Source organism: Lampris incognitus, chromosome 10 (genome assembly GCF_029633865.1).
Source record: "Lampris incognitus isolate fLamInc1 chromosome 10, fLamInc1.hap2, whole genome shotgun sequence".
In the NCBI taxonomy this organism is placed as follows: Eukaryota; Metazoa; Chordata; class Actinopteri; order Lampriformes; family Lampridae; genus Lampris; species Lampris incognitus.
The window spans coordinates 7814764-7938976 of NC_079220.1; the positions used below are offsets into that span (position 1 = coordinate 7814764).

Here is a 124213-nt window from a genome sequence, read left to right on the forward strand (position 1 = left end):
TTGCTTTGTCTCCAAACCGTCCAAAATGAGCTGGCCCTCGAGCAAAATGTCAAATCTTAATCCTGAATTCAGTCGGTTCACTCTGAAAAAACGCAACAACAGAAGTTGCCTTAAAAAGGCCCATGGAAAGTCACTTGGAAGTCGCTTGTCACTCGTTCGCTATAAATAGCAAGAGAATTCATCGTGTGACAGAAATCAAATGATTAAAGTCATGCTCGGCGAGCTGCAGAAATTTGGATGGAGAACTGACAGCACCCGACATTTACAATGACATGACAAAAATTGAGGATTTGGAATGACAACCAGTTCCAATGTTGTAAAACGTAAGGGCCGAAGCTATTCCTCTCTTCTCTCATTCTTCCCAATGCTTTTACTTCTTTTCTGTCTGATGTTGCCCTTCGTTTTGCTCAGCAAAGTTTTTTTTTTTTTGCCAAATGTTAATTTAACTCCAGTAGTACAAAAGGGATCCATGTCATTAAAATCAACACTTTGAAATTTTGTCTCTATGTTCACATTAGTTTTTGAAATTGGCTCGTACTTGATATGATTGTGATCAGACTCATCCTGAGATGTCTCGCAAGGTTAAATGGAAACTGACATCTTGTGACCGCACGATTTCACAAGCACGTTTTTTCAAACACTGGTAAATCGCGAGATGTGACCCACACGTAGTGACATGAACAGAAATACCAAACAGATAATGAATCGCTAAATTGTCTGTCTCGTCACTGACTTCCGTCATTGCCATCCATTTTTCTCTTTTTGGTCTGGTCGAGTCATTAAACTACACATGAAAAAAAAAGCTTCCTGAAAAAAAAAACTTTTTGAAAAAAAACCCCTCAAACTTCCTGACAGACAGGAGAAAGCTGGTGAAGTTGGGGAACATCACATCCAGCACTCGGACAATCAGCACTGGCGCCCCCTAGGGATGTGTGCTCTCCCCTCTACTCTTCTCCCTTTACACAAATGACTGCTCCTCAGGTGACCTGACTGTTAAATTCCTGAAGTTTGCGGACGACACAACCATAACTGGCCTTATCCCGGATGGTGACGAGTCTGCATATAGACGGGAGGTTGATCAGCTGGCCCACTGGTGCGGCCATAACAACCTGGAGCTGAACATGCTCAAAAAAGTGGAGATAACATTGGACTTCAGGAGGTCCCCCAACACTGCTCCCACTCACCATACTCAACAAAACTGTGTCTACGGTTAAAACCTACAGATTTCTGGGTTCCACAACCTCCCAGGAATTAAGGTGGACATCCAACATAGACACAATCATCAAAAAGGCCCAGCAGAGGATGTACTTTCTCCACCAGCTCAAGAAGTTCACCCTGCCTCAGGAACTGTTGATTCAGTTCTACACTGCAATAATCCAGTCTGTCCTCTGCACATCCATCACTGTCTGGTTTGGATCAGCCACCAAACAAGACAGGGACAGGCTACAACAAACAGTTCGGTCTGCAGAGAAAATCATTTGTGCTGCCAACCTGCCCTCCATTCAGCACTTAAACCCCTCCAGAGTCAGGAAACGGTCAGGTAACATCACTACAGACCCATCACACACTGGTCACAACATGTTCCAACTCCTCCCCTCTGGTAGGCGCTACAGAGCACTGTACCCCAAAACAACCAGATATAAAGTTTCTTTCCATGGGCTGTCAATTCAAATGATCGCTTAACATTGTCAAATAAATCCAACCATTTTGTATGTACTGTACTGTACATTGTAAGTACACTGGTATGCTCTGTCATGTCCATCTACCTCAGGTATGTATGCAAGTAACCTGCTAACATCTATCTCAGCATCTCTTGATATATTCTCTGCACCACTGCACCTTGTCACCTCCTATTTCACCTGTATAAGTCAATCCTTGTGTATATATCTGAAGATTGCTGTGCTGTAGTGTTGTTAAGTACACTGACAGAGCCACGAAACTGGAGTCAAATTCCATGTAGGTGCAAACCTACATGGCCAATAAACATGATTCTGATTCTGAATACAGAGTGATGACAACAGTGATCTGTATGATGAGGAGTGACATCTACAAATTCATCATTCAGATATGTACTTGATCGAAGACCACATAAGAACGTGACCCAAACTAGAACTGAAAAGATGCACTCCCTTGTGTGTGTGTGTGTGTTCAGAATGTCATAAAAAAATCCAACCTGTGTCAAATTTGAGGGGGGAAAAATTCATTCGCAGTGTGAACATATTGGACATTTCTGACTTTTGACCCGTTGGTTATGTCGCTAATCTAGGAACTGAAACTTGTTCTGCAGTTGCACTTCCATTAAGTTGTCTAGCCAAATACATGAAGAGCAAATAATAAAAAGTCTGTCTTTCGCTCCTGTGTCCTGTGAAACAACGTTTCAAGAACCACAAACTTCCGCGATTTGGTGTCGTATAGCCACATGAATGGGTGAATGACTCAAATAAAACGGTCGGGAGGGATTATGTGAGGGGAGGAAGATTGATTTGACTGACAGCCAATCATGGTCGAGCATTTTTAGCTGAATGTGGATATCGATATGCTATTGGCTTATTTCGCTCCCGATCATTCATTGGCTATTCTTGTTTGTGTACAACCGCAAGGGCATCATCATCATCATCATCAGATCCGTAACCTAGAGGTCGTAGGAGCCCAGCTGATGCCTCAACAAGTCTCTTCCACCACTCCCTATCCATTGCAGATCTCCCTGCCTCCGGGTGAAGGATACGGCTGCTGTTAACCCGGGCCTCAACCGACCGGTACGGTGATTGGGTTTGGTTGAGTCATCATTGTGCTTCAGTAGGGGGAGTACCTGGTGGTCCCTATCCCTTCTCCTGGTATGGATGGCCGTTGGTTCACAGAGGAACTCATCCGCCCTTTTGACAGGTTTTGTTTTTAGCCCTGCTGGGTGTCCACACACCCTCCTCACAGCAACCTAAGGGTTGAAGTGGGGGTGTTGGTTTTGTTTTCGATGACCCGACGGTTGCAGTTTAACTTCATACCTAGGACGGGTACCCCACAACTGCAGGGTGATGTAAAGAATTAATGTATTTGTCAGGAAGAGAAAAAAGTTATTATTGTAAATACAAAAATAAAACAAAATATTTTTGTGAATATTTTTAACATAATGTTAAACAGATGTAAATTAAGTGCAGATAAAAGAGGTATCAAAAAGGAAAATATATGTTTGATTTCATGGGGGGAAAAAATTGTACTCAAGAAGTTGTATTTGGGCATGGTTTTGGCGATTTTTCACATTTTATTCCAACAATATGTTGTATCTAACCACACAGGTCCTTATTTAGGCTCAACATTACTCAACCTGTGTGTCTGAGTGTGTGTTTTTGTGTTTTTCACGTGTTAATAATTAAGCCCCCTGTAACAGTTCACCTCTATCCTTACTCTCACGACTGCTAACTAGGGCTGCATGATTACAGCCAAAATGATAATCACGATTATTTTGATCAATATTGAGATCACGATTATTTATCACCATTATTAATTGATTTGGCCTTGTGGTGGGCTGGCGGCCTGTCCAGAGTGTCTCCCTGCCTGCCGCCCACTGACTGCTGGGATCAGGGCCGGAGTAGGACTCATTTTCAGCCCTGGAGTTTCATGCCTCAGACCAGCCCACTTTAGTTCACGACCTATTTTATTAAAATAATATAATTTCAACCTTAGTATGTAAGTCTGCAATAGTGCACTGTTTTCTACACTGTAATTCAGTGTATTTTTCTAAAATATTACCATTTCCAATTCAGTGCAAGTAAGTTTTGCTTCACAACTTAGATTTATTAGAACATGAGTTAAAGTGCACATCTCCAACATTATTCTTTACAACACAATGTCCTTTTCAACAATATCAGAATCTATATTCTGTGCAAATAAGTGTTCACAGATATCCAATCCTTAAACATGAAAAAAGAATAAAATAAGTATTGCTCTGTTCTCTGTAAGTTTGTTATTCACAGTATAACTTTCTAATGACGCCATCATCTCTTTTTCCTCTGCATAAGTGCAGCTTCAAGGAAACATGGCCAACCCTAAAACATTAACAACGCATAAACAACGCCTGAGCAGTGCACTGGTCACTGCAACTTTGTTTATTACAGTATCATCGTCCAAAGACATGAGAATTTCTTTCTCAGTGCACATGAGCATGAATGCCTCCAGGTTCTTCTGGGTTAAAGTGCTCCCGAGTCTGTTTTTTATGAATTTCCCTGTTGAGAAGCTTCTCTCACAGGCTACTGGTGTGATGGACAGTGTTAATAGCAACTTGTAGGCCAGTCCAATCACGTGGTAGGCTTCAGTTAGAAGATTGTACTGAGAGAAGATGAGATGAACACAAATGACAGTTTTTACAGGAGGAGCAAGTTTTGCTCTCTAGTTCGACATCCTGCTGTTCCATGGAAGGATCCTCCTCACCCCTTGTGGCATTTCACTAGCTGTCCTGACAGTGTAACCCTCCAGAGGGGACATCTTTAGTCTGTCCCACTGAGAAGCAAGGCTGTACAGTTCACCACATAATGTGCCAACTGTAGCTCTATTGTCAAACTTAAGCGGACATTTGCTTATTTCTTCCAGAGCTGAGCTGGGGAGTCCATTTTCCCTCACATGAGCAAAGCTTCTAGGGTCTAGACAGGCAAAATCCGAGCAAAGTTTTGCATTAGCAGAAAACCTCCTATGGATACTGTCTGTCACTGTGTCTACAATGACATTGTGTACTTTGACCATGGAAGTCAGTATCAGCTGATGCTAGCTGCTCATCTTCTGCAAACTCTCCTGGCATTTTTTTCTTTTTTCTGACTCTTCTCTCAGGGAGGGCAGTCCGCACCACCGGCTCACACTCTTCCTCCTCTTGCAGCTTTCCATTAGCCCACTTCACAAACTCGTCAGCTGCACACTTACTTCCTTCAAAGTCCCTAGCACACTTCCTGAGACCCTCCTCTGTCCCCTCAACCAGACGTTGAGCTGTGATGACATCCATTCCCCTTGTCTGTAAGTATTTTGAAAGGGGGATGTCTGCTCAAAAATGCGAAGGAAGATTTGAGCAGTGAGCACTTTCTCATACTTCAAAAGGCCTTCTATAAATCCCTTTGCCTTGGCCCTCGCAGTTGGCTTTTGTGTAATGTCATCTACAATGGTGTGTAAAGTCATAAGCACTTCAAAAAACAAGGCTCCATGAGGATTCCCGAAGCACCCAAACACTTCATTTAGTGCCTGATCCTTAGCCCACCACCTAGTTGGCCCTATTGAGCACAGTCGTCTGTGATGCTTGTGCTGACTCAGCTCTTCCCACTTCTGCATGCGCTTGTATGAATCTCTTTAAGAAAACTGTTATATCATTAAGCAGTGAAAACAGGGATGCACTTTCCACAAAACTGCCTGTTGTGTCTGCCAGTACAAGATTCAAAAGATGTGCATAACACCATATATGAATCTGATTGGGAGACTGCACAGACAGGAGTGTATAAAACCCCCGATACTGTCCCTGCAGATTAGCTGCACCATCTGTTGAGTTGCCCACACAGTGCCAATGTTGATATTGAGCTTCAGTAGCACTTTTTTCAGGAGCTCTGCAAAATGCTGCCCTGTAGATGACTCACAGTCTACCACAGCAATCAGTCTTTCATGAATGACATCTGTTACATATCTTAGTATGATGGAACACTGGTCTTTGGAGCTGATATCCTGTGTTGTGTCAATTTGGACTGAAAACATGCCAGCTTAAATCCGCGATGGTGTAGCGGTCTAAGCATCGGCTTTTTGTGCAGTTGCCCACTGGGGACTGGGGTTACGCGCCCCGGTCTTGTCAGACCCGACTATGGCTGGACTCGATGAAGTAGCAATAATTGGCAACGCTGTCTTCGGGAGGGGGGCGGAGTCGGCTGGTGTTCATCACATGAATGCGTCTGTGTGTGTGTCGGAAAAAGCCGTGGTTCGGCCTGGATTCACCTCGTCACGAAAGCGGCGAGGCGTCTCCTTCGAGACTGCCGGCCGAAGAGATGCAGTTGGCGAATGCATGCAGTACGGGGGTGGGTGTTGGAACTAAAATAGGGAACGATTGACCACTACATTGGGAGAAAAGGGAGAAATCAGAAATAAATGTATAAAAGAAAGAAAACATTCCAGCTTGTCTAACTTCTTCTGCGATAGTCGCCCTTATCAGTTGGCTGATGACATCCACAACTTTATTGAATGTTTCTTTTGACAGCAAGGTAACTAGAGAGCCTCTGCGTTTTGCACCAGTTTCATGATGCTTCTTCTATGCAAGTGTCTACATGCTGTTGGGAGGCAAATGTCATATCTACTCAAGAGTAGAATCAACTCTGGGACGTTTCCATGATTAATAGCAATGCTTTCTAAGCTATAACCTTCCTCTTCTTTATCTCCCCTGTAGCTACGGCCACATTTGCCTATAACTTTAATAACATCCACTATGTGCTCCATCACCTGACGTTTCTTTTTCACTTGCTCAGCATGTAATGGTTGACATTTGGTTGCCAGTCAACAGGCTTTTCACAGCTGCCTTTTGTACATTCAGAAAGTAAGCATTTGCACTATCCAGAGGTGGAAAGTAACGAAATACATTTACTCACGTTACTGTATTGAATACTTTTTTTGTGTATTTTGTATTTTTTAAGTACAATTTAAAATCGGTATTTTGTATTTTACTTGAGTACGTTTTGACTCAAGTATTGTACTTAGTTACTTTTTAAAACCTATCCGTTACTGAGTAAAAATAACAATTCAACCTACAGGGGAAAAATACGCGCCAGAACCATAGACAGTAAACCAATGGCCAGAACCAACAGTGACAAATGATGATGTGATTAGCACTGGCGCGTGAACATAGAGGGCGCGCGCGGACAAGCTAGGTTAGTGGGCGCGAAGTTTTTAGTTTCTAGTGCTAGAATGGGGGTCGACAAAGCAGGCACGGCCAGCGGTCGCGGTCCAGAAGACCCGGACCTAGAAATAATAGATGAAGCTCAAGCTGAAACATCGAAGTCTGTAGAACTAGATGCAGAAAAAAAATCCTTGGCCACATTTGGAAGATTTCTTTTTGTTCAAGCGTAGGAAAGGCAACAGCATCATCATGCAGTGCAAGATGTGCCTCCCAGCAGTGAAGTACCTGTCTGCTTTCAACAACTCCACTTCAAATCTGCAGAAGCATGTTTTGGTAAGTATTTCTGCTGTCTCATTAGTAGTTTTATTTAATATAGCTGTTATGTCTGCACACATCGACAGTGCTGCATTTGATTTGGTGCTGTTCTATTGTGCTGGGATCGATTGGTGATGCCTGCGGGCTCTGGGTTGTTTGATCGGGTCTGCCTTTGATGCTGTGTCAGTCTAAATAAAGAATGCCACGGAGAGGTTGTGTCGAGCGACAGCGCTGTGTCCTGACGTGATTTAAAAATACAATAATAGCCAACCCAGGCTCACCCCATTTCGTGGGCATTTTTATGCTAGCACCTGCAACCATTGACAGTAGAAGAAACCCACAGCTAGCCAGCACATTCTAATTAGCTGCTATGCTAACATAATCAAACGTGACACATCATTAAGTACCAAATGAACTCGCTCCAGCCGACAATCCGCATGTTTATCGTACTTCAAACAGATACAAAACGCGTAATGTATATTTGCAGTCTGTTTAAGTCTTTAGGACATTGGCTAAATTTGCATAACAGCTAGCCCCTGGTACTTGAATGTGTAAAGGCTAGCTGTTAGTTGCTAGTAGTCTTGAGTGGACTCGGGGAAATTAGCCTTGGTTAAATTTAGCTGCTATGAATAGTCGGTGTTACCCCGTCGAAATTGCCACGGGTTTCAATTTGATTGTGTCTTTGAATTTACAGTCAAATCAAATGTATCAACTGTGTTAACAGAGAGGGTTGTAGTGTGAGGCACTTTGCCTAACCAACATTACAGGGCACTCAGCGCTCCTCCACAATAGGCGGGGAGCTAAGGGGCCTTACCGTCTGACCATGCTGAACATGTTAACAAATGTTAACATTGAAAATGTTGGGTTGCATTTCATGTTTCAGGTACTCAATGCATTTCAATGTATTTCCCTCCATTGGAAATGCGTTACAATTACAGGAACATGACTCTCCATGAGCAAGGGGAAAGTGTGACATCTGTCTTTGCAAGTTTAATCACATCTAGTGATAAATGTATGGTTTTAGTGGTATTATTGGCTTTCTCTTAATAATAAAGGCCAAAATGTAAAGTCTTTCTACTCGATTTACAAGGCAAATCAAGTAGAAAGACTTTAAATTTTGGTCTCTACTATTATGGAAAGCCAATAATACCACTGAAACCATACATTTTCCAAAGCTTGTGTCCTCTAGATGTGATTAAACATGCAGAGACAGATGTCACACCTTCCCCTTGCTCGTGGAGAGCCAATGGAGGGAAATACATTGAAATGCATTGAGTACCTGAAACATGATGTGCAACCCAAAATTTTCAATGTTAACATTTGTTAACATGTTCAGCATGGTCAGACCTTTCAAAAAAAGTTGGTTTCGTTCGATTGTAAGGAGGGTGCACGACTGCACGGTAAGGCCTCGTAGCTCCCCGCCTACTAGGCAGACCCAGAAAAGATTGTTTTGACTCCTTCATATCGACGACAAGGGATTAGATCACTAGTAGGCGATTGTTGCTCTGTGTGCATGCAAGCAGCTATGATGATTACACATGCATTGATATGTCTCCTTCCTCTGTATCATAATACTGGTAGGCTATAGAAACACATTGGCTTTTGATGTTGATTTGAAATCTCAATTTTAGCATTCAAATCCAAATCATTGATTTTGTTGGGAAGGGTGCAGCATTGTAATGCCCTCTGGATTGTGGCATATTGTGCTTAATACAATGTAATAGACAAAATGTGATGACTAAAGAAATAGAAAACTTTTATTTATCAAAGTTTTAATTTCAGTGTGTTTAATAAGCACCACATTGATTCCTCTACTGATAATACCCTTTTCTGTTTTTTCACAGAGGAAACATCCATCGAAACAGTTGGCTTTTAGCCGAGCAAAGCCAGGGAAGCGAACCCACCAAGCAAATCCACCAAGTCCAAGCAAACAAACAAATATAAAAGATGCCATGACAGTGGGAGGCAACCGCCGTGTGCCACAAGGCAAGATCGACAAGATCATCATTAGGCTAATATGTGAGGGCCTTCATACATTTAGTTTGGTTGAACAACCTGCGTTCAAAGAACTTTTGACAATGCTAAATCCACAATGCAAGGTCATTTCCAGGCCCACTGTCCGGCCTAGATTAGAGGCATCTGCCATTCAGATGAAGAAGAATGTCATGTCCCATCTCAGTAAAGTGAGCTACGTTGCCACCACTACAGATTGTTGGACTGCACACCAGCAAAGTTTTATTGGGGTGACGGGTCATTGGGTGGATGAAGAAACCTTTGAGAGGAGATCAGCTGCGCTTGCATGTAAGAGGTTAAGAGGGTCCCACACCTTTGATGTCCTTGCAGGGGCACTTGACGACATACACTGTCAGTATAGAATTAGGGGCAAAGTGGTGAGAACCACAACAGATAGTGGCTCAAACTTCGTTAAAGCTTTTAGTGTCTTCGGAGAACAGAGCCAGTCTGAGGATGCAGAATCAGATGCTGAGTCGGACAGAGATTCAATTGATGATGAGCCCACAGCCAACTACCTGGACACATTCAGCATCCTGGAGCAAGATAATGGCCTGGAGTACCAACTTCCTACACACCAAAGGTGTGCATGCCATCTTCTCAACTTAGTTGCCACAACAGATGCTGAGATAGCAGAAAAGAAGATGGACACATACAAGAGACTATCACTAGCAGCCTTTGGGAAATGTCAAGCCATGTGGAACAATACGGGTCGTTCATACATGGCAGCAGAAGTTGTGGAAGATCATTGCCGACTCCAGCTCATCCGACCAAATCAAACGCGGTGGAATTCAACATTCATGGCTGTGGAGAGAATCATACGGATCATACAAGAGAAAGGGGAGGAGGCAATCAGGAATATTTGTGAAGAATTCAAATTGAAAACGTAAGTTTTAATTTGCATTTCAACAGTATGAAAGTGTGAATGTGTGTTTACATACTTGAAACTTAACTTTTCCTGCTTGATTTCCTGACAATTCTTTGTATTCTATTTATGCCAGGCTGACTCAAGCAGAAATTGCTTTCCTGACTGATTACTGCTCGGTGATGAAACCTCTGGTAAAGGCCTTGAACATACTTCAGTCAGAGACCAACACACACTTAGGGTGGCTTCTTCCAGTGATATGTCAGCTACAAGCAAAACTCAAAAGGCAGGAGACCTCATCCAAGATGTGTCTACCACTCATCAAAGCCATTCAGGATGGTGTCCAAAAGCGTTTTGGTGAGATGATGATGGACCCAGAACTGATTGCGGCAGCAATACTTCTACCGAAGTTCAAGACCACCTGGACAGAGAGGCCGGATGTCATAGAAACAGGTATGATTGCATCTTATAATAAACTGCTTTTCAACAGTGTATTGGAGATCTACTTTGTTTTATACTCAATACAATGTGGTCAGTGCTATAAGGCATTATGCATTATGGTGCACTCTTGGTAAATTAATCAAGTCTTAATTGTCAGAAATGTGTTGTTTGTCACTCGACAGGTCTGGCTTATGTCAGACAACACCTTGACCAGATGGCAGAGGTGGAAGTGGAGCAAGTTGGACAACATTCCTCAGATGAAGATGATTTCTTCACCTCAATGAAGTCCAGAAGGTCAGAAGGTACAGGGGAGTTGGAAGGGTACCTAGCCTGTATCCCAAACGATATGGATCTGCTAAACTCCTTTCCAAATTTAAAAAAACTCTCTCTGAAACTCAACACTGGCCTGCCTGCTTCAGCTGCCTGCGAACGGCTTTTCAGTTGTGCTGGATTACTGTTCACTGCAAAGCGAGCAAGGATGAGCTCAACTAACTTTGAAAATCAGCTGCTGCTTAAACTGAACAAGAAGTTTGTAGACTAGGTTATAGGTGATTTAGGGTGTCACAAAACTAGTGGCCTTGATTTGCAATATTCCTCTCTGGAATATTGCTGCTCTTTTATGTTAGTTCCTTTAATTTTGTAACACTTGTGCGCGTCATCATGTGGACATTACTTTGTAGTTTGTACCTCTCTGAGAGAGAGAGAGAGACAGAGAGAAAGTAGGCGTGCACAAGCCTGTTTAATGTTTTTTACCACTAAATGGATGAGCTCAATTAACTTTGAAAATCAGCAGCTGCTTAAACTGAACAAGAAGTTTGTAGACTAGGTTACAGGTAATTCAGGGTGTCACAAAACTAGCAGCCTTGATTTGCAGTATAACAGCTGTTGCTGTTGGTGTTGACATGTATGTTGTTGTAATTACACTTACATTTGTGTAGGTATTCTTTGTTGTTATCGCACTTACACACACATGCCCTCTATAGCGCTCTTGCAGCTGTGGAGATGGCATTAACACATTCTCATTCTCTGACGGTTAACAAACACACACACACACACACACACACACACACACACACACACACACACACACACACACACACACACACACACACACACAAGCATGTCTCCTCTGGAATATTGCTGCTCCTTTATGTCAGTTTGACTTTGTAGCAACACTTATGAGCGTCATCATGTGGGCATTACTTGGTACTTTTTACCTGTGTGTGTGAGAGAGAGAGAGGGTGAGAGGGAGAGAGAGGGAGAGTGTGTGCGTGTGAGAGAGAGAGTGAGAGAGAGAAAACGTGAGAGTAAGCATGTTTAATGTTGTACCACTAAATGGATGAGCTCAACTAACTTTAAGATGCTACTTAAACTGAACAAGAAGTTCAGTTGTTGTGAAGTTGTTGTTATTGCGCTTACATTTGTTACACTTGTTCTTTAATTAAAAACAAAATAGTTATGGATTTCTGACCCCTTGTCCTATTTTTACTACCCTCACACCCCACACAAAGAAAGTAACTAAGTAACTTTTACTTAAAGTACATTTCAAATGAACTACTTTTTACTTTTACTTGAGTACATTTTCAGATGAGTACTTTTACTTCTACTTGAGTAATATTTCATCAAAGTATTGGTACTTTTACTTGAGTACAATATTTTTGTACTTTTTCCACCTCTGGCACTATCTCTGTGTGTCTTACTTTTTTCGTGTTCCACTATCCTTTGGTGAATGTGTTTCCAGTCTTTCAAGCCTACCTTTATGAAAGGGCCGTCACTAACCAAAGGTGAAAATGCCAGACAAACAGAACAATACAGAGATTGTTTTTTGGGTTTTTTTCACAGTAAGTCAGCCACTTGCAGTTGGTTCCATCTTCGCTACTGAAAACTTTTGGTATAGGAACATTTGGGATTTGTTGAGGATGATAAAATGTTTTTTATCTATATCCTGTGACTGAGGGCGAACAAAGTGATCAAAACTATCAACAGACTCATCTTCATCGGTCTTGTTCCTAGCTTTTGGTTCAGGGTTCTGCTGCTGAGCTGTTGCCTCTGTAATCAGCCCCCGAGTAGACTCTGCTCTCCCTTTCACACTTCCTTCAGTATCCCTATGAGACTCAATTGCACCTGTATTTAATTACAATAAAAGGCAATCTGGAAGGCTTTAGCAAATTTGACATGGAAAACACGTTTTGACCAAAACAATTAAGATTTTTTCTAATGGCAAAACATGCAGGCTTATTTCCTATTACTTTCATCCTATTCCCTTTCAATTGTAGGCTTTGTATATTTACTATCCTACTTTTAACGATAAAAAGCATAATGGGTCACTAGTAACAGTTGGGCATAGAAAGTGGTCATATTGGAAATAGTCTGATCATGTTTGATTGCTCACACACCGTGGCACAACAGCTCACCTGTGCCTTCACAGTGACAGCAGCAATCCCATGCACACTACTGGGTCCTGGCTCTGCTTCCAACACTAAATCAAATTTTTAAAACTGACATAATTTTCAGCACAAATCTCCCCTTTTTACAAAGCTTTCTGATCAAGTCAAGTCAGTTTTATTAATGTAGGGCCAAATCATAAAGTTATCTCTGGACATTTTTCATATAGAGCAGGTCTACACCATACTCTTCATCATATTAATTCTCATTCTCAATGAGCAATCCTACCTGCCCGCTCTGGAGTTATGGGCTCATGGCTGGTGCTTGGTACTGGCTCTTCACTGTCACTGTTAGCAGCAAACTGGACTAGTGGCTGCTGCTGCTGAGGGGCTACAAGACAAAGTGTCTCACACTTAGGTGGTGTCGCAACATACTATTTGCAACGAACTTTTTTTTGTTTTTTTAATATCATATAAGGTTACGTTATACGCCATAATGCCACACAATTCATTGACTTGATTCATAAACTTGAACGGTGGTTTGCAGGCAACACATTTTGTTTTGCGTGCCTGCTAGCATCTTGCACTGCTCCTAGCTAGCTTAGCTTACCCGTCTCATCGTCTTCATTTGGCGTCTCACTCTCAAACAGCGAGCTGGTTTTAATAAAAAAGTTGCTCAGCTTAGCACATTTGGCCGTGTCAGTTTCTACAGCTTTCCCTTTTTTTTTTTAAAATTCTCATCTTTTCAATGCACCCCCTTTGCTCTTTCTACTATCCATTTTGATCTTATAGCCTACTTTTTGCTCTCATCCTCCAACAAGCACCCCTGACTGCAGTATGCAATTGGGCGAGGTGACGCTGTCGGCCGGAGTCAAAACGTAATTACGTCATCAACCAGGCTGCACTCTGCGAGTGGGTTGTGAGTGCAGGCAGCCCAGGGACAGCATGCATGATATACTTCAACCCAATGCCATGACTGAACACCGGCCTTCATGGCCCAAAAACCAGACCGTGCTCCCGATGAGCCAATCCGGGCCTGGCTGGGATAGGCTCCAGCATCCCCGTGACCCTGAGAGCAGGATAAGCAGTTTGGATAATGGATGGATGGATGGATGGGACCTTGACCGGTCCTCAGTTTCCCCTACTGGTTGTCCAAGTGAACGGACTGTTTGAGACCAGTAACTCATGCAGTCACAGTCACACAGTCTATAAGTAGAGATTAGTCAAATGAAAAAAAAATTAGTACTGGTGGTTAAAATGGATGTAAAAAGTTTCAGACTCCCTCATTAGTGTCACAGCTCCTTTACATTGATCGCTGGGGCTGCCGGTGTCCCGGAGGGAGAGCGGTTGTCATGGCAACCATACTGCCTGTGACGTCCAATCAGACCGAAAACCTAGTTCTCCGTCAGCTTCCATGATGTCAGTTCTCAGCTGTGTGTGTGTGCGTGCGTGTGTGTGTGTGTGTGTGTCTGCCTGCTGGCTCTGGCTTCCACCGTCTATCTGTCACTGTAACCTGACCAGTGTACAGTGATGGTGTGTGACACCTGGCTCCCTCATCCATGTGTTTCTATGTGAGCCTGAGCAGCAAGTGACAGCGTAAATCTGCAAACGATATATTAATTTGACGGCACGGCGGCGCAGTGGTTAGCGCGGTCGCCTCACAGCAAGAAGATCATGGGTTCAAGCCCTGGGGTTGTCCAACCTTAGGGATCGCCCCAGGTCATCGTCTGTGCAGAGTTTGCATGTTCTCCCCGTGTCTGCGTGGGTTTCCTCTGAGTGCTCCGGTTTCCTCCCACAGTCCAAAGACATGCAGGTCAGGTGAATCGCCCGTACTAAATTGTCCACAGGTGTGAATGTGTGCAAGTGCGTCGGCCCTGTGAGACTGCTGGGATAGGCCTCCAGCATCCCCACGACCCCTGGGGAAGGATAAGCGGTTTGGATAATGGATGGATGGATATATCCATTCTGTTCTTGTCATCAGGTGTGTAACTTGAGTGAAAAACTCAGCACCTGTCACCTGGGTATTTACTACACATTTGAGCCCTTTGGCTCAAAATTGTTCCTCAGTTTTGTAAAACAGCAAATGCTCCCCTGACAGCAAGTGTTTTTACTTTGTTTTTACTCAGATGAACTACGATGGTAGCTCTCAATGAATGTCTACAGTACATTTCAGCAGCTGTATATAAGATCTTGGTTTCTGAAGTTGAATTGTAAAGATAGCATGCAGGGAACTGGCTGAGAATAATTTCTATTTCAGCTTACGGTCACAATCCTGAAGCTGCCCATTGTTTTCGTCGAACTTCCTAACACCTACTATGTTGATATGTGGTTATTATACTGCTCTCGGACATCTACAAATCCAAAATATCCACCCAAGATGAAAAGGTGTTGTTGTGTCAGCATAATCTCCACTGACAAACCTAAACACCTGAGTTTTTCTGTATTGATGTTGTACTCTCTGGTGGTAAAGGTCTTCTACCAGCTTGTTCTGTCATATCTGCTTGTTAGAAACGACAACGTCACTTCTTCTCACACAACTTCACTCAACACTACCTGTCCTATTCATCCTCATTTGGCTGCTACGATGGAGATGTGAAACGCTGCACCTTATCATTTTCCTGGGAGAGTTCTACCATAACCGTCACCAATACCACCATTCAAATGGCCAACGGACAGCTACAGAATGTTTAAAAAATTGTGTTTGTGTCATGGACCCAACCGGAACTTTACCTCCACACCCCCGTCTACTAACCAGTCATCTGCTGCTAACTTCTACTACTACCACTATCACTTTCGGCTGCTCCTGTTAGGGGTCGCCACAGCAGATCATCTGTTTCCATCTCTTCCTGTCCTCCGCATCTTCCTCTGTCACATCAGCCACCTTCATGTCCTCCCTCACCACATCCATAAACCTCCTCTTTGGCCTTCCTCTTCTCCTCTTCCCTGGCAGCTCCATATTCAGCATCCTTCTCCCAATATACCCAGCATCTCTCCTCCACACATGTCCAAACCATCTCAATCTTGCCTCTCTTGCTTTGTCTCCAAACCGTCCAACCTGAGCTGTCCCTCTAATATACTCGTTCCTAATGCTGTCCTTCTTCATCACTCCCAATGAAAATCTTAGCATCTTCACCTTAAAGTCATCTGCTGCTACCTGTTCCCTCCAATCTCCTGCCAAACCCACCTGCACACCTTCTGCACCACATCAGCCAATCACCTCTCAGCCCACCACTTCTGACACACCTCTGTTGCTTGTTTCCTCATCAGTCTCTCTAGTAGAAGTACCAGTTAGCTCACCTCTGGTGTTTGCCAGATTGTCAAAATTGTGCTCTTGCCAGTTTTCTTTCCCCGCCCGTCTGCTCTGCTATATTATGCCTGGTTTTGAATCTTGCCAGTAAGACAACTTGTATTCTGCCCCTTGATGTTGTACCTCTGCCTGGTTGGACTTTGAACTTTGATCCTCCTGGCACTTAACAGCATACCTTATATTGCTGTGTTTGTGCCGGGGGACCCGATCCTTAGGGTGGACCAACCTCTGGTGCAGCGTGTTTTGGAGTTTGAAAGCAACCAAGATGCAATATTTGGAAAATACGCGTCTCAACTGTTCTGACACTCCTGCACATCTGTACAAAATAAACATCGTGTACAGTTTAACTGAATCAACTTCCTGTAATTTTTTTTTTTACCTGGATTACTGAGAATGAATAAAGACACTCAAAATGGAAAAGGTTGCTTTTTTAAATAAATAATATTTTCCCTGATTCTATGGACGCACACAAGGTGTGGTATCAGTTTAGACTGTGCCAGGCTTGAAAGGTTCATGTAATGGGAAATATACAGTAGGCTAGACAACTGCCTACAGTAAGTAAGAGAAATATGTCTCTGGAAACAGACATCTAGCTACATGTTTCAGTTAATCACTTTACTGGCAAATTAAAAAAAACACAAAATAAAGTCAGTGAACATAACAATGTACTATTGTACAAATGTACTCTTTTACTGAAGCTTTAACTTCATTTTGTTTTGGGATTCTCACTAGCCATCCAGCTAAGAGTACATCTGTCGCCATCTTACAATGCTGTGATTGCAAACATCCCCCAGTCCTCTGTGAATGGTACACATGGCCGTTGAAGCTCTAGTTAACGGTCACACCCATATTTGCATATGAAAGTGGTCATTGGTTTCGGTCGTTATGCCACTGTACTGTTTATAAGGGCGGGGATACCTGCAGTCAGTTAAGGGCCCGGACACACCAAACCGACTAGCCGCGACGAAGGCCGACTGTTGCGTCGCCTCACGTCGCCTGCCGTCTGGGCCAAAAAGTAGCACTTGAACACACCGCAAAGACTACAGCCGACGGCCAACTAGCATGTGCGTTCCGCTCTGATTCGCTAAGCTGAACAGCCAATAAGAGTGATCTCTCTCACCCACAGGCTCCGCCAATTCAACATGCTGAATCGGCTGAAAAGCTGCTGATGGGGGTCCAACTAGTGCCGACGGTATGGGACACACCGCACAAAATAGGGTCACAGACGCTCTCCGACGGCCCGAGATTGGCCGTCGGCCTGGTGTGTCAGGGCCCTTAGACTGAAGGGGTCACTTAGATGAGTGATGAAACGTTTCTGTCAATAAACGTTGTGTCCAGAGGAACTGATTCACCTTTCTGTGACTTTTCCATTGAGATGGGGGTTGTGGGGCCTGGGTCGGAGGTCGTGGGATTCGAGATGGGATAGGGTTAAGTGTCCCTTATTTTTCTGAGCTAAAGGAGACAACCCGACTGACGGGTTGCCCATATTTGTCTCCGTGTCTTTTCTTTTACTCTGGCTTGTATGTAGGGTGACCAGATGCCAAAAAAAAAAAAAAAACAATTGTGGGACAAATAGTGTGTTAATGCTGGACATGTATACTGGACATAGGCTATCCTTTAATTTGGAATCCATAGGGCTACTGCCTGAATTACTTCTATGACGTTCTTTTAGACGGTTCAGTTTTGTTGATTAAGAAACACTATGGATACTCTTAATTCATGAGGATGGGTGTCTTTAATCTATGCATTCAATTAAAACAGCAATGTCTGTTTGCCTTTTGGGTACATGACTTGATGCTTAAAAGCATGCTGTCCCCATCGTCCTTTCTAAGGTTACATTGTTTGTTGTCTTACAAAATGCTCTTAAGTTAAAGTCATGTTAGTCGTATCTTCCCTTTGGTATTTTTTCACATTTGGCATTAAGGTAATCTAAAAGTAACTGAAAGTAATCAGATTACATTAATTTTATATTGTGATACTTTTTTTTTATTGTTATTTGTTCCCCCCTTTTTCTCCCCAATTGTATCTGGCCAATTACCTCACTCTTCCGAGCCGTCCCCGTCACTGCTCCACCCCCTCTGCCGACCCAGGGAGGGCTGAGGACTACCACATGCCTCCTCCTATACATGTGGAGTCGCCAGCCGCTTCTTTTCACCTGACAGTGAGGAGCTTCACCGGGGGGACGTAGTGCGTGGGAGGATCACGCTATTCCCCCCCAGCCCCCCCCCCCCCAAACAGGTGCCCCGACCGACCAGAAGAGATGCTAGTGCAGCGACCAGGACACACACCCACATCCAACTTCCCACTCGTAGACACAGTCAATTGTGTCTGTAGGGATGCCCGACCAAGCCGGAGGTAATACGGGGATTCGAACCGGCGATCCTCATGTTGGTAAGCAACGGAATAGCGCTACACTACCCAGATGCCCCTATATTGTGATACTTGCAGGTAATTTGCAATTGTAACAAACTACATTTATAAAGTAATCCTCCCAACCCCGTATACTTTCGTGTGTTCATGCGTTCTCAATCCCTAAAGGAGCATGGAGATTTGACAGCATGCCTTTTTACTGTCGCTTTCACGGTTGTCATTGATTTCATGTTAATGCAAGCTGTGGAAATGCAGCATGACAGCGTGACCGATCACAATCTGGAATACAAATGAATGGTATGCGTGCATATGTGCACACATGGCTGTGGGTGGGCGTTTAGTAAAAGAAGACTCTGTTAACTCTGCTCCCTACTTGACTTCAAAGGTTGCAAGGCCAAATGTAGTCCACCAAGGTAAGCACTCACACATTACCTTCAAAAATGATAGACCAACGCTGCGGGATACCTGGGAGACACCATGGCTCAGCTTTCACCTTTTTTTGGTTTCTATATCTGCAATAAACCGATGCACACAATCAGACAAGAAAGCGAAGAAAGCGAAGAAAGCAACTTAATTTTGTCACTGTACAGGTTACAGTGAAATGTGTCTTCTGCATGTAACCCATCCTATTGTATAGGAGCAGTGGGCAGCTGCAGCACCCGGGGACCAACTCCAGTTCTTCTTCCCCACTGCCTTGCTCAGCGGAACAGACAGGAGAATTAACCCTAACATGCATGTCTTTTTGATGGCGGGAGGAAACCGGAGCATCCGGAAGAAACCCAGGCAGACACGGGGGAGGACATGCAAACTCCACACAGAGAGGACCCGGGACGGCCTGGGGTTCGAACCCCAGACCTTCTTGCCGTGAGCCAACAGTGCTAACCGCTGCACCACTGTGCTGCCCTAATTAAATGTCTACACACACGTGTATACTCACATGCACACACAAAACAATACATGCCTGTAGGGAAGGACAAATTTGACTAGGTGTACATACATAATAAGCATGAACACAGACATGAACAAAACAGATACACATATGTGAACGCTCAAGCTCATGTGTGTGCACCAATGCCCACACACACACACAATCACACACGTACAAAGTGCTGCACTGCCACCTAATGACGGCCCCTCTCTCTTCTCCTTTGCTGTCTTTCTTTCATTTCCTCATCTATCTCGCTCTCCAATGCAGCAAAACTTCCCTCACCCCAGTTTTCCTCCCGTGTGTAACTCTGTGCACATGCATAATATCAGTGCAGCTGTGCATCTGCGTGCAGGTGCAACATTCACCCTCGTGGTTAGCGCGGCATGCAAGTGCCACTTTTCTCTCTCTGGGACATTGTCCTGTAAAACCTGTTCTTATCTTCTACACATCTCTGGCCTGTTGTGTTCCCGTTTCTCTCTCTCGTTCTCTCGCTCCCTCTCGCCTGTTTATTTTTGGATAGGGTAAAGTGGAGCCTGCCCTCAGGGAGAAGCAATGGCATTACCGACTCACATGCACCTCCTTTGCCAGGCCGAGTGGAGGGGCTTCGTTCTCCCCAAGCTGCTGCCGCAGCAGCAGAGGTGGATGGTGGCTGTTGATGCCGCTGTTTTTTTTTTTTTTAGCTTTTATTTGGGTGGAAAGCTGCTGGCGATTGCGACCTGAATTAAATATTTATGATGGCAAAAACAATCAAACTGTACCACCTTACTCCGCTATGTGACATTCACACTGTAGCTACAAATCATCTACGTGTGTGTGTGTCTGTGTGTGTGTGTTGGTCTAAATGAAAGAGGGAGAGTGTTTGCAATCAGTCATCCCTACATTAATGTGTTTACCTTGTAAGAAGAAATTTCCCTCACTTTATTTTCCATGACCCCTTTCTCCAATACTTCATGGGCTATTGGAGTTGATGAAGGCTTGTGTACCGATCCAAAAAGAGAAGTCAGCAGGTTGCAGAGACTTTTCTTACCGCGCCCCTTTAGTCTTTGGCTGATTCTGTAGTTTTCTTCAAATCTTAACAATAAAGGGGCGTCCGGGTAGCAGAGCGGTCTATTCTGTTGTCTACCAACACGGGGATCGCAGGTTCGAATTCCGGTGTTACCTCCGGCTTGGTTGGGCATCCCTACAGACACAATTGGCCGTGTCTGCGGGTGGGAAGCCAGATGTGGGTATGTGTCCTGGTGGCCGCACTAGCGCCTCCTCTGATCGGTCGGGGCGCCTGTTCAGGGGGGAGGGGGGAACTGGGGAGGAATAGCATGATCCTCCCATGCGCCACGTCTCCCTGGCGAAACTCCTCACTGTCAGGTGAAAAGAAGCGGCGGGCAACTCCACGTGTATCGGAGGCGGCATGTGGTAGTCTGCAGCCCTCCCCGGATCGGCAGAGGGGGTGGAGCAGCGACGAGGACGGCTCGGAAAATAGAGTAATTGCCAAATACGATTGGGGAGAAAAAGGTGGGGGGATAAAAAAAAATCTAAACAAAAATCCCAACTTATTTTCATTATCATTTGGATGGCTGTTACGCTGAGTCAGCTGGCCTTATTAATGCTCATGATAAAAGAGATCTGTCTTGTCATTCCAGGAAGAACAGTAATGTACTGAAAAGCCTTGTGTAGCCTTGCTGCTTCATATGCTATGAGGGCGAACGGTAAACATACTCGTATTTTGAAACTAAGTTGAAAAACGTTAACGCCACAGGATACAGAGTGCATGTGAGACATGTATATCTGCTGTATTCTTTCATATCCAGTGTTGATTTCATGAACGTCTTCATTATATTCAAAGTTTGTAACTCTCACGTCTCTCTTGGTTCCGAAAGAGCCAGGTTATGTGTAGTGCAATAACCACAAGTGAATTTAGTAACTTGCATATAGAAAATAATGCACGTGAAACACATTTACATTAATAGGAGAAATAATAAACGGGCCCAAAAGAAAATTGTCCTTAGTGGTATCAATGTCCTCGTTTAAGATCTCTCCACCTGTTCGAGAGATTTCAAAGTCAATGTCTCGTCAGAGTCAATCTTGTTGAGTTCAGATCAATGCTGGTCTGATCTGTCAAGAGTCAGGTAAGTCAAGAGTGCACTTTTTATACGTGTGTTCGAGTTGGTACCAGTTATGTGACTGGCACGATCCTACCACAGAGCAGACAGTTCATCCACCGTGTCAGCGGTAATGTAGATCCGGGTTCCTGGGAATCAAGCTGGGTGGCTCGTCATCTACTGGAATCTCTGGATCGTCCTCACGGATCTTCTCACTCAACAAAAGACCTGACCTGCATTTACAAACAGGCTTATAGTCTGTTCTTATTTTCTTCATGACTAACCTCCCTCCAATGTTTCTCTTATGCTGTAAAACATCACACCTGATCGTAAAACCAACTAAGCTCTGCTAAGTACAAATACTTTATGTATTGAACATTATTGAAATTAGAATTAAACTGCTTCAGCTTCATCAACATTTTGATAAAAAAAAAACATATCTTAAACATTAACAAACCTTTGTCTTTCAGTAAAAGCAAAATTGTAATTTTTCTGTAGAAAAGCAGTACCTATTTCACCAGCTGAGCAAGCACAGTAACTTTTAGAAATGCTTTCAGCAGAAACAGTAAAACTAAAGTTCGCAGTTCACCATTTCTTATCAAAAATACTGCTTGACAAACCATTTAATCGTCTAACAATGTAATCTACTCATATATTTTTGGAATGTGTGTGTGTGTGGTGTTAGTGTGTGTGTTAGTTAGTGTAGATAGCAGGACCAAAAACTAAAGCACTTATGATCCTAACTCTTTTTGGAGGTGGTAGGTATTGTCTCAGAGAGTAAGGGGAAAATCCCAGAAAATTAAAATTATGCATAATTATGCATAAATATGCAAAATATGCATTTTTGTAAAAATGGCTAAAAACCACTTTTCTCGGCATTTCAGATGATTCTGAGCATCTTTGGCTTTTTCACCTATATAAAAAAAATTTTCTGGGACAGAAATGTTTTGGCATTATGCAAAATATATGCATTTTTGCAAAAATGCACTTATGATCCTAATTTTTTTGGGAGGTGGTCGGTATTGTTCCAGAGAGGACCAGAAAAATAGCAGAAAATTAAAATAATTATGCATAATTATGCAAAATATGCATAAAAATGGCTAAAAACCATTTTTCTCGGCATTTCAGATGATTCTGAGCATTTGGGGGGGGGTTGGAGTGGGGGGGTGTTTAGGGGCAGGGGGAAGGCGGTTAGCTGGCAGGATGAAGAGGAGGGAGATTTAGACGGGTGGATAACCAAACCGCTACATTGTAGCGGTGTTCTTCTAGTATAATTATATATTCATTTGTTTCACAAATGAGCACGATTATCAAAATCTGTCATTTAGCCCAAAATTGCCAAAATTCTGAAAAACTACAATAATTTCTTTAGAAACATTTAAAAAAAAACTAACTTTAGGATATTTGAGTTTTAAAATCACATTTTTGACATAAAACATGTAAAAAGGCTGCATGATGGTTGTCAGTATTATACGAACCCTCGTGACAGGCTACATTAAAGGAACCAACACAAAAGTAAATTGCACTTCCCCCATACAGTCAGTGATGACTTTTAATCACACGCCAGCCTCTGGCCCTAGTGGTCGCCATATTGGAGGAAATTCCCGGGAGGGAGGGTTTCCCCCCCCCTTTTTTTTAGTAACATGGTGAATATTCCTATGAAACTTATTCTTTAAACATCAAAACCGTTTCCCTTCAGACTCTTAAACATTCACCAACTCACAGTGAAACGCTAGAAGGGCTTGGCATGGAAGGAGCTCCTTTGCTAACAACAAAACCAACGAGATGTAGCCGGGAAGCTAGCTTTAGCTTACCGAGGCATGTGACGTGCACCTAACAATTACGATGAACGGCACTTCCGTCGATCTCGGGGCTTCTGCGGGGACGCCATTTGCCCGTTATCTGATATCTGTTGACTTAGTTTCTACTGTCTCTCACCTTTTTCCTCGAGTTCAAGGTTGTAAACGAGGCAACTAGTTGTGGCTCAACATGGCTACTCAGCTCGAAGGAACGCTGCGTCACGAAAACCCTCGCGCTCGTAAAGTGCACCGCAACTTCCGGCTATAACGTCGCCGTAAACTTCCGGTTGAAGTATCGAGGGGCGGGAATGGGTGAAACAGAAAAGCTTTTTATTTTTTATCTAATTGTTTATTTATTTATTGGGGGGGAGGGGGATACCGTAAATAATAGACATGTTGACCCACACTCCATACCAGCTGGTGGGGGTAATGCTCCAATTCGTTGTTCGCCAACCGCCGTTAAACACCAAGAAGGAGAAGAAGACGAAGAAGAAGAAGAAGAAGAAGAAGAAGAAGAAGAAGAAGAAACAGAAAAGTAATAAATAAAAGGATTAACTTAGAATTTAAGTTAATAGTTAAATCGTTTCTAACTTTATTAATTTCTATTCATCCCATTCGTTCAGCTGGGTTACAAGTTTGCAAAAAAAATAATAATAGTGAGTGTATTTTTCATTGTTCGTCTTCTCGCTTTTGGAAACCATTGGAGAAATCCGTGTCTTGCAACTGAAATTGTCAAGAAAGTTAAAGTGTTACACAGTAGAACTGACACAGAATTTAAACATTTTAGGTATCAAATTTAAAATTAAAATCATGGCTGTAAATAAGCTTTTGAATTTTATAAGATACAAAATTAATTGTTTGTTCCTTCATACATACAAGGCGTCCGGGTGGCGTGGTGGTCTATTCCGTTGCCTACCAACACCGTGTTACCTCCGGCTTGGTCGGGCATCCCTACAGACAATTGGCGGTGTCTGCGGGTGGGAAACCGGATGTGGGTGTGTGTCCTGGTCGGTGCACTAGCGCCTCCTCTGGTCTTCCTTTGGTGCAACATTTCCACTGACTTTTCATTAATCTGTGCTGTGCCAAAAGTCTGCCATTGTGTTCAGTGTGAACACAGCCTAAGAACTGGGAGATGGCACAAACAAGGAGAATGTGTATTGTTTATTCTTATTCTCCGTAAATCGACAAATCTTCTAAACACTGATGCAACATTCTTGCCAGCAGTGCAACGACAACCTCGCTCTGGGCCGACATAGCATACTGGAATAGGGACCAACACAATACATACTGACAGCCATTTTACTACTTGGTAAAGTAGTAAAATGGCCCCTACAGTGAGAGGGTGGGGGCTCTGTTATGCTTTTTTGGGGGGGGGGCATTTTCCTGCCATGGTTTCAGTCTACTTGGGGTCACTTCAGATCAAAACCAAGTTATGCTGAGTGATCACCCTTATCCTATGATGAGACATTTCTATCCTGATGGGAGGGGTCTCTTCCAGGATGACAATGCCCCCATCCACAGGATACGGGGGGGAGGGGGGGGTGTCACTGGATGGTTTGATGAGGACGAAAATGACGTAAATCATATGCTGTGGGAGATTTTGGACTGACGTGTTAGACGGCGCTCTCCACCACCATCATCAAAACACCCAATGAGGGAACGTCTTTTGGGAGAACGGTGTTCCGTCCCTCCAGTAGAGTTCAGAGACTTGCAGAATCTAAGACAAGGAGCACTGAAGCAGTTCTGGAGGCTCGTGGTGGACCAACTCCTTACCAAGACACTTTCAACTCAACTCAATTCAATGGTATTGTCATTAAAAACAGTGTGCAGGCACGTGTTAAAAATGAAATGAGGGCTGTGGCTTCACCAAACAGTGCAAGACAGACACAGACAAACACAGCAAACACAGTATAAGACACACACACATGAAGACCAAAAGCTAAAAATAAGTGAAAAAAGAGCTGGAGTACAAAATATTTAAAAATATCCACAGACATTCAGTGGGTAGCCAGGTTCAGGTGGGCAACAGCTTGGGGAAAGAAGCTGTTTTTGAGCCTGGTAGTGTGGGCTCTGAGGCTCCTGTAGCGCCTCCCAGAGCGCAGGGGGGAGAACAGTCCATGGTTGGGGTGGGTGGGATCTCTGCTGATGCTGAGACCCCTTCGAAGGCAGCGTTTGTGATAAATGTCTTTTACAGCTGGGAGCTGGGGATAGGGTGGTATGCTGGGCCGCCTTGAGGACCCGCTGCAGAGCTTTCTGGTCTACTGAGGTGGTCTACTGGTCTGCTTTATGTTGGTTTTTCCTGTCATTTGTCACCGGTCTGTGTGTAGTGCGTTCACAAGATGACCTTTTCAGGGGCTACAACGTCAGTGCTACTCCACTCAAGTTTGAATTTATCTTGTGTACCTGCACGCAAGTGGTTTTGGGCTTCTTTCTCCTACCCCCTTTAATATTCAGCCTCGTAGCTTTCCAGATGGGGAACCAGGATTTCAACCACTCTCCAATATCAATTCAAGACAAAGCTTTTAATCAAAGGATTTTCTAATCTTCTTTCCAGTTTTTCTTTTTCAAGATAGCGTAAATTTAACATCTCACTTCTTTCCAAATCTTCTGGCTTGAAGACTTCCGAAGTCTGCCAAAATCCCCGTGAACTGGTTCTCCCCCAAACAGGTCCATTTGCCTAATTAGCCTACAGCTGACAGAACTTGTTTTGTGTTGAGGGAAAAATTGCAAAGACCAACCATAATTTTGGGCCGGACAACTTGCCAGATATTTGCACGGCGGGGAAGAATCTAAATTAAGTGCTCACAGAAGATAACAGAGATATTGGATTTTACACGTAGGCGTACCAGTACCATCTGGATTTTTATATATATATATATATATATATATATATTTTACTGAGTGAAATGTTGCCCAAAATCAAAACAATTATCAGGAATGCAAAACTTTGGAAAAAGCAAAAATTATTTATAATTATATTTTTTGAATATATTTATTTATTTATTTTTTGGGGGGGGGTTTCCCCCCCCTTTTCTCCCCAATTGTATTTGGCCAATTACCCTCAATGACTCTTCTGAGCCGTCCCGGCTGCGGACTACCACACTCCCTCGGGTACATGTGGAGTCGCCAGCCGCTTCTTTTCACCCGACAGTGAGGGGTTTCGCCAGGGGGACGTAGCACATGGGAGGATCAAGCTATTCCCCCCCATTCCCCCCCGAACAGGCGCCCCAACTGACCAGAGGAGGCGCTAGCGCAGCATCCAGGACACATCCACATCCATTTTCCCACCTGCAGACACGGCCAATTGTGTCTGTAGGGACGTCCGACCAAGCCGGAGGTAACAAGGGGATTCGAACCGGTGATCCCCGTGTTGCTGGGCAACGGAATAGACCGCCACGCCACCCGGACACCCCAAATATTCTTGTTTTTTCTACTGCTGAACCCCACTAGTTATATAGCCCTCTATAGTGAGTTCAAAGGCCAGTTAAGCTGAATTAACTGACTCCAGATAGGCACAGACATGGACATTTGATTCATACAGGACACATGTTAGGTCCTCTGGAGTAATGGCGGCACCCCGTCACACACCTTATCCGCAGCAGCTCTAAAACAAAACAGTTGGGTCCGGTCATGGAGCTTGCGCTAGGTTACGGAAAAGCCGTTGAAAAGCATTGGTGAAGGCTGGGACTTCCTTCCATAACACTATATGTGTAATTGTACCATACATATCACCGAGTATGTGCATGGTACTGTGCACACACGCAGTACTCCACGGTAACCGTTACTCTGACGTGAACTTTACTGGCTGTGTGAGGAGGAGGAGGTAGCCATAAGAAAGCTGGGATCCCATCACTGATAGTTCAACTGTAAATTGCCCCCCGCAGTTACAGTAAGTGACATTAAATTTAAGATTAGACTTAGTTGGGTATAAATGGCTTTCGGTCAGTGACCCTCCAGCAATGCAGACATCACCATGTGTCCCATTCCAGCGGATGGATATGGTGGGCTTTAAACACAAATGACCCCCTCTCTCTCTCTCTCTCTCTCTCTTCTCTCTCTCTCTCTCTGGGAAGATGAACGAGTGTGTGCGTGACCTCTCCTCTCTCTACCTTATGAATATGGATCATACAAGAGGCTAATATGGTGGCCGTGGTTTAATTGGAGCAGATTTGCAGCATTAACACGGCTTGTGTGGCTCACCAGGCAGCTGTTGAAAACCAGAGAGTGATGCAACCTCAAAAAACCATTTGAACCGTTTCATGTTCCATTACCGAAGGCGGGCACTCAGACAGCATCCGGATGTGGGCCACTTCGGGCAATGATGCGGCACTGATGGCCTTCTTCTGGCCCTGACAAAATGGATGTGACCCTGAAGTGGCCCGTGTGGTAAATGGTGAATATGGCCCAAATATCACGAAACAAATATTGTCCACCTTTGGCAAATATGTGGCACATGCTGCATTGCTATGGCTTGGTTCTGGCCCAGATCTGGCAAACAGGAGCAGACCGCCCAAGTGCCATCCTTCCACGCGGTATGTGGCCCGGATGAAAGTGTCAGGTGTGGGACGGGTCCAGGCCACAGCAATTTTGCTATCTGGGGTGCATTCTGACGGATTAGACCATTGGAAATAATTACGTCTGCTGCATATTTAACCATTCCGGAGGTTCCAATGAGAAAGGAGCAGAAGGAAGGAAGGATGGAGAGAGGCCAGGGGATGAAGAATGGCATGATGAAAGAAATCTAAAAAAAGGGAAATTTGCCCGACACGTCTCACTCAGAGGGAAAATAACACAAAATGGATGACAGGATGTAGAACACCCCACATCTGATGACATATTCAATGACATCAGGTCACACTGTCAAACTCTGTGTTACCATAAGCACACCTACATGTTTTCAGATCAAAACAGGTAAAAAAAGAAAAGAAGTTATACTGCCTCTTGTAAAGCACTGAACAAAAGGTCAAAGGTGACCGCTGTATAGTCCACAGATTGACAGCTGACCACATACACAGCAGTATTTTCTGGACTTTTATTTTGGAAATAATTCCAGGACTAGGCTGCAAGCAACCAGTGTGTGTGTGTGTGTGTTTCTTCCCCTGGATCGTCACCTTGCCGTGGTGGAGAAGCTTGCATGTACCAGTGATCCCAAGAGCTATGCCGTCCGGAGCTTAGCTCCTGGTAGGGTCACCCAAGGAGGATAGGTCAAGGGGGTCACCCAAGGTGGACAGGTCAAGGGGGAGGTTCTAGACGAAGCGTGATCCAACAAAGACCTCAACAGCGGAACTGGCGGAAGATGTCTCCAGGTCACAACGGCAGTGAAGGCGGATGAAGGCTGCAACAGAGGGTGGTCCCCGATCATCTTGGTTCTCCATGCCGTTGGACTCTGGCCACCACCTGCCAAGGACCGTGTGGTGGCTGCAGGCGCATCAGCCTCTCCACATAAAAAGCTGTCAAGCACAGGCATCCTCTCATTATGTGGCTCCAGGATCAGCCTCCATGCCACCTGAAGGCCCAGAGGGACCCAGAGGGAGGACGGTCATACTCGACCCTGAGTGACCGCTAATGATGATGAGGGACAGAGAGTAAGAAAGTGGGAGCGAGAGTGAGAGAGGTGGACTATTAATAAAGCGGTCGGTGAACGGTATGAGGACGAATTAAAATGAATACCGTCTCGCAGCGGACAACTCATCACTCCAAGCTGTCGCACCAGGAAATAAAACACACACAAAGAAGTGTATGCAATAAACTCCTTCTACTGACATAAGGTGCACCTTTAAAATGCTCGAGACAGACAGATGCATACACAGATTTACACACACTGCCCCAGCTTGTGTAAATCTGTAAGTCCTATACTGCAGTTTGAGAGCACAATAATGTCTCTTTTCAAGTTGTGATGTGTAATATTTGTGCTTTCCTGACGTGAAAATAAGATCATATCCGCTCAGCCTTTGTTAAAACAGCTTAATGCCATCCTGGTTTGCAATGACTGATGGATGGATGGATGAAATATGATTAAAATTTGAGTAAAATAAAAAAAAAACTCTGGGTGGTGTGCTCCAATTATCGGGGCATCACCTTGCCCAGCCTCCCTGGGAAAGTCTAATCTAGGGTGCTGGAAAGGAGACTCCGACCAATTGTTGAACCTTGGATCCAGGAGAAACAATGCGGATTCTGTCCTGGCAATGGAACAATGGACCAGTTCTTTACCCTTGCAGAAGTGCTGAGGGAGGCATGGGAGTTTGACCAGCCAGTCTACATGTGTTTTTTGGACTTGGAGAAGGCTGTGTACCCCGGGGCACTCTGTGGGGGGAGGGGGGGGCGGGGGGTACTGCAGGAGTGTGGGGGTAGCGGGGCAGTTGCTACAAGCCATCTGGTCCTTGTATAACCAAAGTGAGAGCATTCTTAGCACAAAGTCAAACACGTTTTCGGTGGGTGTTGGACTCCGCCAAGGTTGTCCCTTGTCTCCATTTCTGTTTGTGATATTCATGGACAAGATCTCAAGGCGCAGCCAAGGTGAGGAGTGTGTCCATTTTGGGAACCTTAGAATTGCATTTCTGCTCTTTGCAGATGATGTGGTTTTGTTGGCTTCATCAGAACGCGACCTCCAGTGCGCACTGGGTCAGTTTGCAGCTGAGTGTGAAATGGCCGGGATGAGAGTCAGCACCTCCAAGTCTGAGGCCATGGTTCTCTAACAGGAAATGGTGGATTGCTCCCTCTGGGTTGGGGATGAGTTGTTGCCTCAAGTGAAGGAGTTCAAGTATCTCGGGGTCTTGTTCACAAGTGAGGGTAGGATGGAGTGGGAGATTGACAGGCAGATTTGTGCAGCATCAGCAGTAATGCGGACGTTGTACTGGCCTAACCTGTGGTCATGAGCTTTGGGTAGTGACTGAAAGAGTGAGATCGCGGATACAAGCAGCTGAAATGAGTTTCCTCCATAGGGTGTCTGGGCTCAGCCTTAGAGATAGGGTGAGGAGCTCGGACATCCGGAGGGAGCTCAGAGTAGAGCCGCTGCTCCTTTGTGTCGAAAGGAGCCAGTTGAAGTGGTTCGGGCATCTGATTAGGATGCCTCCTGGGCACCTTCCTTTGGAGGTGCTCTGGGCACGTCCAACTGGGATGAGACCCCGGGATAGACCCAGAACTTGCTGGAGGGACTACATGTCCAATCTGGCCTGGGAACACCTTGGGAGGCGCTGGAGGCCGTTGCTGGGGAGAGGGACATCTGGAGTGCCCTACTTAGCTTGCTGCCACCGCGACCCGACCCCGGAGATGCGGCTGATATTCAGATGAGATGAAATTAAAAAAAAAAAACTTTTATTCAGCCAACCCTACTCTGGATTTCTGCATTCAAACTGGATGAGTGATTTTGTGGTTGCCTGATATTCAGACTTAATGGCCATTTTGTTATCACTCAATTTAGTCTGAAATTGCCCTTTGCGCTAGCCATGTGACTTTTTAAAGGGGAGGTTTGGGCCTTGTTCAGACTGCAGGCACATCGGATTTGTTTCTCAAATCAGATCTATAAGACAGCCTGTCCGCACTGATATTTGCAAGTGATCAGATCGGATTTGTGTCCAGACATCACCCACCTATCTGCATGGGTTGCTGTGGTAACGACGTAGGCGTGGGTAATTGCGTATGCTGGTGATGAAATTTACCAATGGATGGATGGATGGATATCCATCATATCGCCCCCCAAACAATCACGCTGTCAAGTCGCGGTGCAGAGCTCCGTCGCACCGGACTCAGCGTGTTGTCCTCGGTCGTAGCGCTCTGCTACAAGCAGCATGGATGTCGCTCAGCCGCTCTGAAGCACTTCCGTCACTCTGGATTTGACGTCATCGTTGTATGTCCCGTTGCGAGTGACGCAAAAGACAGTTTGAAATCTGACTTGGGCGGCCAGTGTAGAATTCCGATTGGAATCGCATTTCAAACCACCTCCAAATGTGGTTTAAAGCTGATTTGCAAAATCCGCATTTCATTTGTTTTTGCTGTACATACTTTCTAAAATCAATCTGGTTATGCCAAAAAAAAAAAAACAGATTTGGGATGGCAGTCTGAACGAGACCCAAAAATGTCAGTTGATATTGATAAAACATGTAGTTTATGTCAAGACAAGTTGTTGGTCAAGGGGGTATAATAGCAAATTAAAGAATTCTATTTAGACTAAACGCCAACGTAAAATCGTTCTGCGATGTCACTTACCCTCCTGATCCGCTTCTGGAGGAATTCCAAATCTTACCCAGCATTTGTCAGGGATGAAAGACGCTGTAGTTATTCTAAAGCTATGGCAAGCAGACCAGCAAACATAAGAAGAAAACCGAGACATAAACAAGGAAGGGAGACACCAGATATGCACGATTTCAAATAGCATCGATAGCTGTGTTCCTTTAATCTGCGACCGACACCATTTTTGTTATTGTGGCCCATCTGGCTCTGGCATAGCTCCGTGACCAATTTTAAGCCCCGCCCACAAAGACGCTGATTGGCTCGGTTGTTTCTCCAACCAGGATCGAGCCCTTGATGAGGGCAACGCCAGACCTCTGAACCACTCGACAAAATTTGAAAAGCGGACGGGGCGAGTAGAAATAAGTTGAGAATAAGCGCTCGCCCTTGCAGGCCTCAGCAAACTGTGGCAGCGATAGCAGCAGGCTGAGGTCCATATTTAAGGTGAAAAAATTGCTGCTGTTGGCAAATTGTCAGCGTAGCAATGGCGCATCAATGCGAGTTTGACCAAACATGTCAGCCCAGATAGCAAAACTGCTGTGGCCTGGACCCGTCCCACACTCGACACTTTCATCCGGCCCACATACCGCGTGGAATGATGGGACTTGGGCGGTCCGCTCCAGTTTGCCAGGTCCGGGCCAGAACCCAGCCATAGCAATGTCACGTGTACCACATATTTGCCAAAAGTGGCCCATATTTGTTTTGGGATATTTGGGCCATATTCACTATTTACCACACGGGCCACTTCAGGGCCACATCCAGATTACATGTTGTCCAGAGCACCGCATCTTTGCCAGAAAAGGCCCACATTTGATTTGGCATATTTGCTATTATACATGTGGGCCAGTTCAGGCTCACATCCATTTTGTCAGGGCCAGAAGAAGGCCATCAGTGCCGCATCATTACCTGAAGTGGCACACATCCGGATGCTGTCTGGGAGGTTGTCTGTGATGCTGCCATTCACACGGCTGAAGGACGGAGCTCAGCATGCTGGCAGAGAAACCACACACAGTCCCTTCGAAGTGAAAGTTTGTTTCTGCTGGCTAACTGGTGCGCTCATCCAACCAGAGAGCAAGGGATGTGAAGGGAGAGAGGGATGATAAGGATGGCGGAAAACGGCGTTGTGGGGGAGCTAGAGAGAGAGAGAGAGAGAGAGAGAGAGAGAGAGAGAGAGAGAGAGAGAGAGAGAGAGAGAGAGAGAGAGAGAGAGAGAGAGAGAGAGAGAGCCGCTCGGAGGTCCCCAGTGGCCGAGAAGAGGCAGACAGACAGCAGGGAGTTTAAAACAACAAGATGAAAGATGGATGTGCTGCTAATTCAGCTTCCAGCAGCTCCTCTGGTCTACTGTTTGACTGCACACTATGTGGACGAGAGGCACGTGCACACGCACGCACGCACGCACGCACACATACACACACACACACACAACAAGTTGGAAAAGGCTCCTCTTGCTCTGGCTCCTCCCAGGGCAAAAAAAATAATAATAAAGAGAGACAAAAAAATGAATGGAAGAACATGACGAAGAGGAAAGAGAAAGGGAGTTAGAGAGAGGAGGACGGCCGGAGAGGAAAACACCGAGGAGTGGAAACCACATTGTGTGATGTCTCACAGCTCCACAGCTTTAAACAAACAAACAAACAAACAACATTTCAAGGTGACATCTATAAAAGTCCCACTGGTGCAGATTCCTAAAGTAAATATCATGATGGGTTGATGAGGGGTCCGGAATAAACCACACACAGACCCCCCCCCCCACTCTCCAGATCTCTCTGTTAGAAAACTAGAGCCGCCCCGGCCGAATTATCTAGTTATTTATTTATTTTGGGGCGTTTCTTCTCCAGAAAGACTCGCTTCACATTAACGGTCCTCCGAGAAACGGGCAGCGATTGGGTCCAACATCTACCGAGCCTAATGCCCCTTTTCCACTACATGGTACCGGTTCGACGCCAACTGTTACCATTTGCCTGGTACCGCCTCTGTTGAGGTTCCAAAGAAAAACCGGAGCGGGTACCGAAACCAATGCAGACCCCTGATTGGTCAGAGAAACGCGTCACCGCGGCATTTTGCGTCACTGCGTCATCAATGCGCGCATGGGATATCGCCCGGCGTTTTTGAAGGTTGACGCTAGATCCAACGGGGCGGAGGCACGGAAGTAGCCGTGATTGGCTGTTGCGTCGGCCAATAGACAGCGCGGAACCTCGAAGCGCACTGTCTTGAAACAAACGACGCGCGCTGAAACGTTTAGCTAGCTAGCTTACGGCTGACCTCAACACTGCCAGACCGTACTGTAACGATAGCTAACGTTAACGCTGGCTAACAGCGGAAATTCAGTGAGTTTAAACCCGAACCCCAACCAACAACCAATCACGGCTACTTCCGTGCCTACACCCCGTTGGATCTAGCGTCAACCTTTTTGAATACCGAAGTGGTCGAAGCGGAGTTATCTTTAAAGTACATTTTGAATCGAAAAAAGAAGATGGAGAGCCGAAAATCCGGTAACACTCCAGTATGGGGCACATAAAAAAACTTAATTAGTAGTGAATTAGTGTTGAGATATGACACCAGTGTATTTGTATGACTATGTGTTACTGTGTGATATTATTTTGTTTACGACTTTGTTTGTCCACAAGTGGGCGGTGTTGCGCTTGCACGCGCGGATTGATTACGTCACTGAGACGCTGTTCATTTTTCTTCTTCTCCCAAAACTACCGAATAAACGAAGGCTGCATTTTTTCCCTCCAGCAGAAGTTCGGTAGTCAGTACGATTCTTTATAACGGTTTAATAATCCACTTCATCTGCGCAGAGGTAGACATAAAGTATTAGTCTAGTCTTCTAACAATTAGTAATGATCAAGATGTCACTTTAGTATGGGGAACATATTCTAAGTAACAAAAACTTAATTACTAGTGAATTAGTAATGATCAAGATGTCACTTTAGTATGGGGAACATATTCTATGTAACAAAAACTTAATTTAGAGTAATTTAACACTATGAACACTTGTAGTTTTGTGTGTTGTTATGTAAGAACAGACCATATTCATTAAGTGTTAGTAAGGGAGAATAACTCTTCTTGTGGTACTACCACCTTATAAAGGCCACACTAAGCAAAGCATATTGAGATGGTGCTACTAATAAGCAATACTTCTGAGGTTATAGAGGGAAAACTCATAGTTAATGGCTTACTGGTGGTATAATAAGGCCATGCAGGATAAGGCATTAATGAGTACTTAATAATGACCAATTAAGAGCCAATATTTTGCTAATTTGCATGCTAATAAGCACCTAATTAATGGTGACTACGTTCCCCATACTAAAGTGTTACCGAAAATCCAGCTACACTGAGGGGGCACTGTTACGGGAATGGAAACCGACACCGAAGCAAGTCGAGTCGAGTCGAGTCGAGCCGGTACCATGCAGTGGAAATGGGGCATAAACGACTGCACCGTACGGGATGGACCATGGACACACACTCGCGCGCGCACACACACGTTAGGTGTACACATGCTGACAGGACAAAAGGGCTCAGCATCTCCTAGTGAATAACAGGGGGGGGGGGATTTAGATGAGAATATGAATAAATAATATAAATAAATAATCCCCTCAAAATATAAAGTGGCTCATGAGTGAAGGATTTGGTCCCAACTGCTCCAAGAGTGTTGCGCTCCAATATGTGTGTGTGTGTGTGTGTGTGTGTGTGTGTGTGTGTTTGTGTGTGTCCAAACCATATGCTCCCGCCTGTTCCAAGGTGTCTTTGAGGGTATGAACTAAAAACCTGCACAAATGCACACCAAAAAAAAAAAAAAAAAACACCCGTCTCACCAGGTCATGAACTCCACACCAGCACTTCTGATATCTGGCCACCTGCGAGTCGGAGCATCCTGTAGGCCTCCGTGCCTTTGTGATAGTGAGGCTATCCTGTGATGACACGTGCGCCAGTGTTTAAGGGTTACAGTACATTAGCATAATAGGACATATACTAGCGCACAGAGAACAGCATTGTAGCGAATTCAGGGGGCAGCCGGGAACCGACGCAGCCGGGACGCGAACCCGGGTCTCCCGCACCATGGGCGACTATGTCAACAAGTCGACTAAAGGGTCCGACCCGTTAGCCAAGGGCTAGCGAGTCGAGTCATTCGTGATCGTTAGGTATAATTGATGATTTACATGTCACACAATAGGGACTCCTTACCCGTGCTCTGGATGGTGACGTGTTATGCCCCATTTTAACACGTATCATCATCCTGATATTTGAAATAAAGTGGTTCAGTTTGAGTCCTTCATGAGAAAAATGAGCATTTCCTTTTGGTGAGACGGCTCAAAGTCTGCAGTCTTCTTACCACGTTTGGATATTTTCTTTTCTTTTCTGGAAATGTTGCCCCTTTTCTCCCCAGTTGTACTTGGCCAATTACCCCCCACTCTTCCGAGCCGTCCCGGTCGCTGCTCGACCCCCTCTGCCGATCCGGGGAGGGCTGCAGAAGACCACATGCCTCTTCCGATACATGTGGGGTCGCCAGCCGCTTCTTTTCACCTGACAGTAAGGAGTTTCACCAGGGGGATGTAGCGCGTGGGAGGATCACGCTATTCCCCCCAGTTCCCCCTCCCCCCTGAACAGGCGCCCCAACCGACCAGAGGAGGCGCTAGTGCAGCGATCAGGACACATACCCACACCCACATCCGGCTTCCCACCCGCAGACACGGCCACTTGTGTCTGTAGAGATGCCCGACCAAGCTGGAGGTAACATGGGGATTCGACATTTTAAGTGAAATAAAATCCATCAATAAACCTCCGTTTTGTGAATCTCGAGGCATTTATGCAGCATAGAAAAGCAAGTTTTTATTTCCACTGACAAAACCAAAAGAAGCCTTGGTGGATCTGCACAAAATATGAAACCCCTCCACCCCCCTCCCAAAAAAAGGCCTCCGAACAAGTACATCCTTTCCAAGTAAGGGGCCACAACACCCGATATTCTCTTCACTGTCTCCATCCAGTAAGAAAGGGGGGAATGGCCTCCTGTACCTTTTATTATCCTTAAACTACGTCGAATGAAACGATGTTGCATCCTCATGCGCACCAAGGCCCTGGACTCTTTTCTTGCTTTACTTTGTGGCTGAAATCTTTGGAAACTTGGTCGAGAGATGCTCTCGGATCAGTTTTTGATATGTCGGCCTTGAGATAACCCCGACCCCTGACCCTGACCCTCTTTCTAACATGAATCGGATTAAAGATAAATGAGACGCCAGCCCAGTGACATCCTGTCAAAAGCTGATCTGAGAACATCTCTGACTCGCGGAGACCACGAGAGCCCCGAGGAAGCCCTGCCACCTCAGTGTTCGCTATTGTAAATCCAGATTTTGGAAACGTTTGACTCGAGACAAAGTGGCCCAAAACAACGAGTGGTTTATAAGAGTGGTTTATAGGAGGACAGCGCAAGGGCCGGTCCATGTACATCTTGTCAAAATAGATCTGGCCATTTTAAGCTCAGGGCCCAGCAAGAGCCCATGTTCATTCATGATGCAATTGGGTTTAAAAACTCAACGTCTGGGCAGAGACGATGAACTGATGTAAATACGTGTGCTTGTAGTCAAGTGAGTGACGTGAATCCAGAGATATTTGAAAAGAAAACCGGGGCAAAGGCAGTTTCCCCCAGCCACCAAGGTACAAAACACACAAAAACACAGGCTGGCCTTACCTGCCAAACCCTGTCAAGTGTCTCCATCTAGTGGTACACTATAAGAGTGCAGTAGGACGTTCAGAGACACGTCTATGATGTTCTGCACAGTGCCACAACGCATCCATTCAGATGATCTGGAGCAGTGGTTCTCAACCTTTTTGGGGTCCTGGACCCCCTGCGTATCTTTGATCTACCCTGAGGACCCCTCCACCTGATCTTGGGGGAGGGGGTTGCAATTTGATAGAAACAGTAGAAACTGCATTTTAAATTGCATTATAGCATTTATTCACTCTTTGGGGCAAAAATAAGAGCTTTCAGTTGTAACTTAGATATAGTTAACAAAACAGAATTCTTATGCAGTAACTTTCAGATATATGTAACAAAACAGAATATGTATTCAGTAACTTTCAGATATATGTAACAAAACAGAATATGTATTCAGTAACTTTCAGATATATGTAACAACAAAGAATATGTATTCAGTAACTTTCAGATATATGTAACAACACAGAATATGTATTCAGTAACTTTCAGATATATGTAACAACAAAGAATATGTATTCAGTAACTTTCAGATATATGTAACAAAACAGAATATGTATTCAGTAACTTTCAGATATATGTAACAACACAGAATATGTATTCAGTAACTTTCAGATATATGTAACAACACAGAATATGTATTCAGTAACTTTCAGATATATGTAACAAAACAGAATATGTATTCAGTAACTTTCAGATATATGTAACAAAACAGAATATGTATTCAGTAACTTTCAGATATATGTAACAACACAGAATATGTATTCAGTAACTTTCAGATATATGTAACAACACATAATATGTATTCAGTAACTTTCAGATATATGTAACAACACAGAATATGTATTCACTAACTTTCAGATATATGTAACAACAGAATTTTTATGCAGTAACTTTTAACAATGCAAACGGGAGCGAGATCTCTTATTAAAATACAATAAATTACACTTGTGAAACAGATGTAATTAGAGAAAAAAGTCCTGTTACCCTTTATAGTTTAGGTAGATAAAGGTCTCAGTCACATTTGAGTAAAATAATCCTATTTCTATAAATGTCATATTTTATTTTCACGGACCCCTTGCAATTACACCATGGACCACTAGGGGTCCGTGGACCCCCGGTTGAGAAACACTGATCTGGAGCATGGGTGTGGAACACCGAACGGGCCCAGGGGCCCAGGGGCTCAGGGGCCCCTGAGCCAGAGCCTCTGTGGGAAGTCGCTGTTATTAACTTTGCATGTCTTGTCACATAGACAAGGGGGTTAGTCACTCATGTCAGTAACAAAGCCCCCCCCTCAAAAATCCTACTGAAAAACTGAAGGAAACCGCAGGTGCGTCTTAGTTAACATGCTGTAGGCGTTAATTGTGTGTATGTGCGCTGGAAATCCTGTTGAGTCACAGGTGAATTTAGATTTTGTGCTGTTGGTTGCAAGTCAGTCTACCTGCTCTGCTGGAGGGGGGAGGGAGGTGGTGGTGGTTGGGGGGGGGGGCTTTCACGCGTCGGCGCCCAGGTGCCCATCGTTGTCTCACAATCCGCCTATGGATCTGAGTACTGTTAATAAAGAGGGTTGTGGTACAACGACGCTAGCATTAATAATTATTTTCCCCCGGCCAATTACCCCGCTCTTCCGAGCCGTCCCGGTCGCTGCTCCGCCCCCTCTGCCCATCCGGGGAGGGCTGCAGACTACCACATTGCCTCCTCCCACACGTGTGGAGTCGCCAGCTGCTGCTTTTCACCTGACAGTGAGGAGTTTCACCAGGGGGACGTAGCACGTGCGAGGATCACGCTATTCCCCCCCCAGTTCCCCCTCCCCCCGCGAGGCAGGCGCCTTGACTGACCAGGAGGTGCTGGTGCAGCGACCAGGACGCACACCCACATCCGGCTTCCCACCCAGACACGGCCAATTCTGTCTGTAGAGACGCCCGACCAAGCCGGAGGTAAAACGGGGATTCGGACCGGCGATCCCCGTGTTGGTAGGCAACGGAATAGACCGCTACGCTAACCACAGCATTCAAATTTCCACCAAAACGATCCTTTAAACTGTTTGGTTTCTCCCTGTCAAAAACGTGTTTAGATAGAAAGGACAGACCGCACGCACGCACGCACGCACGCAACACGGTACAAATGCACGCACCTGCACACTTGAACCCACACTGACAAAGATCAAAATGTCTTTACCCCAGTCCGTATTTTCACAAATTTGCTCTGAGAGATTTCGCTTCTGCCCCCCTTCAACTAAAGGTACAGCGGTGAGTCCAGCGGTGGTCCCGTGTCCGAGATCTCCACAATGGAGCCGGTGAGAAAAAAAGACCATGACTGGTATGTATGATGACAAAAACTGCAAAAATAATGTAAACTACTAATAAGACACGTTAGCCCCTAGCTAGCTAACGGGTCTGACCCTTTAGCCGAGCGGTCAGTGACGTCGCCTTGTGGAGCAGTACAGCCCGTATCGAATCCCGCACCGGGCAAGAAAATTACCGGTTACATTGGTGGCAGCGGTGGGATCCGGAAGTGTGCAGATCCTCAGAAGTCTCTTCGGAGCGCGGGAAGAACAAAGCGCGAGGGCGCGCTTCCGGGAGAGGGTGACGACTGTAAACTACTAATAAGACACGTTAGCCCCTAGCTACCTAACGGGTCTGACCCTTTAGCCGAGCGGTTAGTGGTGTCGCCTTGTGGTTTAGTACACCCCGTATCGAATCCCGCACCGGGCAAGAAAATAACCGGTTACAATAATAATAAAAAAAAAAACCAAAATACCTGAAATACCCTTTAAAGAGCATCAAGTAAATAGCCGGTTTCTATTTGGACGTATTCTTTCTATACCCTCAACATATACCTGCTCCAGACGTCCATCATTACCCAAAGGAGTTGAATCAAGTGCAGCTGGGCTTGGTATATATCCGTGAAGACGATTCAACTCCTTTGGATGACCATGACGACCTGGATGAACGAGAACATTCACAGACACGTCCATCATTTGTCTTTCTCCACAGGTGGTTCGTATTGCAGGACTCGACCTCCTGTGATGACGTTTTCATTTTCAACACAGGACCCCCAAAGCTATCGGCTGGTAATCCAGAGATAACTTTATCTGCACCTGAAGCAGGGCACTAGAAGAGCTACTGACATTTAGTTAAGGGTTAAGGAAAACAAATTAGAGCACGGTTGTGAAAATAGAGACTTCTAAAAGTGACCGATTAAAGACATTCGCATCTTTTTTTGGGGGGGGGATTTTTGCCCCCTTTTTCTCCCCAATTACCAGGGCCGGATCATGACGTTAATTGGCCCTAGGCCTCGCCTCCGTTTTGCCCCCCCCCCAAACCCCACCATGAAAAGTAAATGCAATGTAACAGACAGCTGGCGAATACGGACGGAGTGCAATAACATAATTAATTAATTAATTAATTATAGGCTAGTTAAATAAGTATCATTCATTATAATTAAATAAGTAATAAATAAGTATTCAATAGGCTACAGTCAATACCACGTAATGCCCGGTAGGTTGCTTGTGTGAGGAAATAGGCTACTGAGTGCTGCACTCTTGATTTAATATGTCCAGTAGAGGGCGACAGCTTGGGAAAGGAAGTAAGAAAGTTATTTCTTTTTGTGGCATAATAATTATTCCTGATTGATAGACATATATTTATTTGGCGTGTAAGTGTCATAGGAATTGTTGATATGTTAAAAAATGCTACTAATAAAATAATAATTTTTAAATATATTATATTTCCTCCCTTCCCCCGTAATGTTGGGCCCCCTCGGAAATTTGGGCCCTAGGCCTGGGCCTATGCGGAGACCCGGCCCTGCCAATTACCCTATTTCCCGAGCCGTCCCGGTCGCTGCTCCGCTCCCTCTGCCGATCTGGGGAGGGCTGCAGACTACCACATGCCTCCTCCCATACATGTGGAGTCGCCAGCCGCTTCTTTTCACCTGACAGTGAGGAGTTTCGCCAGGAGGACGTACGACGTGGGAAGAAGGTAATAGCTGCAGCCTGTGGGAAGGCGGAGTTGGCCGTCCAGCCCCGCCCACAGGTCCAGCCCCGCCCACCTACAATAGATTGACAGTGACAGCGATTTATGCAGAAAATAATGTCTGTGTCTAAGAGAGTTTCACGTCTTTTTCTGCAACACAAATTATGGCTGTTAATGTCACGACTGTTAGTTTTGAAGCTATTGTGTGCTTCAAACTTCTGTTAATTGCCTGTGTGGATCAAAGTTTGTTAAAAAGTGGGTTGATTCGTGGGGATTTTCTTGATGAACAAAACGTGTTAATATTATAAGCATTTGTTCGGTAAATCAGAATCAGAATCACAATTTATTTTCGTAATTTATCTAAAATCCCAAATCCATAATTTTAGGATTCACGTGACCTTTTTCCCTTTTCCGGTTCCCCCTTCCTCCCGAACAGGCGCCCCGACCGACCGGAGGCGCTAGTGTGGCGACCAGGACACATACCCACATCCGGCTCCCCACCCGCAGACACGGCCAATAGGCTAGGTGCACAAGCGGTCGTCATTGAAACTTCCGGGCGTCCTGGAGTGCACAGCCATTTCCGGTCAGATTTGTTGTGAGGAGAACGGGTAGCTAGCTAGCTGTATCTTTCAAGATGAGTGTCTTCGGGGCAAAGAGGAGGCGACTGGTTACTTATCAGCGACAACAGACAGCGACAACTAGTTACCACTGTTGTGTACCTAAGTGTGCCAACTCATCTCGGTATAATTCGACGATTAGCTTTCATAGATTTCCAGCTAACCCTGAGCTACGAGCCCAGTGGCTAGCTAAGATCCGTAGAGACGAGTTCACTCCTTCCGAGACTACTCGTGTCTGTAGTCGGCATTTCAAGACAGGCGATGTAGTCATGACTGGGGGAGAGAAAGTACTCAACAAAGGTAATGTACCCTCTCTTTTTGCTTGGAACGAATATTCTACTCCAGCCCCAAGGCTCAATGTTTGGCAACGCCACCCGGGAGGCCCTTCCCCGGACATGGCGTTACCAGTCTCTGACTCCGACTCTGACATGGTAGCACTGGTACCCGATCACGACTACTGCATTACACCGGCGACCACCGTAAGGGCTGGTCAGTTGGCTGAGGCAAACGAAATGTTGAAAAGGAAAGTACTGGAGCTGCAAAACTGCCTGGAGAGGTTGCAGCTACAGTCCCGTGTTGGTCTGCAACGCCTCGCAGGGTCAGACGAGGACATTCGTTCTTACACAAGGTAAATGAACCAATTTCTGGAATATAAAATACATTATGTGTCCACCGGTATGTACACTGCCGTGTGTTTACCGTAATAGAAAGAAGGTCTAATGTGCTTGTCTTTTTATTCTTAGATTTGCATCGTACAAGCATTTCTTGACCTCTTGGCAACTGATAGAGCCAGCTGTAAAAACCAAGATGATAAGGGTCACCAGTGCTGCCTCTGTCAACTCCACTCAACACATGCACTCTGCTCCCTCGTAGCAGCCTCCATTTTCCTCGCCATATCAAGATCGATTGCTAGTGAGATAAGATAAGACCTTTAGTTGTCACTGAACAAGTGTACAAGTACATCAAAATTGTACGCAGTCCCAAGGTGCTAGTAATAGTAGTAAAAAAAACCCCACAGAATAATAATAATAAGATAAATGTAAAGATAAAATGAGACAGTTTAAAAGTGATTTCAGTGCATGTGCAGGGGTGTAGCCTTACACTATGATGTACTCTGTATAGCTACTATACATACATACATACATACATACATACATACATACATACATACATACATACATACATACACTACCGTTCAAAAGTTTGGGATCACCCAAACAATTTTGTGTTTTCCATGAAAAGTCACACTTATTCACCACCATATGTTGTGAAATGAATAGAAAATAGAGTCAAGACATTGACAAGGTTAGAAATAATGATTTGTATTTGAAATAAGATTTTTTTACATCAAACTTTGCTTTCGTCAAAGAATCCTCCATTTGCAGCAATTACAGCATTGCAGACCTTTGGCATTCTAGCTGTTAATTTGTTGAGGTAATCTGGAGAAATTGCACCCCACGCTTCCAGAAGCAGCTCCCACAAGTTGGATTGGTTGGATGGGCACTTCTTGCGTACCATACGGTCAAGCTGCTCCCACAACAGCTCAATGGGGTTCAGATCTGGTGACTGCGCTGGCCACTCCATTACTGATAGAATACCAGCTGCCTGCTTCTGCTCTAAATAGTTCTTGCACAATTTGGAGGTGTGTTTAGGGTCATTGTCCTGTTGTAGGATGAAATTGGCTCCAATCAAGCGCTGTCCACTGGGTATGGCATGGCGTTGCAAAATGGAGTGATAGCCTTCCTTATTCAGAATCCCTTTTACCCTGTACAAATCTCCCACCTTACCAGCACCAAAGCAACCCCAGACCATCACATTACCTCCACCATGCTTAACAGATGGCGTCAGGCATTCTTCCAGCATCTTTTCATTTGTTCTGCGTCTCACAAACGTTCTTCTTTGTGATCCAAACACCTCAAACTTGGATTCATCCGTCCACAACACTTTTTTCCAGTCTTCCTCTGTCCAATGTCTGTGTTCTTTTGCCCATCTTAATCTTTTTCTTTTATTGGTCAGTCTCAGATATGGCTTTTTCTTTGCCACTCTGCCCTGAAGCCCAGAATCCCGCAGCCGCCTCTTCACTGTAGATGTTGACACTGGTGTTTTGCGGGTACTATTTAATGAAGATGCCAGTTGGGGACCTGTGAGGCGTCTGTTTCTCAAACTAGAGACTCTAATGTACTTATCTTCTTGCTCAGTTGTGCAACGCGGCCTCCCACTTCTTTTTCTACTCTGGTTAGAGCCTGTTTGTGCTGTCCTCTGAAGGGAGTAGTACACACCGGTGTAGGAAATCTTCAATTTCTTAGCAATTTCTCGCATGGAATAGCCTTCATTTCTAAGAACAAGAATAGACTGTCGAGTTTCAGATGAAAGTTCTCTTTTTCTGGCCATTTTGAGCGTTTAATTGACCCCACAAATGTGATGCTCCAGAAACTCAATCTGCTCAAAGGAAGGTCAGTTTTGTAGCTTCTGTAACGAGCTAAACTGTTTTCAGATGTGTGAACATGATTGCACAAGGGTTTTCTAATCATCAATTAGCCTTCTGAGCCAATGAGCAGACACATTGTACCATTAGAACACTGGAGTGATAGTTGCTTGAAATGGGCCTCTATACACCTATGTAGATATTGCACCAAAAACCAGACATTTGCAGCTAGAATAGTCATTTACCACATTAGCAATGTATAGAGTGTATTTCTTTAAAGTTAAGACTAGTTTAAAGTTATCTTCATTGAAAAGTACAGTGCTTTTCCTTCAAAAATATGGACATTTCAATGTGATCCCAAACTTTTGAACGGTAGTGTACATACATACATACATACATACATACATACATACATACATACATACATAGCGATCGCAGATGTAGCTGCTCTGGAAGACTACTCTGATACTGGCAACTGGTGGGTGCGAGCCTATAATTATCCAGTGGTAGAGGTGGCGGTGGAGGGGCATCTGGGTGGATCAGAATCACACGGCTCACAGGCACCGGGTGTTGGTAAGAGGTCGGACTCCCCTCCTGAACATCACCAAATTTTGAGCTGACCAGTGGGACTTCAGCACTAATTGACATGGTGGTGATCAGTGGTGTGATGTCAGCTGGAAAGTCCTTATAAGCCTCTGCTACTTTAAGGACATCGGGATCAGGCAGCTCCCCCCCCCCCCGCACTGCTTTATAAAGTGTGCTCTTGTGTTGAATATAATTTGGGCATTGGAATTAGAAATAATAACTTCACACTGGAAGTAAATCGATGTGCTGCATTTCAGCTTATAATGAAACATAAATACCTGACACCATTGCCAACGGTCCTCTGCTTCGGCTTGGTTGATAGCACCACCATGCTGACCCGACCTGGCTTCACACCCTAATAATATGAACATGTTAGTTAGTTAAATTATTTATTTAGTTAAATTATGTATGTATGTGTGTATGTACTTAAACCATTGGATTGTGCAGGTGCGCTCACAGACTCACCACCAACACTGGAGGAAGAGCTGTGAGGTCTAACTGAGAGTAGTGTGCAGTCTGAAACAGCAGTGCAACATTATGATTGCAGAGTGCTGTTCCAGCCACACATGAACACTCAGCCTCAACCAGTTGGACTGGGGAAGAATCGGCAAGCACAATCTATAAACAAAAGAAAGATAATCAAGTTGAGCAGTCAGGGTAGCCTATGGTCTAAGATGGTCTATTTCTGTTGTTTATGGGAGAATAATGAGTCGTCATAACATCAATGCCTTAACTGTCTCAATCCCACAGTAAATAATTATTTTGCACAATGAATACTGAACAGCATGACAAATAAAACCTCGAACAGCTATATGCAACAACCAGTTACTGGGGTTTCCATGAAGGATGATAGAACATCCTGTCAGTGCACCTCGCAAAAAGTTGGTCCGTCATTGAGGAGTTTCGCCCCACAGCCATAATAACGGCATTGCACAGCCAATACAATAGCCACACAACTTATTATGAATGCCTGATTTCACATTGAATTTCAGCTTCTTCAAGATACAATGATATATTTGCACATATCCTAGCCGCATAAAATCCCCAGAACTGACAGATAACTGAACTGCCTTCCGCTCTACTCTCATAGCCTACTCTGAGGTTGTGAGGTCTTCCATGCTTCCTCATTGATCTGTGGCAGACTGCTCGGACACTCACTCTCCCTGTTTGCTGATCTTTACTTGAAACTGGGGGGGGGGGGGGGGGAGACCGACATGTTATTCATATAATCAAATCATCAAACGTTAGATGGCTAGAAGACTGATAATAGTAACGTACTAAGTGCAAGCGACCTGAATTTTCTCTTGACGTTTACGTTAGCATTAGCTAGCTAGCTTCTGAGGTAACGCTAACTTACCTTCATAATTATCAATGTAGCGCGAAATATACATCTTGAAGCCTTTCCCCTGCCTACTCCCCGGTGTCGCCGAGGAGGCTTGAACGATCCGGTGAACATCACCGACTGTGATTTTTGGTAAATCCTGAAGACGCCTTGTGTAAAATGCCATCGCATCTCTCTGCTTCTCGCATCAAGACCGGAAATGGAAATGCACTCCGGAAATGGGAAGCGGAAATGGTAGAATTTCGCTACGCAACTAGCCCATTGTGTCTGTAGGGACGCCCGGCCAAGCCGGAGGTAACACGGGGATTCGAACCGGCGATTCCCGTGTTGGTAGGCAACGGAATAGATCGCCACACTACCCGGACGCCCCCTAGAAATTTGCATATTTTTCAGGGTGGGTTCAAGTGTGCAGACGTATGCTTTTTTTTTAAAACAAATTATGCTGCACGTGTGTGTGTGTGTGACGGAGGTCACAAGACGCTCCAGAAACTGGATTCATTTTGTGTCAAGCCACACACACACACACACACACACACACACACACAACGTAATTTAAATAAATACTTAAATAAAAAGAAAATAAATAAATTAAAATAAAAAACAACAATAAATAATGAAATAAAAGACCAAAATAAAAATAAATAAAAAATAAAAATTTAAATGAACACAATTTCCACTCAGTGATAACAGCGCCTCCACAAGTCCAAACCAAGCAATGTAATTCCCAAGGCGAGTAAAAAATGTTGAGGCCATTTTTTCCTTTAAATTTACATTTACTCATTTAGTAGCAGACGTTTTATCAAAAGCAGCGTATGAGAGAGTCAGCCATTAGCCGATAAATCTGAATGTTTCCAACTTCATTTATTCATTCATCTTCAGCCGCTTCTCCGGGGTCGGGTCGCGGTGGCAGCAAGCTAAGTAGGGCAACTCCAGACATCCCTCTCCCCAGCAACGCCCTCCAGCACCTCCTGGGGGATCCCAAGGTGTTCCCAGGCCAGATTGGACATGTAGTCCCTCCAGCGAGTTCTGGGTCTACCCCGGGGTCTCCTCCCAGTTGGACGTGCCCGGAAAACCTCCAAAGGAAGGCGCCCAGGAGGCATCCTAATCAGATGTCCGAACCACCTCAACTGGCACCTTTCGATGCGAAGGAGCAGCGGCTCTACTCCGAGCTCCCTACGGATGTCCGAGCTCCTCACCCCGTCTCTAAGGCTGAGTCCAGACACCCTACAGAGGAAACTCATTTCAGCCGCTTGTATCTGCAATCTCACCCTTTCGGTCACTACCCAAAGCTCATGACCAGAGGTGAGGGCTGGAACGAAGATTTACTGGTAAATTGAGAGCTTTGCCTCCCGGCTCAGCTCCCTCTTCACCACACAGTCCTGTACAACGTCTGCAATACTGCACCAATCCACCTGTCAGTCTCCCGCTCCATCCTACCCTCACTCGTGAACAAGACCCCGAGATACCTGAACTCCTTCACTTGAGGCAGCAACTCATCCCCAACCCGGAGGCAGCAAGCCACCATTTCCCGGTAGAGAACCATGGCCTCAGACTTGGAGGTGCTGACTCTCATCCCGGCCATTTCACACTCAGCTGCAAACCGCCCCAGTGCGCGCCGGAGGTCGTGTTCTGGTGAAGCCAACAAAACCACATCATCTGCGAGGAGCAGAGATGCAATTCTGAGGTTCCCAACATGGACACACTCCTCACCCTGGCTGCGCCTTGAGATCCTGTCCATGAATATCACAAACAGCATTGGAGACAAGAGACACCCTTGGCGGAGTCCCACGCCCACCGAAAAGCGTGTTTGACTTTGTGTCAAGAATGCGGACACAGCTCTCACTTTTGTTTTCCCAGGACCAGATGTAATCAGATCATACTAGTACTATAAGAAGTAGTCAGAGAACATAGTACTACTAGTAATCCTATCAGTAGTAGTACATAGTTAACGCATCATAGCCAATAGTGCATATCGAGACAAGTAAATGTGCAAATTACAACGCAGATTTACATTACGACATAGTAGCATCAGGAAACAGGGAAACTGCAAGGTCAGTTTCAAGCAGAAAAGGGCCTAATGGTAGACACCGATAGAAATGGTGTTTGAATAAGAATGGGCGCAATAGTAAGAGCGGACGTCAATTCAAAGTGTCACCGGGGACGATTTCTCCCTCCTTTATATTCTTGCAGCAATAACCCCATGGGAGTATAATGGCACCAATAAGGAATTTACACCTGCATCTATTTCCTCTTGGTAGTCGTCCAGCACACGCGATGTTGTGCGCTTGATGGAACCTGAATAACCTTGTCGGAGCAGTACACCATTTATGGCCTCAATAGAGGTATGTTATCTGATAGGAGAACATCCAAACCCAATCGCTCCGTGCATAGATTTAGTCAGCTTGTTGCAGAACCCAAACCGGCAACCTTTTCGAAAGCCGCACACTGTCTTTTCATATAAATAGCTGGCTGGCAGTCAGGACATGGGGGTTTGCCTCCACACACACACACGCACACACACACACACACACACACACACACACACACGCACACACATTCATTCTCAGCGTGGCCAACACTGTTCCTTGTCAGCAGGCGGTTAGTGTGAAGGGGTAAAAATCAATGCAAATGACAAAGGATAAATCCCCGAATGCCCCAAACATTGGACCTGTCCTGCACACATGCACAGTAGCAGACACATTGATAAACACACACACACACACACACACACACACACACACACACACACACACACACACACACACACACACTTAGCCACACGGAAACCCACGAAAGTGAACAAAAGATTGAGGCAATTAAAGTTGAATCAATTGACTAATCAATATAGCTTAATTTGGATCAGACTAGACAAAATTAGGTTTAATTGATCCCTGGGGATATTAGAGTGTTGCAGCAGTGGCAAAGATATAAATAAAAACAGAGTGGATAGAAGAGTTTCTGAAAAACAGACATCAAGATGGGCCGGAATTTACCAAACACCTATATAAACAAAACTACAAAAAAGTTTACTGTAAAATATATAAGTAGCAGATTGTGTACTGTAACAGCTGTAGTACTGCACATTAAACTAATTGCTGCAACACGGTGCGGTTATAAGGTCAATGCAAGCTCATGAGACACGGACAGGATAGTGGATGACAGTGTTACGAGAGGTTTTGCTCCAGTCTAACTGCTGCTATTCAGTCTCCTCGACCTCACTCACATTTTTCACCCGAGGGTGCTTTTTGAGGTCTGACCACAAAGAAGAGATTTGAATATTAGTACACCACTTTGTTTTCACCAATGAGCCCAAGAGCTATGCCGTCCGGAGTTTGGTTCCTGGTAGGGTCACCCAAGGTGGACAGGTCAAGGGGGAAGTGCCAAACGAAGCGCGATCCAACGAAAACCTCAATGGCAGAACTGGCGGAAGATGTCTCCAGATCACAACGGCAGTGAAGGCGGATGAAGGCTGCAACAGAGGGTGGTCCCCGATCGTCTTGGTTCTCCATGCCATTAGACTCTGGCCAACCACCTGCCAAGGACCGTGTGGTAGCTGCAGGCGCATCAGCCACTCCACGTCAAAAGCTGTCATGTGCAGGTGTCCTGCCATTATGCGGCTCCATGTTCAACCTCTATGCCCACCTGAGGACCCAGAGGGAGGACGGTCATACTCGACCCCGAGTGACCGCCGATGATGATGTTTTCACATTAGGCTTGAGAATGGCAAAGTTGGATGCATTGCAAAATCAGTGCCTGTCTTTTTAATTTTATCGTCTGACACATTGTTCCCATTGCTCAGACATCGGCATCATATTTTGTATGGAATTCAGTTTGGCTTCCAGTTGCAAAATGAGGTGAGGACCTCTTACTCTGGAATGAAGGATCCACAGTTCACAATATAGTGCCGACAGAATCAGCTCTTCTTCTCCTGAGTCATTAAGCATGTAAAAGACGGGGTTCATTGGTTTCCTCACACAGAAGCGTAACTGGTTCAAGAACATATGAAATATATTGACTCACTTGGTAGATGAAATGATAGTAGGAAGTCTGTATTTGAAAAGGAATGAAGACATGCCTGTTCTTCTCCCCTCTCATCATTGGCGGTCACTCGGGGTCGAATATGACTGTCCTTCTTGGTCCTTGTGGGTCTTCACGTGGGCAAAGAGGCCGATTCTGGAGCCGCATATTTTGATGCAGTGTGGGCAGGGGTGGGTGGTGGTAGTCGTGGGATTGGTTTGGGCCTTTTTGGTGGAAACTCCCTCCTTTCTGAGTCTGGACTTGCCTTCTGCAGCATGGCAGAGATTGTTGATATATAGTGCAGCTCCTTCCCGGACAAGTTTTCTCCAGGTTGTCCGGTTGGTTGCTGTGTCCTCCCAGGTCTTAGGGTCTATGTGGCATTTTTTGATGTTCGCTTGGATGTTATCCTTATACATTTTCTTTCGACCTCCCAGGGCATGTTGTCCTGTGAGAAGCTGGGAGTATAGGACTTGTTTTGGAAGGCGAGAGTCAGGCATACGGATGACATGGCCAGTCCATCTTAGCTGGTGTTGGGTGATGGTGGCTTCTCCCCTCTATGGTGATGCTGTGACCATTGGATAAATATAACCCCTCAGAGCATTTTAATCATTTTCATTTTTTATTCACATGTTCATTTTTTCATCCCAGCGGTGGACAAAGAAGGCCCTTGAGATCCACCACCTTTCAGAGGGTGGGGATATCAGAGGCTTCTTTGATGCTACTAAAGCAATATACGGTCCCAGCCACTGCCGTCTAACCCTCCTTCACTCCAAAGTGCGGTACACACTGCTAACGGACAACGAGTCAATTAAAGAGAGATGGAAAGAGCACTACCAGGACCTTTTAAACCAGGACTCTAGACCTGAGATGGATACCCTCCAACAACTCCCTCAACAACTCAAAGAGGAGGATACGGCAGCACCACCTATTCTAAGAGAAGTCCAGAATAGCACCAGGAAGATGAAAATAAACAAGACCGCTGCGCATGATGGAATACTGGCAGAAGTACTGAGGGCAGGTGGACCTACACTCCTTGGACATATCCATGTCCTCTACTACTATTACTGCTACTTTCGCTTGTTCCCATTAGGGGTTGCCACAGCGGATCATCCATTTCTATCTCTTTCTGTCCTCTGCATCTTCCTCTGTCACACCAGCCACCGGCATGTCCTCCCTCACCACATCCATAAACCTCCTCTTCGGTCTTCCTCTTTTTCTCTTCCCTGGCAGCTCCATATTCAGCATCCTTCTCCCAATATACCCAGCATCTCTCCTCCACACATGTCCAAACCATCTCAGTCTTGTCTCTCCTGCTTTGTCTCCAAACCGTCCAACCTGAGCTGTCCCTCTAATATACTCATTCCCAATCCTGTCCTTCTTCATCACTCCCAATGAAAATCTTAGCATCCTTGGACATATTCATGTCCTGCTACTTAAGATATGGGAAACAGAGGAAATCTTTACTCAACTTAGGGATGCACTCATTGTCTCTATCTTTAAGAAAGGGGACAAAGCTGAGTGCAGAACTACCATGGCATTTCCTTTCTTTCCACCACAGGGAAAGCCCTGGCTAGGGTCTTGGCCAACAGACTCCTCCCAATATCAGAGGAAATTCTGCCAGAATTCCTGAGCAGTTTTCGTCCTAACAAAAGCACAATGGACATGATTTTTACCATTCTCCAACTCCAAGAAAAAGCTCAGGAACAGAATCAACCATTGTACATGGCCTTTATAGACTGGCTACTTCTGTCAAAAAATAAGATGGCCTGACAAATATATCAGAGTACTATGACTACTACATGACAATATGTCAGCCAGAGTGCTCAGTAGTTATGGTGATGAGACAGAGTCCTTCAAGGTCCACACAGGAGTTAAACAAGTCTGTGTCATTTACCCCAACCCTGTTCTCTGTCTTCTTTGCTACCATCCTCCACCTCATGGGTACTAATCTGCCACAGGGAGTCAAATTCATGTACAGAACTGTTGGAAATCTTCTGAACATTAACAGATTTGGGGCTAAAGGTAAAACCACCACCACATCAATCATTGAGTTGCAGTACGCTGATGACAATGCCTTAGTGTCCCTCATAGAAGAGGAACTACAGAGCATACTGGATGCTTTTGCAAAGGCATACAAGCAGCTTGTCTTGGCCATTAACATAATAAAGAACCATATCCTCTACCAACCCCCACCCAATAGAAATATGCCTGCTCTGCCCTCATCCATCTCTGTAAACAACAACTACGACTACTACTACTACTACTTTCTTTCTTTTTCTTTTTTTACCATCCCTGTAGACAACACCAGAGTCAAAAACATGGAACAGTTCCCATATCTTGGCAGCCTTCTCTCCTCCAAAGCCAACATTGACATTGAAATACACCATCATCTCAGTTGTGCTAGCCAGGCCTTCTCAAGATTGAGTAAAAGAGTTTTTGAAAATCGTGTACAAAGTGGCAGTGCTGCCCACCCTTCTGTATAGGTCAGAAACCTGGACCACATATAGCAGGCACCTGAAGGCATTCGAGGCATACCAACAGGGATGCCTCAGGAAGATCCTTAAGATCAGCTGGGGGGATAAGTGCACCAACTTCAGTGTCCCTGAGGAGGCCAACATGCCTACTATAACTGCCACCATCGCACAACATCAGCTGAGATGGACTGGTCATGTCCTCCACATGTCTGATTCTCGCCTCCCGAAAGCAGTCCTTCACTCTCACCTCGTGACAGGATGCCATGCCCCGGGAGGACAAAAGAAGCGATATAAAGACAACGTCAAGGTCCACATCAAACCGTTTGGTAACGACCTAAACGCCTGGGAGCAAGCAGCAAAAAAACAGGGAGGCCTGGAGACTGGCTGTCCGTGAGGGCGCTGAGCACTACAACCATGACCTCCACTGTACTGCTGAAAACAAGCACAGACTAAGAAAGGAACGAGTTACCAGAAAGGCCCAAACCCCATCCTCAACTACTTCTTCACACCCTTGTCCATATTGCCCCAAAATATGCAGCTCCAGGATCGGCCTCTGTGCCCACCTGAAGATCCACAAGGACAAGAATGACAATCATAGCCGACCCCGAGTGACTGCCAAGGATGCTTACAGGACTGGAGGATGTTAAAAAAAAATACAAAAAGCATATTAATGTCTGCCTTTAAGCCCTGGCTCCTTATCTGCCATTTGTATTTATTTTTTTGCCGTTATCAGTTGAACCAAGGCACACACAGCGCACCCGCCCCCCCCCCTCCCGCACACACACTTCCCTGGGACCGCCCTGCCAAATTTCCTCAGCAGTAGTCAGTTGCATGAGAATAAACAGACGCACACACACACACACACTTCCCTGGGACCGCCCTCAACTACCGTCTGCCATTTTTTTCTTAGCAGCAGTCAGTCGCATGACGAACACAGCTGCATCCGCGCGCGCACCTTATTTCAGTCTGCCATTTTTTTTCTCGGATGATGAGAACAAGCGCGGGCGGATAGGGAGCGGTCAGTTCACTTCCGCTGCTGCGGTCTCGCCACAGGAGAAAAGGTAAAATAATAATAATAAAAACTTTAACAGCCAAACCCTGCGTCACTAACAACGCCGGGACTGTAATCGTGTGCGTGGACGCGGACGGGATGCCGCGAAGCGTAACCGCGGGTGAAGTTTTAACTTGGGTACTTTCAGGGAATATTTCCAAAAACACTTAAAAGAAAAGAAAAAGTTGTGGACGGGAGTCCCGGTCGATCCGGACCGGGGCTTTCTTTCCGCCGACGACTCGGAAAAGCGGGTCTGACAAAAGTAACGGGGCGGCTTCGACGGGTCTTGCCGGAATCCGCGCCGTAGTTTTTGTCAAACACCGCCGAGAACCTTCCGCCGTTAACTCGCCGGAGACCGCCGCGTAACCGCCGCGTCGTGCGCTCCATCCTCGCCTTTACGCGCGGAGCTGCCAAATAGTCCCGCAAAACAACGGAGCCGCGCAAATAAAAGAGGGACAACGCCGCGGGCTCGACTTTGACTCAGCCGTCCATCGAAAAGGCAGCGTGACAAAATGCGCATGCGAGGGGCAGAGATATTTACTTTATTTACTTTAAAACTCGCAAACACACCGCACGACCACGGGGCTGCTCTTTGCTGTACACGTGTGCCAGAACAGACCACAACACAACGATGCGCCCCCCCCCACCTCCCCCGTGTCACAACCGGCGACATCAGTCACGGGCCTAAGGTCAGCCAGTCAGTCGGTGGCCGTCCTCTCAACCCAGTCCCGAGTCAAGCCCCCCGACCAGAGGTGGAAAAACCCGGTCCAGAAAGTAAAAACCCTAACCGTGTCTTTACTCCATCCATGTATTAAACCAGCTAATTTGGGAAACTAGTCAGTGCAATCTGATGGTTTAGTACATGGGTGGAGTAAAGACACAGTTAGGGTTTTTACTTTCTGGACCGGGTTTTTCCACCTCTGCCCCCGACCAACAACACACCCCAACGTGAACACGACACCCGAACACGCAACAATGTACCACAATCAAGTCGAACATTAACAGTCCCATGGGTCCCTGCATGCGCTCCCCCGGCGCAGCGCAGCGCAGCGCAGCGCCGCCGACAGTCGGACCCACCGCCTCCCCCGGTCGCTACGACGGAGCCTACTGTACAGGGGAAGCACGAAACCAGGCAAAAATCAAGTATGCTGGAATACAACAATAATAGTAATAAACTTAACAATACAGTCCCGATGAGATGTGTGCTGTGGGATGTTGGACCACTGTTCTCCAGAACTTCCCATTAAGCTTCAGCGAGGTTTAGATTTGGCGAATGGGTGGTTTCACGTTATCCCGGTGTTGGTCAGACTCTTGACTATGTCTGGCGGTGTGTATGGGGGTGTTATTGTCTCAGAGTATGGGAACATCACGAGGGACCAACCCTGTAAACGGCCTCATTTTCCCTGGTCGTTATTGGATTAGTATACTGTAGCGAATTCGGGGGACAACGCAACCACAGGAAGTGCCGCGGCCGGGAAGCGAACCCGCATCGCCCGCACCGCAGGAGACATCGCTGACCGCTGGACTAAAGGATCAGACCCGCGAGCCAGCGGCCAGCGTGTCTTCTTATCCGTGCACGTTACAATACAGAGCAATTACGCATACTGGCTCCCGTGGGATTCGTGGCCATACCACTACTCCGCGTCACTGTTGTGCCAAACACAGACCAGGAGGATCAACCGTTTTTCACAGGTGCATAGATCTCCAAGAGTAGTCCACGTACTGAACGAGATGTACACTGCTGAAAATACGTATAGAAAAGGTCCAGAGGCAAAGCAGAAAAATGCTTATCAAGTGTAACGTTGATCGCTGGATCGAATCCCCGCGTTACCTCCGGCTTGGTCGGGCGCCCCTACAGACACAATTGGCCGTGTCTGCGGGTGGGCAGCCGGATGTGGGTGTGTGTCCTGGTCCCCCTCCTCAGGTCGCCTTTCGGGGGGGACTGGGGGGGGCAACTGGGGGGAATAGCGTGATCCTCCCACGCGCTACGTCCCCCCTGGCAAAGCTCCTCACTGTCAGGTAAAAAGAGGCGGCTGGCGACTACACGTGTATCGGAGGAGGCATGTGGTAGTCTGCAGCCCCCCCCCCCCGGGATCGGCAGAGGGGTGGAGCAGTAACTGGGACGTCTCGAAAGAGTGGGGTAACTGGCCGGCTACAATACAATTGGGGAGAAAAGAGAGGGGGGAGGAGGGGGGGTAAAAAAGTGCAAAAGTGAAGCAAGGGACAGGGCACTTGTTTGCTGTTTGACTTGGATTTGGGCTTTATTTCACTTTCAAAAGACGAAGAGCTCAGCAGTTAGTTAGGTGTGTGCTTCCTGACTTACGATGATCACCTTTATGGGTACAAACGAGATGCGTCTTAAGTGCAAATACGGGGGGACTTGTTTAATTGAACTGCAACAGGCGTCCAGGTGGCGCAGCAGTCTATTCCGTTGCCTACCAACACAGGGGACGCCGGTTCGAATCCCCGTGTTTCCTCCGGCTTGGTCAGGCGTTCCTACGGACACAATAGCTCGTGTCTGCGGGTGGGGAGCCGGATGTGGGTAGGTGTCCTGCTCGCTGCACTAGCGCCTCCTCCGATCGGTCAGGGTGCCTATTCATGGGGGAGGAGGAACTGGGGGGGATCTTCCCACGTGCTACGTCCCCCTGGCGAAACTCCTCACTGTCAGGTGAAAAGAAGCGGCTGGCGACTCCACATGTACCGGAGGAGGCATGTGGTGGTCTGCAGCCCTCCCCGGATCAGCAGAGGGGGGGGGAGCAGCGACCGGGACACTCGGAGAACAAGGTAATTAGCCGAGTAAAATAGCGGAGACAAAGGGGGGGGGAATTAAAAAACAACCAGTGTCCAGTCCCTTGTTGCCTTTTTTTGCTCCGAGCTATAGCAACGTGTCATTTCAACTTCTAGAAACACCTCTCTAGACGTTTTCTGTATGCATTCCCAACAGTGTGCGGACACTTCTGAGACGAGACGCTGGGCGTAATTCTGAGACGCTCGACAACCACGAGCCCCTGACCGGGCCTCGCGCCGATGTATGAAACTGCACAGCACTAGAGCTGTGAGAAAACTCTATGACCACATGTAGACGCTTTCTACCTGACAGATTCTGCCTCCTTTGGGACTGGAGAAATGACACGATGGGGAGCCAATGCACCACACTCAGGAAAAGAAAGGTAGAGAGCAGGGAGGAGGACCACAAATCCGCAGCCAGAAAACCCGAGAGCCCCGCAACAGGTGGTGGAGAGGAAAAGGGCCCCGACCCTCAAGCAGGGCCCTCTGTAACTACAGGAGAGAGGAGACGTGAAGAGCAGGGGTATTTTAGTCGGGGGGAGGATGGAAGAAAAAAAGAAGCAAAAGAGGAGAAACCGAGTGAGGAGAGGGGTAAAAAGAAAAATGCGGTCAGTGCATGTAGACACAGTGACTCAAGGTAAGGTTCACTTCCTTAAAAGTACTAATTCACAATGTTTGCCATGACTCACTTTGAAGATCTTCACACATGCAAGTTAAACTAAGTTGTGTCTCGGTGCTGCTAACAGAAGTACTGTAAAACCCACAAGTTCTGTTCCACGAACTTGAGCTCGACAATGCACAAAGCCTTTTTGGCGGCCGGTGTGTTTTGCGGCAGGTAATGTAATGGAGGTGTGCTGATTTATTCTGCTTTGAACAAGGAAATTCAACTACCTTTCAGCATACATGGCTCTAAAGCCAAGAAGGGAAAAGGTCATTCCTTCGTTTTCCATGGAACCACTGACGGTGAAAGTGCTTGGTCCTCATGCATGCCTCAGATTTAAATGAACCTAGAAATATAGAGAGTAAGGGGGGGGGAGTATGGGGGAGGCAAGAAATAACTCAAGAGCTGGTTTTTGGCCCATAACAAACTAAAACAATGTTTCTTTTTCAGTCCCTGCCATGAAGAAGCAGACACAGTTATGGAAGGTGAAACAAAAGCAACCCATTTGTACTAAAAGTTGTTTTTATATATATATATATATGTAGTATATATAAAATGTATATATGTGAAGAAAAGGTTGAGCATGGCAAATTGATATGTTAAAAGCTCTAGATCCTTTAAAATTTCTGTGCCAGGGGCATCCGGGTACCTCCGGTTTGGTCAGGTGTCCCTACAGACACAATTGGGGGTGGAGGGGGTGGAGCAGCGACCGGGACAGCTCGGAAGAGTGGGCTAATTGGCGGGGTAAAATTGGGGAGAAAAAGGAGGAAAAATCCACAAAAACAAAAAAAATCAACCAGCTGAAAGGGGGCATATCGCCGCCTACCGTACCGGGGTCGGACATACTCCATCAATAAATCGATTCTCCCCCAGTTCTTGTATACTGGGACAACAGCAGTAGTCCAGTTACATGGCCTAATTGAGCTATAACCGTAGTTCAGCTTAAGCTGTGTGTGTAAACGCACCGACTGTCAGGTGAAAAGAAGCGGCTGGCAACTCACATGTATGGGAGGAGGCATGTGGTAGTCTGCAGCCCTCCCCGGATCGGCAGAGGGGGTGGAGCAGAGACCAGGAAGAGTGGGGTAACTGGCCAAGTACAGTTGGGGAGGAAAAGAGTTGGGGAGGAAAAGAGGAGGACAAAGCCAAAAAAAAAAAAAAAGCATCCCTAGTCCTGATGATGCTTGATTCAGGATAGATACAGGAAACTGGGACTTGGCACAAGAGGTACAACTAGATGAATTACCGCAATAGCAACTGTGAGAATATGTTTTATCTCCATGCAGAAGCTTGCTGGGTGGACAACAACAGACCAAATCTCATTCAGAGCATGACCTTAGTGATGCCCATAGCAGATGAACTGCTGAAGAGGAAGATGATCCACAGAGAGTTTTACTCTAACATCAAAACTGCCGGGACCAGCCAAGACCAGATGCGGAAGCTTTACGAGGCGTTAAATGCTGGAGGGGATCAAGTCAAATCTGCCTTCTACAGACTCCTACAGAAAAACAAGCCGGACATTTGTGAAAGTACTGATTCCCTTTGAATTACTTGATGCAGAACAAAGAATGATTTGTGTTTTACTGAGCTGATGACATTCGATTATTTTACTGTTGTAGCGGTGATGGAAGAGTAAAGGAATGAATTATGATGGGAAGGCAAAGCCAATTCTCTAAGCACTATTCTTTATTGTTATTTAACAATTACCGTATCTAATCTGACTAAGCATTTTGTTGTTGCAAGAAGCTCATAAATCTTATTTTCCACAGATAATGATTTGCACCATCTTTTATACAACAAGCAGCCTAATCTTGTTTTGACAGCTATTTTTTTCTCTCTCTGTCTCTAACTCTTTCAATGCAGTGGACAAAGTTATCAGGAGAATGATCAAACAGCACAAAGCACATCTAAGGGAGGAGTTCAGATTTATGTTTGAAGGCACAGCGGACAATGCTCAAGAGAAAGAATTACTTGACCATATTTACACAGAGCTTCACATCATACAGGGAGAAAGTGAGCAGGTCAATGAAGAGCATGAGATATGGGACATTGAGGCGAAGTCAAGGACTCAACCAAGTGACAGTACTAAAATTGATTGCAATGACATCTTCAAAACTGAGACAGGAAATAAAGTCTTGCATGGGCAAGACAGCACATATGAGAAAACAGTCAAAACTGTGATGACAAAAGGAATTGCTGGCATTGGAAAAACCGTCTCGGTGAGGAAGTTCATCCTCGACTGGGCAGAGGAAAGAACCAATCAGGACTTTGACTTTATTTTCATGCTATCATTTAGGGGAATAAATCTGATCAAAAATGATCAATTTAGTCTTCAAACACTTGTGAAATACTTCTACCAAAATCTTAAAGACATCACAGTACAAATACTTGCTGACCACAAAGTGTTGTTCATATTTGATGGTCTGGATGAAAGCCAACTGGAATTAGATTTCAGTGAAACCAAAATGTTAAACGAAGTCACCAGAGAAGCATCAGTGGATGTTCTGCTGACGAACCTCATTAGAAGAGATCTGCTTCCATCTGCTTTCCTCTGGATAACTTCAAGACCTGGAGCGGCTAGCCGCATCCCTCGCAGGCTTATAGACCAATGGACTGAGGTCCAAGGGTTCAGTGACTCACAGAAAGAAGAGTACTTCAGGAGGAGGATAAAAGACGAGAACATTGCAGAGAGAATCATCAGCCACATCAAAATGTCAAGGAGCTTTTACATTATGTGCCACATACCTATTTTCTGCTGGATTTCAGCTCAAGTTCTTCAACACTTGTGTAAAAGTGGCAAGACAAAAGTAGAGAGCGATGTTATGAAAATACCCACGACTCTGACTGAGATGTATACACACTTCCTCCTCATCCAAATAAAGCTCTCTGATGAGAAGTATGACAACAGCCGGAATGAGTCAGAGATACAGAAGATCTTGAGTCCGAGCAAAGATTTCATCCTGAAATTAGGTCGCATGGCCTTTGAACACCTGGAAAGAAGCAGCATCCTGTTTTATGAAGACGATCTGACCAACTACGGCATTGACATCAGGAAAGTTGGGGTTAACTGCGGTTTGTGTACAGAAATACTGAAAGAAGAGTGTGTTTTCTATAAGAAGAAGGTGTACTGCTTTGTGCATCTGACCATTCAGGAGTATTTTGCTGCTCTCTTTGTATACCACAGTTATGCAGTTAAGAAAATTGACTCTCCAAGCCTCAGGACTTTCCTAACGAAAGGGTCTGAAGAAACGCTGGAATCAATCTTGGATGAGGAACCCATCAAGCTCACTTTGGATGAGTTTTGCGAGATTTCGATAGCAAATGCAACTGATAGAAAAACTGGTGGCATGGATATGTTTATCCGGTTTCTTATTGGATTGTCTCTGGAATCAACGCAGAGGCTGCTTCAAGGTCTTCTCGAGCAGACAGAGAAGCACTCAGAAGTTGTTGAGGAAATCAAAAGTACTCTGAAAGAAATCGACGTGTACGACCGCTCACCTGAAAGATGTCTGAACCTTGTCCACTGCTTTATGGAGCTAAAAGACAGCTCTCTCCACGATGACATTCGGGAGTGTCTGCTGTCAAATCACAAGAAAGCTCTCTCTCCTCTTCTTTGCTCAGCTCTTGCCGACACAATACTCATGTCAGTAGAGCCAATAGACGAATTAGACCTGAGAAAGTACAGGTCAACTTTGAGAGGTGTTTTTAGGCTTCTTCCAGCCGTGAGGAACTGCAAAAAAGCAATGTAAGTTTACTTTTATGACACTTAATCATATACGTTCTAGATTTTTTTCTGATATAAAGCAAGAATCATTTGGTTGAACACCACTTGAGGATGCTTACAGGTGGCAACTAATTATTTTATCCTTATTTTGTTTAATTTAGAAGTATCTGAGTTTGATTTCAAGTCATTTAAAAGTCATGCTAAAACTTATTGGATGGGTTTCTTTCTGCAGAATCTCAGGGGTGTGGCTAAATGATTGGTTCACCGAAACAATTGCCTCAGCTCTTCGACAACCAAACTCATCTCTAACAGAACTGCACCTAACAAATAACGTCTTTCTAGACCAGAGCATCACATTCCTCACAGATGGGCTTATGAACCCCCACTGCAAACTGGAGGCTCTGAGGTTTGTTATCTCAAATGTAACTATCTCCTGATTTTATTTTTTTTATGGGCAATCAAACTAATTAATGGAGCTCACTGTTTTGTTTTGTTTGCATGAATTAGCTCATTTACTACAAATGGTGTATACACCAAACAGCCAAAACATTAAAACCACTGACAAGTAAGTGAATAAGATTATCTCGTTACAATGGCACCTGTCAAGGGGTGGGATATATTAGGCAGCAAGTGAACAGTCAGTTCTTGAAGTTGATGTGTTGGAAGCAGGAAAAATTGGCAAAAATTGTGTAAGGATCTGAGTAACTTTGACAAGGGCCAAATTGTGACGACTAGACAGCAAAATGGCAGGTCTTGTACCGGGGTGTTCCCAGTATGCAGTGGTCAGTACCTATTAAAAGTGGTCCAAAGAAGGACAACTGGTGAACCAGTGACAGGGTCATGGGCGTCAAGGCTCATTGATGCGCGTGGGGAGTGAGGGCTAGCCCGTCTGGTCCATTCCCCCAGAAGAGCTACTGTAGCTCAAATTGCTGAAAAAGTTAATGCTGGCTATGATAGACAGGTGCCAGTACACACAGTGCATTTCAGCTTGCTACATACGTATGGGGCTGCATAGCCACAGACCAATCAGTGTGCATTGTTTACCTGGGGAAGAGGTGGCACCAGGATGCACTATGGGAAGAAAGCAAGCTGGCGGAGGCAGTGTGATGCTCTGGCAAATGTTTTGCTGGGAAACCTTGGGTCCTGGCATTCATGTGGATGTTACTTTGATATGTACCACCTACCTGAACATTGTTGCAGACCAGGTACACCCCTTCATAGCAACGGTATTCCCTGATGGCAGTGGCCTCTTTCAGCAGGATAATGCACCCTGCCACACTGCAAAATTTGTTCAGGAATGATTTGAGGAACATGACAAAGAGTTAGTCAAGTCAGTTTAATTTGTATAGCCCAATATCACAAATTACAAATTTGCCTCAAGGGGCTTTATAGCAATTCAAGTTCAAGGCGTTGTCTTGGCCTCCAAATTCCCAGGATCTCAGTCCAATTGAGCATCCGCGGGATGGGCTGGAAAAACAAGTCCGATCCATGGAGGCCCCACCTTGCACCTTACAATCTGCTGTCAACGTCTTGGTGCTAGATACCAGAGGACACCTTCAGAGGTCTTGTGGAGTCCATGCCTCAATGGATCAGAGCTGTTTTGGCAACCCGAGGAGGACCTACACAATACTAGGCAGGTGGTTTAATGTTTTGGCTGATCTGTGTATTTTACATTACTAACAGGAACAGCCGAAAGTAGTAGTAGTAGGTGTATTTTACGTTACTTCTGACCATGTTCCAAAGCATAATTTGGTTTACAAACATTTGAATTAGTTTTTCCTAACTTCCAGACAGCCATTGATTGCCCTTCATTTCAGTGCAGTACTAAAATTGACTTGAAACTGGTGCTAGGTAAGCCATCATAGTGAACATATGATCACTTTTTGTCTTTGTTATGTTATCATTGCAGGAAATGCAGTTGATTTGATTTGACAAGTCGTGTGGTTTGGTGCATTTATGGAAACTTAAAGGAATTACAACAGAGAAAGCTAAAGCGTGAAGTTTAGTCCCGGGGGGGGGGCAATGTTTTAATAATGAAATTGTAATGTCCATGATTTCTTCATGGCAAAAGAGATATTAGCTGTGAAAACCACATTAACCTGATTTTGTCACCTGAATTTATATACAGCCTCTCTGGAGAAGGACTCTCAAAGGAGCTTTGTGAAACTTTGGCAGAAGCTGTTCTGTCCATCATCTCCAGACTGAGGGAGCTGGAGCTGAGCAGTAAGCTGCTGGGGAGCGGGTTGCAACCTGTGCTCCATGCGGCGCTAAGGAGTCCTAAATTGGAGAAACTAAGGTCAGTCTAAACATTATTAAAGTTTTACGATTAAAAATCAATAGTTTCACTGTATCCACATCAATTCATGAAATTTATTCAGTACTTGGGAGTGTTGTTATAAATATCCAGATTTCTTTGTTACTGAGACACTGCAGGTGCCAAGGTAATGTTCTTTTCCTAAAAAACGTGAAGGTCAAGGTTTGCTCGCCTATTTATTATAAGCTACCAATATCGTCGATATGGAAAAAAATCCAAAACATTATTATCTCATCAAAATTAGTTCTTCTGACCAGTGGCGTAACCAGGAATATTTTTTATAGGTGGGCCTGAGTGAAAATGGGTGGGCCAAAATTTTCCAGCAATAATCCTTCAAACAAGACGCAAATTCGAACACATTACAGCAGTAAACACATAACACAGGTTTTTAGTACGTGACCAAGAAACATACTAAAACTTTAATAAAAACCCACTTAAACAAATACCACCCCAGTCATTCTCGCCAGGCTCTGCACAACCATTTAAACATCACTGAGGAAAACAGCCCGACTCGGTCTAAAAGATCATGATACAACATGTAAGCTATAGGCCTATAGTACACGTTTTACAGCACAATGTGTACACGCCGAAGGCGAGCGTTGAAGATCGAGATTATTTCATCATAGTCCAAAGAGTCAGTAAGTTCCCTTTCAAAGGACAACAGGGATAGATTGGTGAGGCGTGCAGTTAGCATGGAAGATCTTAGACATGTTTTGATACAGCCTGTAGTGGAGAAGAGTCTTTCAACAGTACATGAAGTCAGGGGAATGGTGATCATTGCCCTTAACAGTCTGTCAATGTTTGGGAAAACGTCAGAGAAGCTGCCTGCAACGGAGAAGCTGTAGCCTCCTCTGTCGTTCTCTCCGGCGGTATCTCACTCTCATTGGGCGGCTCAGTCGGTGCTGGAGCAGTTGTGCTTTCCTCCTCCTCCATCCGTGGCTTTTTAAAAAAGCGGAAGATTGAACTTTGTTTCGCCATTCCATAAGTTATGGCTAACTGTTGGCTATTGGCTAGTTAGCAGCAGTGAAAAATACAGAGCGTGACGGTATGCGCGCTCAGATTTTGCAGTTCTACGTACGTAAAAGGGGCCGGCCTACGTGCTTGTAAGCCAGCGTGATTGGGTGGGCCTGGGCTTGAAATGGGTGGGCCTGTGACAGGCCAGGCCCACCCGTGGTTACGCCCCTGCTTCTGACCGAGTCAAATAAACAGCCACATAATGACTTAGTTTTAGGTCAAATGTATCATCAGTAATGAATTCAATATAATAAATTATCATTGTCGTGTAGCAATAGACAACTTAAAACCTATAACATCCCTGAATACAACAATGAATAAACATATAAAAACCATACAAACAAAAAAAATGTATATATATAATGATGACCCAATTCATGTCCATTTGGGGACCGAATTGAAATATAATTGAATTTATATTGAGTATCTGTGTATTATATGTGAGTACACTTAGTTTCCTAAGACGTCTATTCAAAAATGTAAATAGTTTGTAGGCACGCACATGCATTGGAGCTCAAAACAAATGCCAACGGTGAGAGTAATAAACTCCTCGGGGCACAAAAATAAAATAAATTACCAAAAAAAGGGGGAAAAAAACCCATCCCATTAAGTTAAATCCACAGACATTGCTGAAGTGTTCTATTTAATGATTCCCTGACAACTAACGGCTAACGGTTAGCATACAGCTAGCTAACTTTTTCCCCAAAACAAGGTCACAACAGTGTCTTTAAGGGAAACAGCCACGATTTTCCATGTTTTAGGGATAATGCTCTATTAGCAGCCATAATAATAACAATAATAATAATAATGATAATAATAATAATAATAATCCACCCATCCATCCATCCATTATCTGAACCGCTTATCCTGCTCTCAGGGTCGCGGGGATGCTGGAGTTTATCCCAGCAGTCATTGGGCAGCAGGTGGGAAGACGCCCTGGACAGGCCGCCAGGCCATCACAGGGGCCCACACACACACACACACCCATTCATACCTAGGGAAAAATTAGTACGGCCAATTCACCTGACCTACATGTTTTTGGACTGTGGGAGGAAACCGGAGCCCCCGGAGAAAACCCACGCAGACACGGGGAGAACATGCAAACTCCACATTGAGGATGACCCACCAAGGTTGGACTACCCCAGGGCTCGAACCCAGGACCTTCTTGCTGTGAGATGACTGCGCTAACCACTGCGCTACCATGCTGCCCATAATAATAATAATAATGTCCCAGAAACCCCACAAACAGAAAATGAGGTAACTATCATCTACGCCAAACCAGTGAAGCAGCAACTGCAAAAAACCTGGGAGGACAAAGCAATGAACAGGAAGTACCCAAAAAGAATGAAAGACGCAGACGTGGACCAACAAAAGACACACCAGTGGCTGAGGAGCACCAGACTGAAAGCAGAGACGGAGGGCCCGATAATCGCTGCACAAGACCAGAGCCTGGCAACCAGATCCTATCACCATCGCATCGTCAAAGATGGAACAGATCCAAAATGCAGAATCTGTTGAATGTATGAAGAAACCATCGACCACATTGTCTCAGGCTGCCCGGAACTGGCAAAGACCGAATACATGTACAGGCACAAGGAGGCAGCAGCATACCTGCACTGGAAGATCTGCAGGAGTTACAAGATCAAGATGACGGAGAAAAACGGCCACAGAGAACAATGATGTCACCATCCTCTGGGACACACCCATCCACACTGACAGAGAGATAAAAGCCAACAAGCCCAACAAAAACTTTATAATTTCAACTAAAATTAACTTTGAATTTTCAAGCACGTCATTGTTCACTACAGAAAAAAAATACACTTGGATACAATACAGGAGCATCCGATATACTCAAATCCACTAGTGGAAATAAAAAAAATGCATTCATATAAATTAGAACACAGATGAAATAAACATTACAGTTCTTTTCTTTACGTTTATACAATAAACTAATTTTAGTAATAATAAAATAATTATAATAATAAAATAGACAAAAAATAGTCATAAAATACCTGGATGCAAATCATGGTATTACACTAGGGTTTACTCCTGCATTTTTGGTTAGGCACTACAAATCTTTCATTAACTATTAGGTTTACACTAGCATATTTAAACATTCCATACGATGACTTGGAAATCAAAAGTTACAAAAGCTATACTTTTCTGTTTTTTTGACATGCTGTTGTGTTCTGACCTCCCAAGATTGAGACATAACGTCATACCTGCACAAATCTGTCAGGAGTTGCAGTCAGTGCTCACATCTGATGCTTATTCCCTGATGGAGTTGGACCTGAGTTATGCGGAGTTAAATGACTCAAAGATGGAGAGCCTCTCTGTGGGGCTGATGAGTACCACTTGTCGGCTGGAGGTACTGAGGTGAGACAATCGCCCCCCGCAACAAGCCAAACTGCAGATACAGCTAGAATGAAGGTCATTTAGATAACATCATCTAAATTCTTTGTCTACTGATCTCTCTGACTTGTCCTGTGTGTCGATTCTAGTTCACTTGACTTTTATTTTTTATAGTATATTTTCTCAAAGTCAGTTTTTTGGCTGCATTTACACTGACTCTTTTAAGCAGATGCTTTTATCCAAAACAACTTACAAGAGTCAGCCATTAGCAGCTAAGTTTGAATGTTACCAAGTGGCATCACAGAGCACTAAGTAGTAATCACAGCATAGTAGTAATAATAATAACAATAATACATTTTATTTGTGGGCGCCTTTCAGAGCACTCGAGGACCCCTTACAGAACACAGTTAAAAAAAAAACAAGTAGCACTGTATCAGACAGCATAAAATCAAAACAAAGCAGGGTAGACAAGTTAATACAACAGATAAGTATAAAATCATCATCTGCACAACACTCAATGAAGCATGGATCAGACTGAATATGCCAGTCTGAAAAGGTGCGTTTTGAGATGGGATTTGAAGGTTGAAAGAGAGAGTCAGTGTTGCAAATGTCTTCTGGGAGAGAGTTCCATAAGCAGGGGGCAGAATGACTGAAGGCTCTAGACCCCGTGGTATTCAAGCGGGCCAATGGTGTAGTGAGTTGCAGAGCAGAAGAGGATCTGAGAGTGCGGGAGGGCGTGTAGATATGAAGGACTTCAGAAAAATATGAAGGAGCTAGGTTATTAAGGGCCTTAAAGGTGAGAAGCAGGATCTTGAAGTCAATATGATATTTAACATGGATGGAAAATGGAGTTGCTAAAGAACAGGAGTGATATGATCTATGGAAGGAGTTCTGGTAATGACACGGGCAGCTGAATTCTGGGCCGACTGAAGTTTATGAAGACACGAGGGGAAGACCAAAGAGGATAGAATTGCAGTACTCAATACGGGATGTAACCAGGGTGTGAATGAGTATGGCGGTGCTCTTAGGTGTAAGTGATGGGCGAAGATGATTAATATGGCATAGGTGGAAGTATGCAGGCCGAGTAACATTGTTGATGTGAGCTTCAAAAGATAATGTGCTGTCAAAAATGACACCCAGACTCTTAACCTGAGGCGATGGAGGAACTAGAGAATTGTCAATAGTCAGAGAAAAACTATCAGGTTTAGCCAAAGTAGATTTAGTACCGACTAGGAGGATCTCAGTTTTATCACTACTAAGTTTGAGGACGTGGTATGAAAACCAGAATTTAATTTCTAGTTAGCAGTCAGAAAGGGAAGTGGGCGGAAGAGTGGAGGTAGGCTTGGTAGATAGATAAAGCTGGGTGTCATCCGCATAGCAGTGAAATTGAATGCCAGATTTCCTAAAAAGGTGGCCAAGAGGTAATAGGCAAATGATAAATAGGAGGGGTCCCAATACAAAGCCCTGGGGAACACCGGTAGTAACAGGAAAGGACTGTGCTCTCTAATTTTTAAGTTGGACAAACTGAGTACCATATGAATTAGTAGTCATAGTACATTTGCAATATACCAATTATATGATAGTGGTACTATATTAATTATTTGTAGTAGTACCACACTTGCTGCTACATGGTAATCATATAATAGTAGTACTAAATGAAGTAGCAATAGTAGTACATTTGCTACATAGTAATTGTATCATAGCCAAGAGTCCATGTCGAGTGCATTTGGTGTTGTGTGTGTCTTACCAAGATCATCAAGAGGCAGGGAATGAGAATTAAAGTACAAAGTAGATTTACGTTGACACATATCAGTATAACAGACATAGCATCGCCATAAGAGCATAACATGTCTATTGCAGGTAGGAGGAGGGCACAAAAGTAGACACCAACAAGAATGGTATCTAACTAAAAGTGGGCATAATAATAATAGCAGTAGTATTCGATGATTCACATTAGCCCAAAATGCCACCAGAGACCATTAAGGGATTAAGGCAGCAGGTCTGGAAGTGGGAAGTTTTCAGACATTAGAAGTGTCTTGGATGTGAAATCTCTGCATTTTCATAATGGTGGTACACAGTCTGCTGATTGAAGCAATTAACTTTCATCTCTACATAGTTGTTTGGCCTCTACCGCGCAGGATTACATCAAGTGGCACATACACATTTCATTTAGATTTCAGAGGGCAAAGCAAAGCGATAGCGACAACACGAGCAGAACTGGGTACAAACTAGGACAGGGTGATATAGACAAAATCAAATGTCATCATATTTCTGATGGAATACCTCAATGTCAACAATGTGATGATGCTCTTATTCTCATCTTCTACAGTCAGATGTGTACAACATATGAGAAATCAGCCACCGGTGTCCATAAAACCGTTTTATCATTTTCCTTTTTTTCTTCTTCTTTTGCTTCTGTCACATTTTTATGATTTTGCTTGTTTTGTATCATCTAATCTAATCTAATATAATCTGTATTTGCAAACCCACCTCCTGTATGTGCAAATTTACTTGGCTTTATAAAACTGACGCGATTCTGATCCATCACTCAGGCTCAGGTTCAACGACCTCAGTGAAGACAGTTGTAAGATGCTGGCTTTGGTCTTCAGCTCGGCTCCTTCTCACCTGAGAGAGCTGGACCTGTCTCACAACCAGCTGAGAGACTCCGGGGTGAAGCTGCTCTGCACCGGGATGATGAGTCCACACTGTAAATTAAATGCACTGAGGTCAGTCCAGCAAAGACGTTTTCCTAAACTCAGGTTTAACTATAGTCATATGTGTCCGGATAGCGTGGCGGTCTACTATTCCGTTGCCTACCAACAAGGGGATTGTCGGTTTGAATCCCCGTGTTACCTCTGGCTTGGTCAGGCGTCCCTACAGACACAGTTGGCCATGTCTCCGCCTGTATCTGTTACCATTCACCATTCCCTACATGAAGTTCAAATCAAGAAACGGCTGATCATTCGGTTAAATTCTATTTGCATTTCATTATTTTATTAGCAAAATTTGTTTACTGTATTTCTTTTATCAAATAAAACATCTATCTGCTTCAAGTGGGACTTCAAGTAAAGCCTTTTCGATTCATACCGACAAAGTTTGGCATAAAAACACTTGGATGGAAACGCGGTTTATGATCCGCCCTGCCTAACTGACTCTCTGGGAAGAGTCAATTTTGAGAAAAGTCTACTTTGATGGTTGACAAGTTTCCATCAGCAGTTTGGAATTGACTTATGTCCTCTGTCCTATAGGGTAATGTCAATTCATCATATGTCTCTGGGAAGCTCTGGCTGCATGGACTTTGCTAGATAGATAAATAGACAGATGCGCTGCATAAAGAAATTTGGTGCCACATCATGAAATCACATACTGGTACACGGGCACTACTTCATACTTCATACATACACACATTACATGCAGTGGGACACTGGTGTGAAGATACAGATGCTATTGTTATATTTACTGACAACCAAGCCTAAGTCCAGTGCTCTCAACATGTTAAAATATTTTAATTTTCACCAAAAAATAGTCTACATACATCCTCAGGGATGAAATGAAAGAGGGAAATAAAAAGATAACTTAGAACAGCTTTTGCATCCCCTTGCAATAATTATACAGTCTTGTAATCAATAATTTGGCATGCAACCTCCTAAACTGTGTGTTAAATAACAAGTATGATTCGAATTTATGCACATGTGATAATACTGTGTATTTTACCCGTAAACTATTTCAAGATTCGTCAAATCTATTCTTTTGTTACTAAATGCATTTGAATAGGTGGAGGAAGGGGGGAGAAGGAACCCATACATTTATTATACAAGCAGTGCTTACATACGACTGTGGTAGCATGGATGGTTTGTTTATTGTAATTATTAGCATTAAAGGCCTTGCATACTTCAGACCCAATGTAAAAAGAAATTCAGTGAATTACACTGTGTTTATATTTTACATATTACTGTTTCTCAGTAACACCAAACTCAACAACAGAATCAGTACTGCATTGTTAAATAAATCTCACTATCTTAGTCTTAGAACTGGAAGGTCCCTGGTCCAACACCTACAATCTCCATTTTGTTCTTTGATAATAACAAACTTTATTTATGCAGCATCTTTCATACATGAAATGGAGCTCAAAGTGCTTTCCATTAAAAAGAAAACAGACAGAACAATCACAAGTAGAAAAAATACAGTAAAGACAGTTTAAAGTGTTTTAGAATCAACAACAAAGAATTAAAGTTTAAAAAAAACGAAACTATTACAACAACTACAGCATTATAACAAAGAGACTTTAAACTGTCATATTTGGGTTGAAGTCGAGCAAAATGCTGAATCTTTGCTCAGTCAGTGTGAGTCAGTCTGGATGAGGACGTCAGCTGCAAATGGTGACTGTTTGGATATTCGCAGGCTTTCATTCTGCAAAGTGACTGAGGTGGGATGTGGCGAGCTGGCGTCTGTACTGAAGTCTAAACGCTGCACCCTGATGGATCTGGACCTGAGCTTCAACCACCCAGGACACCATGGGGAGAAACTGCTGACAGAGAGACTTCAGGATGCAAGCTGCAGTCTGCAGAAACTCAAGTTAGATTTCCAATTCCTGTTTTTCTTTCTAGCCAACTCATGTATCTTTGAACATAGCTCCTCATCTTCCACAATAGTCTTTTGAGTTACGGTTTTTGAATAAATGCAGGTAACCTGTTGTTATGCTATGAAGGTTGTCTTCGTGACAGTAGATAGAAGAGATGAGGCCAAAATCCATTTTAAAGCTGCATGAGGAGATCATTTATGGTAGAATATTGAAATTTGTAAATAAGGTGGAGAATATCAGGTCCCAAATCCAACCAGGCTCTTGCATTCATTCCATTCCCCATTCTAATTCTGCCTCTTTTAAGCATATATCCGTCAAGACGTTTCGCCTCTCATCCAAGAGGCTTCATCAGTTCGTGCCTTTCTGACTAGACCAAGCTAGTCTGACTGGCTGGTGATGAAACTCAGATATTTACCCTTTTTGGAGTCGCTATCAGAGCTATTGATGTGCATGGCTCTTTGTGATCCGACATTAAGTAGCGACGGTCGTTGAGGGTGTTAGTTTCGACTTCGTTAGTGCTCCATTCAGTGGTCATGAGTCGTTGGAGCCGTTAGTGACAGACTGTTGTTCTTGGAGGCTAAGCTTCTTGAGTCTCCTGGGTAGAGATGAAAGGACGGCATTGTAAGTGGGAGATAGGTGGTGTCGCAGACCTCCTCCTGTTGAGGGATGGTTTTTCCAGTTTCGCATAGGTGGTTTCCTTCACCCCTCTTTCAAACCATCTATCTCCCCTGTCCAAAATGTGTACGTTGCTGTCCTCGAAGGAGTGTGTCTTCTCCTTTAGGTGTAGATAAACTGCTGAGTCTTGTCCTGAGGAGATTGGCCTTCTGTGTTGGGCCATCTGCTTGTGTAGTGGTTGGAGTCATAAAGGCACGAACTGATGAAGCCTCTTGGATGAGAGGCGAAACGTCTTCACGGATATATACCAAGTCCAGTTGCACTTGATTCAATTCCTTTGGATAACCATGACCTGGATGAATGAGAACATTCACAGACAACTCTTTTAAGCAGTTTCAACCAATTACAATTTCAGTGTTGGAGAGTACAGTCTCCCATATGAACTCCTCCTCCAGCATCTTAGAGATCATTCCCACTAAGCTGCTGAGGGAGGTATTTTCAACCATCAGCCCTGTTATTCTGCAAATTCTTAATAATTCTCTGGCCTCTGGTTCTTTTCCAGGCAGTTTTCAGCACACCATTGTTCACCCATTGCTGAAGAAACCTAATTTAGATCCCCTGTCTCTAAGTAACTAAAGACCAATCTCCAAATGTTCTTTTTTCTATCTAACGTTCTGGAGAGCGTAATTTCTTCTCAATTGATTTATTCTATGAACACTAATAGTGTTTTTAACAGTTTACAGTCTGATTTTAGAGTACCTCATAGTACTGAGACAGCTCTAGTTAAGGTCACTAATGACCTACTGCTGACTGCAGAGAGGTGACTGCTCGATTGTAGTTCTTTGAGACTTAAGTGCTGCCTTTGACAAAGTCGATCACATAATCCTCTTACATCGCTTACAAACTTGGGTTGGCATCAAGGGCTCGTCTCTTAGCTTATTACGCTCTTACCTCACCAACAGAACTTTTTCTGTTGTTCTGGGTAACTCAACCTTCTTGATGGCTAAATTGAGTTGTGGTGTCCTTCAAGGCTCAGTTCTTGGCCCCCTTCTCTTTTCTATATAAACGCTGCCCCTTGGCCAGGTCATTCAGAATCACGATATGCTCTACCATTTTTATGCCGATGACACTCAGTTGTACATGCCACTAAAACCCACAGATCCTAGCGCCCAAGGGCGGTTTTTAGGTTGGTTTTTAGGATGGTTCTATGCCTTGTCTGGTTTTATTTCTTTGTAAAGCACGTTGTAACATTGTTTAAGAAAACTGCTAAAATAAATAAAGTTATTTTAATTGCCATTAGTGTTTACAATTCTCTCGCCGAGATTGTTTTGTTACGAAATGAAACAGACTTTCGGGAATCGTACATGACGTCCACAGCTATTGAACAGAAACTTCCTCAAGCAGCTTTAATAGTATGAAAGTATAAGTGCAGCATTAGAAAAGCATATTGTAACAGTATTTTAGTATAAGCTAATTAGTGCAATGCCATAGTATAATAGCATTAGTAAGATATATTAGTTAGTGTTATTATGTAAGGAATATAGTATATTAGTCACAGTAAAATATTAGTAATATCGTATATTAATATGATATTTTAGCACAAAAGTATACATAATAATATATTGGTATATTACGTTAATAATAATTTGTTAGTCTTTATCAGTATATTAGTATATATTGGCGGCACGGTGGCACAGTGGTTAGTGCGGCCGCCTCACAGTAAGAACGTCCTGGGTTTGAGCCCCAGGGTAGTCCAACCTTGGGGGTCATCCCAGGTCGTCCTGTGTGGAGTTTGCGTGTTCTCCCCGTGTTTCTGTGGGTTTCCTCCGGGGGGGTCCGATTTCCTCCTACAGTCCGAAGACATGTAGGTCAGGTGGATTGGCCGTACTAAATTGTCCCTAGGTGTGTGTGTGTGTGTGTGTGTGTGTGTATGTCGGCCCTGTGTGACAGTCTGGCGGCCTGTCCAGGGTGTCTCCCTGCCTGCCACCCAATGATTGCTGAGATAGGCTCCAGCATTCCCGCGACCCTGAGAGCAGGATAAGCGGGTCGGAAAATGGATGGATTAGTATATATTAGTATAACATATTTAACTGTGGTGGTTCTTTCAAGCTGATTACTTTTTTTTAAGATGTTATTGTAAATTAGTATAACTTAATAAAATAACAGCATAGAGCAATAGCATTAGTATAGTGGTATAGAATTAGAACACAGTATGTAAGGAGTATCGTATATCATTATCAGCAATATAGTATGTTAATATATTTACGTATAAAAGTAAAACAGTACTAATATGTTAGATTAAACCATTAGTATTTGCATAATAATAATAATAATAATAACATTTTTTTCATGTAATCTATAAGTATATCTGATCCAAACTTGGAAGTACATATGAAGTTCCCTTTGAAAAAAATCTGTTCTATTCAATTAGTTTCTATTCGATGCTATGCTATGATGTTCTATTCTATTCTATACCAGTTCAAGTGTTCCAGGACTATTTGGAAAAACTTGTGTTACTAACTTGATTCAAATGAATCTGGACCAGTGAGTTATGTTTTTTCTCTTTTTTTGTCCTGCCTCTGTCTTACAGCGTGGAGCATAATGAGGAGCACTGGGTCGACTTGACGCTGCTGAGACAGTGTAAAATACACTTACTCACCATGAAACCACGATGTTGTCGTATAATTCAACATTTCAATTATGTTCAGCCAATGCCAACAGTAAAGAACACAACCACCTGATCCGATTCATTCTGCAGATGTTAATACTTTCTTAGCGCATTATATAAGTGACACAAGCGATGATATATTTTCAGATCACTTCGTTAAAAATTTTTTTATATAGGAAAAATTATGAGGGGTAACTTTATTATACCAACCTTGTCATGGAAACAAGGGATTGTGATTGAAAATGAGTGCATCACATAAACACATACCAGACTTGACTGTTCTCTCCATGTGTCACCTGCAGATGCCTGTGATCTCACCTTTGACCCCAACACAGTGGCCAACAATCTGACTTTGTCCGAAGACAACAAGATGGTGGAGAGCGCGGATTCCTTGAAGCAAACATATCCAGATCATCCAGAGAGATTTGACCGTTCACAGGTGCTCTGCAGAGAGGCTCTGAGAGATCGCCATTACTGGGAGATGGACTATTCTTCATCCTACGATGGGGTCGGCGTGGCATACAAAAGCATGGGCAGGACGGGAGACTCATCCTGTGACTATCAGCTTGGATGTAACCAGAAGTCCTGGTGCTGGTCATTTGATGGAACTTTTAAACACAATGAGTTTTTTATTCGAATCCCTTCTACTGAATCCCGTAAGATAGGAATATATCTGGACTGGTCAAAGGGTATTTTGTCCTTATTTAAAGTTGACCCTGACATTACCTTCCTGTACACCATGCAAACCACTTTCACCGAACCACTCTATCCGGCTGTTTATGTGGAGGGAATGATCCGTCTCTGCAAATTAGACTAACTCACCTTTTCAGCCATAACTAGAGTTCTTTTTGTAGATGAAGAGGTTTTTAGCAAATATAGTGACCTGTGGGTGACTGACTGGGTCAGTTGTTGCCATTATTGCTGCTTTCTACTAGTGCTGAGTGATTAACCGAAATGTTGGTATCTAAAAATCAAATTGATCGCATTTTGTTCCATCATTAGAAACATTAAAACTCCACTTAGGTACGTTTCTTTTTTGAGCTTGGCACCATTGACTGGAGTGCAGCAATACGTCATGCAGCATCCAGCCTGCTGGAAACTCTAGTTTTAAAAGCCATCCATCCGTCCATTATCCAAGCTGCTTATCCTGCTCTCAGGGTCGTGGGATGCTGGAGCCTATCCCGGCAGTCATTGGGCGGCAGGCAGGGAGACACCCTGGACAGGCCGCCAGGCCATCACAGGGCCGACACACAGATTCACACCTAAGGACAATTAGTACGGCCAATTCGCCTGACCTACATGACTTTACACGGTGGGAGGAAACCGGAGCACCCGGAGGAAACCCACACAGACACGGGGAGAACATGTAAACTCCACATAGAGGACGACCCTGGATGACCCTCAAGGTTGGACTACCCCGGGGTTTGAACCTAGGACCTTCTTGCTGTGAGGCGACCGTGCTAACCACAAGACATCCAACACAGCTCCTCATCACAGTTTAAACCATGACTATAATCGTGTGCACCATTTTCTAGTTCACATGAAGCACTATTAGAAATAGAGTGGCTGCAGGAGGCCCTCCAATCTCCGGTGGAATTGGGCATTGGTTATTTTTTTCCATTCACAAATTGATGGCATGAGCTTTCTATGATAGACTGAATGTGTCGATTGCTGACTAAACTTGAGTTTTTAAGTCATTTTGATTCAGGAATTGTTTTGTTTACACAATGCTTGTAAAAATGGGCTAAACTTGACTGCATGCTGAGTGTATTCAGACCTTTATATGCAATCGTCAGTCAAATGATGCATAGATTTTTATCAAAAATTTCACATGTTGTAGTAAAAATGAAAAGGGGGTCCATCAGTATTTCTGAAACTGAACCAAAATTAAATGAAAAAAAAAAAGAAAATCCACCTATCACTCTGCACTACTTTCTACTGATCGACTGCTGAGCTACCTCACTGTACCTCTAAAAGTCCTCCAACCCATATGACCACATAGGTCGTATACCCACCCACCCACCCACCCATCCATCCATCCATCCATCCATTTTCCAGCTAGTCTTGCAGCTAGTTTTATAGGTAGCAGTTCATGGGCGACGATACCAAAAGCGGTGCTAAAATCCAACAGCACTGTTCCAACTAATAATTTACTGTCATTTTGTTTTAGCTAATCGTCTGTCAATTGTGTAAGAGCTGTGCCTGTTGAACAGCCAGTTTTATAAGCACGTTGAAGGGTCAGAATAGAGAACTAAATTTGAATTTCCCTCGTTTCCTACATTAGCGCCCCTACCGGCGGCAGGAGATATGCCACGGATACGTTTCGCCTCTGTGCACTGTGGGATTTTATTTACTGGTCGACATCCTTTTTACAACACCTCATAGACAGGCGTAAATAGGTCGTAATGAGCTGCTTGTACAAACGACCTATGGGGTCGTTTTTTTTTGGTGGAGGACGGTCTCACTTGTCATACACCGAGAAACAATAACCGATTACAAGTTGTGTGGACTGTACAGCTAGCAATGTGATATCCAGAGACCATGAGTAGAGAAAATCAAAATAACACACACACACAATTAAGGGAATATCAAAAGTCGACCATCTGTTTAAAGAATGTCGAGTTGTTACCACCACATGAACTGAAATAAAAACAAGTAAAGGACTTTTTGAGAATGTGAATTTCATGGAAGGTGCTGGTAAAAATACATTATGTTTAACCTAATCACTTTTCTTATATCTTCTGATGTTGTGATATTGGGCTATACAAATAAAATTGACTTGACTTGACCATTTTTCCCCGTACCTCTTTTTTTCCCCCCTTAACTCTACCTCTTCTGCTGCCTGCTCTAATTAGACCCTTCTCTGTGTGTGTGTGTGTGTGTGTGTGTGTGTGTGTGTGTGTGTGTGTGTGTGTGTGTGTGTGTGTGTGTGTGTGTGCACGCGCGTGTGCTGTCTTGGGAGGTCTGTATTTAAAAAAAAAATCTTTTTGGACCCCTGTAGAACCTGATAATGTAATAAATCCCCGATAATGTAATAACCCTGATAATGTAATAAATCCCCCCGATAATGTAATAACCCCCCGATAATGTAATAAATCCCCCGATAATGTAATAACCCCGATAATGTAATAAATCCCCGATAATGTAATAACTCTGATAATGTAATAACCCTGATAATGTAGTAAAAAATGCACTTGAGGCCATTGAAAATGCAATAAAACCTGATAATGTAATAACTTCCTGATAATGTAATAAAGTGCATTTCCCGATAATGTAATAAACTATATATCATAGCTAACCCTAACCCTAATAACGTCCCGTTAATGTAACACATTATTACATTATTGGTAAAAAGTTTATTACATTATTGGGACATGCACTTTATTACATTATCAGGTTTAATTGCATTTTCAATGGACTCAAGAGCAGATTTTTATTACATTATCGGGGTTATTACATTATTGGGAATTTATTACATTATCAGGTTCTACACCCCCCCCCCTCCCCCGGTTTTTTCTCCCCAGTTGTACCCGGCCAATTACCCCACTCTTCCGAGCCGTCCCGGTCGCTGCTCCACCCCCTCTGCTGATCTGGGGAGGGCTGCAGACCACCACATGCCTCCTCCCATACATGTGGAGTCGCCAGCCGCTTCTTTTCACCTGACAGTGAGGAGTTTCGACACAGCACGTGGGAGGATCACACTATTACCCCCCAGTCCCCCCCCGCCCAAACAGGCGCCCTGACCAACCAGCGGCGGCGCTAGCGCAGCGACCAGGACACATACCCACATCCGGCTTCCCACCCACATACACGGCCAATTGTGTCCGTAGGGACGCCCGACCAAGCCGGAGGCAACACGTGGATTCGAACCGGGATCCCCGTGTTGGTAGGCAACAGAACAGACCGCTACGCTACCCGGATGCCCCGTGTAAATGACCAATATCACTTTATATTATATTTGACATTATTAAGACAAGTTATTGAGATTATTATATGGCGCTTTGTTTATTAGACTTATATGCTATTGAATTTGTTATAGAGTGCCGTGTACCAGATTTGATTTTATAGTGAATTGCACTTTTATTGTTTCCACACCTTTTATTGTGAAAAACACTGATACGGTCTCCTCTGTACGCTACTGCGCGTGCGCAAGTTGACGGCAGAAACGAGAAGGAAAGTTAAAATGGCTGACGTTCGCGTGCCCTGAGAAAGCCAAGGACTGTTCGTGAAGAATATTGTTTAGCATTTTTTATTCAGCACCTAGCTGGAAGGCCCACAGGTATGTGTGTAGAGTGACTGTGTAATTTGAGTTCGTTATGAGGCGTTATTTTTATGTATTGTGTAACTGCATTTAGAAGTTAGCTAAACGAGCTAATGCTAGCAGTGCTACGCACGTTGTTACGGTAGCTAGCGATGGTGGAAACGTGGTCGCATGTACGAGTGTATGATTGTATGTTTTATTTTGCTCTCAGCTCTTACGGTGTGTCTGTGGCGGTTCGTGTAAATAAATGGTAGAAATACCGCACCATAGCCCATCAGTTATCATTGTAAACTACTAATAAGACACGTTAGCCCCCTAGCTAACGGGTCTGTCCCTTTAGCCGAGTGGTTAGCGATGTCGCCTTGTGGTGCAGTACACCCCGTATCGAATCCCGCACCGCGCAAGAAAATAACCGGTTACATTGGTGGAAGCGGTGGGATCCGGAAGTGTGCAGATCCTCAGAAGTCTCTTCGGAGCGCGGGAATAACAAAGCGCGAGGGCGCGCTTCCGGGAGAGGGTGACGACTGTAAACTACTAATAAGACACGTTAGCCCCCTAGCTAACGGGTCTGACCCTTTAGCCGAGCGGTTAGTGATGTCGCCTTGTGGTGCAGTACACCCCGTATCGAATCCCGCACCGGGCAAGAAAATAACCGGTTACATTATTTATTGCCCGGTGCGGGATAGGGGCTAACGTTAGCTAGGGGCTAACGTGTCTTAGTAGTTTACATCATCATTGAGTGCATCGTCTGAATAAAGTCCGGCTGGGAATGCTACACCCCGGGAGGTCCGTATTTCTGGAGTGCTCCATTACACGGCGCTCTGAGTCTCTTGGAAGGATATGTACACACACACCCTCACACAAACACAGAAAGACTATTGCTGATTCTGCTGAAAAACAGCTTCGATATGGATCCCACATCCCTCGGCGGTTACATTCCCACTTCTTCCTGCACAGCGTAACAACAAACTGACCCTCGCCGACGGTGCAAATACAGAGGAGCAGCGCTCTCCATGAGCCCGTTAGCCTGTCAGCGCATGTTACCACCACACACAAGTGTGTTCTCTTCAAACTGAACAAAATGTCTGGCCCACTTAGCCGGCTTTGAGTCTGGTTTAGAGGGCCCAACGGTCCAGCTTTGGGTCTTACCCCTCGTACTGTAATTAGAACATGATTTCATCGGGGCGTCCGGGTAGCGTAGCGGTCTACTCCGGTTCGAATCCCCGTGTTACCTCCGGCTTGGTCGGGCGTCCCTACAGACACAATTGGCCGTGTCTGCGGGTGGGAAGCCGGATGTGGGTATGTGTCCTGGTTGCTGCACTAGCGCCTCCTCTGGTCGGTCGGGGCGCCTTGTGGGGGGGGGGGGGACTGAGGGGAATAGCATGATCCTCCCACACGCTACGTCCCCCTGGCGAAACTCCCCACTGTCAGGTGAAAAGAAGCGGCTGGCGACTCCACATGTATCGGAGGAGGCATGTGGTAGTCTGCAGCCCTCCCTGGTTCGGCAGAGGGGGGTCGAGCAGTGACCGGGACGGCTCGGAAGAGTGGGGTAATTGGCCGGATACAACTGGGGAGAAAAATGGGGGAAACATCCCCCCCAAAAAGATTTCATTTAATTGCGACACATTTGCCATTTGTTCACATGCACACAGTTTTTCACAATGGAGGACAGGAAAGATACCGTTGTTTCATATACAGACGGACCAGCACTCATACACATAAAAAAACATGCATGTTAGGGTTACTACTCTGTCTGTGCCCCTGAGCAAGGCAATGGAAGAAATAACTGGATTTGGTCCCCGGGCGCTGCAGCTGCCCACTGCTCCTATACAATAGGATGGCTTACATGCAGAGGATGAATGTCGTTGTGTGTATGTACAATGACAATAAAATGTCTTTTTCACACGCACACACACACACGCACACAATCACACACCAGAGACAGCTAGCCTCTCAGTCACCCAGTGAGTTGAATCTAGACATCCTGAAACACAAGTTTATCTGAAACACTTCTCTTTACACATCTCCAATCTCTATCGCTCTGTCACTCTCTCTTCCTGCTCTCACCTCCCCCTTCCGCCGAGATCGTAAGATATACTACCATGGGAAAGACAGTAAAAGGAATGGTGCGGGAGTACGCCAAGACAGAGAGCTACAACAGGAAGTCAGCGAAGTAAAGAGAGAATCAGATAGGCTGGTTTGGATGAGGGTGAATTTGTACGGACATCTGGCAAATATAATAGGTTTGTATGAACCACGAGTGGGTTGCGATGAGGAAGAAGAGGTGAATCTCTGGAGACAACTGGACAATGTAATGGCAGGCATACCAGGGGATGAAAGAGTTTTCATTGGAGCAGACTTGAATGGACAAGCGGGGGAAGGAAATGGTGGTGATGAAGATGTCACGGCAAAATTCGGGTTTGGGATGACAAATGCAGCTGGGGAGTGGATCATTGATTTTGCCACAAGGAATGATATGGCTTTAGTTAACACATATTTCAGAAAGAGGGAAGCTCAGACAGCAACCTACAAAGAGTGGAGGCAGAACTATGCAGGCAGACTACATTCTATGCAGGAAGCGGCACGTTGAGGGAAGCTGTAAATTGCAAAACAATACCAAGCGAGTGTGTAACAAAACAACATAGACCACTGATATAACAAAATAAAGACAAGAAGCAAACTCAAGAGTACAAAGACCAGTAGCGTGAAAGATTCAATGGCGGAAGCTGAAAGAGGAACCTTGTAGAGAAAGCTCTAGGATGAAGGTACGAGAGCTGTCAAGAGACAGACTGCCACGAGATTGGGATAGAACAGCAGAAAGACGTAAGGGAAGCAGGCAGGTGAGCACTAGAAGAATCTCAGGGGGGTAAAAAGAAGGGACAGGAAAGTTGGTGGTGGGAGGAAGATGTGCAGCACTGCATAAAGAAAAGAAAGATGCCCAAAATGAAAGTGGGAGTGATAGCAAGGGCAAGAGCATACGAGGCCCTGTACAAAAGACTAGATACAAAGGAAGGAGAGAAGGGGATATATATATATATATATATATATATATACGGAGAGAGAGAGAGAGAGAGAGAGAGAGAGAGAGAGAGAGAGAGAGAGAGAGAGAGAGAGAGAGAGAGAACAGCCAAACAAAGACAGAGCAAGCAAGGATGCTGAACTAGTAAAACTGATCAAGGACACAGATGGAAGAGTACTGTCAAAAGATGAGGATATTTTACAGAGATGGAGGGATGACTTCAGTCACCAAGTGAACGACGAGAATAACAGAGAAAAAAGGACAGAATGAACCACCAAGGAAGGAGGAGGCCGTGGGAGAGATTACAAGGGATGAGGTGATAACGAATGAAAAATGGAAAGGCTGTGGGCCCGGACAATATACCGGCAGAAGTCTGGAAATACTTGGGCAATACTGGCATAGAGTTCCTGACTAGACTCTTCAACAACATAATAGACTGGGAAAATGCCAGATGAGTGGAGAAAGAGCATAGTGGTACCAGTTCACAAGAAGAAAAGGTAATGCTCAAAGTTGTACCAACTACTGGGGGAGAAAACTGATGGGCCATACAATGACGTGATGGGTTAAATGTGAAATTACTCTGCACTACCATGGCACCTGCAGACGACGTTGCCAATGAACAGTGACTGCGTGTGCTATTTTGGTGATAAGAATTGAGACCTCTGCTGTTCATGGCAACACCGTCAGCTGTAACAGTGGCTTTGCAGAGAAATTGCACAAGTTAAACGAAGCTCCCACTGCTCCATCTCTTGCTGACGTTCGACATCACTCTGATCCATCTCCGTCCAATGCAACATTCAACAGTATTCAACCTCATCCCATCTGCAGCTGCCTTCTAATCAGGCCCTGCCTTTCTCATTATGACAATATTGAGATGCATTACTTTATTTGTAGTTACGCAATTACACCTTGCTTTCAGAAATATATACAGTTTGTGCCAAATTCCGCATAAATCCATTAGGCTAATCGCTTGTTATGTCCCAGCCTAGCCTCCCCCAAGCCCCTAGACCAGCGGTACTCACTAATTTTCTAAGGAGAGCCACTTATGAGTAAGACCATTCCTCAAAGAGCCACAGAGATTGCAGATATAACTTGGGTGTTTTCTTTTCATCATCACTCTCAAGATATTTACCATCTTTGTATATGTTTAAAAAAATATAGTACCATGCTTTCCATCCTTCCGTCTCTTTCTATTCTCAATTAATAATTACATTGCATTATTAAATATATAATACTTGTTTGTGAGTTTGTAAGGCTGGGAGTGGAAGCCATCTTACGTATGCAATTATACATAAGCATTATCAACATGAAAAAAATGTTGCGCAAATACAAAGCTACGCACATAGGCTATACGTCTACCCATGACCCCACGCTGTTACGTAGCCTACGTTCTTTGACGTCTCTTCAGTATGCTGCCATCTGCTGGATGATTCATTTCAATGCGCTAAAACAGAACAAAAAGGAACCTGTAGAAGTAGGTTATAGCTACTGTCAGTGGCGCCCCCAAGGGGTGGCCACTGCCACCCTGATACTATCCCTGGCCCCCCCCCGCTGGCCCCCCCAGCCACGAGTCGCAGAATATGCTTCTGATTATGCATAATATGCTTCTATCTGATATTTTGCATTAGGTGCTGTTCATTTAAATCAATAATGTATATTTTCTTAACTCTCATATTGACAGTTTTCCACTAGCCTATACAGTATACTGCAACAGCGTCATAGAATTCCCGAAATTCAGTCATGGCTTTTGGTTTTGGTGTGCCACCCCAAGATTTTCAGTGGCCCCATTTGGCCACCCCTATGAAATATTTCTGGGGGCGCCACTGGGTACTGTGTTCTTATTGTTATCAGTGGATCTATATGAGGTGCAAAGTTCGCGAGCCGCGTAAACAGTAACACTGGCCTACAGCATCCCAGCCTTTTGGACATTTGTTTTTCTGTGGGTATTCTCACACAAATGTGTATTCCGTATATAAACAAACATTTCATAAAATGACCTAAACACAAAACCATGTCAATATGCGTATCGTGTTGGATATATGGGCCTTAGCTGAGAAGACTTTGCTCATGTTGTGTTGTACTGCTGTGGGCTGGGGGCACATGGCATGAACGACGGATAAGGTCATAGGTGTGTTGTTGAAGGCGTTTCGGAACTGCAGATGACGTGCAGAATGCACGTTTGCATATAAAACCCCCACCCGGATGGAATCTTTATTTCCTCCATTTCCTTCTGGGGATGTTTTTTCACGGTACATTCAAATAGACCTACTGTCATTTGACGTGTTTGCCTGTAAAGTTTTACGTCCCAAACAGCAGACAAAAGGACAGCAAAGACCCAGCCTAAGATGCCGGCCACAAGGTAATAAAGCTGTTCTGGGTTGAAATTATTACTATGTTTAATGGTGGATTTGACTTGACAATGAAAAGAAGGAGAAAGAGAAAAAAGGCCAAATTTGAAAACGAGGCAACGAGATGATTTTTTGAGAAAACGTAAGATCAGGATAATCTTAATTACTACTTGAATTTGCTGATACCTTAACATAAGACGTTTTTCGGTTATGCACCCAAAAACTGATATTTTTTTAGATTTAATCGAAATTGTAGGCGAAGCTGTTTTAACCTCAGGCCGATAAAACAGCAGTCCTGAACACAGATTAGGTTTTAAGTTTCCTGATATTTTTCTTTTTTTGTATAGGCAATGTTCCGTGACAAGGCTCTCATGAAGTTCGTTCTTTAAGTCGCTGAGGGTGTGTGTGTGTGTGTGTGGGGGGGGGGGTATCAGGTTTCATTATTTTTGTAGAGGTTTACACAGTGATGTGCAGTCAGGTCAGGCAGGGTAGGCAGTGCCTCACCCAGGCTAATAAGAAAATAAATGAAATATCATGATAGTTGCAACAAAAATATGTATTTATTAATTTATTTGTTCTAACTTTAATTTGTTAAGCTTGTTGTAAAAAAATGATGAAAAAAATCATGTAAAACTTGTTGATTTATCAATAAAAGGCGTTGCCCTATTCAGGATGGCTTGCTCCCAAAGCTATCGTTCGTGACTGCGGGCTGCTGAGGCAGAGCCTGCTTGTGCCTCTCTCTGGCGTGTGGGATGAAAGCAAACGGGTTCGGAGTTTTGCGCATGCGTAGTCTGTTCTTGCAGCGTCGGCATCAGCGATGAGACACATCGCTAACCTGCCTCGGATTTTGTGAACGGGTGTATTTTGACTCCCTCCCACCCTCTGGCTCACCGTCTTCTGCCTACCCAGCCATGGACCTCACTGCTCGTTACTGAGTTTATATGCTTCTGATTATGCATAATATGCTTCTATCTGATATCTTACATTAGGTGCTGTTCATTTAAATCAATAATGTATATTTTCTTAACTCTCATATTGACAGTTTTCCACTAGCCTATACAGTATACTACAACAGCAGCATAGAATTCCCGAAATTCAGTCATGGCTTTTGGTTTTGGTGTGCCACCCCAAGATTTTCAGTGGCCCCATTTGCCCCCCCCTATGAAATATTTCTGGGGGCACCACTGGCTTTAAGGAAGTCGCACGCGCCGCTTCACTCCCCCTTCTTGGATTCTTACAAATTGGCTGTAGTAACATTTTCGGCCTGAGGAGGGCGACAATGGGTAACTTAAAGTGTCCAGGTTCTCCGGAGTTAAACAGGAATTTCCACCCTGTCTGAGGGTCAACGCACACCGAGAGTTATTTATTTTAATCACCTTAGTCTAGTTCGAACAAGCAAAAGGCAAACAACACGGCAGTCTTTATAAGTAGTGCTATATAGTGGACCTTAAAGTAAGTAAAGCTGCCTTTTTTGTTGTTACCAAAGCCTGTATTTGGTGGTAGTAATGCTTTCAGCCAGAGGAGGGCGACAATGCATATCAAGCCTATATTTAATTTGATTCTTTTCGTGACGTCATTTGCAATTCATTTATTTAGGAGTAAATGGCATCTAGTATTCAAGTCGTATCTAGAGGCATGTGTACAACTTTTGCACCCTAAAATATGTGCTCAAATAAATATAACAACAAATAAACGACAAAAGACCACAGCCTGACCCAACCCCCTCTTCACCCCATCCCTGTCGAAGTCTCTTGACCGCAGTATTTGCCCCCCCTTGCCCATAGAAAATCCACAACCAAGAAAAAAAAAACTTCTCCATGCATCCAAGTCTTTACTTCTAATTCACTTTTCGCTACACTAAGATATAGACGAGTAAATGCAAAATACAGAAATATCCCCTGTAGCTGGTGCACACAAAGTGGTCGCATTCAGCACACGCCGATATACCCGGATGCCCCAAAAAGGCACATTTTCTGTCGCGATCGTCTCGGAGGTCAAACTAGTGATTATTATTTTTTTCTGGATCTGGCAGTGACAAACTTGCCACGTCAACACTGATGGTCTTCCAACCCGCGTCATGGGTCTCCGTTTACACTGCACGTCTCACGGCGTGCGCACACACACACACACACACTCCATTGACAGCTGATGATTGCTTATGGCATGAAACAGGCTTGTACTGTCTCAAAGAATTAACTTGACACTAGATTATATCTATATATATATTCCATATATGTATGTGTATATATATATATATATATATATATATATCTCAATACAGATTGAGGAAAAAAGTTTTAATACATTGCAGTACAGGCCTGTTTCATGCGTCGCACAGGCCTGTACTGCAATGTATTAAAACTTTTTTCCTGAATCTGTATTGATATAAATATATACAATATATTACACATATGGTATATATATATAGATATAATCCAGTGTCAAGTTAATTCTTTGAGACAGTACAAGCCTGTTTCATGCCATAAGCAATCATCAGCTGTCAATGGAGTGTGTGTGCGTATATATATGTATATATATATACGCACACACACACATATATCTATATATCTATACTGCTCAAAAAAATAAAGGGAACACCTAAAAACACAATATAGACCTCGATGAATGAAATATTTCAGCTGAAAATCTTTATTTATTAGACAGAGGAATGTGTTTAGAGCAAAATAACCTAAGAATGATCAATGGAAATCAAAATCATTAGCCCATTAAGGTCTGGATTCAGAATCATACTCAAAATCAAAGTGGAAAATGAGAACATAGGCTGATCCAACTTCTGTGGAAATTCTTCAAGACGATTCAAAATGAGGCTCAGTAGTGTGTGTGGCCTCCACGTGCCTGTATGCACTCCCTACAACGTCTGGGCATGCTCCTGATGAGACGACGGATGGTCTCCTGAGGGATCTCCTCCCAGACCTGGATCAGGGCATCGGTCAACTCCTGGACAGTCTGTGGTGCGACATCGCATTGGCGGATGGTACGAGACATGATGTCCCAGAGGTGCTCGGTTGGATTCAGGTCTGGGGAACATGCAGGCCAGTCCATAGCATCAATGCCCTCGACATACAGGAACTGCTGACTCACACTGGCCACATGAGGACGAGCATTGTCATGCATGAGCAGGAACCCAGGGCCCACTGCACCAGCATATGGTCTGACATTGGGTCTGAGGATCTCATCCCGGTACCTAATGGCAGTCATGGTACCTCTGGCTAGCACGTAGAGGTCTGTGCGGCCCTCCAAGGATATGCCTCCCCAGACCATCACTGACCCACCGCCAAACCGGTCATGCTGGAGGATGTTGCAGGCAGCAGAACGTTCTCCACAGCGTCTCCAGACTCTCTCACGTCTGTCACATGTGTTCAGTGTGAACCTGCTCTCATCTGTGAAGAACACAGGGCGCCAATGGCGAATCTGCCAACCAAGATGTTCTCTGGCAAAGGTCAATCGGGCTGCACGGTGTTGGGCTGTGAGCACAGGCCCCAATTGTGGACGTCGGGCCCTCATACCGTCCTCATGCATTCTGTTTCTCACTGTTTGAGCAGAAACCTGCACATTAGTGGCCTGTTGAAGGTCGTTTTGTAGGGCTCTGGCAGTGCTCCTCCTGTTCCTCCTTGCACAAAGGACCAGATAGCGGTCCTGCTGCTGGGTTGTTGTCCTCCTGCGGCCCCCTCCACGTCTCCTGGTGTACTGGGCTGTCTCCTGGTACCTCCTCCATGCTCTGGACACTGTGCTGGGAGACACATCAAGTCTTCTTGCCACAGCACGCATTGATGTGCCATCCTGGATGAGCTGCACTACCTGAGCAACTTCTGTAGGTTGCAGATACCGCCTCATGCCACCTCTAGTGGTGAGGGCACTAGCAAAATGAAAAACTAACCAAAGATCGGCCAGAAAAGATGAGGACAGGCAAATGGTCTGTGGCCACCACCTGCAAATCCATTCCTTCTATAGGGGTTGTCTTGCAAATTGTCTAATTTCCACCTGGTGGAAATTAGACAATTTACCAACAGGTGAAATTGATTCACAAATCAGTGTTGCTTCCTAACTGGACAGGTTGATATCTCAAAAGTGTGATTGACTTGGAGCTACATTGCATTGCTTATGTGTTCCCTTTATTTTTTTGAGCAGTGTATAGTATATATATATTACCCCAGCAGTCATTGGGCGGGAGGCAAGCAGAAACCCTGGACAGGCTGCCAGTCCATCAGTCCATCACAGTGCCGACACATTCACACCTAGGGACAGTTCAGTACAGCCGATTCACCTGACCTGCGTATTTTGGACTGTGGGAGGAAAGGGTTTCTGTCCCGCCTCCCGCCCAACGACTGCTGGGATAGGCTCCAGCATCCCGTGACCCCCGATTGGGATAAGCAGCTTGGATAATGGATGGATATATATATACATGCGTTTTTCCCCCGAAACTGTCAATGGTGTTGACAGAAGTGCTCAACTAATGACGAGTGGAATATCAATACTGCTATCAATACTTTAACGGTACATATATATATATATATATATATATGGAACACTAGGGTTGTGGTTTGCCTCATAACAAAAGAAAAAAAACATAATCCTGAACTTAACATACTTCTATCATTACATGGCCCAATTTGCCATCACTGTCTGCACAAGGACAAGACAGACAGTATGCTGACATATAGCTTTCGCAAAAATTGCTCGTTATTTAATTCTCCGTGCTATTCTCAGACACAATTCTTGGTGCTCGACATGGGAACACACTAGCCCACATTTAGAACGCTTCCAGTACTAAAACAGGTCCACGTTTATCCGACAAGAACGGAGGGCGCTGAAAGTATGCATGAGTTGAGTTTTTAGTAATCGTTTTACTTCCCATCCCATTTGAAACCTTGATTTCAAACGAAAACTTGTCGAAATGAAGATTGGGTAACACTTTAGTATGGGGAACGTAGTCACCATTAATTAGGTGCTTATTAGCATGCAAATTAGCAACATATTAGCTCTTAATTGGTCATTATTAAGTACTCATTAATGCCTTATTCTGCATGGCCTTATTATACCACCAGTAAGCCATGAACTATGAGTTTTCCCTCTATAACCTCAGAAGTATTGCTTATTAGTAGTACCATCTCAATATGCTTTGCTTAGTATGGCCTTTATAAGGTGGTAGTACCACAAGAAGAGTTATTCTCCCTTACTAACACTTAATGAATATGGTCTGTTCTTACATAACAACACACAAAACTACAAGTGTTCATAGTGTTACATTACTGTAAATTAAGTTTTTGTTACTTAGAATATGTTCCCCATACTAAAGTGACACCTTGATCATTACTAAATCACTAGTAATTAAGTTTTTTTATGTTCCCCACACTAAAGTGTTACCAAATATCTTTTGTGTTACAGAGAACTACAGGAAGCTTGGTGGCAGTACATCACAGATACCTTCGATGACATTGAGACTGTCAACGTGTTCTGTCACAGCCTTTCTAAGTGGGCGCTGAGGAGGGAGGAAGAAGTGAAACTGATGAGGGACATCAACGAAAGGGCAGACAAGCTCGACCTGCACTTCAGCCATGTTATTAAGTCCAAGACTAAAGCCACGGCCTTTACAGAATACGCAGAGAGCAAACTGACCCTGATAACTAAGAGAAGGCGTGAGGCACTGAAGGAAGAGCTGGCTACTGTGCTGAAGAACACTCTGGAAGCCTTGGAGAAGCTTAACTGCTTCCTGGACGCTGTGGAAAGGCTGGCTGTCACTTCTCTGCACGTGTTCACGGAGAGGAACCTGGTTTTACCGACATCCCTGAGAGGAAGATTTGAAGGTGTTCAGGCCATCATTACTGCTGCGAGGCTGGTCTGCCCACTCCTCCTCCAGTTTAAGAAAGATCCGGTTCCCTTTTTCCAACCTATACTTCAAAATGTGGAAGTGTTGGCAATTCAGCTGGAAAACTACATCCACGTCACCCAGAAAATCTGCAAGGGGGTGGTGAAGAAAAGGTAGTCTGAGAGTTTATCCTCATCGAACTTAGTTTTATGATTTTCTAGTGTATTTACCTCAAATGATTTAAAAATGGCAAAAACAAAATGATACGATAGCTAATTGACCTTTTCATTCACAGCCCTATTAATGACTTCTGTCTGAAGATGACTAAAAGGCTGGTTTGCCCTGGTGTGGCTACGTCTGATGACATCGTACACCGTATGCTTTGTCATATTGAGCAACTTCGTGACATCAGGTAAACACTGTGCATTTGTGGGCTGGGACTTGGGCCCATTGGGAAATCCTTCACCTTTACCGCATCTTTCAAACGTAAGAATAAAAGATAGCTTATTATACGTAGTCCATCCATCCATTGTCCAAGCCGCTTATCCTAATCAGGGTCTCGGGGATGCTGGAGCCTATCCCAGCAGACATTGGCCGGCAGTTTAGTAGGGCTTCAGATCTCTCCTAAAACTAGGGTAGTTCATTTATTTTTTAGAGGCGTCCGGGTGGCGCAGCGGTCTATTCCGTTGCCTACCGATAGGGGGATCGCTGGTTCGAAGCCCCGTGTTACCTCCAGCTTTGTCGGGCGTCCCTACAGACACAATTGGCCGTGTCTGCAGGTGGGAAGCCGGATGTGGGTATGTGTCCTGCTCGCTGCCACTAGCGCCCCCTCTGGTCGGTGGGGGCGCCTGTTCAGGGGGGAATAGCGTGATCCTCCCACGCGCTACGTCTCCCCGGCGAAACTCCTCACTGTCAGGTGAAAAGAAGCAGCTGACGACTCCACATGTATCGGAGGGGGCATGTGGTCGTTTGTAGCCCTCCCTGGATCGGCAGAGGGGTCGGAGCAGTGACCGGGACGGCTTGGAAGGGTGGGGGTAATTGGCCGGATATACGGAGTTCATACTTCAACTAGATGTGATAATGATATTCAGTGATTCATATTCATAATGACCACCGGCCAGTGGCCATGAACACTAGTGGGGCGGACACTGGCTCCAGCTCCTGAATTGCTAGCCACGCCCACTTTTGATATCGTTATTTTAATAAACAAGTACATTACATACTTATATATTAAGTGTAATAATTGCTATATTAGAGGATAGACAGCCCACATAACGCCGCAGTAGCCAACACATTCCAAATAGGAACAACAGGCTATCCTTTAAAGAGATACTTCTGTGCTGTTTCTGAGCACATGCTTAACGTTTGAATTACAACCGAAAGGTAGGCGTGGTTTTATGATTTCACAGCTATTGGCTACTGAAACTCAGGGTGGTCGTGTGGGTGTGGCTGGGGGGGGGGCTAAACACTGGGGCTAAACCACTCGCCGTGTACCGTGGAAAAACGAGAAATTCCCTGGCGACAGCCCCCTTCCTGCTCCGTCGTCACTTTACAAAAACCAAAATAGTCTACTCCTGTATTTTCACAATGTGTGTCTGGTGTGGTGATAGTGTAGATAGCGGGACCGAAAACTAAAGCACTTATGATCCTAATTCTTTTTGGAGGTGGTAGGTATTGTCCCAGAGAGTAAGGGAAAAATCCCAGAAAATTAAAATTATGCATAAATATGCATTTTTCTAAAAATGGCTAAAAACCACTTTTCTCGGCATTTCAGGTGATTCTGAGCATCTTTGATTTTTTCACCTATATAAAAAAAAATTTCTGGGACTTAGAAATGTTTTGGCATTATGCAAAATAAATGCATTTTTGCCAAAATGCACTTATGATCCTCATTTTTTTTGGAGGTGGTCGGTATTGTTCCAGAGATGACCAGAAAAATAGCAGAAAATTAAGATAATTATAATAATTATGCATAATTATGCAAAATATGCATGTTCTAAAAATGGCTAAAAACCACTTTTCTCGGCATTTCAGATGATTCTGAGCATTTGGGGGGAGGGAGTTGGAGTGGGGGGGGGGTTTAGGGGCAGGGGGAAGGCGGTTAGCTGGCAGGATGAAGAGGAGGGAGATTTAGACGGGGGTGGATCACCAAACCGCTACATTGTAGCGGGGTTCTTCTAGTATTCTAATATAATAACAATAGCGAGCGACGAGACCACCGACAGCAGCTTTGAGGCTGAGGATGTGGAAGACGATTCCTCTCAGCGGAAGTTGGCTCTACTCGCCTCACGAATACGTCGCTCAGCCAACACAGCCGTATTACTCCGAGCCAAAAGGGCGCGCCTCCGCTGTTATATAGTCCCGCTACGGACACGCCCTCTATGCTAATGATAACTTGTGACGCGGCAATTTACCACATTTCCGCCAACCGGAAATCAGTTACTCGACCGCCGGCATCTCTCGTCTGGCCACACATGTGATTTTAGGGCTACCCGTTGTCTCATCGATCCCATCCACACTCCTTACATCGATTCACAACAGGAGAAGTCGGATTTTGATGCAAGTGTCTGTTTTTTAAGCCGAGTGTAAGCGACAAAAAAAAGGGGGAGAAAAAAAAAACGAAAAACACCCACGATAAACTAAAGCAGTGTTTCTCAACCGGGGGGTCCGCGGACCCCTAGTGGTCCGTGGTGTAACTGCAAGGGGTCCGTGAAAATAAAATATCTTTAAAAAAAAGATCCTATGACTTTTATAGAAATAGGATTATTTTACTCAAACGTGACTGAGACCTTTATCTACCTAAACTATAAAGGGTAACAGGACTTTTTCCTCTAATTACATTTGTTTCACAAGTGTAATTTGTTGTATTTTAATAAGAGATCTCGCTCCCGTTTGCATTGTTAAAAGTTACTGAATACATATTCTGTTTTGTTACATATATCTGAAAGTTACTGCATAAGAATTCTGTTTTGTTACGTATATCTGAAAGTTACTGAATACATATTCTGTTTTGTTACATATATCTGAAAGTTACTGAATACATATTCTGTCTTGTTACATATATCTGAAAGTTACTGAATACATATTCTGTCTTGTTACATATATCTGAAAGTTACTGAATACATATTCTGTCTTGTTACATATATCTGAAAGTTACTGCATCAGAATTCTGTTTTGTTAACTATATCTAAGTTACAACTGAAAGCTCTTATTTTTGCCCCAAAGAGTGAATAAATGCTATAATGCAATTTAAAATGCAGTTTCTACTGTTTCTATCAAATTGCAACCCCCCTCCCCCAAGATCAGGTGGAGGGGTCCTCAGGGTAGATCAAAAATACGCAGGGGTTCCAGGACCCCAAAAAGGTTGAGAACCACTGCACTAAAGCAATGCGAGAATGACGTAACAGTTGCGTTACGTCTAACAGGCAACCGAGTAGCTCGTTCTTTATACTTTTGGACGTACCTCAGAAAACCGTTGCCTCTGCGTGGTGCTCCTGCATCGCGGAATCCAACGACGAAACTCAATCCACACGGTTTTCGTCCCCCTCCTTACTGTGATTCCGCACACTCACGTGGTGGCTCTCGTCCAGCCGTGCTGCTATGCTAGCTTGACCAAGCACGGCTAGCTAGTTGCATAGCACGGCGCCAGTAGTGGTTGTGGTTGCTATAGTTACCAAGCCTCCCTTCCGGTCTGCCTGAAGGGAGGCTTGATCATTGATATCGTCTCTCATTACTGGAATCACACAACGCAGATGGAAACGTGCGGCAGCGGCCATTTGGTTGAAACAGGAAGAACAACCCAGACTGCCACGCAGGCAGACCGGAAGAGAGGCTTGGTAACTATAGCAACCACTACTGGCGCAGTGTAAACGTGCTCTGCTTGACCCGTGTTTCTTAGCCAGTTCTTAAAGTGCTTCGACCCCCCTCGGCCCTGTGTTAGTCCGTACGCCTCCTTGTCCCGGCCCTGCTATCGGTGACCGGAACAACAGGCACGGCCGACACAAGACTGCGTTCCGTGTTGAGCAACCCCGTCGCCATGTTCTCTCTTCATACCGTAACCGGTTATCTTCTTGCCCGGTGTGGGATTCGATACGGGGTGTACTGCACCTCAAGGCGACGTCGCTAACCGCTCGGCTAAAGGGTCAGACCCGTTAGCTAGGGGCTAACGTGTCTATTAGTCGTTTACAGTGGTCACCCTCTCCCGGAAGCGCGCCCTCGCGCTTTGTTCTTCCCGCGCTCCGAAGAGACTTCTGAGGATCTGCGCACTTCCGGATCCCACCGCTGCCACCAACGTAACCGAGGGTTTGTAGATGTCGCCTATACGGTATGAAACTATAAAATAACAAATACGGAGGCTCCACTTTCACACGAGGACCACTTCATTTGGATTCTTCCCCCAACAGAACGCCACAGCAACAACGCTGCGTACAGCACTTCCGCTCTCTCTTCAGCCTTCAAAATAAGAGCTCAAGGCATAATACCGTGGCAACGGCTTATAACAGGAACTTAAAATCACTAACAGGCAAGTCCAGAAAAATAGGTTACAATACCATGTTCGCGATAATGTCCTGTTGTGGGTTTTCCCTTTGTCCTTTGTTCGCTGTTTAATGTTAATGTCTGGCCTCCCAGGGCCAAGCTGCTTAATTACTAACTTTTCTTGTAATTGTAGTCGTTCAAATCGGGCTTTTTTTTTTTAAACTAAGCTCCACACAGCCGTTCCAGCAACGCTGGTCGCCATTTCGGCAGTAGCCTGAACGTGCGGACCAGAGCCGCGGAGACTTACGCTGATTGATGGCGCCGCCGCGCGATCACGTGGTCCATGTACGCGTCAGTAGTTCCAAACAGTCCCCGCGCTGTCAGGTTCTCACAGCAGCGAGTGCGCTATTAAACGGTAAATGCTAAAATATAAAACACCAAACCGTTTCTATGTGCTTTTAACTGCTTTTACATTTATTGCATATACTTTAATGTTAATTTGGTATGTGGAGTGACAACCTCATAAGTTACTTATGTAAACTAATAATAACACCCACTGGCCGATCGATTAGAGGGTCTGACCCTTTAGCCGAGCGGTTAGCGATGCCGCCTTGTGGTGCAGTACACCTCGGATCGAATCCCGCACCGGGCAAGAAAATAACCGGTGGCAGCGGTGGGATCCGGAAGTGTGCAGATCCTCAGAAGTCTCTTCGGAGCGCGGGAAGAACAAAGCGCTAGGGCGCGCTTCCGGGGAGGGTGGCGACTGTAAACCACCAATAAGACCCCACTGGCCGATCAACTAGAGCAGTGGTTCTCAACCTTTTTGGGGTCCTGGACCCCCTGCGTATTTTTGATCTACCCTGAGGACCCCAGCCACCTGGTCTTGGGGGAGGGGGGTTGCAATTTGATAGAAACAGTAGAAACTGCATTTTAAATTGCATTATAGCATTTATTCACTCTTTGGGGCAAAAATAAGAGCTTTCAGTTGTAACTTAGATATAGTTAACAAAACAGAATTCTTATGCAGTAACTTTCAGATATATGTAACAAGACAGAATATGTATTCAGTAACTTTCAGATATATGTAACAAAACAGAATATGTATTCAGTAACTTTCAGATATATGTAACAACAGAATTTTTATGCAGTAACTTTTAACAATGCAAACGGGAGCGAGATCTCTTATTAAAATACAATAAATTACACTTGTGAAACAGATGTAATTAGAGAAAAAAGTCCTGTTACCCTTTATAGTTTAGGTAGATAAAGGTCTCAGTCACATTTGAGTAAAATAATCCTATTTCTATAAATGTCACAGGATCTTTTTTTTTAAAGATATTTTATTTTCACGGACCCCTTGCAATTACACCACGGACCACTAGGGGTCCGCGGACCCCCGGTTGAGAAACACTGCATTAGAGGGTCTGACCCTTTAGTCGAGCGGTTAGTGACGTCGCCTTGTGGTGCAGTACACCTCGTATCGAATCCCGCACCGGGCAAGAAAATAACCGGTTACACTTATATCAGGTTTATTTTTTTGGAGAGAAAGCGTTCGTTCATATTAGCATACGCTATGTTAGCACACATCACATAACCAAGTTTCCTGTAGTAGTCGGCTTTATTTTAACCATCAGTCAACCTCCCTTTACATTCCTGTTGATAATATCAACGGTTTTAGACATACACTACCCATCAGTGAATGGGTTCGATCCACAGAACAGAGATCCTACATAAGTACCAATGAGCCGTTTTACGTCACAAAAGACGCACGCGCGTCCGCCATTGTTTACCTGGAGCAGCGGGTGATCGCACGCTGTCAATAATTCCACGGCGCCACGGCGAAGGTTGTCTCGTTTCAATCGGTTGATTCAAATCTGCGTTCATTTATCACAAACGCGAAGCTCTGGAGAGTTAATCCGGCCTAATCGACAATAAAGAGTATTAAATATCACTCATTATTAGTGGCGAAATAGGCACCGTTTGTCCCGAAACATCAGCACAGAAGCGATCTCAACGGGACCTTACCATTTCTTCTTAGCCACTTTGTTTACTAATATTGTGTTCAAACTCAGATCGAGAGAACATTGTAGCGAATTCGGGGGGGGGGGGGGGCAGCGCAACCACAGGAACTGCCGCGGCCGGGACGCGAACCCGTATCGCCCGCACCGCAGAAGGCATCACTAGAAGACACGCTGATTGGCGGGTCTGACCCTTTAGTCGAGCGGTTAGCGATGTCTCCTGCGGTGCGGGCGATACGGGTTCGCGTCCCGGCCGCGGCAGTTCCTGTGGTTGCGTTGTCCCCCGAATTCGCTGCAATATTTTGTACTGTGAGGCAGTAAAAAGACGCAAACTTCCCCGTCTGAACGCCATCGGACCTCACTCAGAGTGAGACTTGAACTGAAAAGAAAGGGACACCCTGTTAAGTGTAACACCGCATTTATTAAGGTCAAATTGTTAACGTTACTGGCTGTATGTTGACGTTTTGAGTTGAATGGTGAATTTGAATGGTTTTTCCTGCAAGGTTTAATCTCAAAAGGGTCAACTTACCTGAAAAAGGGACTTTAGGGTGTAGATTTACCTGATTCACCTGAAACTAAAAAGAGTTAAAAGGATAAAATAACTGACACAAAATAGGTCTAACTTGATAAAGTAGACCGTTATCCTATAGGAAAAATATAGACCAGTCTCATCTTAATTGGAAAATATAAAATAGATAATTAACTAAACTAATTAGAAACCTTAACCTAAACATCCTAATTGGGATTAAAAGGGGATTCAAACCAGGGATCTCAGTATATCTAAATGTATGAATGTGTGACACATAGCTGTGAATAGTTTTCATGTTCAAGTGAATTTACACTATTTTGCCATTAAATTGACAGCTTTTTCCTTTTGTTGCCCCAGTCTCTGGTCTGCTGTTATGTTGCTCAACCACTCCTTAACAGCCTGGATCTGGTCCAGTGTGAGATAGTGACGCAAGTGTTACATAAATTTAGAGAGAATATTTTGTACTGTGATGCAATAATTTTTTTTAATGTAACACCCGCATTTTGTCTGTCCCCCATATTTCCCTATAATCTCTCAGATGAATTCATCACTGCCCTTGCCCTTTACTGCATATGACAATTTTCAATTAAAATAGACAACCTGTACCACAAATTTAGCCATTAATATAATAATAATAATGAATTGCAGCTTTATCTTGTTTTTTTTCATCATGTGAACCTTTAGACTATTTCTTTAGATTAAAATTACATTGTACCTCTGATTAAAATACAATTTTCCTCTGCAAGTCTTCTGTTTCTCAACATATACAAGTTAAAATAATACAATAATAAACACTTAAAAATCTAAAGCAAAATCATCAAAGTCATGCTATTTCTATCAAGTGAGAAGATGTTTTGTATTGTTTTTGGGGTGTAAAGACACTATACCAGTCACAAATTAGCCTATATCTCAGTAAAACGGAAATAATCTGGACATGTCGGTGTCCTCTAGCATCAAGCATGAGGATGACACGACGATACTTAGTATAGGACTATTGATATTTCTTCTCCTTTGTCTTTCTTAGGATGAACCAGCACTTTAGACTGGTGTTCCTCTTCCAGCAAAAATCCCCCTCTGAATTTATCGATAAATTCAGCCAATGCCAACCAAGAGTCCTTCCATTTCTGACCAACCTGGAGGAGTGTGCCGTCCAACTGGACAAGATGAGGACAGGTGCCAAAATCTCAAGCGTGGCAGGCAGCTCACTGGGGGCTGTCGGTGGTGTGCTGTCTATTGTTGGTCTTTCCCTAGCCCCTGTAACAGCTGGGGTTTCTCTAGCTCTCACCTTGGCTGGGGTTGGGATGGGAGTTACCAGCGGAGTGAACAGCATTGTCACCGCAGTTGCAGAGACTGCAGTCAACAGCACACAACAGAAGAAAGCCAATGAAATCTTCAGCAGCTTCATGGAAGATATTGTTAGTCTTCAGGAATGCCTGGAGGCGGTTTCTAATCAAACAGATGATTTATTGGAAGAAAAAGGGGTAGTCGCCACGGCAATGACGGTGCTTGGCAAAACGTGCACCATTGGACGAGGCATTGATTCCATCATCGATTGCTCCTCGGCAGTGAAGTTGTTAAAAAATGATGATTTGGTTACAAGTGCTGCTAAAGCGGCATTCAACGAAGGCAAAGCGCTCCGTAACACGCCCCGTGTGGCATCAGATATCCCAGATATTGGGACGGCAGTAGCCAAAGGGCCCCTTGCTCTCTCCAAGTCGGCCAGGGTTGGTTTTATCGCACTGAATGCCCTTTTTATTGGCATGGACATCTTCTTCATTGGCAAAGACAGTGTTGACTTGGCCCTAGGCAGCGAGAGTGAACACTCCCTGTTGATCAGAGCCAGAGCGGCACTCTGGCGCTCAGAGGTGGACTCCTGGCAGAAGCTTCACGATTCCCTGCGTCAAGGCAAACGGACTTCAGAGATGTGCCAAAATACACTAGAGACGCCATTTAATCCAGCACGGGAGATATAAAATCTTCACAGATTCCCACCTGATCATGTGTAGGTGAAACTGACGAGAAGGAATCAGTATTTCACTGTAAACTTGCACTGATTCAGGGACAAGAGAGTACTTACAGTAACAATCATATTGCGCCTTTTTGTTAAATTTGGTTTCAAATCATATTAGATCCCTCTGATGTAAACAATACAAATGACGCAAGTTGACACACCATGCATGTCAATAGTCTACATCTTACAATTTGTTCATGGCATTATGCAAATCATTCATTGATAAATTCTTGATAAAAGTTGATTTTTATAGGGGCGTCCCGGTAGGAGTCTATTCCGTTGCCTACCAACACAGGGATCGCCGGTTCGAATCCCTGTGTTGTCTCCGGCTTGGTCGGGCGTCCCTACAGACACTGTCGGCCGTGTCTGCGGACGGGAAGCCGGATGTGGGTATGTGTCCTGGTCGCTGCACTAGCGCCTCCTCTGGTCGGTCGGGGCGCCTGTTCGAGGGGCAGGGGGAACTTGGGGGAATAGCGTGATCCTCCCACGTGCCACGTCCCCCTGCTGAAACTCCTCACTGTCAGGTGAAAAGAAGCGGCTGGCGACTCCACATGTATCAGAGGAGGCATGTGGTAGTCTGCAGCCCTCCCCGGATCAGCAGAGAGGGCGGAGCAGCGACCGGGACAGCTTGGAAAATAGGGCAAATGACAAAGTGAAAAAAAAGAAGAAAAAAAGTTGTTTTTATGGTGTAATGAATTAATTTATTTACTACCAATGTTGACATATATAAAACCTATAAAACACAAATGCTGCACAAGATGAAGTATTATGCAGATGATTGGACTAACTGGAAAATGTAAATGCTTCTTCTGCTTTCCACATTACAAACGCAAATAACTAATAAAGCCTTTTTTGGTGGAAGTTGACAGCCTTCTCCTGAGTGTTCTTATCGAGTGAAAAGATGAACAACAACAAAAAGTTTCATGCAAGCCCGCTTTGTGTTACTGTACTGACCGCCGCGTGGTCACTTCTCGATGCATTTGAAAAGGTCTATTGTGCAAATGTAACTGAAGATCATTACAAATATCTGCACCTGGAACCATAATGGGCAGGGTGGCGCTGTGGTTAGCGCTGTCGCCTCACAGCAAGAAGGTCCTGGTTCGAACCCTGGGTTTGTCCAGCCTTGGGGGGGGGGTCATCCCAGGTCGTCCACTGTGTGGAGTTTGCATGTTCTCCCTGGGGGGTTTTCTCCGGGTGCTCCGGGTTCCTCCCACCATCAAAAAGACACGCATGTTAGGGTTAATACTCCTGTCTGTGCCCCTGAGCAAGGCATGGCAAGAGGAACTGGAGTTGGTCCCCGGGCGCTGCACGGCGGCTGCCCACGGCTGCTAGCTACACAGCTAGGATGGGTAAAGTGCAGAGGAAGACTTGCCTCATGGGGATTAACAAAGTAGTACAGGAAATAAAAATAACGCATCCGAAGAACAGCCAGACATGTAGACCCTTCAGAAAGTAGTCACCCCCCTCCAACGCTCTCCCTTTCTGCTCTCGTTACACCTCCAACCTTTACACTCATACTCAACTAGCTGGTTCTGCCTTCACTAACACAATTTAACACATTAATGAAACAAAAATATTCCAAAAGCATGACTTTTTTTTTCAAATAGATAACATTTCTCATTTTAAAAAGTACCCCCCCCCCATTTTGCCTGAAAAAGTCAGTACATTGTCCAGACGACTGGCAGCAATTATTACAGATGTGGGTGTTTTATTGTGATGTTTGTATGAATTTTGTCAGGTGAAATTTTGGACTTTTTGCCCGTTGCTGTTTGTCAGCCATCCATATAACGACACATGCCAATTAAGGGTTTTGGAGGAAGGGCATCAGAAAAAAAAATCAGAAATTGGCTTCTTCTTTCTTTTTTGGGTCCTGAAATATAGAATAGCCTGCAAAAGTTAACGTTGTTTGCCACAGAGGTGTGGGATCCTCACCCATAGGTGCTGGAACGGTTTAGTGTTTACTTCCCAGAGGAATATTATAAAGACTGCAACACCTGGGGTAGAACTGTGCAGGGTACTGGGAACAGCTTAAAATATCTATTTCCCCCCCCCAGTCAGAATAGGGTAAGAGCAGCCAAAATATACATGTGCACCATTTTTAAAATGATGATTTTGTCTCTAGAGGTGTGCTTATTTGCATATTTATGTGACCGCGTACAGTGGAGTATATCCACAAAGTGTGTACTTTGGTTTCTTGACGTTTTAGGAGCACCTTGAAGACTGCAATATCAATGCAGCAGCACCCTGTGGCACACTGAAAACGAGCTAACACGTGTCTTTTCTTTTTCAAACACAACCACTGGTCTCTCAGTTGAGTATTAGAAAAGCGCTATATAAGATTGATTTATTATTATTATTATTAGTTAGCAGAGAGGGCATGCTGGCCCTTGCGGAGTAACATTACACAACAAGGGTAAATCAATGGGTTAAAGTCCACATAGACTGCTTGTGTTCCTCTTGATAACAGCCTTCGTCGCATGATTTAGCGCGCTCGTATAGGCAACCTCGCAGTCCAACACGAAAGTCACACATGGAGCGGATCAGCGATTACCTTTGCAGGTATAAGAACTACAACTTTGCTATTGGGACCACCACCGCAGAACACATCGATTCACTCCAGAGCTTTGAAATCCGGGACAGTGACGTCTTCTTGGTCACTTATCCAAAGTCAGGTGAGTGAGGCAATTTGGAAATGGTTTTCTTTTTTTTTATGTTTAGATACATTTTGGTCTCAAGGTACCCTAAGCCATACTTTGCCATACGTGCCTCGATCCAGCATATGTAAAAAAAACAAAAAAACAAAAACATAATATATATATATATAAATATATATATGTATATATAAATATATATAAGTGTATATATAAGTATATATATAAGTATATGTATATATATATATACTTTTTCCTGTATCTGTGTTGATATTCCGCTCCTCATTAGTTGAGCACATATAACAGTTTTGGAAAAAAATGCTATATATATATATATATATATATGTATATATATAGCATATATATAGCATATACACTACCGTTCAAAAGTTTGGGATCACCCAAACAATTTCGTGTTTTCCATGAAAAGTCACACTTATTCACCACCATATGTTGTGAAATGAATAGAAAATAGAGTCAAGACATTGACAAGGTTAGAAATAATGATTTGTATTTGAAATAAGATTTTTTTTACATCAAACTTTGCTTTCGTCAAAGAATCCTCCATTTGCAGCAATTACAGCATTGCAGACCTTTGGCATTCTAGCTGTTAATTTGTTGAGGTAATCTGGAGAAATTGCACCCCACGCTTCCAGAAGCAGCTCCCACAAGTTGGATTGGTTGGATGGGCACTTCTTTGAGCAGATTGAGTTTCTGGAGCATCACATTTGTGGGGTCAATTAAACGCTCAAAATGGCCAGAAAAAGAGAACTTTCATCTGAAACTCGACAGTCTATTCTTGTTCTTAGAAATGAAGGCTATTCCATGCGAGAAATTGCTAAGAAATTGAAGATTTCCTACACCGGTGTGTACTACTCCCTTCAGAGGACAGCACAAACAGGCTCTAACAGGTACTATTTAATGAAGATGCCAGTTGGGGACCTGTGAGGCGTCTGTTTCTCAAACTAGAGACTCTAATGTACTTATCTTCTTGCTCAGTTGTGCAACGCGGCCTCCCACTTCTTTTTCTACTCTGGTTAGAGCCTGTTTGTGCTGTCCTCTGAAGGGAGTAGTACACACCGGTGTAGGAAATCTTCAATTTCTTAGCAATTTCTCGCATGGAATAGCCTTCATTTCTAAGAACAAGAATAGACTGTCGCGTTTCAGATGAAAGTTCTCTTTTTCTGGCCATTTTGAGCGTTTAATTGACCCCACAAATGTGATGCTCCAGAAACTCAATCTGCACAAAGAAGTGCCCATCCAACCAATCCAACTTGTGGGAGCTGCTTCTGGAAGCGTGGGGTGCAATTTCTCCAGATTACCTCAACAAATTAACAGCTAGAATGCCAAAGGTCTGCAATGCTGTAATTGCTGCAAATGGAGGATTCTTTGACGAAAGCAAAGTTTGATGTAAAAAAAATCTTATTTCAAATACAAATCATTATTTCTAACCTTGTCAATGTCTTGACTCTATTTTCTATTCATTTCACAACATATGGTGGTGAATAAGTGTGACTTTTCATGGAAAACACAAAATTGTTTGGGTGATCCCAAACTTTTGAACGGTAGTGTATATATATGTATCTATAGCATATATATATGTGTGTATGTATATATGTATGTATGTATGTATGTATGTATGTATGTATGTATGTATGTATTACAAATAAACACTTTTCATACATCCCCTCACAGGAACTATATGGACCCAGCAAATTATTACCTCCATGTATGAGATGCAAGAAGACGCTCGTCTCATTGCCTACCCCAACAACCTGGAGCGGATGCCGTGGCTGGAGTACCTGGAGGGCCGTGAGGACTACTCTCTCAGACCCTCGCCACGGCTGTTTGCCTCACACCTCACGCCGCCTCTCATGCCTCCTGGTCTAAAGGATAAAAGGGCAAAGGTGAGAATTATTAGAGGGTAAAACACGGGGCTTGGATTTCTGTCTCACATTCACTAGTTCAATAAATAACAGGACTGCTGTGTAATTAATCCCCCTTTGTCAAGCCCTACCCGTCTGCTGCGCTCCTTGGTTACTGTTGGTAAATCAGACAAAAAAATAACACCCCCAAGTCCATTTCCACTGAAAACCCCTGTTGAGTTAAATGACATTTATTTGCACTTAATTCATGCATTTCTTTTGAAAAATGTCTCTGTGTGAAGAAACACCTCCGGTACAGGACAGTGTTGAGCATTGTATGAATTTGTAACAAAAAAAAAAAAATAGAAGAAGAAACTAACATTTTTCTGACGTCTAACTTTCATGGTTGCCGCCTGTAGTGCTGGCGCTACCTTTCCCCTCTCCATAGACTCAACGTGCTAATCTTTCAGTGACTACTTTTGGAACCGGGGGGTCTCAAATACCCTAATGCCTCTTCTGCACTACCCAGAACTGGGCCGTGAAGGGGGCTGCTAGGCTGAGCCCAGTAAAGCCCGGTTGGGCTCCCAACCGGGCGGCACGGTGGTCCAGTGGTTAGCACTGTTAACTCACAGCAAGAAGGTCCCGGGTTCGAATCCCAGGCCGTTTCAGGTCCTTTCTGTGTGGAGTTTGCATGTTCTCCCCCTGTCGGCGTGGGTTTCCTCCGGGTGCTCCGGTTTCCTCCCACCATCAAAAAGACACGCGTGTTAGGGTTCATACTCCTGTCTGTGCCCCTGAGCAAGGCGATGGAAAGAAGAACTGGAGTTGGTCTCCGGGTGCTGCAGCTGCCCACTGCTCCTAGGATGGGTTACATGCAGAAGATGAGTTTCCCCAAGGGATTAGTATGGCGTTGCTAGTCACAAGACTGTCAGTTGTTTTGCATTAGCTAGGTCAGTTTGTTTTTGCTTATCATTTTTTTCCAACTTTCTTTACTACTACTGTAATATGACCAAAATGTAAAAAAAAATTTTTTTTTTGAGTGCAGGGTGGAATCAGGTATCTGAAATGAGATTTTACTGAAACATGGAATACAGAAAAATAAAAAGGCAATGACACGAGTGCATGATATATACATAATATTATCTGGAATGTGACCTTATTTCATATGAGAAATGCCCTTTTCATGGTGGCTATAGCATATGGTTTGCATACTCACGTATACTCTGCTTTTTATTAGCTTCAGTAGCAAGTAAGGTCATGGAGATTAGGGCAAGTAGGTCAATGCTAACTTTGGGTGAGCCAGTTAACCACCTCGCTCTCTTGTTTTTGGTCTCTCACCCAGTCCAAAAAGCGGCTAGCCTTTCTTCCAAGTGCTTTGTCAGTTTTGCTTAGAGGTGGTCTCAGACGTCTGCTAAGAAAAAGAGAAAAGGAAAAAAACCTCCACCAAATCCACTTTACATGGAAAATTAGCAAATCCCGACTAACTTGTTATGTTGCCATGAGCACTGAGTGACAGTTAAGGGACCAATCATTAATAAGATGACGTTAAGTCCCGCCTCCCAGCACCAGCCGGGCTGGAGTACAGGAAAAGGATTCATGTGTATGGCTGTCATGGCGCAACGCGGCACGGCCCCGTGAAAAAGGCGTATGTTAGCAACAGGGCCTTCAATATACCGTGGAGCAACATGTACAGGATAAAACATTGACGGCTGCATCAATGCAGACACAATATCTGGACTTAAGGACCAAAGCCAAATGGATGGATATTAGCAATGTTTGCTATGCGTGCAAACCCTCTGGTTGGTGGGTCAGCAACCAATCAAAAGGCCAACAATGGGTTAGATGTGTACCTGCCCACCTACCAATCTATCACCATAAAATTTATTTCAATATCTGTCTTTGTCTGTCTGCCTGCCTGCTATCTATCTGTGTGCTGTCCATGTGTCCGTCTGTTGGTCTATCTTTTACTCGTTAATCAATGAACGAATGAATAAATTGCAGATAATCTATGTGATGCGGAACCCAAAGGACAATGTTGTTTCCTATTACCACTTCTGTTGTTCCTGGACCACGCTGGAAACGCCAAAGAGCTTTGCAGACTTCTTGGAGCAGTATCTGGAGGGGAAAGGTGAGATACCCGGGGCCTCATTACAGAGCTGATAATTACACTGTATGTACAAAAGTATGGGAACACCTGGCCATTACACCTACAGGAGCTTCTATGGCATCCCATTCTAAATCCATAGGCATTAATAGGGAGTTGGTCCCTCCTTTGCAGCTATGACAGCTTCCACTCTTCTAGGAAGGCTTTCCACAAGATTTTGCAGTGTGTCTGTGGGAATTTTTGCCCACCCGTCCAGAAGAGCATTTGTGAGGTCAGGCACTGATGTTGGACGAGAAGACCTGGCTCGCAATCGCCATTCTAGTTCATCCCCAAGGTGTTCGACGCCGTTGAGGTCAGTGCTCTGTGTGGGCCAGTCAAGTTCTTCCACCCCAAACTTACCCAACCAAGTCTTAATGGACCTTGCTTTGTGCACCGGGGCACAGTCATGCTGGAACAGAAAAGGGCCCTCCCCAAGCTGTTCCCACAAAGCTGGAAGCATAGAATTGTCCAAAATGTCTTGGTGTGCTGAAGCATTAAGATTTCCCTTCACTGGAACTAAGGGGCCTAGCCCAACCCCTGAAAAACAATGCCATACTGTAACCCTTCTTTAATAAGGATAACATTTTACCTCAAGGTCAGGTATAGTATGAGTTGACTGTGTGTGAATAATCTGGACGAGGCGCAAGGTAAGTAGAGTTGCATGGAATTATACTTTAGATAGATGTAGATAGGGAATAACAGTATGTACCAATATTCATATGATGGTTCGCAAATACTAAAAATAAATAAATGCAAAATACAAGCATGAATTATAAACTGATATGTTGCAGCGCTGCAATACCCCTGTTGTGCACAACACCCAAATAAACAAAATAATAAACAAAAGGAGATATCTCGTTGGGGGCCTTAACTGGAAGTTCTACTTGAATAAATCCAGGAAGTGAATGGCTACTGGAACAGTCTTACTTGAATCAAGTCCGTGAAGTGTTTCCTGGCTCACAGTTCATCGAGTTCGCCAACAGGAGGCGCTACACAGTCAATGATGGACGATTTAGGCAGGCTGAATCTGCTTGACCAGATTCAGCCTTACTGGCGTTCCCCCCCCCCCCCCCAAGTAAAATGGCGGGAAGACGCAACCTTAATGGCTAGGTTGTGGGCCTGTTCGCTATTATAAGAAATAAAAATGTTCAGGCTTGCAATCACGGTAACCACCAGTGATCTGCCAGCGCGCATAGAATGTAATGCAGAAGAGAACCGCCCAGCAAGCCAGACCAGTAGAATCACGGTCTCTTAAAGTGACAGTACCGAATTAGGCATACGATACCTATACATGTAAATGAACCATTGTAATATGATAGGGGGATACAATACCATTATCCCTCCTCCACCACACTTTACAGCTGGCACAATGCACTCAGTCGGGTAACGTTCTCCTGGCATCCGCCAAACTGAGACTCCTCCATTAAACTGCCAGACAGAGACGCTTGATTCGTCACTCCACACGTTTCCACTGCTCCAGAGTCCAGTGGCAGCGTGCTTTACACCGCTCCTTCCGATGCTTGGCATTCTGCTTGGTGATGTAAGGCTTGCATGCCGCTGCGAAACCCATTCCATGGAGCTCCCGGCGCACAGTTTTTGTGCTGATGTTAACGCCGGAGGAAGTTTGGAACTCTGCAGTCAACAGAGCGTTGGAGACTTTTACGCACTATGCGCCTCAGCACTCGCCGACCCCGCTGTGTGACTTTACATGGTCTGCCACTTCGTGGCTGAACCGCTGTTGTTCCTAAACGCTTCCCCCTTTCAATAATACCACTTACAGTTGGCCGTGGAATACCTAGCAGGGAAGACATTTCACGAACTGACTTATTGCAAAGGTGGCATCCTATACAGTACCACGCTTGAATTCACTGAGCTGTTCGGAGCGACCCATTCTTTCACAAATGTTTGTAAATGCAGACTGCATGCTGCTTGATTTTATACACCTGTGGCAATGGGTCTGAATGAAACACCTGAATTCAATTATTTAAGAGGTGTGTCCCAATATTTTTGTACTTAGTGTATATTTCTGTGGAAAAAGAGTGTTGTGTTGTGCCGTGCTGGGGTTTTCCCTCTTCATTCTCATCTGCTGTGTACAAAGTGTGGAGGCTAATTATAGACAGGTCCATTATAACACATTTTCTTTTTGTTTCTGCATTGGGAAATTAAGGATCTTCAAACATATCGATGTATCTTTCCTGCCTTGTGACTGTAAATTTGTGAAACAAATATTGTCAATGTAAATAGTGATTAATAAATGAGTAACAGGGCACTTACAAGCTCTTGCAACACACTTGTTAATATTAGCAGAAAACACACTGGCTTAAAAGCATTAATAACCATGTCTTGCAAAGTTGCATCTAGTGTCTTCTTCCTTTTTTAACTAAACTTAACCTATTCCTAAGGGCACTCAACAGACTAGACCAAAAGATTTACCTTGACCTTAAACATTTGGGACTTTTTTGTCTAAACTAATTTTTCAGATTCAGAAATGTCAGGTCTACATTTTTTCCCCCTTTAAATGCTTTTATTAAGAATGAACCAAGGCGCCTCCATTTTTCTCATGCTGCAGGATCGTGGTTTATGTCGATAGTGATCTTAGTCTGTGCTGCGGCACCTGACTTTATACATAATGGATATTTGTTTTCGATTTTTCTGTATTTTATTCAGTTAGAAAATTGAGAGGAACCAATCAGTAAGGCATAACATACATAAACTTATGCTATGCTATGTCTTCATTCAGTTGGTGCAGCCTCCTGGTTTGATCACATTAGGGAGTGGCATGCAAAGAGAGACCAGTACAACATGCTCTTCCTCACATACGAGGATATGATTTTGGTAAGACTTCACTTCCACCACTATTGTCTAGGTACAGTTTAGATGGTGTAACATTTTACTATGACACATACTGCAATCTTTTTTGTACAACCTTTTCATTGAAGAGTCAGTAGCCTCATGTTGGCTCAAGAGTCTGAGGGTCACTGACAAAAAAAAAATTTTTTTTTGAGGACCTTTAGGTTAGACTTTGGAAAATTGAGGAAACAGCATTTTGAATTCTTACTTTGTATTCTAGTAAACTGTCCCTGTTCCAATTCCAAGCAGCATTCAAAGTCTAGTGTTATTTTTCTTGGCTCTTGATAAACACCATGTTATCTCAATCTCGTGGTTCTCCTTTGGCCTTCTGTTCATTTTTCCTTCAGGATCTTAAGACAGCGGTGATCAAGATCTGCCGTTTCTTGGGGAAAGACCTTTGTGATGCAGCTATTGATCAAATTGTGGAAAAATCTACCTTCAAGAACATGAAACAAGACCCCAAAGCCAACTACGAGTTCCTGCCGGTGGAAAAAATCCAAGGGAAATTCATGCGCAAAGGTAAGGTGACCTCTAAACTGGAGGATCCTGTACATGTGTAAATTAACGTCAGTCAGTTAACAGTGTAACAGTCAGGTCTGACATTTTTCTTTTCTGTTGCAGGGAAGATAGGTGACTGGAAAAACACATTTACTACAACCCAGAGCGAGAGGTTTGACCAGATCTTTCAGGAGCGAATGGGAGATATGTCTTTGGCGTTCACCTGGGACGCAGCACAGCAATCCTAAAGGGACATGTACAGAATTTTTGCTCCACACTACAACCTTACTACTCCTGTTTACGGACACTTACATAATTACAGACATTCTATGTATCATCTTTGCGATACTAATAGGTTAGTTATTAATGTGTACAATAAGATAACCAGCAAAATATTGCCTTGTAACCCATTTTATGACCCTTGCCTCTGGAAGACCCAATATTTAGATGTTTAAAAAGTAAAATAAGGCATTAAGAAGCTGTAAAAGTTGCAAGAATGAGAATATAACATAACGTTAAAGCTTTCTGGGATGTATCTGTGATTTAGGGAAAGACAAATACAATTTACTTGATAATAAAAAAACAAAAAACATGTTGGCCAATTGTTAATGGTTTTTATTGAATGTCAAAAGGAGTTGTGTGTTGCCATGTGTGGTGCGGAGCCACTTTGGTCACTGGTGCCGTCTCCTCACATCAGTTTTCTTCCTCTAGAAAATAGTTGACCAGAACAGAGACAAAGGAAATAGGGAAGGGGGAACAGTTTACACCACAGTCAATTAACAGCAGGACCAACCTTCAAAAATACAGTCCACCAAACATTCAGTCATCTTCAGCTGCTTCTCCGGGGGTCGGGTTGCGGTGGCAGCAAGCTAAGTAGGGCACTCCAGACATCCCTCTCCCCAGCAACGCCTTCCAGCTCCTCCTGGGGGATCCCAAGGCATTCCCAGGCCAGATTAGACATGTAGTCCCTCCAGCAAGTTCTGGGTCTGCCCCGGGGTCTCCTCCAAGTTGGCTGTGCGCAGTAAACCTCCAAAAGAAGGTGCCCAGGAGGCATCCTAATCAGATGCCCGAACCACCTCAACTGGCTCCTTTCGATGCGAAGGAGCAGCGGCTCTACTCCGAGCTCCCTCCAAATGTCCGAGCTCCTCACTCTATCTCTAAGGCTGAGCCCAGACACCCTACAGAGGAAACTCATTTCAGCCGCTTGTATCCACGATCTCACCCTTTCGGTCACTACCCAAACCTCATGACTATAGTTGAGGGTTGGAATGAAGACTGACTGGTAAATTGACAGCTTTGCCAGACAAGGAAAAAACTCCAACATATCTTAAAAATATCGCAGTGACTTAATAATTCCTCTTCATAAGAGAACTTTTTTCTTAAAGTGGAAAAAGGTTATATGTAGAAACTTTCAAGTAAACAGAAAAGGCAATCCTTGTGGACAGGATGTTGTGTTGCTGTGAAGCCTCTTGAGGCAAATTTTTAATTGGCGATATTAGGCTACACTAATAAAATTGACTTGACTTGTGTTGCAAAACAGTTGTCTGTTGAAATGCTACCACAACATATCTTAACAGTATTTTTAAGTATAGAAATTCAAGTTTGTGAAGTGAAATAACAGACAAAAGTATCAACGGTTACAGAACCCCCCCAAAAAACAAAATGATGCTAAACGTCGCATAGTGTATGTGCATGGTGAAATAGAGCAATTACACTAGGGTCACTGCCAAATTAACATATATATATATATAATATGATTACTATTATCTGGTCTGGGAAATGGTAGCAACTGAAATTCAAATCTCACCTTCCTCCTCTTCCTCTTCCTCCTCCTCCTCATCCTCCTCATCTTCATCAGAGCTGAAGGTCCCGTCAGGCAAGCTGTACACGCGGATCACTTGCTGTTGGCGTAAGACAAAAAAAAAAAAGAGTCAGCAAATGCTGCATGAAGGAAAATACCAGCGGGTTTTGTCTACGATAGTTCTGGTCAGCAAGGATTCAAACTTGGCTTTTCAGTTAAGCCAGTCTCCGCACTGCCAAACTGATGACCAGTTGAGGAACATGTATTAAATGCCTAACAGCAATATCTTAAAACAAACAAATTAAAAAAAAAAAAACCTTCAAAACACAGAAATACCCAGTTTATAAAATTAAATTCATGCAAGACAAAAATGTACTTGAGCAATGCGGTTAAGCTTGGAGGTCCATCTGGAATTACTGTCCACATTGTAGAAACCACCAAGAAGGTCAACGCTGGGTGACGGCTCACCTTGTTAGGGTCCTTGAGGATGAGGTACTTGCCCTCATCCAGCTTGCGGCAGATATCAATGACACAGCGGAGGATGCCCCAGGCGTTCTCCATGCTCAGGTTGATCTGGCTGGCGAACTCATTGGGCTTGAACTGCTGAGTGCCCAGGATGACGTGGCGAGCAGAATCCTTTACATGGTAACGAGACACGTAACTGGAGAAAAGAAAGGGAAACAAATATATTGGTTAATATTCGAACTATTCAACTCTTTTCCCCGTCATGCAGCCATGCGCTAAAATAACAACAACAACCTGGAAGTCAAAGGGGAGCAGCTAAATATATAAAATAGAAGGTGGCAGCTTTGGAGAAAGTGCAGCATTTGCACTCTTTTTTCTGCCATTGATGAGCACTTTCAAAAGTGGAGAAACGTTAGGTTTTTCAACAGCGCGCACAAGAACTCACCAGTTTCATTATGTTTTGTAAGCCAACCAATCCCAAAAAGGAAAACGTGGTTTCAGGCAACATAGGCGGCTAAAAAAGTTTGACAATAGCTTGGTGAATTAAGGAGAAAGTACAGATCGCCAAATCCTTGAAATTCAACTCGCAAATTATTAGTGTAGGGGCACGTAGGCTGTATTGTGAGATTTCTGAAGAACAAGAGTTGTACCCAAGTTCTTATTGCTTATTTTACTTATAGCAATAATAAATACAGCTTGTTGTTATGGCAGTGTGTGTCGTGCACCCTTTCCCTAACTATGTGGCAGAAAATGCGACTGAAGTGAACCCTTTTCTATAAAAAAGTGGATAGTCTGAAAGCAGAGTTAAGACAACTAAAGTACAACAGGCCAAGCTACTCTGTAGCTAAACAAGCTAGTGCCCCGTTTTTGAGAACATGACCGTGAATCAATCCGAAGTTTCTCACCCCAATTTCAGGTACTCTGAGCCAGCCAGCATAGCACAGCAGGTCCAGCGGGCCAGTTTGTAGCTGTTATTCTTCAGCTCGGTGGCCAGGACAGCTCCCCTCTGGGAGTCCAGCTTCTGGCGCCAGTCCACTCCATTACAATGCTGTTGAGGGGAAGGGAGGAACAACAGATGAGTGATATGAAGAGATTATCCTGCATTACATCCCACGGCTTTTTCCTAGTTTGATATTTTTTCAAACATTCTTTAAGGTTATCGGTTAGTTGGATTACCAAATCACTAAAAACACAGCAATGCGTACCAAAAGCAAAGCTGGTGATTTATTACATGTCTGGCTGGAAAAAATGAATTCTGGGAAATTTCCAAGAATTCTGAGGATATGTGAATCCCCCCCCCCCCCAGGCCTGGAAAATGCAGTCAAATTCCATGACTTCCATACCAGGTTTTCCATGGCCTTAGGCAGCCCCCCCGCAGACGCATCCCTACAGACACCTCCACTAAAAGCTCTGTTTCCCCTCCTCCTCCTCTGTCCCTTTGCCTTACCCTGGAGTCCCACTCATTGAGGGTCTTGATGTTAATGAAAGACACTTCTCCATTGGCTCCGGTCATCACGCCATCGTGCTCACAGCGCACAATAAGGTCAATGTCCTCCCCAAGTTTCCAGCGACGGTACCTGGGACAGAAACACAATCACTTAGCCTGGAAGAAAAAAAATTCCCAGCATGGCTAATGTGAGAAAAAAGACCATGTGTAGATTAATACTTGGGGTGGTTTAATGACCACATCAGGTGATCACAGTGGGCTATATATGCCCAGGTTACAACTTGTGTGTGTGTGTGTGTGTGTGGGGGGGGGGTGAAGGGGGTTGTCTTAAAAAGTTTTACTAGGCAAAAAGGAGTTTAATCGCCCATCGAAATGTATGTACGGCTCATACCGCTAAATATTTCAAACAAAAAACATCCACCAAATAACATGACAACACGTCTCATGTGGTTGATAAACACTGCACACACGGAGCAGAGGTTTCCAATTCAGATATCCCGATGGATTGGCTGCTGACACTCAATAATTACGTTTACTGTTTTACAGCAAGTAATATTCTTATGAAGAAAATTATTCCTCTCGACTCTGAAAAGGGAGAGCAGGACAGATCCAGTGAAAATCCTATCAGTAATTACCCGTGGCATGACGGCATGGAATTCTTAGAAATGAAAGCCAGCACGGCGATTTCCTATCTGGATTCAAAAACTTAAACTAACCAGCAGGGGTCAGTACCCACCTATAGGCGACAGACGCCACCTCACTCTTGTCCATGTCTTCCTCCACGAATGGATTGGAGTTTGGGAACTTATAACGCTCTCCTCCCTGATAAAAAGAAGAAAAAAATAATGCATGACACAACAATCTGGAAAGGTTTTATTATGATTTGCTCCATTATTCTCATGGTATGTGTTGAATATGTTGAACCTGTCAACCCAATATTCGCAATAATGTGAAAACTACACAGAATTATCAACCCAGAATTTCAGATTTTTATGATTTTAAGTTATAAATGCTTTTCCCCAGTTGGTTAAAAAGTGTGACTCACACGTTACAGTTTATTATATTGTGGGCATTTGAACACTGTAAGAAATGGCAAAGATGAGAGGTGACCGGGTCAAAACATTTCCTTTCAACACTGTATGTCATTGTTTAATCCAAACTTTGTTCATTCTTCTAGTCACTTTGGCAGGTAATCAACCATAATTTAGAGGTAATCAACCATAATTTAGAGCCCAATTAAAATCCAGATGGCTGTCAAAATGGTGAAGAGGATGGTTAATGTTGGAAAGTAGCAGCCAACGTTGCTGGTGGACAAAAGTCCGCTTTGCATCTCTGATGAAATTCATCATGTTAGAAATGTCCACAAAGACAGAAATTTGACCATTCCCACTTAAGCTGTCGGAGAAAGCAAAAAAAGAAGAAGCAAAAGTCAATTCCCAATGCCCCAGTACAGTGATGGGGACACTGTAGCAGATGTCGTCCTTTGGAAGAGACGTTAAACCGAGGTCCTGACTCACTGTGGTCATTAAAGAGCCCATGGCACTTACTGCAAAGAGTAGGGGTTTCCCCTGGTATCCTGGAAAAAATCCCTAACCTGGCTCTCTCCATCTGACCACGTAATCATCTCATCTTATCATCAGCCACTTCTCTGGGGTCGGGTCACGGCAGCAGCAAGCTAATTAGGGCAACTCCAGACGTCCCTCTCCCCAGCAACGCCCTCCAGCTCCTCCTGGGGGATTCCCAAGGGGTTCCCAGGACAGATTGGACATGTAGTCCCTCCAGCGAGTTCTGGGTCTACTCTGGGGTCTCCTCCCTGTTGGTCATGCCCGGAAAACCTCCAAAGGAAGGCGCCCAGGAGGCATCCTGATCAGATGCCCGAACCACCTCAACTGGCTCCTTCCAACGTGAAGGAGCAGGGGCTCTACTCCGAGCTCTCCCCGGATGTCCAAGCTCCTCACCCTCTCTAAGGCTGAGCCCAGAGACCCTACAGAGGGAACTCATAAGCTCATGACCATAGGTGAGGGTTGGAACGAGGACTGACTGGTAAATTGAGAGCTTTGCCTTCCGGCTCAGCTCCCTTTTCACCACAACGGTCCAGTACAACATCCACCTTACTGCTGATGCTGCACCAATCCGCTTGTCAATCTCCCGCTCCATCCTACCCTCACTCGTGAACAAGACCTCAAGATACTTGAACTCCTTAACTTGAAGCAACAACTCATTCCCAACCCAGAGGGAGCAATCCACCATTTTCCGGTAGAGAACCATGGCCTCAGACTTGGAGGTGCTGACTCTCATCCCGGCCATTTCACACTCAGCTGCAAACCGACCCAGTGCGCGCTGGAAGTTGCGTTCTGATGAAGCCAACAAAACCACATTATCTGTGAAGAGCAGAGATGCGATTTTGAGGTTCCCAAAACAGACATACTCCTCACCTTGGCTGCGCCTTGAGATCCTGTCCATGAATATCACAAACAGAATCGGAGACAAAGGACAACCTTGGCGGAGTCCGACACCCACCGAAAACGTGTTTGATGTTCTGCCGAGAATGCGGACACAGCTCTCACTTTGGTTATACAAGGACCGGATGGCTTGTAGCAACTGCCCCAGTACCCCATATTCCCGCAGTACTCCCCACAGAGTGCCCCGGGGTACATGGTCGTAAGCCTCCTCCAAGTCCACAAAACACATGTATACTGGCTGGTCAAACTCCCATGCCTCCCCTCAGCACTTCCGCAAGGGTAAAGAGCTGGTCCGTTGTTCCACAGCCAGGATGGAATCCGCATTGTTCCTCCTGAATCTGAGGTTCGACAATTGGTCACAGCCTCCTTTCCAGCACCCTAGAGTAGACTTTCCCAGGGAGGCTGAGCAGTGTGATGCCCCAATAATTGGAGCACACCTTCCGGTCACCTAATCATCCCCCAGTCTAACTAGCACATTGATTCCTTCCCTCGCCACCTGAAGCTGATGTGTGATGAGTATTCTGGTGCAAAATGGCTGCATCACCCTGGTGGGTGCTATATATTGGTGGTGGTTGGGGTGAGTTTCCCCCCTTCTATGTGAAGCACTTTGGGTGTCTAGATAAAGCGCTATATAAATGTAATCCATTATTATTATTATTATTATTAATAATAAAGTATCAGCTTTTGGGGCACCCAAGCGGCTTAGCATGTTAAGTTTCATTAAAGTCAGAGTTTAAAAGATCTTTAAAATATCAGTTATGAGTATAAATTAATTTTGACTTAATTCAATATGCTTTATATATTTCCCAATTTGTATATGTGATAAACTTCTCCTTTTATTAGGATGGGGGTGGAATCTACCAGCCAGTGCACCCAAAACAGAGATGTTTTAACAAAGATGGCAAGTATTCAAAAATGCATTTTGTTTTTCAATTTTGAAAAACATGTTAATAGGCTCAAAATTATATCTTACCCAAAGCATTAGTAAATAGCTTACATACTTGGGTTAAGGTGAACCTACCATGCGCAAGCACTGCTGGCTGAAGTTGTGGTTGATGTATGTGGCCTCCATGGCCAGGTTACGGGGAGAGTTGAAAGAATTGCCCTCATCTTGAGGTGGCTCGTTGGCGGTCTCACTCACGGTCAACAAATCTGAAGCGTGTCAGATATTAGACATATATTAGAGCATTTCAGTTCAAAATATAAAGCTGCCACATTAATGTATGTTGACTGATGTTTTAGAGCGAGGTCTTTAGCATAATTAGGTTTGAATATGCCTCATAAACCCTCACCAAAGTCAGCGTTGTCTCTCTTGTCAAAGAAGAGCTTGTTGCCCACTCTCTCCACAATAACATCCCAAGAGTTGACTGAGCGTGTGCAGCACATCAAGGTGGCCAAGATGGCGTCAGTGGCAAACACATTGCCCTGGGTCTTTGCCAGCTAAATAGGACGATTAAACATAATTGTTCATTAATTAGAACATTCAATTTGAAAACAAAATTAAGAGCCACACAGTCAAACAATGGCCACAGTTAGACAATGCAAAACATTCTTAATAGTAATTGATCCTGGTCTTTGGAACAACATTTTGCATGCCCTGGTACCTTGCGGATGACTGGGTCATCAGTGGTAGTGACAGTGTGGAAAATCCTCTTGATGCTTTTGAGCTGTCTCTCATTGCGAGTGGTGACACGGTCAAAGGCCTTGTCATAGTACTCCAAGGCACCACAGCACTCACTGAAAAGGTTGTGGGACAAAAAGATGTAAAATCTCTTGAATCTACCTAAATAAAAGATGAATGATATTTAATAAGCTAGTCTGATTCGGTTCAGTTCTGTGTATAAGTTCCTCACATGTCTGTGGGGTCAGCCACCTCCATGTATCTCATCTTCATAAGCCTGGGGAAGTCCATCTCTTCCTTCACTTCCCAGTCACTCCTCACCTCCACAGAGGAATCTCTGGGTTTCAGTTGGGCCTGTAGGAATAATAATAATAATAATAATAATAACGTATTTGGTATAGAAATACAGTTTTTCTATAATAAAACCATTACACTATAAAAGAACAGAAGGTTGCCACAAAAGTACAACAGCAAAAACTAAGACATAGCATTATGGTAATAAGAACCTAGATATAGTAATGGTGAGGGTTTTGGGAAATAGATTTGCTGTCAAACCACAAAAATACTATCAAATCCCTCGCACTGGCCAACAACACAGCTAAACATAAAAATACAGATATGGGAGGGAAAAGGGCAGTAGGAAGAAATAAAGACAGATTTAGTATTAGCAAGTGTAAAGATGGTAAGAACTACTTACTTCTAAATCGTCCCTTACAAAGAGTCTCACCAAAATGATCATTCATACAACAGGTCAGCAATTAATACCTCCGAGTTTGCTGACTAGGGGCATACCTGGGATTTTTGGTCCCACTTCTGACGGACACCAAACTGTTTTTGGAACTTCTTCTGCAAGCGCATACGATCCCTGGACAAAGCAAAAAAAAAAAAAAAAAAAAAAAAAAGTCAAGTTAGAGCAAGGATTCTTAAAACCTGGGTTCTAAGTTGTAAGTCATGGGCCCACATTGTCTGAATTTAGTTTTGTTCTGGGTCCAAGGATCATGTGATACTCTTAAACAGAGCCTCTTCTGACGAAATGTGGGTCCAGAGCTCTCACCTCTCCTTCTGCTTGGCGCTCTTAGGCAGCGTCTGCATGTTGAATTGGGTGAGGTTCCTGCGGTCCTTGTCCCTGCGCAGATTTCTCTGATAACAGAAAAGTCGACCTGTTAATCGGCCACTTTAAACAAGCTACAGAAGGTGAGACACTTTAAATAAACTGATACAAAGCCCATTTCATCCAATATCAAATCTCTGTAGTTTTGTGCACTGTAGATGGGAGTTTATTGTACCTGAGCAAAACGCATGCGGTTCCTCTGGTAGGCAGTTTTCTGTGTCTTTGCAGTGTCCACCAACTGGAAACTAGTTTCATCCTCCTCATGAAAATAGGCATACTGGCTACCTCCTCCAAACTGAGAAGAATACTTATCTGAGGAGGCAAAATGGAATGTGCTCATTTAGTTTCTTGTGGACTTGTTAAGCCAAGTTTACACTAAAGGTTCACAATGAAACTGTTTTAGAATGTTGCAGAGGAAAAAGTTGCAGCAGTGTAAACTACACCGTCTCAGCTGGAATCAAGCCGGATGATGGAGTCACCTGTGACTGAGCTTGTCAAGTCGCCAGTTTTAGAACATAAGGTACATCATCTGTTTCAGCAGCCAATCAACTGCAACTGTAGGAAGCAACTCACTATCACTATCCTCATTCATATTTTGACACGCTACAAAGTATCTAGCTAGAAAAATGCCTTAAAAGCCGGCAGTTAGAACGGAAATACAGAGTAGTTATAGAAACGACACACCATCTCATCTAGTGTCACTGGTGTAAACTGACAAGATTCAAAATGTTGCAGGCCACATTCTTTTGCAAGTGGTTGCAAATTTCAACTCATCTTGTCACGAATCTTTGGTGTAAACTTGGCTTTACACTCAATGACATTTGAGGGATTAGGATGATACAAGACATGAAAAGCCTTCATGGTATTTTTAATCATATGCTAAATGAATATATGTCAGTGACATTGCTTATTTAAGATCATACCTGACTTTATGGTCAAATGGTCAGCTAGATGTATAATATTTGGACTAACAAAGACCTTATCAAAGTGTCTGAAAATGTTCATTTTACTCTTTCTAACTCACTTGTGTATCTCTTATCTTGATAAGTTGCCCCAGTCCAGTCAGCAACCTAGAGAGAGAGAGAGAGAGAGAGAGAGAGAGAGAGAGAGCACAAAATGGAGTTAAAAAAAAAGAAAAAGAAAACTCCAAAACAATGATGTGGTACTGCCAGGGGGGGGGGGTTTGTCGGTGTGCGAGGTAAAGACACAAACCTTTCCCAGACGATCTCCTTTGCTGAAGGGCTGGTAGGGCATGTCTTTGAACTTCTCTGGAACCGCACAGGGACCCCATCCTGATGGGTTGTCCTGGATCACAGGGGCGTTGAACTTTGCCATTATCTGTGATCAGGGCGAAAGGAACGGATTAGGACTTGGCAACACACAAGTGTGTGTACAGTAAATAACCTGGAGTACTACATTGTGACCTAAAAGGGTTGAAATTGAACTTAATTCCACACAATCAAGGGGTCTCAGTCAATGAGCAGCACTACTCTCTCCAGCAGTGCACAGAACAAGGCACTGATCAGTTTGCGCAGTGGGCTAGTCATCACTGACCCCTGATTTGCATCGTCTCCGGAGAAAACTGACATCAGCTAACATGTGTGCGGCGATCTGGGTCATTATTAGGAATAGGTTCACCCACTGACACGCACGGGTACCCACAAAAACCCAATGCACCCGCAAAAACTGAGCTATTACGTTAGCAACCAGCCAATCCATCCGAATTAGCCGTTGCTAACGTTAGCTAAACCTACTCCGTCTATCGCCAGGTGGCCGGATGGTTAGCCCCCACGTTAGCCCGGCTAAGCTAACCGGGCGGTGGGGTAAATATTCGTCGGTAAGACTTATTACAGCGTAGCTATGAGCACGGCTGGAAGTATCTCACTCTCAGCCTTTCACATCCATCATTCTGATCTCACCTTAGACGCTGCGACGCGCTATCGAGCGGCTGATTCCGACCGCACGTCAGAGGCACAAGCTCGCTCGTCAGACCGCCTGTGCGAAGGGAAGTGGCCCGCTGTCGTAAAATGGGACGTTCTTCCTGTCGTAAAAAAAAAAAGAAAAAAAATCTCTTCTTCGTCTTCTTAGTTATTGGCGGATCGTAAAATAACGTTAAAAGTACACACTGCCACCTACTGTATGGGAGTAAGTAGAGTCGTGACATTAGAGCGGTGTTTCTCAACCGGGGGTCCGCGGACCCCTAGTGGTCCGTGGTGTAATTGCAAGGGGTCCGTGACAAAATATCTTTAAAAAAAAGATCCTATGACATTTATAGAAATAGGATTATTTTACGCAAACGTGACTGAGACCTTTATCTACCTAAACTATAAAGGGTAACAGGACTTTTTTCTCTAATTACATCTGTTTCACAAGTGTAATTTATTGTATTTTAATAAGAGATCTCGCTCCCGTTTGCATTGTTAAGAGTTACTGCAGATTGAGTTTCTGGAGCATCACATTTGTGGGGTCAATTAAACGCTCAAAATGGCCAGAAAAAGAGAACTTTCATCTGAAACTCGACAGTCTATTCTTGTTCTTAGAAATGAAGGCTATTCCATGTGAGAAATTGCTAAGAAATTGAAGATTTCCTACACCGGTGTGTACTACTCCCTTCAGAGGACAGCACAAACAGGCTCTAACAGGTACTATTTAATGAAGATGCCAGTTGGGGACCTGTGAGGCGTCTGTTTCTCAAACTAGAGACTCTAATGTACTTATCTTCTTGCTCAGTTGTGCAACGCGGCCTCCCACTTCTTTTTGTACTCTGGTTAGAGCCTGTTTGTGCTGTCCTCTGATTGGAGTAGTACACACCGGTGTAGGAAATCTTCAATTTCTTAGCAATTTCTCGCATGGAATAGCCTTCATTTCTAAGAACAAGAATAGACTGTCGAGTTTCAGATGAAAGTTCTCTTTTTCTGGCCATTTTGAGCATTTAATTGACCCCACAAATGTGATGCTCCAGAAACTCAATCTGCTCAAAGAAGTGCCCATCCAACCAATCCAACTTGTGGGAGCTGCTTCTGGAAGCGTGGGGTGCAATTTCTCCAGATTACCTCAACAAATTAACAGCTAGAATGCCAAAGGTCTGCAATGCTGTAATTGCTGCAAATGGAGGATTCTTTAACGAAAGCAAAGTTTGATGTAAAAAAAATCTTATTTCAAATAAAAATCATTATTTCTAACCTTGTCAATGTCTTGACTCTATTTTCTATTCATTTCACAACATATGGTGGTGAAAAAGTGTGACTTTTCATGGAAAACACGAAATTGTTTGGGTGATCCCAAACTTTTGAACGGTAGTGTATATCTGAAAGTTACTGAATACATATTCTGTGTTGTTACATATATCTGAAAGTTACTGAATACATATTCTGTTTTGTTCCATATATCTGAAAGTTACTGAATACATATTCTGTGTTGTTACATATATCTGAAAGTTACTGAATACATATTCTGTGTTGTTACATATATCTGAAAGTTACTGAATACATATTCTGTGTTGTTACATATATCTGAAAGTTACTGAATACATATTCTGTTTAGTTACATATATCTGAAAGTTACTGAATACATATTCTGTTTTGTTACATATATCTGAAAGTTACTGAATACATATTCTGTGTTGTTACATATATCTGAAAGTTACTGAATACATATTCTGTTTTGTTACATATATCTGAAAGTTACTACATAAGAATTCTGTTTTGTTAACTATATCTAAGTTACAACTGAAAGCTCTTATTTTTGCCCCAAAGAGGGAATAAATGCTATAATGCAATTTAAAATGCAGTTTCTACTGTTTCTATCAAATTGCAACCCCCCTCCCCCAAGATCAGGTGGAGGGGTCCTCAGGGTAGATCAAAAATACGCAGGGGGTCCAGGACCCCAAAAAGGTTGAGAACCACTGCGTTAGAGCATCAGAATGTGGATTTTTTTATTAAAAAAAAAAGAAAGAAAAGAAAACATCACACCCTATTTCCTAATCCTGCCTGTATTATATAACCCATCAACCCCCTTCTGATTTCCCTGAAGTCCTGTCCTGTGCTCAGTAGTGATTTTAAACTCTGTTCCTGCCCTGCCCCATGTGCTATATTTCTTAATGTCTTACTCTCTGAATATGTATTGCAGTGCATGACTGTGTTCTACATATTCCAGTGTATTACACCACTGACACAGATCTGATTGACGTTCCCCCCCCATAATATATAACGTGGGGTGAATACCTGCATGCCCCAACCTAACCGTGTGTAATGACTACTTCCTCGCTGGGGCTACGATATCCCCCTTCACAGCTAGAATGCAGGACTTTTATATATAAATTAATATCCGTGACATTCAAGCCTTTGCAAAACGAGTTCACACAGTGATGATTAAGCCTATCACTGCCAGGTAAATCTGTATTTCTTCTTCTCTTCTTGGTTTTTATTGGCAGTTGTCATCCAAAATGTTGCATTACTGCTACCTATTGAAACGTGACAACTTCACAACACTATTTGTTTACATCCATCCATCCATCCATTACACTGGTCTACAAAAATATAGTTTTTTTTTTCTTGCATGGACTTTGGAAACAGTTTTTTTTGCTAATTTTGGGCCGCTGAATCCAAGTCTGAGCTCAGATTTGCTCTGTCACATCAACTTTTCGTGCTATCTGTACGCTCCTTATTCGGGATTTTACAAACGTTGACCATCTAGTCCGGCAATCTTGGTGGGGATAAAAATGACCCCTATTCATTTCCTAAGTAATTTCTTGCTAGGCTGAGTGTTGATTTATTCATTGTAATCATTTTTGCATCTATCGACCTTCTAATGCAACGGTGTTTTTTTTAACTTCGAGTGTAAAATTGCTGTTTTCTCAAAAATAATGAGTTTTCATAGTTCAAAAACCTGATGTGATAGGCAAAAACTAATGCCAGATTTGGATTCAGCACCCAAAAGTGAGCTGGAATCCGTTGAAAAACCCCATGCAAGAAAAAATGTGTTGACCAGTGGTATCCAAACCGCTTATCCTGCTCTCAGGGTGGCGGGGATGCTGGAGCCTATCCCAGCAGTCACTGGGCCGCAAGTGGGGAGACACCCTGGACAGGCCACCAGGCCCCCCCCCACACCCCCCACACACATTCACACCTAGGGACAATTTAACATGGCTGATCCACCTGACCTCCATGTCTTTGGACTGTGGGAGGAAACCGGAGCCCCCGGTGGAAACCCACGCAGACACGGGGAGAGCATGCAAACTCCACACGGAGGACGACCCGGGACGACCCCCAAGGTTGGACCCCCCTAGGGCTCGACCCCAGGACCCTCTTGCTGTGAGGCGACCACGCTAACCACTGCGCCACTCTGCTGCCATATATATAATATGTCAATGAAGCTTAGTCTGATTGTAGTCAGATTTAACTTTTCATGTCTAACAGCCTTTAAGATGGTCTAATAAAACATTCAGTTGTCTCAAGAAATGTGAGGGAGTGGTCTAGTCCTCTATTTGTCTACATTACACACCCAAAGTTATCCCATTCGTGTCCGTTCTATAACCCAGACCCACTCTGAGTTGACACAAATCCTGATGCAGATCCTGGTGTAACATCCAGATCTTCTCCAGATATGTCCAAAACATTCACATGTTTCCTGGCAGCACCCAGCACCATCTTGATTCTTTTCGACTTCCCCCTTTATTTCAGCGGCGCAATTTGTGACCATGGCAACGAAAGACTAAACTATCCTGGTCTTGTCCTTGCGGATGTCCTGGCCAGCTCCGCTCCTTTTCTGCTCCCGTCTTCTTCACTTTCTCCCCCTAGCAGTGCAGGCCTGCGCTTTCTCAACTCTACAATCTCCCCCGCTGCAGTTGCCCCCTCCCCACGTCTCCCCCGTCTTCCGAGTCCATTACGCACTGCAGCAACTCGTCCGCACTCTTGACAGCAGAAACCCCCGAGAGGAGCTCTCTCATGTGGCCCCACCCCTGTAACTCAGGGTACGCTCTTTCCGGCTACCCCCCCTTCAAAAGTCACAAAAGGTCAACACAACTTTGTCAAAACGTGTTGAAATAAACCACAAAATACCGGCGCTGAAAAACATCAGTTAATATTTCCGTCCATCCATCCATCATCCCAACCGCTCATCCTGCTCTCAGGGTGGCGGCGGGGATGCTGCAGCCCGTCCCGGCCGCCGCTGGGCGGCAGGCGGGGAGACACCCTGGACAGGCCGCCAGGCCAGGCCGTCACACAGGGCCCACACACACACACACACACACACACACACACACACACACACACACACACACACACACACACACACACAATACTGCTGAGTGGCATTA

The 124213-nt window shown here is 44.3% G+C and overlaps 4 protein-coding genes across 6 annotated transcripts; 3 read left to right on the top strand and 1 right to left on the bottom strand.

Moving 5' to 3' along the window:
* The first annotated feature begins 53684 nt into the window (after positions 1 to 53684).
* LOC130119466 (NACHT, LRR and PYD domains-containing protein 12-like) lies at positions 53685 to 76896 on the top strand. 2 transcript variants are annotated; one of them, XM_056287972.1, is made up of 12 exons: positions 53685 to 53793; positions 56884 to 57207; positions 57682 to 57716; positions 58515 to 58757; positions 59092 to 60973; positions 61185 to 61358; positions 63081 to 63248; positions 66483 to 66656; positions 69185 to 69358; positions 71034 to 71207; positions 74420 to 74469; positions 74800 to 76896. In XM_056287972.1, exons 2-12 carry the CDS (start codon positions 56918 to 56920, stop codon positions 75312 to 75314), a joined length of 3879 nt encoding a protein of 1292 aa, XP_056143947.1. In that variant the 5' UTR covers positions 53685 to 53793; positions 56884 to 56917; the 3' UTR covers positions 75315 to 76896. The 2 variants fall into 2 exon arrangements, with proteins under 2 accessions (XP_056143947.1, XP_056143948.1); XM_056287973.1 differs by lacking the exon at positions 74420 to 74469 and having other exon boundaries at positions 74800 to 74941.
* A 7118-nt stretch (positions 76897 to 84014) lies between these two features.
* On the top strand, positions 84015 to 99842 carry apol (apolipoprotein L). Its single transcript, XM_056288241.1, has 4 exons — positions 84015 to 84136; positions 89532 to 90125; positions 90248 to 90364; positions 98000 to 99842. Exons 1-4 carry the CDS (start codon positions 84123 to 84125, stop codon positions 98946 to 98948), a joined length of 1674 nt encoding a protein of 557 aa, XP_056144216.1. The 5' UTR covers positions 84015 to 84122; the 3' UTR covers positions 98949 to 99842.
* A 1648-nt stretch (positions 99843 to 101490) lies between these two features.
* On the top strand, positions 101491 to 109573 carry sult3st1 (sulfotransferase family 3, cytosolic sulfotransferase 1). The gene is made up of 6 exons (XM_056287350.1): positions 101491 to 101658; positions 103333 to 103544; positions 105501 to 105627; positions 108383 to 108477; positions 108840 to 109011; positions 109114 to 109573. The coding sequence occupies exons 1-6, from the start codon at positions 101517 to 101519 to the stop codon at positions 109236 to 109238; spliced, it is 873 nt and encodes a 290-aa protein (XP_056143325.1). The 5' UTR covers positions 101491 to 101516; the 3' UTR covers positions 109239 to 109573.
* An 11-nt stretch (positions 109574 to 109584) lies between these two features.
* Positions 109585 to 119920, bottom strand: eif3d (eukaryotic translation initiation factor 3, subunit D). 2 transcript variants are annotated; one of them, XM_056287352.1, is made up of 16 exons: positions 119817 to 119920; positions 119110 to 119235; positions 118922 to 118967; positions 118073 to 118209; positions 117841 to 117926; positions 117579 to 117651; positions 117019 to 117140; positions 116770 to 116902; positions 116458 to 116605; positions 116187 to 116317; positions 113440 to 113525; positions 112704 to 112833; positions 112162 to 112304; positions 111260 to 111452; positions 110798 to 110891; positions 109585 to 109697 (listed from the first exon to the last, which is right to left on the bottom strand). In XM_056287352.1, the coding sequence occupies exons 2-16, from the start codon at positions 119230 to 119232 to the stop codon at positions 109684 to 109686; spliced, it is 1659 nt and encodes a 552-aa protein (XP_056143327.1). In that variant the 5' UTR covers positions 119233 to 119235; positions 119817 to 119920; the 3' UTR covers positions 109585 to 109683. The 2 variants fall into 2 exon arrangements, with proteins under 2 accessions (XP_056143327.1, XP_056143326.1); XM_056287351.1 differs by lacking the exon at positions 109585 to 109697 and adding an exon at positions 109704 to 110168.
* Positions 119921 to 124213: the final 4293 nt, after the last annotated feature.

What these genes read in the sequence shown, in the direction of transcription:
- sult3st1 (XM_056287350.1), top strand. Translation starts at nt 101,517, where the DNA reads ATGGAGCGGATCAGCGATTACCTTTGCAGGTATAAGAACTACAACTTT. An exon ending in TAAAGGATAAAAGGGCAAAG is followed by an intron (nt 103,545 to 105,500) that starts GTGAGAATTATT and finishes AATAAATTGCAG; the next exon opens with ATAATCTATGTGATGCGGAA. An exon ending in AGGGAAATTCATGCGCAAAG is followed by an intron (nt 109,012 to 109,113) that starts GTAAGGTGACCT and finishes TTTCTGTTGCAG; the next exon opens with GGAAGATAGGTGACTGGAAA.
- LOC130119466 (XM_056287972.1), top strand. Translation starts at nt 56,918, where the DNA reads ATGGGGAGCCAATGCACCACACTCAGGAAAAGAAAGGTAGAGAGCAGG. An exon ending in AGGAACTGCAAAAAAGCAAT is followed by an intron (nt 60,974 to 61,184) that starts GTAAGTTTACTT and finishes TTCTTTCTGCAG; the next exon opens with AATCTCAGGGGTGTGGCTAA. An exon ending in TGCAGTCTGCAGAAACTCAA is followed by an intron (nt 71,208 to 74,419) that starts GTTAGATTTCCA and finishes TCTGTCTTACAG; the next exon opens with CGTGGAGCATAATGAGGAGC.
- eif3d (XM_056287351.1), bottom strand. Translation starts at nt 119,232, where the DNA reads ATGGCAAAGTTCAACGCCCCTGTGATCCAGGACAACCCATCAGGATGG. An exon ending in AGCGCCAAGCAGAAGGAGAG is followed by an intron (nt 117,652 to 117,840) that starts GTGAGAGCTCTG and finishes TGCTTTGTCCAG; the next exon opens with GGATCGTATGCGCTTGCAGA. An exon ending in GTGGCGTCTGTCGCCTATAG is followed by an intron (nt 112,834 to 113,439) that starts GTGGGTACTGAC and finishes TTTCTGTCCCAG; the next exon opens with GTACCGTCGCTGGAAACTTG.
- apol (XM_056288241.1), top strand. An exon ending in AAGGGGGTGGTGAAGAAAAG is followed by an intron (nt 90,126 to 90,247) that starts GTAGTCTGAGAG and finishes TTTCATTCACAG; the next exon opens with CCCTATTAATGACTTCTGTC. An exon ending in GAGCAACTTCGTGACATCAG is followed by an intron (nt 90,365 to 97,999) that starts GTAAACACTGTG and finishes TGTCTTTCTTAG; the next exon opens with GATGAACCAGCACTTTAGAC.